The sequence below is a fragment of the Larus michahellis genome, chromosome 1, assembly GCF_964199755.1.
Source record: "Larus michahellis chromosome 1, bLarMic1.1, whole genome shotgun sequence".
NCBI classification, from domain to species: Eukaryota; Metazoa; Chordata; class Aves; order Charadriiformes; family Laridae; genus Larus; species Larus michahellis.
This window is the reverse complement of record NC_133896.1, coordinates 192233961-192378139: the sequence shown is the minus strand read 5'-3', so window position 1 is coordinate 192378139 and position 144179 is coordinate 192233961. Positions and strand designations below refer to the sequence as shown.

At 41.5% G+C, this 144179-nt stretch overlaps 2 long non-coding RNA genes across 12 annotated transcripts; one reads left to right on the top strand and one right to left on the bottom strand.

Annotated features, from left to right (window-relative positions):
* Window positions 1-26632: 26632 nt before the first annotated feature.
* On the bottom strand, window positions 26633-119061 carry LOC141734477 (uncharacterized). Of its 10 annotated transcripts, XR_012584537.1 has the most exons (12): window positions 118770-118921; window positions 117351-117470; window positions 114052-114126; window positions 108580-108651; window positions 104789-105015; window positions 104593-104674; window positions 82564-82715; window positions 71024-71113; window positions 47690-48026; window positions 42607-42718; window positions 32479-32639; window positions 26633-28291 (listed from the first exon to the last, which is right to left on the bottom strand). It is a non-coding gene; the product is annotated as an uncharacterized LOC141734477 (long non-coding RNA). The 10 variants fall into 10 exon arrangements; XR_012584539.1 differs by lacking the exons at window positions 26633-28291; window positions 32479-32639; window positions 42607-42718; ... (1 more) ...; window positions 71024-71113; window positions 82564-82715 and adding exons at window positions 90148-90678; window positions 91587-91782; window positions 104383-104479; XR_012584538.1 differs by lacking the exons at window positions 26633-28291; window positions 32479-32639; window positions 42607-42718; ... (1 more) ...; window positions 71024-71113; window positions 82564-82715 and adding exons at window positions 90148-90678; window positions 91587-91782.
* On the top strand, window positions 64802-140313 carry LOC141734508 (uncharacterized). Of its 2 annotated transcripts, XR_012584541.1 has the most exons (4): window positions 64864-65260; window positions 92954-93003; window positions 126327-126419; window positions 133104-140313. It is a non-coding gene; the product is annotated as an uncharacterized LOC141734508 (long non-coding RNA). The 2 variants fall into 2 exon arrangements; XR_012584542.1 differs by lacking the exons at window positions 126327-126419; window positions 133104-140313 and adding an exon at window positions 97653-99307 and having other exon boundaries at window positions 64802-65260.
* The last annotated feature ends 3866 nt before the right edge of the window (window positions 140314-144179 follow it).

The window sequence follows — 144179 nt, the reverse complement described above, 5'->3', positions numbered from 1 at the left end:
TGCCATATAATAAATACTTATAAATACTTAAAGGGTGGGTGTCAGGAGGATGGGGCCAGGCTCTTTTCAGTGGTGCCCAGGGACAGGACAAGAGGTAATGGGCACAAACTTGAGCATAGGAAGTTCCACCTCAACATGAGGAGGAACTTCTTTACCCTGAGGGTGGCAGAGTACTGGAACAGGCTGCCCAGAGAGGTGGTGGAGTCTCCGTCTCTGGAGACATTCAAAACCCACCTGGACGCGTTCCTGTGCAGCCTGCTCTTGGTGACCCTGCTCTGGCAGGGGGGCTGGGCTAGATGATCTCCAGAGGTCCCTTCCAACCCCTACCATTCTGTGATTCTGTGATTCATGAGGTTTATGACATGAAAGGAGACTGCTAAGGTGAAGCTCACCATCAGTCAGCGGTTTGTACTTTGTGTTGTGTCGTGGGGTTGGGATTTTCTGCATGTAAGGCCTTGCACACTGTTGAAAATTATATTCCACTGCCACCTCTTGAGCTGACCCTGGCAATAGGCTGTGCACGTCTTCTGCGCCTCCACAAACCAGGTTCATGTCCCTCCAAGCTAAGCCTTGCAGGTTGTTCAGCTGCTCCAGGATTTTTGCGTTGTCTCTGCCAGTTGCTCATCTACGTCCTGCCTTTACCTCAACCAGCACTCGCTGGGCTCATTTACATCCACTCTCACTTTTTAATGATAGATGAACAGAAAAAGGAAATTTTTCATAGAAGGTCCCTCTAGCCAAACATTCATTATTGCTCCCATTCAGAAAAAACCAATCTAATTAGGCATTTTTCATAGCTTGTTTTGGTGGGATTTGGATTTGTTTATTTTTTAAATCATTAACCCAAGGTAGTCAGTCCCTCTGTCCACAAGTAAAGCAGCACACGCTGCTCCTGAGACTGCCGCCCTCCGCCATGGTGTTCTACATGAAAACAGGAGGCAAATTGTTCCAAAGAAGAAACTGCTGCTGGGAAAGCACAAAGAAAAAAAGAGGAGGACTAAGGACAACTGGAAAGAGTTACCTCATCCTGCATCCTGTACGTGTCATCCCTCTCCACCCCTCACTCCTTGTTATGGTCTCCACATCAACCTTTTCCTCCTGCTGCTGGCACCAGTGGCTGCCTCAGCCATACCATGGGCACGTAACCCACCTGCACTTGACCTTTCTTTTTTTTCTTCCTACACCAACAAACAAGGCTTCCCGCTAAGAGCCCATGAGGACACCCCATGTTAGGCATGTTTCTCAGCTCCCAGTGCTTTCCCCAGGGCAACCGCAAACACCAGCGGCCACCTGCCCAGGCCCACAGTGAGCGAAATGGTCAGAAGAGACTAAAAACGGTGGAGCGAGTTGGAAACCAAAGAACCGGACCAGGGAGGTAAAAGATGACTCGCTGGTCAAACTGGCTATTGCTTTCTTTGCCTTTCAAAAAAAAAAGGACTAGTGGAAGTGCTCTCATGCTTACAGCCAGTCTTAAAGAAGGGCACCAAGACATAACACCAGCCATGAGATTACTTTCCTTTCAATATCACTACCCAAAAAAGAGTTTAACACACGCAATAAGACTGCCTCACAGAGAAATCATCCTCTATAAAAAGCCTGTTTCATAATAGGTGATTGTGTATTATCTTTCCTGCCTTTGGGAGATGATGAAAAGGGGACTCATCACCAGCCATGCTGTCTCCAGTATGACAGGCCAACGTGCAGGTGATATTTCACTCTACTTACGAGCACACTTGGCAATTCGTAATTCTGTCTAACATAGGAGGACGTTAGGAGGAAGTTCAGGGGGTGCCAGGCAATGATATCATGGCCCCAAAGGGAGGGGCACTTTAGAGACCAAAAACAATAGACTGCCGCACTTTAGACAGGGCAAAACTTCAACATCGGATGAAGGACGGGTACAATCGTGTGTGTGCGTGCATATGTGTGTACCCGCATACACACACACACTCAATGGAACAAGCATGTGCTTAGCTGAACATAGCTATCGAGTTGTAGCACAGCATTTCTCCCAGCCTCCACTAAAATAGTTCCAAAAAAACAACAAACAAGCACATCGTGATACTTAGCAAGTTTTGCAGGGGCAGTTGCATATCTGGCTTCGTTAAATCTTTACGTGTCAGGCGTCCATAGCTGTATCAACAAGCAGCATGCTGCCAGCAAAAGGGGCTGTCTCTGTGAAGCAGCCCAGCAGAGCTCACGCGGTGCGTGGGTCAGGCCTGACCCGCTGCCCATAAAGCCAAAAGATGAAAATCACAGGGAAGGAAGCAAGTACACAGATGTGTCGAGGCTGTGGTGGTCACACGTCTTGTCTGTGTTGCCAAGTAGCGACACCACATCTATCTCCCTACCTTCCTGAAGAAAGCGCAGCCCACATTAGAGCTCAAAGGCCACCGGCTCCTGCCAGAGCCCCCCTCTGTCTGCCAAACTAGTGGAAGGCAAAGCATTATTTTAAACCAAGAACAGCGAGGAATAGGCTGTTGTGTCACAGGGCAGCTCTGCCTGCAGGGAAGACCCCTCACACCTCCATCTTCGTCCTCTCTAAAGAGGCTTCTCCTCAAGGGAAGAGACAAAGCGTAAGAGTCTGCCCTTTGAAATTCAGAAGCTAAACACTGAAATCTGAGGTTACTACCCTTTGCAGTGGGTGCCCAGAAACTGATATATCGCTGAGTTGAGGTATCTGACTTGTCTTAGATGTGACTTTTGGCAGAGAGACAAACATCAACATTGGGCAGATGAATCCTATGCAAGGCCCCAAGCACCGGAAGACACTTAGCTATCTCCTTTGCTTCCACAGCTTGGAAGCTCTTGTTCTTGGCCTGCAGGGCAGTCCTTCTTTCCTTGCCTTCCCGACACAGGGACATCTCCTTTCTGCTTCCTCTCTTGAAGACACAAAGACCCATCGGTTCGTGCAGGCCGATGGCTAGAAGGTAGTGTGCAACCTATAACTACTGGTCCCTGTCTTCAAAGGTCCAAGGGATATTTTAAGGAAGATAATGGGTGTCCTGCACATTAGAAAATGGTTCCTTTCAGTGTATTTGTCACAGGAGATGGTATCATCTAATGGAGATGGGCCAGAGGCTAAAACTCCACAGACCCAAACTCCACAATTAATTTACTAATTATCGAATGTCTTCAACTCTGGAGCCCAGTTTCTTTGTCTATAAACTGCGAATCATGACTTCAAGTGTTTAAAATGCTTTGAATGCTGTTAGTGAAAGGTGATGTAAAGGAAGCATTTGCTTTTCTTACATCCAGATCCATATGGGTTTTTTTCCCCTGAACGGTTCTTTCAAATTAACACTTTTGCTAGACTTGACTCAGTAACACTTTAGAGTGGGTTACTAGGGAACTCATCATGCAAACCTCAACGAGGAGAAGGCAGAGAACCCACTGCAATAAAACGTAGCAGGAAAAAGAGGGTGTGCTTTATTTATCTGACTCAGTTGCTTCTGGAAGAACGCGCGGTGGTGTGCGGGGGACACGAGGAGAGAAAAAAGTGATCATGAAACAGCAATACTCCTTGTGAACAGAAGTAGCACTGCACTATGGCATTTCATTTATTCAAGACTGTGGGCAAATGCAGATTCTGAAGCAACAGGAGCCACAGAAAGTTGATTTGTTATTGAAAATTTTACAACCCTTGCTTGGAAATAACTTTTTTTGGCATTAACTTGGTGTAACATTCCGTGCCATGATGGAATTTATTGCTGAAGGATCTCAATTCCGGCTCCTTGGGTTTTACATGAGTAACACCTAAGTGAGGAGCTGTGTGCTGTGATGAACGCCTCGTGCATGCCAGCTGACTTGGAAAGGGTGACTTGGAATTTTTCAAGAGCAGTCTTTTTATTCTTTTTACAGTTCTCTGTTCTCATCTCCTCCCCCCCCCCAGCGTATTTCCTGTTTCCTCATCCTGTAATAGTTATGTACACTGAAACGGTGGATCAAATACCTTTTGAGCTGTTGTTGTCAAGTTTTATTAACATTTCCCACATCATTTCCTGTTTTCATACTGATACCCCAGCAAAGGTCTGCATGAGTGAGCAACGTAGCTGGTCAATACCTCCCCTGAACTGCTGGCAGATCGTGTTCTTCATAGAGCATTGCCCATCCCAAAAGATATTAAAATGATGTTGCTGCAGCCATAAACTTAATAAACATGAAAGGAAGCATTTCACCCACCAACAGAGTTCAGCCAGCTTTGAGGGAGATGCAATAAACTTTAAATACAGCAAGGCTGGACACGGACCTAGGCCAGGGAGTAGCAAAGGATGTTGCATGTGCCTGAAAGCACAGGGGAGGTGTATGTTGGTGGAAAGTCTTTTCCCAACCTGGTGTAAGCACGATGCCTCTCACGAAAAAAAAAAAAAAAGGAAAAAAATGCCATTTCGTTCCTGCAGGCTGCCGCACCTCAATACCAAGTCCCATTCCTGAGGTTACGCTTCCAACAGTGAAATGTCCCAAACAGCACTGAAGACAGGCACTAATAAATTTAAGAGAATAAATAAAGTTTCCATCAACTTCAAAGCAGCAATTGCAAGAACAAGCATTCTGCTTGCAAGCGTCAAGGTCTACTAATGTAATACTTAGCATGCAAGATGCCCCAGTACTTCAGTATGTAATGTCGTAGGAAAAGTGATTGACCAAGTCAGCACCAAGCAATGACTTTATGGATGTTGCTACATTGCTCTGCCATGTAATCTCCCTGCTAAAATACAGCAATATTTCTCAACGGAAATACAAATTATGCGTGTCAGTAGGAGGGAACAAATTGAGTGCTTTGTGTTAGCCAGCAATATTAAAAGCAGCGGACACATCAAGGCGCATTCAGAATATGTCAGACAGTGACTGAAAGCAGTAGGAAAAAAGCCTACGTTCTCCCACATCAAGCTTCAACAGCGTTTGAGGGAGGGGAGTGGAACTTTAAATGGTTTGAGGCTTAAAAAGAAGCCAAATCACAAGAGAAAGCGATTTCAGATCCAGTATGTCTGTGTTTCTAACCAAAAGTCTGTGTAAAAAAAGGAACAGAGAAGTGTGTTTTTCACAATTTTCTCTTGTGGTGTTTTGCTAAGGCTGTTCCTTCACAGGATGTTCTATTGTCTTCACTGCCACCATGCGCAGAAATACCCCGCAAGCCACTGTGGGCTCTGATACAGTGCCTGGCGACATGAAAGACGTGTTTTTGCTTTCAAGACTGACAGACAGAAAATCAATATCTGAGAGCTTTGCCACCCACACCTGGCAGGCCACCTTCCCAGTTCAATGAGATTTTAATGTAAAGGAGAAAACCCGCTAAGCCCACTGCATCCAGGTTGGTGTTTGTTGGACTCCTGAAGTCCTCTTGCGAAAGAAATCCCAAGATTCAACTATAATTGTGCTCTTTTTTAGTTCCTGAGGTGCTTTCTACAAACCTGGGATATGGAAAGACAACTGCTGACTTTTCAAGCTTTTATTTACTGTGCTGGAGCCCAGCTATTTTTCAAAAAATATTCACAGCTGGGATTGCTGCGTAGTCAGGGACTAGGACTACAAGAAAAAGCAGCAAAGCTTTTTTGAGAAAGTCATCAGCACAGACCCAGGACTCCGTGAAGATCAGCAGCAATCACATCTTTGCTCTGGTGGCCTGAAATGAAGGTCCAGCATCAGAGGGCAGGAAGTCCACACCTTGCATCACAGAAAACATGATTCCTTTGTGCTCCTTAACCCAATGGGGACCTGGATTTCCCCATTGCCTGCGAAGCAAGGCCCTGAAACAGTGGTAGGTAGAGATGGGAAGGGGTTGATGTCCAACAATCTGGGACTACAGTGCAAGACAAAGAGCAGACCTAGGGGTACGCTTACCTCCACAAAGACCTATGGTCACCATCTATCTGCACATCCATAGCGAGTGGCAACTTAGATCAAAGTGGGCATTTCCATTTGTGTGGCATTGGGGAGGTAAGAGCAGCAGGCCCTGCTCCTGTTGAGCTCCCTCTCAAGCCAAAACCAAAACGTCCTTGTGAAGAATAACTTCAGTAGCCCCTTGAAGATCCAGTTCTACCCCATGTACACGTCCTTCTCTGCACCAACTGGTCCATGAGTTGGCTGAGCTGAATCCTGCCCAGAGCCTACCCACGGTGCAGGACCCTGCAAGGGCCAGGCTGCCACCACTGGCTGCACCTGGGCAGCCCAGGAGGAAGTCCAGGGTCACCCTGGCTGTCATGGAGACCTCCAGCACACAGATGAGACAGGTGATTCTGGGAATCCCAGGTCTGAGAGCTAGCTCAGACCTCTGCATTAACAACAGATATATCACCATACCCCAGCTTCACTGCGGAGAGGAGCCAGTCCATGTGGAGAAGCAAATGCTGGAGAAGACCACCCATCACCATCTAGACCCATCCATCACCATTAAGCGAAACGTGTTTCTCCTGACGCAAATCAGTCCTGCAGTGCACTGCTCTCACAAGCATCCCCACCAGCTCACTGATCTTTAATTCCACACCACGCCTATGAGCAGCTCTTCTTCAGCAGGTCTTTCCCCAGAAGCCACCTGGCACAGCAGGTTCCGGCAGCCAAAGAGCCATCCCTCGCCCGGGGCAGACCCCATGGCAGGGTGGCATCAGCAGAGCTCTGTCTCCCCAGCATTTGAAAGTAGTGCAAGGTTTTCCTCAGCCCTCAGATGTCTGCGATACCGAGTGTTTTGCAGATAACTAGTGGTGCATAACCCAGACGAGCTGCCGGGTTTGTCTGCTTGCCCTTCTCACTGGTCGTGCCTATGTGCTCTACAATCTGCTCCAGTTGGGGACACTAAATCATAGAATCACAGAATCATAGAATCATAGAATGTGTTGGGTTGGAAGGGACCCTTAAAGGTCATCTAGTTCAACCCCCCTGCAGTGAACAGGGACATCTTTAACTAGATCAGGTTGCTCAGAGCCTCATCAAGCCTGGCCTTGAATGTCTCCAGGGGTGGGGCCTCCACCACCTCTCTGGGCAACCTGTGCCAGTGTCTCACCACCCTCATTGTAAAGAACTTCTTCCTAATGTCTGATCTAAACCTACTCTGCTAAAGGTACTGCAAAACTCTTAAAGAGGGTCGAGACAAGCCAAAGTGCCGAAATAACACCTCTATGTGAGCGAGCTTGCATTCAGTTTTTAAGGCAGCTACGTTTTGCAAGGGGAGGTTAAAGGTATGGGGGGAGGTTAGTCTGTGTCACAAAATGTCAGTAAGCTTTTTATACAGCCACCAGAAAAAAAAAAAAAAAGTCTTTTTGGTTTTACACCTACAGAGTCTTATACGTTGTCTTTGAGACGCCCCAAAAATTCCCCTCAGCACTTTTATCATTCAGCATCACTCCAGAGTTTAGTCAGCCAAACCATACCCTTTTCCAGTGTTAGATAAATTGCATCTCGAAAACAAGCACAGACACCAACATCACATCGTCCTAGAGCTGAGCCACATGTAAAATCTCTATCCTGTTTTTCTACAGAGATGAGTAAGATTTTCCTGTGTAATTAATATATAATATCTTTCTGTGTATTTCTGTAAATATATAGAGCAAAGATACCACTGTAAAGATAACAATTTCCCAAAGTGCTTTTTGCATTCTTTCAAATGTGGTTGTTTTACTTGCAGTTTACTGCATTTTACTCCTGTTTTGACATTTGAAGAATTTTCACCAAAAATAGACCTCGTACTAATAACAGAACCAGACATAAAACTCATAGTAATAAGGAGCAGCAGTAAACAAAAGGTTTACTATGTATTGCATACATTTATTATGTATTAATGTAATAGAGTATTTAAGTAAAATTGAAATAATTCTACTATTTATTTAATGGGGCAAAAAATACATAATTTAAGTTACTTACACATATTTAACAGTAATGGTAATTATCATTGATACTTATTTTTGGACAGATTTTACCACTTTCAGACATGTCACCCTCTTAAGGACACCAGATCTACTTCTATGAATAAGTCCTGCATATCGTGAGGGAGGCTGCAAATTCTTTAATAACACAGAGATGAATAATAATTTACAAAGACATAAGAAGACAAAGTCCTGATTGAAAGAAGCTCGTGTTCCCAGGTGTTTAGAGCCAATTTTCTGTTGTCCATGAGCCCATTATCACCAAGATCTGTAAAGAACTGGGAATTCTGTCAGTCTTAGATTCAATCTTTATTTAATAATCCAACAATTAAAACAATCAAGCAGACCAAAATATAAAATTCATCAAGCGTTTTTACAGAATAAGAGTTGCCTCGTGATAAGTTGAGGTGTAGGACCTTACGGAATAACACGCTCTCGACGAACAGCAGGATAAAATTGTCACCGATTCATAAGCAGCAAAGAGGGGGCACAGAAAGACCAGAATATGTGGAAATACGGACAACCAGCACTATCTGTGCCTCTAGATTTTGGACAGGAGGCATTTGCTCCAATGCACTCATTTATGGTGGGAGGCTTTTTCCTGCTCCTTTTCCTTGGGCTTTCCTGGGAGCGTGATCCTTCTAATCTCTTGCAGCGATAGCAGTATTTTAAAACAGGACTCGAAGTGCTGCAGCAGAGGAGGTTTCGGGGAGGCTGTTTGGCTGCTTGGCATAGCCACGCTGTGCTCGGCCGGCGAGACGCTAACTCAGCTCCACGGCTTTGAGCCCGCCGAGCACGGGCCTTCCTCCTCTTCCTTCCCCCTCCTCGCCAGCCCTTGTGCCTCCCAGCTTGAAGTTTTCATATTCAAAATAAGGCTGCTTGCAATTGCAGCTGCATCTGCAGTCTCCGGGACACCTGCTCCCGGTAGCGCCAGCCCTTTGCTTTCTGTCCTTTGGGTGGCCTTCTGCGAAGCCGTACAGCCCATCTATGCCCCCCCCCACCCCCGGGGTTCTATTGTCACCCTTTGCTAACTGCAGGACACATTAAGGTGGCGCAATTCATTAAGCACAGCTTTCTATTTTGCTCTAAAACCTGAGCAATTACAGCAAGCAAAACAGCTGGGTAACGTACCATTGCTGTGGTTCTCACCCTCTGTTCTCGCCTTTTTTTTTTTTTTTTATTCATTTAATTCTTCATTAACAGATGACGGCACGAAACTGCCTGCGTGCCCTATGGCTGTAGCCCGTGTGTGCTGGCAGGTCACCATGTCCCATGGCAAGCTCCGGCCCTGATAGCCGCACCAAGGGCAGGTTTGGACACGGAGACACACGATGTGAAAAGGAAAAGGGAAAGGGCATCTCCTGGGAAAGGTTTGCATTTTTGCCAGCTTTGCTTCGAATAATTAGCGCTGCTCGGGAATACAAGCCCCGCCATCAGTAGGGAGTTGTCTGGTTACACGCACTGAGGTTTTCCTCCACATCTGCCTGCAGCATCCCAGATCCCGATGCAACGCACCATTCTCCCGCACACAGCCTGGGGCTGCGCACACTTTGCCTGTGCAAATCAGGAAGCAAAAGCAGAAAAAAAAAGGCTGTTTACTTCAGAAAGGCAGACCTAAACATTTTTCCACCTTCTCCCCTACCTGGTCACAGCCCCATCCTCGGAGCGAGGGCAAGAGGAGGGCTCCCGTGCAGCGGGATGTGCTGCAGGAAGGATGGGCATGACACAAATGTCTTCTCAATGGACAGCATCGGCGCTACGTGCACGGCGCCATCGCACAGCCAGATGTGCCTGTGTCATACAGAAACTAGGTTAAATGAAAGGGGTGTAGCTCTGCGAACCTTCATTTCAGCATTGTTTCATAACTTATGGGTCAAGACCTGAAGGTTTTGTTCAGTTCTGGTCCTGGTACAAGTAGGGTACGTAGGTTTGCCTGAGTAAGAGCTAAGGCAGGAATGTGGGATATGGGCTGCTGTGAGGGAAAAAGATACCATCCTGGAAAATAAGCCTTATCAGCCTACAAGTGCTACTGTGTGTGTGTTTTGTTGTGGTTTTAGCTGCCACAATGAAGCCAGCCTTCCCAGAGGATGGCCTCAATCCGTAAAGTTGCCAATATCCCACCTTGCCAACCACTCCGAGTCTCCCTGTTACAAAAATAAATATTTCAAATAAAGCACAAGTTATCACATTGTGCTGTGGGCAGGTGATCCCCACCACCACCACCAGTGCAGGAGCAGTCTCCATCTCCATCCGTCACCCCCAACATCCCTGGCCAGTGGTGGCTCTCGCATCCTCATTCTGCCCAGGGACAGGGACCACCTTCCCAAAAGCCATAATTAGCGACCTCCAGGGACTCAACATGGCCCTGACATTAAAAATACCACTGCATTAAAAGATGCGGGAGAGCCGTGAGCCACCTGAACCGTAACTCCGGGCAGGTTATTCATGACTAACTCGCACACAGGCCAGATCTTACTCAGCAAGCCCGGGGCTGGGGCCTAGGCTGCACTTTCACATGCATTTCAGCCCGGCAAGAGTGAGAAATGGTGCTTTATTCCTTGTGGCAACGAAATGGTAAGCAGCTTTCTCTGGTGATATTGTACCCGCCGTGCTTTCAACAATCCCCATTTATGCCGGGAGAGCAGAGAGAGGGGGCTCGTGCAGCCCTGGGTCTGTCTGTAAAGGCAATATTGCCCTGAAAAAGGTGATCTAAAGTTTAACTGAACAGAATTTAATCTAAAAAAAAAAAACAAAAACCTTGCAGCGTTCAAAGCCAGTTTGCAATTACTAAACATCATTATTGGCATCTAATTTGCTGTTCCAACCATCAGGAGATACTCTCCCACCGACTTTCAGGTGGTGGATATGAGCCACGTCAGTAAATTGCTTTACACTGTCTGTAAACTCAGGTTTTATTACAGGTGAGATATTTAAATGCTGCCTGTTCATGCTGAATGCCAATGACATTGCGTCGCAGTATTTGTTTTCCCATGTGTATCCGTAGTGCGGCCATCAGCACCAACTTTGGTTGTCATGGTTTGGGTTAGAGCTTTTCTTTGCTTTCCTCCTCCAAACTGTGCTCACTGGTACTAGTGGCGATTTAAAAACAAGCCCACCAGCACATCCAGAATATTGTCTCACCTCTGTACCTTCGTACCCTTCTTTGCCTTTCTGAAAACCTCCTGCTAAAATGCTGCTTAACACGTCTAGAGAACAGGAGAAAATGAACATTGCCCGTTCGCGTTTGAAGCCCAAGTACCAACCAAAAAGATTCCGCGATATTAAAAATGATGTTTACAATGTGATAACAGCATTTTCCCAGCGCCAATGGTACCCGTAATCATAAAAGCAAACACCTTGGGCCATCTCCATTGCGCACAGCGTACAGTATTGGTCCCAGGGGAGCGCGAGTCCTCCCGTGCTCGGCGGAGGAGCTCTGGTGTAACATATCCACTGACCCGCGCTTGAACCTACCACTTGCTGTTTTCCTCTTATAATCTAAATCTGGAAACGCGCTGTCTGGTCAGTAGCGCACTTACCAAAACCATTCAGCGAAATGCTCTAGATGCCATAAAAGCGTGCCTGCGCTTGCAGCGCCGGGGAAAAAACGGGCTTGTAAAATATCGCCCCCTGCGAGCGCCCGGCTCGTAGCCCCCCCACACACACACCCCACCACCACCGCCACCACCCCCCGGGTATCGCAGGCGGCCCATGTGCTGCGGCGGAGGCACCTCTGTAACGCAGCCAGGCAGCAGCTGTGCGCATTGCAGACATTGTGGGTGGGTGGCTGGCTGGCTGCGCCCTCAACAGCTGTCCCCCCCGCCGCCACCGCCGCCACCGCCCCGAGCCAGCGCCCCTTCTTCCTCAGCCGGAGCCGGTGTGGGAGCAGCCCTGTGGGAGCGGTTTTCCTCCTTGGTGGGGTTTTGTGGGATGCGGGCATCGCCACCAGCCTCCCCGCACAGGCAGAGCCCCAGCTGCAGCGTTCTCCTCTGGGTAATGCCACCATCTACCAAAAAAAAAAAAAGACGGTGGACACCAACTATTTTGTGGACATATTTGTGTTTAAAAAAAAACAGGCAGTAAGCTGCAGCTTTGGAGTTTTGCCCTTTTTACTCCCCAGCTCTCGAAGTTTAGTCGGATCCATCCACTTTGATGTGCCCGCATGTTTGCTGCCTTTCAGTAAATCCTGTGTGTAGACCCTGGTTGCGCTAAAGCCATGCAGATGTTTGTGACTTCAGCATTTCGGTAAAGGATGCTATTAATCCCTCCATAAACCTTCTTACCTTATGCCATTTGGGTAAGGAAAACAGCCTTTAGTTTTTGTTACCAAAAAGAAGTTCAAAAGCCTTCAGTTCCAGGTCTACTTGGTCTACCATCAGTGGAGGGATGCTCTTGGCCATGTTTGTAGAAGCCCCTGGCTCATGGTATGAGGGGGCTGGGGCAGGCCAACGTCTCAGGAACATGAACCTTCAGAACTGCACCTTCTCACTGCACTTCAGAAACTGCTGGCAGGCCTTCAGAAGGCCTGGATGGCAGTGAACACGGAGGACGCCGGCGGTCGGAGGGAGTGAAGTGCGTGACCTCACCTAAAACCACCTGAAAACACTCTGCGTCTTTCTATTGACTTCAGTGATCTTTGCCTCCCTCCCTGAATGAGTAACAAGTGTCCCCACAGACTGGGCAAGCGAGATGCATGCACAGGCAGCCATAACAGTTTTAAAAGCGCTTACTTATGTTCAGACACTTTTAACTTTCTAGAAGGGGCTGACACTCCCCGTGAGTCGCCAGGGGTTTGCTGCTGGCGTGTTTTCCAGTTTCGTAGCAGAATCCCCACCAGCCGTTTCAATCGGCCCTGTGAGAAGGGGCTATTTTTCAATGTGAAGTGGGGTTTTTTTTCAGGCTGTATATCCCATTGACACTTGAATAACATCAAGCAAACTGCTGACTCTTCTTAAGCTGCAATGTGTCACTTAAAAGGATTTTAAGCAGGACCATACACTTTGCTCATTCTGATTAAAATGCTGGATTTTTTTTTAAAGCTGTAAAATACGCAGGAAATCACCAACTGCCCACGTGAAACCTTCCTTTTCCTCCCCAGGGTAACCGGAGGAGCTCTGCTGAATTTTCCATGCGGGTGATGCGCTCTGGCTGCAGAGGCAGGGCTGCGAGCCTTTCGGGCACAGGGGGTGGCAGGGGCTGGGCCCACAGAGACCTGAATCTTTGAGAGTATTTTGGAAGTACACAAAACACGAATGGAGAGCCTGGTTTTAAAAATAGCCTCTTCTTTACAACTGTCAATACCAAAACTCCAGCTCAAGACAGGGGGATTGCAGCGAAGCAAGAGAAAGTTAAGCAGCTTCAGGCAGGACTTGGAAACCAGAGCTCTAAGCTATTCATCAACATCTGACTAAAAAGAGAACGGGACTTCTTACAGGCTTAATGTCGTACTGAAGGGGATTTTTCTAGGCTTGGAAGACCCAGGGAAGATGGAAAAATGAACAGGATTTTTGCAAATCCTTGTCTGAAGCTTTTTGAATTTTTTTTCACGCCACCTGTGGGAACAAACATGGCCTTTTTCTTTCCTCGCCCCGCATCTGGCTCAGTGGCTTTGGGTCAGAAGCCCCAAAGAGGGGTGGGCATAGGTTAGGTATCTGGGCCAGTTGATCAAGCCTTCCTCATTGCCTGGCTGAGGTCCCTTCTCAGTTGTCAGGATGCTCTACCTCACGCACAAACGCCCTTTAAAAGCAAACTGAAAAGGGGAAAGGGAAACTGAATTACACAAGGGATTTCTGTCCTGCTTCCTCCTTCTCACCAAGCAAAGAGGAGAGAGGGGCAGAAGAGAAAACATGCCTCAGAGGAGTCTCGGCAGATGCTTTTCTGCTGTCTCAAAACCCCCTTGGCATTTCCTGGTGCACTGAAGATATCTCAGAGCTCATCTCCAGCGGCAGCACAAGCACTATGTGTCTCAGCCAGCCCGACACCCATGCACAGCTTCGTGATATTGGAGTTCCTCCACTTGAATAACAGCGAACAACAAGTCCTGGTACCCACGCTTCTCAGCAGGCCTTCAGGGCTTGGCGAGGGGGACTCGGGACCTCTTGGGAGACCTCTTTAACCTTTGAAAAAAACAAATAAGAAGCCAAAGGATATAGGTAGATCTGCTGTTTCCAATGAGGCTGTGGACCGATGCTAAAAGCAAACCTAAATGATAAATTTCTTACTGTATAAAATCGTTAAATCCTACACTGTATGAAGCAGCGTATGCTAAAAAGTGTCCAGAAACAGTTATTTTCATTACCCACTGAGGACCATCTATCTAGCAACTGATAGACTTTGGAAGTTGTTTCATCAGCACTTGCCAGACACCCAGTTCTCTTATCAGACCTTTGCTCCCAGGGAGCGCGGGGCTGGGAGAGCCCTCCAATGCTCACGACTTCTTCTTGGATCACAATGAATTCTTTATATTTACAAAATCTTTATTAGCCTCTAGAGGCCCCAGATAAAGACAAAAGACCATAAAAATGTCCATAGGAGGTCAGACCAAAGGTCCCTCTAGCCCAATATCCCGTCTCTAACGCTGGCAATAGCAGATGCCTAGGGAAGACTACAAGACCAGGGCAAGCCTATAATAAAACTACCATGATATACTCTGTCAACCTCCAGTGATTTGGAGGTCAGGGACTTCCTGACCCAGATATGGTATGTTTGTGTTTGAAGGCAGAGAAGGATTTGAACCTCTATTCCAAGCATTTGAATCCTACAGGAAAAAACACTTAACTCAGCTGGTGAGAAAAATAAATGTTCCCTGCAAATACAAAGCTGGTGGAAGCAGACCAAAAGTGCGTTTCCAAGCCCAAGTCATTACCTCCAAGAAAACAGCTTTCTGAGGCCAACGAGCTTTCTGAGTCTCCGGCTGCTCGATATTCCCAGGGCAGTGCTCACCCAGACCCCTTCTTCCTTCCAGCCGATGCCCCAGGAGAAAACAGGGAGGATGAAGAGCTCACAGCAACATGTAGGACCCGGGCATCCGAAGCCTTCCCATTCAATAATTTAATCAGATGCTGAAGGTTCTTCTCAGAAAGAATAGCAGATTGGGTAGGTGTTTCCTTCAGGCACCAGACCAAAATGGTATCTCATACCGGAATGTGGTGGGCAAGTTAATTATTTACTGGCCAGAGCACAGCTATCCCAGCTGCAGGTAATGCAAGGAAGTAGTTGCAATGTTAAAGTCAAGGGGTTATCAAGGGTGGCCCAAACATGGGCCAGATCATCAGGCAATGCCCACGGACTAGCCAGGATGTGCCGATAGCGCTCCAGGGCCACAGAGCCCCAGCAAAATGCTGCCACGCAGCGACCGGCAGCATTCGGACCCAGGTCACGAGGACAAGCCACCACAATAGGTCTCGGTAGCAGCAACAACAAAAAACAAGCGCGGGTCCCTCCGCCACATGAAAGGCTGCGCAAACATTCATTCCCCTGGAACATTTCTGCAGGGCCCCGGCGCTCACATGAAAGAACAACTGCACTTCAGACCTACTCCACTTTTCTCTGTCAGCCACCACATCCCCTATTGAAATCATTTCCTGTTTTATTTTTAAGATTGCCGCTGTCATAAGCTGTTGCCCGCGTGGGGGTTGGGGTGGGAAGGTGGTATCTGCCCGGCCAGCACAGTCGTTGGCTGGACAAGGGGGTCAGCTCGGCGGCTGCTCGGCAAGAAGATGTGGTGGCAGAGGGAACACCGTGAGGACCAAGGGGAGGATGATGCTCATCACTTCATGGCATCTCTCCTGGAAAATCGAGGAAAACAGGCTTGATAGGACACAGGGAGAGAGCCTCATCCAGTGCTTTTGACTACGGAGACGATGCTTCAAATCCTTGTGGTGCAGGGGAAAAAAAAAGCTGTGAGGGAAAAGGGTACCTGTTTGAAGATGAGTCCCTGTAACTGGAACAGAGATACAACATACAAATCCAGATTCTAGCAGCAAGAGTCACGGTCGGCACAGCCATCCCCACTCCTTACGGTAGGCATAGCAGAAAAAGTCAAAAAAGGGAACTTCCAACTGAAAATGGTGCTCAATGATACTGTTAAGCTACAACAGCTGCATTATTGCTAGTATTACCTTTGCCTCCGGGTCCCCGGTTCGTGTTCAGTTTATACTGGGTTAAGTCTGTGGGGCCATCGTAGCCTCCCATGGATTTTTGAGGGGTTTTTGCCTTAAAAATACGTGAAGCGAGTAGCATAGCTTGAGTGAGGTGAGGGTCAGATCGGAAGGCAGAACTGAAATTAGTAACAACCCAGCTGCTGGAAATTATTTCGCAGACTCTGGAACAAACTACTCAGTTTCACTAGGGGCCACTGTGCAGCACAGGATCGGCCCTTTCCACAGGGCTGGTGAGAAGGGCCAGTGTCACATCACAGGCATGACTTGGGTTTGGTTTTTTTTTATGTTTTGGTGCAACAAATTGATTTGCAAGAAGCCAAAGATTTTTGCTCAAAGGAACTTTTTAAAAATTCACCAGCAATGCCTTTCCGCAGCCAGAATAACTGCAAAATTTCGCTTTTTTTTTTTTTTTTTTTTTTTAATGCCAGAACTCATGTAATTTTCATGGCTGTGAATCAGAACTTCTTCATTCTTGTGGCGTGTTTTTCACTTTTATGAACACTAATTTCACTACATTTTTAGAGTGGTGACTTTAGCCACAGCGTGGCTGCTGCTAAGTTCCCACGGCTACCAGTAGGACTTTTATGTGGGAAATCTGTGGGCAGCAGGGAGCCTCCCTGTTTGTATCAATATGAACTTCCCAAGCACATCAGACTGACGTTTTCTCAGCCCGAGAGTCGGCGCACACATGCTCTCACTTAGAGCACTCTTTTCCTAAGCTGAAGGACATGTGTGATCACTTTAGTTTCGACAGTTTTCTAGTAGGCCTTTTGCACACACAGAAATCCCGGGCAAATGAGGGTTTTTTTTCTCTTCAGCCAGCAGAAGCTCAATCCTACAAACTGCTGAGCGCCGGCTGTAAGGCACTAAGGGGCCCAAGCAAACTCCAGGAGGTGTACGGAGCATCCTTCCAGCTTGCGTGCTCCATGCTTGCTTGGAGACCCTCTCAGCACTGCGGAGGGACCCGTGTTCCCTCTCCACCATCAGAGACCAGGCTGTCGGTGCTGGCAGGTCACCATCGGCACAGCCGTCCCGCAAGAGTTTCCCAGCCTTTCACTCAGTGACTACGCATTCCAGAGATGACCAGACACATAAACACATCTCTTGTACTTGCATACTGGAACACTTTCCGCAGCTGGGTAATAAGTCGAAGAGCACATTAAAAGCATATATATTTTCTCCCCCAAGCCAAAAGAAAGGAAAAAAAAAAGTTAATTTTTTTGTTCTCAGAACATAAAAATGCAGTGGGAGGGCAATGGGTGAATTGTATGGCTTCAGCTTTATTAGAGATAATATATTGCAGGGAAAAATCAGCTGTGGAGGGACACTGCGTTTAGTCAATGTTTAGAGAAGATCACACAAACACGACAGGACCACGCTCAGTGATCGCATCTCACCGTCGTTTCCTATTTGCAGAGCTGCAGCCACAGTAATTGTGGAAAGGTTTAAAGTCCATAATCACTAATGATGGACATCCGTACTCAGGTACACGAGGCACTGGGAAGCAGAAACCCTCAATCAATTGTTTATAGAATCATAGAATTGTTAGGGTTGGAAAGGACCTTAAAGATCATCTAGTTCCAACCACCCTGCCATGGGCAGGGACACCTCCCACTAGATGAGGTTGCTCAAAGCCCCATCCAGCCTGGCCTTAAAAACTTCCAGGGATGAGGCTTCCACCTCGTCTCTGGGCAACCTGTTCCAGTATCTCACCACCCTCATGGTGAAGAACTTCTTCCTAACGTCCAGTCTGAATCGACCCATCCCCTCTAGTCCTACCATTACCCGACATCCTAAGAAGTCCCTCACCAGCTTTCTTGTAGGCCCCCTTGAGATACTGGTAGGCCACAATAAGGTCTCCTCGGAGCCTTCTTTTCTCCAGACTGAACAAGCCCAAGTGGAGTAGAGGGGGAGAATCACCTCCCTCGACCTGCTGGCCACACTTCTCCTGATGCAGCCCAGGATACGATTGGCTTTCTGGGCTGCTAGTGCACACTGACGGCTCATGTTGAGCCTCTTGTCCACCAGCACCCCCAAGTCCTTTTCTTCAGGGCTGCTCTCAAGCCAGTCACTGCCCAGCCTATAGCGGTGCTTGGGATTGCCCCAACCCAGATGGAGGATCCTGCACTTGGTCTTGTTGAACTTCATGAGGTTGGCATGGGCCCACCTCTCCAGCCTGTCAAGGTCCCTCTGGATGGCATCCCTCCCCTCCAGCGTGTCAGCCACCCCACACAGCTTGGTGTTGGCGGCAGACTTGCTGAGGGTGCACTGTATGCCACTGTCTGTGTCGCTGACGAAGATGTTAAACAAGGCCGGTCCCAGTACTGATCCTTGAGGGACTTCAGTCAAAAAGGCCAATTTCTTTGCCACTGAGAGATGCTCCAGCTTTGCATGAAGCTGAAGCCAAAAGAAATCATAGAATTGTAGAATCACAAAATGGTTTAAGTTGGAAGGGACCTTAAAGATCATCTAGTTCCGACCCCCCTGCCATGGGCAGGGACACCTCCCACTAGACCAGGATGCTCAAGGCCCCATCCAGCCTGGCCTTGAACACCTCCAGGGATGGGGCATCCACAGCTTCCCTGGGCAACCTGTTCCAGTGTCTCACCACCCTCACAGTAAAGAATTTCTTCCTGATATCCAATATAAATCTCCCCTCTTTCAGTTTGAAACCGTTACCCTGTGTCCTATCACTACACTCTCTGATAAAGAGTCCCTTCCCGTCTGTCCTGTAGGCCCCCTTTAGGTACTGGAAGGCTGCTATAAGGTCTCCTTGAAGCCTTCTCTTCTCCAGGCTGAACAACCCCAACTCTCTCAGCCTGTCCTCATAGCAGAGGTGCTCCAGCCCTCTCATCATCTTTGTGGCCCTCTTCTGGACCTGTTCCAACAGGTCCATGTCCTTCTTGTGCTGAGGACTCCAGAGCTGGATGCAGCACTCCAGGTGTGGTCTCACCAGAGCAGAGTAGAGGGGGAGAATCACCTCCCTCGATCTGCTGGCCACACTTCTTTTGATGCAGCCCAGGATACAGTTGGCTTTCTGGGCTGCAAGTGCGCATTGCCTGCTCATGTTGAGCTTCTCGTCCACCAAGTACTGATCCTTCAAAATGCTCACATTTTCGATCCCAAGTATCCAACTTCTTTATGAACCCATCCTTTGGCAGCCGCTGCAACTTTCACTCTTCATACCTGGCTGCAGGTAAAATCCAAATTACGCTGCACTGGGCATATTCTTCAACATCATGCCACGTGTCCCACATGGAGACAGGAACATTGTGAGATATCCTCCTCTTCAACTAGCAGTGAGAATGTCAACATATAATTTAGAGGGCTTGAAATGGAAAAGAAAATAAAAAGCTGAAGGTACTTTACTGTTGTTGCAGCCAGGATAGTCTAGGGCTTTAAGTGTGGTGAGGTTTGTGGAAAGAGGTAATATCTTTCCCGAGACCAACATATTTGGGGGAAAAATAAAATAACCTTCCTCCAGCTCAAAACTATCACCTCTCCCTACAAACCTTGGCGGTATTTGATCATTTTAGCATTTAATAGCCCCGCTAGGCTTTAAAGTTCTCCAATTTTGACTGCTAAAACCTGGAAACTGTTTCCCCAAGCAGGATGAGAGCGCAGCAGCGCGACAGCCGTGCTCACCGCAGGGTTGCAGCAGAAAAGGGAGCGCGTGCTCCGCTGCTGAGCAAAGCACAGGGTCGAGCTGTCGCTTTGTGATCAGAGGGAACCCTGGACACGTCGAACGCCCACAACCTGGGGGGGCAGCGGGGAGAGGTACAGCCACCCCAGCCACTCACTCAACGGTGACTTTCGAGACGCTACGTTTTGGCAGTGCTTTATTTAAAAGATGACTTTTTTAGGAGCGGAAGCATTGGAGAGCACAGAGCAGAACTCAGCAGCTGTGAGGTGCACCAGGCAGATTTATCACAGAGGGTTCGTGTACTTCTCTGACATCAGGACCATTTTTTAATATATCTGTTAAAAGATGCATTGAGCCATCTGCAATCTCCCTTAGTCTCATTATCTCAGATAATGAGACCGGTAGCGCGTCCCAGGCCTGTTTCAATCATCTTTCAGTGTAAGTCAGAAACATGTACACATATCACAGCTAAGGAAAAATTCCTGATGAAAATCCTCACCAATGGCAAACATAACCACTACTATAAGAACACCAAAAAGATTTCTCTGTCATCTATTTCTCTGTCATCTATATCTTAGCCCTGTTTTGTAAGGCAGTTTCAGTGTCTGTGTGTGCGCGTCTGAGCCTTTCCCCTTGGAAAAGTGGCTAAACTCCTTGGCCAAGGGAGCCAAAAGAGACAAGAATCTCAAAGTTACCAGCGTTTCTAAAAGCCGCTTGAAAATAATTGGCCAAATAGAAGAGAGGAGACCCATACGTGATCTCTACAAGCACTTGGACGGAAAGTGGGGCTGTGGTATGAACCTATATGTTATTATTATGTCCCCTGACACCTACTGTAGGGGGAAGGACCTATAACACTTCCACATGGAGAATGGCTTCAACACCAGTTTGTGCTCACCCGTTACACAAATCCACCGGGCTTCAGTAGTTCTGATGTTCGAGCAATTCCTTTCTGACATTAAGAGCATGCTCCTTTTCAGGGTACGGGGCTGGAGGTGGGGTTTTGCTGGGGACCTCAGGCCTGCGCCCCATTGAGTCAGCAGCCACCTAACCACTGACTCCTCAGCCTCAAATGACATCAATCCCACCAGGCGTCTGCAGGCAGGAGGCGTGTGTGGAGGTGACCCAAGTGGCAGGCTGGTGAGAGGGGCTGAAAAATGAGAAAAAGGGGAAGCAGCAAAAACAGGGGAGAAGAGAAGATGGAGGGATGCAGGAGGTCAGTACTTCGGTCTCGCTCTGCGAGACTTCTTGGTGACGAGTCATATGAAGGGAAAGTGGGTGTCTCTAGAGACATACTAAAGATGAGATTAACTCACCTACCAAATTCTCAGTCATCCTCCTCTTATAACCACTGCCAGGAAGTATGAATAACCGATCTAAATTTAAACAGAACAAAAAAGAAATTACTACACAGTGTGACTAGCCCACGAAAAAACCATGAATTTGCTCTCTTAATAATTAGAAGTGACCCAGCAAGTTTTCCAGAGCAATCATCTCTTGTTCATGGAATAAAAGGCTATCTTCACTGCCCATGTATGCAGAGTGTGCTGCATTATCTGCCCGGATGGTTGCATTATTTTGCCCGTTTGGATGAAATTACATTCTGTGAGAGTGACAAAGTCATTCCCCAAGTGCCAGTTATTTTTCTGCTTAGAAAATACCACGTCAAAATATTCCATTCATGGAAGAATAGAAATGCTTTAACTACCTACTTGCTCATATTTTGTAAATTACGGATGAAAAAAAAAGTTCATTGCCACTGCCAGCATGAGACGAATGTTTCACTGCATATGACAAGGGCTGGACAAAATTTCCACCGCAAGCCCATTCAAGTTCAACTTGGGACATGCCTTACAGACTTTTGTTTTTACTTTTTACTGTGCAGAATCAGTATACTCCTACAGCTCAGCTAGCGCTGTGTGTGCTCTGACCCTCAGATTTCTGGATATCTTCACCCTTGGACATTTTTAATGCATTTACTTCACTGAATATGAGAAATATCATGAATATCTGCATCTCAAGAGTTCTCCACCGGATAATGTCTGAAATGTAGCTCTCCGGGAGCTGTTTGGAGGAAGACTTCACCACTGTTAATCCCTTGGAGCTCAATTTCTTCACACAAGTCAGTGAGAGTAAATACTGTGCAAAATGAGTAACGGTGGCAGGAGTGAGTCTGCAGGCAAAACCCTTCATGAATCAAACTGTCCCCCAGCTGCCACATTAAATCGCGCATTAAATAGAGGTGAGATTGCACAAAGCCTATGAAGAGGGCTTCAGCTCATGAACGTCTGGGAGAGTTTTTCTCAAACATGAGTGTGGTCCCAAATCTGAAGTCCATTAAAGCCTTTCAGTCACTCCGGATTTGGCTTTAGGAAAGAAGGGCAGTCTCTGGTGTTGAGTTTGGCTACATGTATTGAAGCAACCCAAGCCATTGAATCCTTGGCGCTGCTGTGATGGGAACGAAAAAGGAAGCAGAGTTCTGAGAAATGTCACAAACCAGTTAACAGGAATTGAGCAAACTATCAAGCAATATGGAAAGAGGCTGGTTCCTCGAGATATGCCGCGTACAGCCATTTCGTTCATACAGCCTCTTTCGGCGCTCCAGTAATCAGGCCCATACATAAGGATGGTGCTACCAGACAAGAAAAAATATGATCTTTTACAATGTCCATAAGTTAAAGGCATAATGAAAGTAAAAAAAAAAATGCGTGTTTTTGTTGCTTTATCACTGTGCACAACAACTCTTGACTAAAAATTAATAATGTATTGCTTTCCATACCTATATACTGAATCTCAACAAGTCTAACTTCACGTTAAAATCGCTAGCCTTTGCCTTTTATCAGATAGAGAAAAGGGAAATTAGCACTCTCTTTTTCATGTTTCAGAACAAAAGTAGGAGCTTTGAAGTTCAGTCTTTGTGAAAGAAACCGTCGTGACCTGTTAAAACAAGCTTTTGGTACTGAAAAGGTTAACTAATTTGGTTTCCCTGATAAGTTTATCTGTGATCAGAACTGAGTCATACAGAAAATACTCCTACAAGATTTGACCTTTTACTTGTATCCCACACTGAGATAATATTATACTTAAAATGGATATCAATAAGAACTTTGTTTTAAAAAGTATATTTAAAATAAATTACTTTTAAATAACAGAAACTGTTTTCAATTAGCCCTGTTAAAGGAAATCAACTAGAAAGTTATGTATGCTTTTTTATTTTCTTTATATAAATTATACCCAGGAGTCCTATGATAGCAGCACTGTACAAACTATGCACTACCTTTATATTTATTTCTTATCAAAATAAACTTAACAAATTAGATTTGTTTTTACAGCACTTTATATCCAATAATGACAATGTTGTATTGGTCCCAGGATAAAAACAATGAAAGTAGCAGCTGAATGGTATTTTTATTAAGAGTTAACAAAAATGTCTTGTGCAAACAGAGTGCATAAAGAAAATTAATTCCATAATTCCTCACGATGAAGGCGTCCTTCTCTTTTTTCTTTTTTTTCTCACAATATCAATCTCATTTGGAAAGATCATTTTGAGGGGAAAACTTTAAGTTTTAGCATTACTTACTCAGCAAAATGATATGGCTGAACTTAAACATTGCTGACTGCTAGGATTTAATATTAGGACCTGGCAAATGTTTTGATAACTTAATACTTTTTAAAAGAAAACTTGTTTGTTACTGAAGATTTTGGGAGCCCAGAAGAAATATAATCTAAAAAATAACAGAGCTAAAGATCCAAAGAGATGTTTCTTCTTTTTCCCGTTTTTTCCATTTCCTCTACCTTGAACGGGTTCCTCCATGCTAGCATTTTAGAGGCCTTTTTATTGGTGGCAGATTCAAATATCTCTGCGATATTCACCGTACAGCTCAGCAAGAGTCCACGTTTTCCTCCAGCAGTGGAAAAATGGCAGGGCTAATAGTCTGGGGTTTGTTACTAAAAATGAGTCCTTATACAAAAAAAAAAATTAAAACATTGTTTAGAACATGTGGTTTGCTGCTATTAAGTTAACAGTGGAAAATCTCATTACTTTTAAAGTTAATTTTATTTTGTGGTGGGATTGTTCTCTAGGCTGAAGCAGATTTTCTCTTAAGCAGAGCCTCTAATCCTACCTTACAGTCTTCTGTTCAGCAAGTCACTCTTCGCATAGCTTGGCTAGATGCATTTTTTAAGTCAAAGTGCTGAATTAAAAGGAAAAAAAGAAGAAAAATAACTTTTTCCCACACGTGCCTCTGAGGCTCCTAGCAGGCACTCATGTGCCATCTTCTCCAGCTCTTGCTCTGGAGTTTTCCAATAAAGATCGTGGGTTAAAGGTGCTCTTTGAGCAGTGCTAAGAAAGTTTCTAATGAAAGATTAGATGCTGCTGAGTGCTCTGATGGGGTGAATTAGAGGTTGGACAAATTCTGACGGCAGCTCCACGCAGTAAGCACCGTGGAGAAGCAGAGGTGTAAGAAAGCTGGAACGCGGTTTGTTGGTCGACGGGTTCTGAAAATCAACGTGGCCAACCAGAATAAAATAGAAGACTGTCAAGGTTTCCAGATCAGGTTTCTTTTCAAATTTTGGAAGCATCTAGTCTCACTTCTGACTTTCTATTGAGGCTATAATGATTTACAATAACAGAGAACCAAATCTGCAATTTGAGGGGAAAATAACCCCAAGGCAGAAGCCTTGCTTACAGCTTGCGTGCTATACGTGCAAATATACATATCCTAGTTACAAGCTACTATGACTCAAACCTGAAACTCTCATGGTTTAAAATACCAAGTGAGATTCAGAGTCACATAATATTTGCGTTCCACCAACAGCCCAATGGGGTTTTTTTCTGTAACATACGCTCACACCATATAAAATTCACTCTTGTGCAGAGGTGAGCCATTATATTGTAAATTCCACTCGCAATAGTCCTCCTGTAACTCAGTCTGTGAGCTGTGTTTCAACATACCCTTAAACCTTCAAACTCAGCCATTCCCCTTGCACTCTGCACTTCCCTACGTACCGGTTCACCACAAAAATTTGACATATGAATAAGCAAAATACATGCACGCAAGATCACAGATTATCTGATATTAGATTTTTTTTTTTAATTTTATTTTCTGAACATCACTCTAGTTCTTCTCAGCAAAGTTACCAAAGTCTGAGATCTACATCTAGAAGCTGACTCACTCAGCCCCACTGCTGCTGAGGCCTTGCTTCTCCGTCAGTGATAATTTTGGGAGCTCAGGAGTTCAAGCTCTCAATATTTTCTGGGAAAGGAGATGGATCAGCAAACAAAGGAGTCCTGACTGGTCTGAACTCATACACACTCAGCAATGCTGTGCTAAAAGTATCTCTCTCTCAGTGCAGTTCGTAGGTTTGTTTCAAGCCAGCGGCACTGAAATTTTACCAAAAAAAGTGAAAGCAGAGGAGAGGATTGTTCATTGCTTCACCGTAAAGAAGAGTACCTCGGGAGGGGGGGGCTGATCTTCACAAGGGCATGAGCACCTGCAGCTGCCACAGCAGCTAGGAAGAGCAGCAGGTGCTCTCAAATACCAGGCTTTGAACTTAAAAACACACGAATCCTTGGATGACCTCTCAGAGGTGAAGTAAGTGACTGCTGCCATTTTGGGCCTGGGTGCCATTTAGAGCATTATTAGAGATTTAGGAAATGAGGTCAGAGCTGGATACAACTATAAAGAAAACATACAGACTAGGATTTGGGTCTTACCCCCGACTCCCTTGTTTTACAGATGAACGAAGCTAAACGTAGCTAGCATGGGACTGAGAAAATTCCGTCTCTTGGCAGATGTCTGAAGTATCAGCTGAGACAGAGAGTGGGAGCACGAGACCTTGCTCTGACGGAGGGTGATGCTTTAGAGCTGCGGTGTTCATCTCTGCCACGGGGCAGTGAAACCACTGCGTTTTTGACAGCTCGCACGCGCCATTGAAAAGTGAACTTGCAAAAAGGGAATTATTTCAAGGGCTGAGTGAAACTAGCTTGCTCAGTTTGCAGAGTTTTTGTGTTAACTTTCTTACGTTTTGCTTCATACGGTTCTATACCCCAAGAGTTTTGCTCTGAGTTTTAGCTTCAAACAAAGCAAAACCGATTGTAAACCACCGTATTTTGATTTTTCAGGTTGAAACCGTATCTCAGCCAGAAAGTTTCAAAAGCCAAAGTGCAGAGTACTGGCAGCCTGGGGTTTAGCTCAGCACATTTTCAAGCTGTCAGACCGAGGGTCAGAGATGAGCTTTCCCTACATGCAGTGATGCTGAGACCTGGCTTTTCTTTGCAGTGCCATGCCTGCATGGTGTTTCTCATACTGACCCAATTTTATGTAGTTTCTTCCAGGAATAATAGGTGAAGCCGTCCCAGGGTTGTCGGATTAAATTAACACTACACAGTGGCAAATTAGCAATTGTTATTTTTAATAGATTTGTTTCTAGCTAGGTCCAATGAAATTATTATAAGGCTTTGCTTAAAGAGAAATCCGGAGATGCAGATAGCACTATTTACTGCTAAATGAATGCTCTTTGCTTACCGTTATCTTAACAGACACGACTTGTCAGAAGCAGTATGGTAGTTTCCAGAAACACCTTCCTGAAGGAAGCTTTGAAGAAACACCTACTTAAACATACTTTTGTCCTTCATTTTATCCACTTTCCACGTTTATTTTCTTAGCAGCCCTTCAGCTCAGTGGTTAACACATTGGATTATCATTCTTACTCGCCACAGAAAATCATTTCTGCCTGACTTACAACAGCACTTATTATCATATTTCCATGGTCATCACTTAACTTTCCACTATATTAATAATCCAGCCTGATTTTACCTAGCAAGCAACCTAAACCCTCTAACTTGACAAAAATATTCCGTGCTTATTTCTCTTTCTAACCATCAAAGAAGGTCACTACAACGACTTTGGGTATCAGCATTTTTCCTGTGTGATTCACTTACACCAAGCAAACCCTCATTTTCCTTTTTTGAATTTCTGCTTAACCAATAGGATCAACAGGTCCCCTTCTCCGTGGGTGGTGATAATGTCAGTACACCACTGCCCAAATAACCTTTCTCTATAGGGAAATGCTAACATTTAATCCTTTAAATTTAAACCACATGTATTTTGGTCTCATGACTGTACTCCGTATTAACTGCCTTTTGTTATTAATTTGTATCACTAAAAATCTTAATGAAACCAGTTATTTAAATTGGAAATGTTAAGTGCAGGAGACATCTAAAATCCATCTATGAGCTATAATACATCAAAATATTTAAATAGTAACTAAATATTTTACCTAACCATTGTAAACACATTTTCAGAATTAATGACGACACAGATCTGTGTATGTTCAGTGTAAAGCCGTGTCTCAGAAGAGCCGTTCTTTCTAGCCCGTTTCAGGGAACATAAGCAATGGCTTTCGAATGGTTTCTTCCTCTTACTTCATCTTACCCAGAAACAAAAAGTGTCATTTAAGTGCTGTCTACGTGAGACCTCCACCAACAAGAACAAACTATGGGTGGGTTGACCCCATACACTTTTCCTCCCGGTACCCTCTGGAAGAGGCGCTGCCACTGTATATGTTCTTTGCATACATTGCCATAGGGTGACCACAAATATACAGCTGCCAGTGGAGTAAAAAATATTGGCACTTGGGAAGAATACTCGGGAACTTCATGTTCAAACAACAAGAACCACAGTTAGCATAACGTGTAACCGTTTTCCCAAACTAAATTGTTCCTCAGTAAAATTTAACGCAACTGCTAAAACTAAAAAACGAATAGACAGATTAGCTCTAAAACTGCAATTATATTAAAAACTAGGGGGTGGAAAGACTGTATAAAATTTTAAAGTATTTTCTGTAACCTCTGGAAATGAAAGACTTTATTTAATGTTTACGCATGCAATTTAGATAATATTGACATAGTTCTATACTTATAGTTGCTATTTTAATTATACATTTCACATTTCATCATATGGATGTGTTATTTAATACATATGAAACTATAAGCCTTTACGTTGCAGATAAGAGAGTTTAGATACAAGCACATTATCTTTTGAACAGCATTTTTTTAAATATGTACCGCCTCCCAGGTATGAATTCATGCTGCCTTTTTTTTTAAATATGAATTCTATAGCTAATTCCATAAACTAAATGTTTCACTACCCAGAATACACTTTAGTCCTCTGTACTAAAATTAATAAAAGGAATGTCTTTTCCCAGTCTGGCTGGAGGAACTTGGTGGGGCTGATAAATTGTATCAAAAATAACAGTTATCTGAGATGGTTCCAATAACTCAAGACATATTCTGTGGGCTTGGTCACCAATTTCAGGCTGCTTATGCTGTAGCTCTCCAAGGCTTCCCATAATGCGCATTCTTTCCTATTTCACAACCTTTCAATTAATTCCCAATCCATAAACTTTTATCACATGCCCTGGTATTTGGTAAAAACATTAAAAATGCCATTATGCCCTTCTTAAGGGACAAACCGTTCCCAGTTCTCTGCAGGAGTCTTCCTCCACCTTCATTCAGGCTCAGATTCCCAGTGACCAGTGAAACAAATGACACCAAGAGGCTGTTTCCTGTTTCAAGCAACTATCGCAGCCATGCCTCGGGGGTTCATCCTGAAAGAGACTGATAAAGACTTAAAAAAAAAAAAAAAAAAAAAAGAGTAGACGAAGACAGTTCTTCTGCTTCATTTGCAAATTATAAAAATGAATATTGTACACTACTTAATGAGATTTAGTCAGATTTTATGATTGCTGTGTAAGTCACCCTACATTGTGCCTTTTTCTGTAACAATTTCGTTTTTTAAACTTCTGCAAAAGTAGTCCAAACCCCTATCAATAATAATGCTAGTGACTTACTAAAAAAAGTTCACGGGAAAGTGTTCTCTGTCTATATAATCCTAATTAATGCCTGTGGTTAATTTTATCCCGGATTTGCTACCTTCCAATAGCTTTAGTTCTATTTTAACATGGGCTATATATTTTATACATATACAATATATAATTTTTATACGTTACATACAAGGAATTGTTGTCGTTACAAAAGAACAATTCAGTAATGCTCCACCCCACATTGTACAATCCATATATAACTACACTAACTAATATATTCAAGGTTTTTAACTTCCCCCTGGTTCAGTAAACCATCAAAAATGGATCTGATTAACATAGGTTTCTAATTGTGTATGTAATTAATGCAAGTATTTCTCTACTTCCCTCTAGCTGAGTGCCCTGGAACCTGAAATTACCACTTTCTTCAGTGAAATTAGTTTGCTGCGTCTTGTCCGAAATGGAGGAATGAAGCTTACTTTTGCCAGACTCCCGGCAGTTTTGAACACCAGGCTGCTACATTCCTGACGAGAAGCCCCAGATTTCTGGACGGGCCCTTTCGTGGTGCGTACCCACAGCGACAGCAGCTCCCAGCTCATGCACAGGTTCATCTCAACCACCATAATTCAAAACAGACTCTTGATGGCATCCCGTTAAACACAATAACTCTGTACTTGTTAGATACAAAATTACTTTCCTGCCTCTATGTCTTGTTAAACTTAAATAAAACACCTCAGATGGAATTGCCTTCACAGCTGTGCTATCTTTAATTTTCTTAAGCATTTGTCAAGGCATGTTATCTTTTACAGCATTTATCTAAAGCAGAAATTTAGATGCCTTAAAGAAGGTACTTAATGCCCTCTGGAACACCCTGGAGTATCCAGGATATCTGCACAGGGCTGGCAGATACAATGCGGGACCTGCAGGAGACCCCCACTTTTGAACTGGCAGCGAGAGGCCAGGTGGGGTCCCCGAGGGGCTCTAAAATGACACGGGAGGTCTATGTTTAGGCACATGTATTTTTTCTAAAAGTAATAAAATAAAATACTAGAATTCAATTTTTTAAAGACTAAACGATATTTTATATTGTTTCATTTAACTGAAAACATGAAAAAAATTGTAAAAAACTCCAAAGAAATAATTCTGTCTAAAACTCATACTATGCTATATAAAATTTTGGCTAAATCTTATACCTTACTGTATAATAACATTTTGGAGATCATCACCGCTTGTTATCTAGGTCCCATAAAAATCAAGCGCCTAATGAACTGGTCACATTCACAATACTCTGATACATTTTTGCTTCAAATTTTAAAAAACCACCACCTTTTCAAAGTCAAATACTCAAAAAGTCAGAAAACACTAATACAGCAGTCATGCAAACCCAAGACTACAAGAGTGAAGGTTTTAATTCTAAGTTTATATATCATTTTTTTCTTATTTAGCAACCAAGTGCATGATACTGTTCCCGAGAAAAGCATTGTGACATTCCTAATTAAATAACTTCTTGAAAAAGATATGCCTGCCTACAATACAATTATTTTACACTACTTCATTGTCATTACAACTTCTAAAAACGTAAAATTAATTCCCACTTTAATGTGTTCCTCAGAGCCAAGCCTTGGAAATTGTTCTCCTGTGTTTCCTCGAGCAAACTTCCCTTTGATTCCAGGAACAGTTTTGGTGGAGCATCATATCACAGTAGTAAATACTCCTTCGCGGCAGCACTTCTAGAAATGGCTGAGGAGAAGCTATTTAATGTAAAGGGGCAAAATTGACACACAATGGCTTAAAGTGGCCCTGGATAAATTTAGTCTGAAAGATAGAAAAATATTTACAATCATCAGGGCTGTGAGGGGTTGGAACAAACTTCCAGTAGGGTATAGAGTGGGCAAGACACCTTCTACGTGGATTTCAACCTTCTACGTGGATTTCATGGTAAGCTTGTTTTTAACAGCCAGAAGACTGGACTCAGTAGACCAGGAGCCCTTCGCAATGAACCAGCAGAGTCTTGGTTCTTTATAACCCAGCCATAGTCTTCTCACTGTGATTATGAGGGGTCAAAAAGAATCTCTTCATATTAAAGGAGGCTGCAGCTAATACCCAGATGAACACTTAAAGGAAAATATAAATATTATAATAGACATTGAAATGATTATATGATTATTTTCTGCGTGAGGCTCATTTATGGAGTATAAAGTGAAATATTACTTTTGGTTATTTCAGTCTACATCCCAAGCAATTCTGCTGATTTCAGTTGCTTCAATGAGATTACTTCAAGTTTGCCTTGAAGTAAATGAGATCTGAATTCAACACCTTAATTCTGTGCTTCCTTTGGGGGAACTAAAGCCAAAAGCCCATCACAAAGATTGATTAATATCACTGATTTTTTTAGTCATGGGGGGTGAGTAAGCAGCGGTGAAGTTGCCACAGAGAACAGTAAAAAGCAGAAGACAGCTTTAACTAGACATTGGCTTGCCTTACCAATCATCTGCCTTTTGTTGCTTATATGTCAGGATTAGATGGTGCACAAAGATTATTAAAAAATGCAGACCAAGCAACTTTCTTTTCATTTTTATTTGGAGTAAAGTATCCGTCAAAAGCTATATTTTGAGCAAACACAATTTTTTTCTTTGTCACAGCCAAATTCTCCAGTGCAGGAATTTACAATATTTTCCTTTTTCCAGAATGACACCTGCTGGTGGGAGAAACATGGATGAATTGCAGATACATTATAGGTTTGATCGTAGCTAACCGGACATATTCTCTGAGCACGCTCATCACCTGTGACCAGGCAAAATATTGAAACTAAAAATTTGGAAATGGTAAAGGTGCTATAAGGAGTATGTTGTAGAAGTAATATAGTTTTCCAACCTGATTTAATATTTGCTTTTAACAAATCACCAAGCTACCTACTACTAAGACAATGCTTCAATGGTGTTTCGGTGTTGGACACTAGCACTGTTTTGTGAAGCCCACAGCATTAATATGTCAGATTGAGGTGAAAGCCAGCAGGAAACCCTCCCTATCCTATGCAAAAAGCTGCTGCGCTGCTTCAAACCCTCGAGTGCAAGAAAAAAAACAGCTACTAATGCAACTATTGTGCTTAACACCCCAAAAGATTAGCATCTCAAAGAGAAGTACTGTCCACATATCCCTGACCCAATATAGGAGGACATAGCTAGGAGAGATAGAAAACAAGTTGTAACTTTGCCCAAACCGTGACAAATGCTCCTCAATACACCAGGGAGCAGGTGCTCTCTAATGGGCTTCCATATTCATTGCACTTCTGTTGCCTGGGTCTATTGGAGTAGCCTCCCCTCCAGCTAAACTGGAGCCAGACTTGAGCATTTAATGCTTCCAACACATTTGCAGCACTATTTCCAAAAGTGGTTTCCAATGCTAAGAACATCCTCACTGGGAATACACAACTTTATTTCCTTTTTCTGAGATGCCACCTATCCCCTGTCTTCTATAATGGCAAACTAAAGCGTAAGTGCTCAGGACCCCGAAGAAAACCCTGAAGTTGGACTCTGAAATATCTAGAAATGTGAATTATTGAAGCTACTCTAGGATATGTTTGGATACTAACTTGCGGTGATTTTAATAAAACAGATTTTGAGAACTGTATGTTTTAAACTTGACTTAGGTGGTGGATTCACCATCTCTGGAGGTGTTTAAAAAAAGAGTAGATGGGGCACTGAGGGACATGGTTTAGAAGTGGCTCTTGTCAGGGTAGGCTAAAGGTTGGACTCGATGATCTTAAAGGTCCCTTCCAACCTCAACAATTCTATGATTCTATGATTCTATGACTTATGAAGAAATATTTGTGAAAAAAATGCCCAGTTATAAAGAAAATAGTGTTAGAAAATCAATTCGGAACTATAATTCAAAGAGTTCTTTTGAATTATTTACAAGAGCATAGGCAAATATACACATTCAAACGTGTTCCCCTTAGGTAAATTATTAATATATAGATTTTGCTATGGCATACCTCATTGTAAGATCAGAAGGCAAACTTTCTTGTTGAGTACAGAATTAAGTGGCATTAGGCTGCAACTTAGGAGACTTGGCTTCTATTCCTGGATTTGTCACTGGCCTCCTTTATGGCTTTGAGCAGATAATTTCACAACTCTGTTCCTTCAGTTCTCCCATCTGTGAAAAGAAGATAACATTGCGTTATTATGATAGCTAAATGACTGATTTCCAAAGATTGTTTTTATTTTGGTGAATGCAAACACATGAAAAGGCAGTACATTGCTGTAAACTCACTGGTAAATGTAAGACACACGAGACTGTTTCAACAGATAGTTTAGATCTGGAGAGTTTCTTTAAACATATTTCTTGCGAAGCTGATCAAAGCTTCAGTCCTACCTATGGTTGTACATACTTCTGTGTACAGCGTCCTTGTTTGTCACACATATAATTGTGGCTATCAAAAGCTGGAACCTTATCATGACTTGGGTTTATCCTCCTTAACCCCCCTAACAGAGCAATGACTTCACGAAGAGCCCAGCTACATCCCACTGCCTTCAGAGTGGGACCTCAACCCACGGTAAACCCTTTGCTGAGAACAGCAGCAAGCTGGAAACAGAAAGACTGATTTAATCCCCAAACCAATGATAGCTTGGCCATCCCCACAAGGTCTGAGCTAGCTGAAAAGCAGAGAGGAAATTGCAGAAAAGATGCTTGTGCAAATATGTTCCTACTTTTTGCTGCTGAAGCCTGAGGAGCTTCACTGAAACAGGTTTTCTAGCTGCTTCCGCTTAGCTCAAGGAGTGTCTCCTTGAGCCCACCATTATCAACAATTGACCGTGACCATCTCAGGTGTCTGCTAGAATCCAGTAAAAAGACACTTATCCCAAAGTGATAGCACTGTTTTTCTTGTCAGATTAGAGGTCAGATTGAGTGTTAGCTCAGGTTACTGCTGACCCTTAAGCAGTCTTTCCAGTTTTTAATGCTATACACGACAAATGAAATGCATGCATGGGATAGAAACAGCTGGGATACAAATAAGCCTCTGCACAACGATAAGAGCTCCGAACTCGGCCACATTTTTCTGCTCTCTCAACTCTACTTATTGAACTCACATTGCATGGAATAACCTTGCCGTTGGGATTATACTCTTACCATTCTTTTTTCCCCATTCTTTTTATTTCACCTTGGACATTCTTAACGTCAACCTTTTAAGCCTTGCTTACCAAATCGTGAGATATCCATGATTGCCATAGACCCGGCCCACTTCTCACTAGGCAGCTACTAGGAAACTGGTTTGGATCCCAGCACTGCAGCTACAATGTTTTCAAGCTCTCTCACCGCTTCTGGTAATGTGTTACCAGGATCATTTCCCGTAGAAGTCCTCCCATCCCTTCCCCCACCGAACAGCACATGCCCCATGACGAGCTCATACAACTCCCTTAGTGACGAAACCACGCTATGTCCAAAAAGCTTCTCCTCGAAGGCGTTCTGGCTTCAGCTGACCTCCTCAGGGGAAGCCTAGGGCTCTGCAAAAGTGATCTTTAACATCAAAGTCAAGCATTACTTTAAACTGATCCACATAGAACAAGAAAAAGACATATATCATGCCACGGTTTAATTTTCTCACTAGTTTTGCATGCGTAGCTTCTCCCCTGCCTGATGGAGATGCTTTTCTTCCTGCTGTAACCAGCTTCCTCCAGCTTTCGTCGGTTCTGTACTTCAAAGACTATTTTCTTTCCCCAAAAAATACATCCTTACCTTTCTCTCTTTTGCCTCAAGGCTTCTTTGTTTGTCTGACCCACATGATTTCTGTATTTCTAAGGGACTTTATCAGCATGTACCATTTCGCTGCCTCTCTCAGAGAAATTCCTCTCCTTCCAACCATACTCCTTTGCAGCCCAGCCGGAGGGAACTGCTTATCTCCAGGGCTCACTAACTTTTTTGGGCTGCATGGACACCATGTAGACACTTCTCAGTGACCAAGCGCTTGTCCCACAAGGATGAATACGAGGGAGATATTATGTTTTTTGGATGTCATCTACCCTATATTGGCCCAAAGAGGTCTGGAAAGCCCAGGATTGCAACAGGGAAAGTGTGCCCATTTCTTGAGAGAGCTAAAGGCTGGTGAGTGCTAGAAGTCCCTGGTGTGCAAGAGGAGCACACGCAGGGGCAACACTGGGAAGTGAAATGCTGTGTAGGGAAGCAGAGCTCCCGGAAACCTGAACCAACCCATCTGTCTGCACTTCTGCTTGTAGGACAGGATCTGAACGCAGCCACAAGTACGTGCTACCCTCACTGCACTTGAGGAAAGTTCACTGTGCTCTTTCCTGGGCAGACAGTCTCCCTGCCTGGACCACGGGGCAGGAGAGGAGGTATACACTGCTCCTTCCTTCCCTTTAGGAATTGTTAGTGCTATACAGGAGTTTGACCCCAAAACGCGATACAGATCCAGAACCACAATATTTCCCCTGCATAGAGGAAGTAAGAAGGTTCCTGAGTGGCGCATATTTTTGTGTTTCTACTTTTTGCACTGTCTTTTTTTTTCCCTTCTACGCTGTCTCCCTTTCTCCGAGTTGTTTGTCATTTTACAATCCTACCCCAAACACCAGAGCAACAGTTAGGCTTTTTCATCTAAAAACACATACTTTCAGCCAAAATGTTGTATATTTTAAACTCTGGCAAGAGCAAAACAAGACAGAATCCACACTGTGTGTGCCTTCTGCATCTGCACAGGACTGCTAAGCACTGCAGACTGCACACAATGTAATGTCAGTCCATGGCAAAATAAAAACAAACCATAACTACCTGACCCGAAGTAGCAGGTAAACTTGATTAGGGAACTGCTACTTCACTCCTCTTCTCCTCCTCATCTCCCTGCTACTTCCGCATTTGTCTCCTTCTCAGAGAAAAAGATTCCCTGGGGACATATCAAATATGTTGCTGTACCATAGCAAATTCTTCACTGGGATCCAGAAAGGTTAGATTTTACAAGATGCCATTTCCCCAGCAAACCAAAGTAGCAGATTTGCATACCATGTTCAAGAGGAGCGAGGAGGGTGTTCAAAATTAATGATTTAATTTTTTTTTTTCTATTTACTATAAAGAAATTTCTTTCCTTCAAGATCTGTTCTAAAGCTTTGCAGCCCCGAGGTCAGACTAATAGGCCTGCTCTCATCCACGCGACTCTGTTCTCCCTTCTCACCCAGAGAAACTGTGTTCTTGTCAGTGGTCCCTTTTCCACTTATGAGACATTCACACATGTGGTTTCACATACCTGTTCTGCCTGAATTCTGGAACAACAGTTATCCCACTCCCCTGACTGGAGCCCATTAATTGTCCTGAGCTTTGTTGCCCCGTTGGTTGGTTAACTGCCATCTCCATACCCTCAGTAAGCCTCCAGACTTTGCCCTGGTGCTAGATCATCATCAGATTATCCGACACAGATTATAGTTCACCTTCACGGCACAGAAGCCTTTCTCTTTCCCACGTTTTTTCCAGATGAAGAACTTTTTGGTACTTCTCTCAAGCTCCTTTCATTTGCTTTTACTTTATTCCTACATATCCTGCCTTCTGAGACACAACTGTCTTTGCTGACCTCTCTTTTTCCTCTGTCCTTGCATTACCTACCAAAATCTTTTTTGTGATGATTACCCATCAAATTAGACACAGTACCTTTCCCGACTATTTTTTTTGTCTGTTTGGGATATAAGTTCTAGGTAGTTTCCACATCTGAAACTTTAACAATGCTACACCTCCTCCACATTTCAACCCCTTGGCTCCTCAATCCAGATGACTTCAGTAATTAATTCATATAGTTTACCAAAATTTTCCTCTTCAAAATCAGGAACCTTAACGATGGTCCTGCTTCTATTTATTCTTCTATTTAGTGTAAACACAGTAGACTTGTGAGTACTTGTTTCAAAGCTTCTTTTCTTTTTATTCTTCCACTGAAGCCCTGGTGCTCATCAAAATTAAGTCTAAAATGGAATTGTTGAGAAGTCATTTGGTGAAGAAGTAGTTCATCTACCATCATTATAGGTACATTGAGAAATAGGTCCCTACTTCTGCACGTCTTCCTCCAACCTACATCTAGGAAGCCTAAGTCTCCCATAAAGGCACAATTTCCAGTCGTTATTTATTTCTCTAATTATATTACAGAGATCTCTGTTCATGTCTAGCCGATAAAGATGAACTAAGGGCTACAGCAGCCATCCGGAGCGATCTCTACAGGTTCTCTTATAACTAACTTTTCCCAAAGTAATTACGACACAGACAAATTTTGCATTAGGCCAGCAATAAATACTAGTAATCACTTTTTTTCTGAAGGAGAATTTATGACACACTGGGTTTTTTGAGAAAGCCAGTATACAATATTTCCAGCTCACTCCCAATGCAATTGCATCACTGGACAGCACAAACCCCAGGGCTGCTGGACTCCTGGCTGCCCTAACACCTCAGAAAAACCAGCTGCCTGTGAATCGGGAAGCCTTGGGGCTGCGTAGCCTGAAGGGGCAGCAGCCTGAGGACTCAGGAGGCTTGGGGAGGGGGGACCAGAAAGGTCTTATCCTCCACCAGTCTGGCAGGAGGAAGCCAGAGAGCTGCTAGCCCACTGCACGGACAAGGTGGGAGCTGGCTATGCTGGGGCAGGGGGAGACTTGGGCAGGGGGAACCAGAATTTACTCCCTTCTACTTTTGGTGATGTAACTTTTGTCCACCTTAAGAAGTGACTTTACCCACTTCATTGTTTACCACCACACCAGTGGTCTGACCAGCCCAGCGGAGACCCAAGGGGTGGCTGGTGGGAGCGGTGGGGACAGGGCAGCAGCCCCCCAGCTCAGCTCCCTCTGGGGCTTCAGTGGAGCTGATGCACCCCAGGGACACAAGTGGCATTTTCCAACTGATCATGGCCCCATCCGAAAACTTTTGATGAGCTCTGGTCTGCAGCACGCTACCAGCTCCAGTTACCAACAAAATCTTAAGCATTAAAAATGTGAAGCAAGACCAGCATTTCAGCCACCAAATGAGTAATACCTCTGAAGCAGACTCAACAAGAAGCTTGTGGGAATTTTTGTCTAGCATTATTTACTACTACAAATTACTTACCCGATCTAGCCTGTTCAGGCTGCTGCGCTTGTTACACTAACAGAAAAAAAGCTGAATTCTGGGAGTCTTTTTTCGTTGTGGTGTAGTCTCACTCACTTTCACTAACACGATACGAAAACGATGCCTGGGATTACAATAGCGTGATGGAAACTTTCTACTACACTTCAGTGAACCTTAAGGGAAAACACGTACATATGCGCTATGGATATTATGTGCATTTCCAGGAACCTTGTCAAAATTGATCACATGAAAAAAAACAAGACAATTAGGAAGAAAACTGCGTCATCAACTTCTTACATTACTCGCACCACAGGTCAGATGTAAGATCAAAACCAAAATGGCAATTTTCAAAAGCCTTTTGAAAATTTGGCTGGATTTCCTATCTTGTCACCTTCAAAAGTCACACAGAGAATGATCAGTCCGTGATCTTTTGAGAAGCAAAACACCACCTAAAGTAGGGATGTGGTTCAGGATTAGGTCCAAACACTGAATTACTTAATTCAAGAACAAACCACATTCTACTTTGCTTATGCATCTGCAAACAGAATAGGATATGATGAAACAGAAAACTCTCCTTGTGGTTTTGTGTATATCATCCTTGCCACTTTCATAATTAGAGGACATAGGCTACCATTAAAGTCAATTGCAAAGTTCCCATTGACTTCAGTAGATGTAAACCAGGCATTAATATTATGCTTTTCAGTTTTCTTGAGGTTTAAACACCTCATAAAATAAATTTACAGATGAACTAGTAAATGTACACTTACAAAGAAACCTCCTAAGGAGTCCCTGAAGCCATATTTTTAAATAGTGCTGTTCATTCAGTTTATATCAGACAGATTAAGGGACTGTCAAACAAGGGTGCACAGATCAAGAACGGCAATAAGAAATGCTGAAAATATATTCCAGAAATAAAATTCCAAAAATATCATTTGACAGAGTTGACAAAACAGACTTAGAAGAGGGGTTTATATTATGCGACATATTTCACAAGCTCAGAAAACCCTATCTATTTATTTATCTGCCTATCCATTTCAGTGATCGGTAAATGAAAACATGTACAGTATATGCAGCAAGTTTTTTTTTCCAGGAACCCTTTCAAAACCACTCACATAAAAATGCAAGAAAAGCTAATTGAGAAAGAGAGAAAGAGTGAGGGGGGAGGGAGATTTTAACCGATGAGAAGTCAGAAATACTACCGTCCGGAGCTGACATTTTCTTCTATAGAGCTATGTGCCCATTGGGCATAATTTTTGATCTCACAGACTTTCCACATGTAAAACTCCAATTGACTTCAGTGCAAATGAATGAGCTGCAGGATCTAATTAAGCCTGCTGAGGTTTGAAAAACAATCTCATATGCTGCCTGAACATTTCCATGAATTTCAGAGATTTTCAAGATAGTTTGCCTAATTCATTGCCAAATAATCATTTATAAATTATAAGTATAATGTGTAAATATAAATAGAAGGTGAACATTAGATGATAAACAGATATAAGGAACTAACAATTACCTAACCTGACTAGATGAAGACTTTATTAAATGGAACGTCATACATGACATTACCAAAGAAAAGAGTTGTGATTGATGGATGACATTTGCACAATCATCTTGTTCCAGATACTGCTGGCACAAGCAGAAAGGCTCTTTTGGCAACTAATAACCACTTGGGAAGTGTTTGCCCCTTACCACACAGGGGCACAGTAGTAGAGGCAAGGATACTGTCCAGCCTCCAGAGCAGAATTCAACTACCTTAACCTAGAGACCTTGTTTTCTTTTTCTACCATGCCCTGCTTCATTCAGAAAATACCTTGCACCTCCTCAACAAGTGAGCTAGAGTTCTGCAGTTACCATCCACCAGTTTTCCTCATTGTTGCTTCATCTCTGGAGCAGATCCGTGCTAGATACAGGGATGAAGCCATATGAGAAAAAAAACAATGCAATCACAAAACTAGAGTCAGTGTTTCAGTGCAAACATATGCTGGAAGCATACATAGGCTGCAGAGATCATTCTGTTATTCTTAATTTTAGGATACTTGTCCACGTAGCTTGAATATTATCTTAATGAGGTGTTTTGCATATACTTGGTTTTAAAAACAAACTAATAAAGACTATTTCCACTATGTGCATCATACCCACAGAGACCCATCAACTAGGATGGTGCCTTCAGGCCCACACAGACCAATAGAGAAAAGGTCAGCAAAGAATCACAGAATCGTGGACTAACTTAGGTTGGGAAGGACCTCAGCAGGTCGTGTGGTCCCACCCCCTACTCAAAGCAGGACTAATTCCAACAGTAGATGTGGTTGCTCAGGGCCTTGTTGAGGTTGTCCAACTCCCTATGTGTATTCAGGCTAGCAGCAAAGAGAAACTATGCTGGAGGCTTGCCAAAAGCACACGAATGATAAAATTTGGGAGCCCCGAGTTGCACTCCAGCTCAGGAGGGACAGTTTCCCTACTCTTGGTTCCACTGCATAGCATTGCGGTGGCTCAAAGTAACGCCCGGGGACAATACTACAGAGGTTGCCTCCGGTTTGGCCTCTGGTGCACCCAGCTAGTGACTGCTCAGTCATTCTGTGAGGACGGTGTATGGAAAGTCTGATTACGGGAAGGAGCTGTGCGAGGCGGAGAAGATGAAATCTCTGGAAATATTTGCTGTTGGGTTTTAGTAAATCTCTATGGAATATTTGGTAACTGTGTTTTTTTCCACGTCTTGAAACAGTCGACCAAATTGGAAAGGCTTTGTGAGGATGGCAAAAGGCACATACCTGATTCAAAGGCAGAGAAAGGTCTGCCTTTGCTCCAAAACCTTTTAAAATACAGGGGTCAGATTTTTTTTTTTTACTTAAGCAGAAGAACGTGGGGTTTTACCAGCTGCCTTCTTATAAATAGTTCAAACACTTTCAATTAAAAAATTTAGGAAAAAAAAAAAAACTAAAGACTGACATTGAATAAAATAAATTTAGCCTAAATACATTAAGTTCACCAAAGCTCCGAAAAAAAAAAAAAAAAACTGAAAACAGAATCTTATAACAGGAAGCATTAGAAAACCTTCATCATGGGCAGAGCTGCCCGTCCTGCCTGTAATATTGTTTGTTAAGCACTTTGGAATCTTTAGAAGTGAACAGAACCACATAACTGAAGCTGCTGGACTGCATTTCTGTGCTCCCCATTTCGGCTGCAGTATCTTACTGTTAATTATTGTTATAAACGGCAGCTGGCTGGTGGGAGCACCAGTCAAGCATGTTTTCCTCTGGAACTAAACTCCAGGAAAAGAAAAAATCCTGAATATGCATTGCATCAGGATTAAAGACAAATTTTGAAGTTTGCTTCCAGAGAAAATGCTGGTGCATTCAAACCCTATTAATGTACAGGGGAGGGAGTGCCAAAGGACGAGAGCACTCCACAAATACAGCTGCAATTCCATGAAGTCAGAGCAAGCAGCTCCTTGCCCACAAGATGAGGTAAGTAAGGGATGTAGTGTAACAACCCACATAACACAAACGGATCTTGCAGCTCTAACTATCCAGGCCATGAGGCCCCAAAACTAACAATATTAAACATATCGTACGTATAGCTTTTGTGTTTGGCTTGGATTTTATTTGTGGACTTTATCTGACAGTTCTAGGTCCTGATTTTTTTAAAGTATTCTCTCTACTGTCGTTATTATTAAGGGGTTGGTTTTTTCTGAGCTTCCAGTATGCAACATCACTAGCTGGTACAGGATCACTGATGAACTCTCCATCCTGTTGCACTCAGCAGAAAGTTTGCTACTGATTTCAGAGGAGCAAGATTTTCACCCCACAGGAAATCAAGGTAAGTGGGAAATAATACTAATTTAATCCAATTAAATAGTAAAGCTCATACGTTTTCAGGATCTCGGTCCACAGACATTTCCTTTTTCTGTCAGAAAAATACAGTCGGGAGGATATGTAACATAAAGTACAAAAAAGGTGCTGTAACACAGAGTGAGACAAGGGGGCCAAAGCTGTAAATTCCTTCCATCGACATGGTAATCTGTATTTGTAAAAGGCCAATATTGAGCAGGCAGTGAAAACAGAAATGCATAACCACATCACATCATTCCACTGCCAGAAACATTCATACTAATTTCCACCATCAAACACCCAGTATGATTACTTTAAGGTTTTTTTAACCAATCCTACTTATAAAAACAAAATCCTCAAGATGGTATAACTTCACATTTTCATATTCTGTAACATGAATATACATCAAATTGGCACCAATCTGTACCTTGTGTACAAGCCTCCTTCAGGGTCGTTAACACGGAATCAACTCCTTGCATTAAGTAAACACTTCTTTTTCTTGGTTTTTATGTTAAAAATTGAGAATTAATCTTGCAAGTCATTTTGAACCAGCAAAACAGGGTTGACAAAGCAAGCACTGTAGTCTGATATCTTTTATTAGGCCAACTTAGAGTTCAAAAATATGCACGCCTTCTTGACCACACACAAGTTCATGTATGCAGAACTCCAGGCTGGACCCATAAAATGTATTAAACTACTTGCTTTGTCACTACATATATATATAGTATATATGTATATAATGCATATGCAAACACATTTGAAAGGCTTCAGAATAAACTGTTCATTGATACAGCTTTAAAATAACAACTCTGAAGGACTTCTGTGGGTTGGCATGTAATCTTGCTATATGTGACTGGGTTTAATAAAGAAAATTTAGCAGCACACAAAACAAATTCTGCTTTTGATTTCTGATGAGGTCTAATTCCTATGAAAAAACTCATGACTCTTAGTAATAGGGTTAGCAACCATAGGTTCTTTGCTGCTAATAATAATAACAATGAGAATACACAGCAAAGATGTAGCACTGTGTTTCACATCAAGTGTTTTACCTGGAACAATACAGAGGGTTACTAACCTTGTAAGAGCTATGATACTTCGAGACGCTCTATGCAGATAAAACCCCCTCTAAATGGATATGTCTCTTCTGCATAAGAATTCAAACGTTTCTAATGTTGCTATGTGTCCACAACAAGGTGTGCGCATAGCCTGCTCACCTCTGCTTTTCTTTCCACAAGCATGTAAACAGGTCACCACCCAGTTCTTCAGCGGCTCTCAGTCCACATGACAAGCCTTTCACCTGGGGAACAGAAGGGCCAGTGGTGGGACCTACATACAAACAACATATCGAAGAATTAAAGTGATGAAGGCAACCACTCTTCTTTCTTCAAGTTCTGGCACCTGTGAAACTCTTTCTGGATGTTTTGTTAAGAGTGCAGTCACACCAGTAAATGTGAGCTATTCACTGGAACAAAGTCTGAAGAATCGGTGTCCTTCAAGCCTTTGTGCTACCAGCACAAGCACTGCTTCATAAATGTGAGTATCAGTGATCGCGTGGTGTCTCTACAGCCCTCAGCTACTGGAACTCTGCCAGCACATGCTGTGGCGGTACTTTGTGCTCTAGTTGTATATGCCTTGAGATGGGTTGGTGGATCTAATTTGATAACATCAAATGTGGCTCTGATGCAGTCAACTAACTCTTGTTGAATGAGTTTGAAGTTGATGCTACGTCTCTTTAGATCTGATCCTGAACAATAAAGGCTGTTTGAGACCAAAGAGCATCACAGATTTGCAGAGGAGCTTTGTCTGGCTAAGGCAGTACGTTCAAGAAGGATCAACATTTTGATCCTTCTACCGGTGAACTGGGTCATGGGAAAAAATATTGGTAAGTGGATACACTGATTAATACGAAATCTGAAACCACCTTTAGAATAAATTTAAGATGTGGCCTCAGTGTTACCCTATCCACCTGAAAATAATATGGAGGATTAGACATAAAAGCTAGAACTTTATTTATCCCTGAGCTGAGGTAATGGCTACTAAAAATGTGGATTTCATTGACAGATGATTTAGTGAACATGATGACAGACGTTCAAACATGGCTCCATTAAAGATAAAAGCAACATGCTTAAATCTCACGAGGAAGGATTTTTTTCTTATTGGTAGAGAATGTATGTCAAGACCTTTAGAAACCTAGGAACCACATAATGAGAAAATAACAAAGAATCAGCACTCATAAGTGTCTGGCTGAAATTGCCACTAAATGGCCTTTGATAGATCACTTTTTCCTGACAACAAAGACAGCAGAAGGACTGGCTGGATTGTAGCTCCTCACTGCAACCTATGATGAAAAATACTTCCTGTAGCCAAATGGAAAGCCAAGGAGAGGAATTTCTCCCTAGAAATATGGATTTTGCATTTCTAGAGTGAACCTAGTCCGTGGATATCATCTGAGAAGATCAACACCATCAGGGTCAGAAGGAAGGGGATGTAGATATAGTATCAAACAAAAATATTGGGACGTTATGTTCCTTGAAGATGGCAGTTTTATCAGCCATCTGGTGGGCTGATCATCTCGGTTTATCATCTGGGAAGATACTGAAGATCTAAAACCTAAAGTTAGTTATGCTTCTGAGAGTTCAACCTCTACTGCCTGTTGCAGTGTCAGCTGCAATGCACTGGGTCAGTCGGCCTCAGTATTTTGTGTCCTTTACTTGTTTGATATCAATGAGAGTGACTGAAAGGCTAGCTAAGAGCTGTCCTCCCTTTCCCTGCGGGCCTCAGTGACAACTGATGCTGCTACAGCACTGGTCTTCTGGAAGCACTGGTCTTGGGCACAGCTGATGACAGTGGGTGGCCTCAGCACTCTCATTAACAGGACACTAGAGGAGAGAAACAGACGCTTCTAACATGTGGTTCTTCTCATCATAAAGTAAATGTGAAAAACTGGTCAGATGAAGTAACTCCCCAGAATTACTTACTCCTCTCCATCAACCATAAACATTACCTAAGATGACATGCTTAGATATAAACATCCATATTGCAGACATCTACATTTAGATTAGAAGAATCCCACCCTGGACATCTGCATTTCAGAAGAGGAAAACATTGGTGCCTTATGGCACAGATGCACCTAGGAAGTGATATTATCATTACAAAGACTAACAATTTTCCCTCCCAAGTCTTCCCTGGGCATTCACCACAAATGACAAACTGCACATTCAGAAGGAATGTGGCCTATTTCTCAAGAGCAGAACATAGATTATGGCCACCATATCATACTTGTTTCACATATGGCTTAAAGCCTGGGAATTTCATAAAGCTGACCATTAAAAGAAATTGCACATATATTAACTACGACTTTATTTATTTGCCAACAAACACAGAGAAACACCTACCATAACAAAAAATATAGTAACCATGAAGTACAGTAGTAGCAAACTATCCCTAATCAATACATCCAAGCAAACACTAGGGCTGATCTACTTCTTTGCCACAGAAACAAAAGGCAGAGAGTTGCAGAGTTTGGGGCTGCTTTTCACCCTTGGATAGAGTCCCGTGCAGAGAAAGTATATGTTCTGTGATTTAACGGACTCAGAGAAAAATAAGCTTTTTATCTTGCTTTGTAACAAGATTCCTCCATAATATTTTCGTAATTAAAAACTAGGAGTAGGCAGGTGAGAGGCAGAGCTGTTCCATGTGAACAAAGAGATGAGAAAGGAAGGCGTAATTGGGGCTCCTACTTCCAGTTCCTACTGCACAAGCTATAAAATTGCTGTAATGTCTTTTTCAAAGAGCTTTTTAATATTATTTCATATTGTCTTCCAAGCGAGAGTTGGCCTACAGACCTCCTTTGCTATGTTTACACTGAATTAACATTAATGAATTAATTATGAAGGGTACAATGAGTGATCTGTTCAGCTGACCAAATGTAGATGTCTACATAAGAGTGAGATGAATTATCTCTAAACTCCATTGATTGTATTGACTAGTTTGACTCCAAAGGGCATTTAGACACCTAACTCACATGTGGACACCTACCCCAAAGATAAACACTGAAAACCTCTCCCAGGCCTCACAACTCTCACTGGCAGATAAGTGAATATTCCAGACCGGCTCAGTAAACAACTAAATGATCTTAACAAATGGAGATGGTCTGAAAACAACAGGAGGCAATTCTACTGAGAAAAGAATAAAGTTCTACCCTTAGGCAGCACATGAAGGAGGACGGATGATAGGCTAAGGAGCAGTTCTGAGAAAAATACCCTAGGATTATAGCTGAATAAACTGAAGATTAATCAACAGTGTCATTTTGTTATGAAAAAAGCAGTCATAATATGACGGGATGTACACCTGACGAGGCATATGAAGGAATCCTTCCATTCTGTTTGGCACAGGTTGCATCACATCCAATTTTGGGCACTGCACATCAGGAAAGATGGAAAATAAAAGTAAAGCTGCAAGAATGGCTGGAGATCAAGAAAAATAAGTTATTCTCAAGCCATTTCAAGTCAAGATACAGATGAGGTAGCAATGGGTTTAACTTGCAGCAAAAGAGATACAGGCTTGCACATATAACTTGCATATGACAAAAAGGACAGTTTTCTAAAATGATTAAACACTGGATTGCACCATCTTGAGAGGTTCTGAAATCTCCATTCTTGGAGGTCTTGGAAAGCACGTTAGTCAAATATCTGTTAAGGAGAACATAGTTATATTTAATTCTGTCCTGATCAGAGGGCAGGAGTAGATGACCTCAGATCTTCTTTAGCACTGCTTTCTATTGTTCTGTGATAACAACCCATTTTAGAGACACAGAAGCAAAAACATGACTTCTCTTTGACTACAACAGTGTGCCACATATCCAGAATTAGGGTACAATGACTTATCTCATTCTTTTATATAACACCAGCCATTAATATTGACCTATTCTGAAGACAAACACATTCTCTTTTAAATAGCCACGTTTTAAAAATAGATCACAGACTCATAGAATAGTCTGGGTTGGAAGGGACCTTTACAGGCCATCCAGTCCACCCTCCCTGGCATGGGCAGGAACATCTTCCACTAGATCAGGTTGCTCAAAGCCTCGTCCAACCAGACTTTGAACACTTCCAAAGATGGGGCATCCACAACTTCTCTGGGAAACCTGTTCCAGTGTCTCACCAACCTTATCATAAAAAATGTCATCCTTATGTCCATTCTAAACCTACCCTCTTTCAGTTTAAAACCATTGCCCCTTCTCCTGTCACTACAAGCCTCGGTAAAAAGTCTCTCTCCGTCTTTCTTACAGACCCCTTTGTATCTTGAAAGGTCACAATAAAGTCTTCCCAGAGCCTTCCCTTCTCCAGGCTGAACAACCCCAACTCTCTCAGCCTGTCTTCACAGGAGAGGTGTTCCATCCCTCTGATCATTTTTGTGGCCCTCCTCAGGACGCGCTCTAACAGATACATGTCGTCTTGGACTGGAGACCCCAGAACTGGACACAGTATGCCAGGTGGGGTCTCACCAGAGTGCAGTAGAGGGGCAGAATCACCTCCCTCAACCTGCTGGCTACACTTTTTGTTATACAGCCCAGGGTACTGTTGGCTTCCTGGGCTGCAAGCATACATTGCCAGCTCATGTCCAATTTTTCATCACCAATATCCCAAAGTCTTTTTCTGCAGGGCTGTTCTTAATCCACTCATCCCCTAGTTTGTATTGATATTGGAGATTGCTCTGGCTCAGATGCAGGACCTTGCACCTGGCCTTGTTGAACCTCATGAGGCGTGCATGGACCCACTCCTCAAGTCTGTAACGGTCCCTACGGATGGCCTCCTTTTCCTCTAGTGAATCAATTGCACTGCTCAGCTTGATGTCATCTGCAAACTTTCCGAGTGTTCAATCAATCCCACTGTCTTTGTCATTGACAAAGATATTAAATAGTATTGGTCCCAGTACAGACCCTTGAGGGACACCACTCATTACTGGTTGTTCCACTTGAACATCGAGCCATTGACTCTGACTCTTTGGACACAGCCATCCAGCCAATTTCTTACCCATCTAGCAGTCCATTACACCCATATCTCTCCAATTTAGAAGAATGTTGTAGGGGATCATATCAAAGGACTTACAAAAGTCCAGGTAGATGACATCTGTAGCTCTTCCTTTGTCCAATGATACAGTCACTCCATTGTACAAAGCCACTAAATTAGTCAGGCACGATTTGCCCTTGGTGAAGCCATGTTGGCTCTCTCTAATCACCTCTGTCTTCCATGTGTTTTAACATATCTTCTAGGAGGATCCACTCCATGATCTTACCGAGCACGGAGGTGAGGCTGACTGGTCGGTAGTTCCCAGGGCCCTCCTTTTTACCCTTTTTTAAAATGGGTGTGATGTTTCCTTTTTTCCAGTCACAGGGGACTTTGCCTAACTGCCACGATTTTTCAAATATGATGGAGAGTGGCTTGGAAGATACATCAGCGAGTTCCCTCAGGACCCTGGTGTGCAGCTCTTCATGTCCTATGGACTTATGTATGTTCAAGTTCCTCAGGTGGTCACAAACCTGATCTTCACTTATAATGGAAGGAACTTCATCCGCCCCCAGTCCCCGCCTTGAAGTTCAGGGGCTTGAGAGATGTGGAAAGAGAGATCACCGCTGAAAACAGAGATTAAAAAAATGTTGAGATGTTGAGTACCTCAGCCTTCTCCATGTCCATTGTCAGTAGTTCTCCTGTCTTATTTATTTATAGGTGGTGGGGGGGAGGGAGGGGTACCACTTGCAAACTAAAAAAAAGTGCATAACTGCATTGATGTTGAATCTGCAAATACAAACTGAGGAAATTCATCATTTTAATGTATAAAAAGCAGTTTTGCATTTGCAGCCACATTAATTAGTTAGTATAGAAAATATATGCATATTATGTAGCAAATAGTGATACAAAACTGTGCATGCAATTTCATCAGTATTTTTGTGTCTTTTTAAGTTGACTGTAAAATCTCTGAAACCAAGATACCAAAGAAAACTTGAAAGAATGAAGCAGTATTGTCTCTGTCATATGTAAAGATCACTTTCATTTTCTTCAGAATTCTGCAGAATAATGTTAACACAGATGCAGAAGTATGATCTCATTCTTTGACCTTTTCAAAACACATGGGTTGGGGGATCACCATGAAAACTGCAACTTCATAATCTTACAACATGGTTCAGAAACTATGCCAACCATTTGCACTGAATTAAGGCAATTTTCTGACATTATATTTCAATGACCTTGTGCCCAAGGTTGAAAAAATACTTTGTAATTTAGAATCATAGAATCATAGAATTGCCTGGGTTGGAAGGGACCTTTCAGATCAACTAGTCCAACTATCAACCTAACTGTGACAAAAACCATCACTAAACCATATCGCTAAGCACTATGTCTACCCCTCTTTTAAACACCTCCAGGGATGGTGACTCAACCATTTGTTCTAGATGGCCCAAGCATACACCCACAACTTCTGTGTGGTCCTATGGCAATACTACGGAGCCTTCCAGGAAGGAAGAAGGAGAAGTATAAATATGGCAATTAACATTTTAAAGCCAAGTATTTCTTTACATCTGTGTGGCCTTCACCTGCCTATGCTTCTTCCTTTCTGTAATTGTCTTGTTACTGTTATCTGTTTCTTCGGAGTTTTTACCAAGTTTTAGAATTCAACTGAATTTCTTAAATCAGTTTCAGGACAGACAGTCTTATCTGCATCAGAGAACTCTGGGGAAAAATTCTAGCATAAATGATGTACCTCATGCTCTGCATACTGCTACAGGGGGATACATACAAAGGCTCTTCTCTGTGCCTTGGGAAAAAAACCTTGAAAATTGTTGTTCAGCACATTGGGCTTTTATATACCAAGCCTAAAAGAATAGTCACACATGCCACAAGATTTTAATATTCATGACCTTATAAATTAACAAGGTCATCAGATCTATCAGATTACAGTAAAATCCCCATGACATTTTTGGCTTCTATAACCCCTCAAATAGCAACATAGAAGCCAGTGGCTCTGGGTCAGGCACTGTCTTCTGGAATTCCATCAGGGACACGCACCATCCGGATCCACAGACATTGTAGCACAGAGAGTTTAGCTCTGTTATCAGGTCAAAGACAAGCTCAGGATTTGTCTACACAAGGTGCTTTGAGAAAACTAATCGGGGTCAACCAGGTGAAGTAAACTATATTGGATTTAAACACTGAATAAGTATCTGCACAAATGCTTAATACCATTTAGTAAATCTGCATTAGAAATCTATTGAGATTAACTTCTGCGTCTCACAGATAGGACTTCTTGATGCCAAGAACTTCTGTGTCTCACAGATAGGACTTCTTGATGCCAAGAACTCTGACAGTGGCAGTTACTTAACAGAAACTCCCTAATGACAGCCATAAAGCCTTCCTTCTTCTTAAGATTTTTTCAGGGGTAGAAGAGGGTCTACCTAAACCTGCAGTTCTTAACTATGCAACAAGAGGAATGATGGCAGTTATGAGAGAAGTGATATATCTGGCAGATAAAAAGCTCATCATTATATATGGAGTTATAATGGGAGGCATTTGGAAACTCTACATTTAAATCGTGTCCTGCTGATATCAAGCTTTCCAAAAATTCAAATCAATGAGGCACTCCCCATGTCGAGATTTTGACTCCCTTTTCATAACAATTAATAGACACCAGAAATGATTAATTATTCACCTGACACAAAAAGCAAAAATTGCATAAGTTAATATTAGACATCTAAAATACTGGTCTACCTGTGACCTGTCAGATCATGCTCTACACAAATGGGTATTTCCAGGTGCAGTTCCTCTCTAAAACTGATTACGTGAATTATATACTCAAAGTACCTACTTCTCTCTTCTGACTAAAAAGAAGTGTGATGTGATGTACACCATACACCTCTAAAGATAAATTATATTAATGTGCACCAAGTTTTCCCTAATATTTGTTTCATCTTGGCATGCCCTGCTGAGGAAGATCAAATTAATGACTGTAGGTTTCTGATCTCTGGCTGCATGTTGTATTTCCCCCTGTCCCTGTGCAGGACATTTTCAGTGCATTTTCATTACATATCTGAATGAAAGTCATATTTTAATGGTTTATTTTTCTTTTGGTATGTTCCAGAGATCCAACTGTTTTCTTTTTGTTTTGCTACAAATAGCATCTGAATGTCACTTGCCTCAAACACGAGTTTCTCAAGACACCACACCCATCCGCAGAAAAGACAGATGGAAAAAAGCTCTTGGGTGATGTCTCACATCAGATTGCTCTATCAATCAGCCCCGCTGCCCTGACTGTGACACCACATTAACCCTGAGAGAGGTACTTCAGCTTGTGAGTCCCACTCCTCCGATTTGATTTCAGTCAGGTTGGTGCTTTCCCTCATAGGCAGTGCCTTCACTTGAGGCCGTAGTTTGGGAACTGCTGCTCCAGGCCTCATAAAGCCTTGAATTAGGTGTATATAGAATCACAGAATCACAGAATGGCAGGGGTTAGAAGGGGCCTTGGGAGATCATCAAGTCCAACCCCCCTGCCAAAGCAGGTTCACCTAGAGCAGGTTGGACAGGAACGCGTCCAGGTGGGGTTTGAATATCTCTGGAGAAGGAGACTCTGCAATCCCTCTGGACAGCCTGTTCCATTGCTCTGGCACCCTTAATAGTATATAGTCTTTTCTGGATAAGACTAGGTGGTGACATACTAATCTAGTTTCCTTCTGCAACAGGATAACAGATGGGAGAAGCAGGAGGTGTCATATCTTGACTGTTTTTGACACTGACATGTATTATTCTTCTAACTAAGACAGAGAAACATGGTTTAGAGGAAACTAGTATAGGATGAGTACGAACTGGCTGGCAAGTCATTCAGTAGTAGCATTTATCAATGGTTAGTTATCGAAACGGAAGGATGTATAGAGTGGGATTCCCCAGGAACGTGCTAAATTTGGGGCTTCTCTATTTCCATTGACAACCTGAATGAGGGAAGACAAAATAAGCATATTTGTTATTACAGATGATCCCATGCTAGCTCACAGCCAGCTACAGGACTGAAATTCAGATTATCTGGGCAAATTGGAGAAACAGTCTAGAAAATAGGTGGCAGATCAACAAGGATATATGCAAAGTCCTGTACTTTCACACTGCACAAATACAGGCTAGGCAAGAATTGGTAAGGCAGCGGCCCTGTAGAAAGCAGGTAGTGGAGCATAGCCAGGACAATCAACGGTACTGCTGCAATTAAAGAAATAAATAAATAAGTAAGCGAACCCCATAGTGAGATACATAAAGAGTAAGAGTAAGACAGCCTTTAGGAGACTTGAGTTGTCTGCTCCCTCAGCGGTGGCAAAGTCTTAGCTGGAATACTGCGTCTAGTTTGAGACATGGTAAATCAGATTGAGTTCAGAAAAGAGAGATAAGGATTATCAGAGGTTAAAAAAAAATATGAACCCTGTGAAAAATAAGCAAAATGACTAGCATGGTTTAGTCTACAGATGACTACGGAAAACATGCCAAGAAAAGACTTCCAACATGAAGGATGGTTAAACATTGGCATAGATTGCATGGGGTAGGGGTGAGGAGGTGAAATCTCCATCCCCGGATGTCTTTAGGAACTGTCTAGACAAATGGAAAAGACAGAGGAATAGCTGGTCATCAGGGCATAGGGAGAGGTTCAATGATCTCTGAGGTCCCTTCTAACATTAGCGTGTCCAGAGAAGGGCTACAAAGCTGGTGAGGGGTCTGGAGGACAAACCTTACGAAGAATGACTGAGGGAGCTGGGGTTGTTTAGCCTGGAAAAGAGGAGGCTGAGGGGAGACCTTATCACCCTCTACAACTACCTGAAAGGAGGTTGTAGAGAGATGGGGGCTGACCTCTTCTCCCTGGTGACAAGTGACAGGACAAGGGGAAACGGGTTCAAGTTACGTCAGGGGAGGTTTAGATTAGATATTAGGAGACATTTTTTCACTGAAAGGGTTATTAAACATTGGAATAGGCTGCCCAGGGAGGTGGTGGATTCACCATCTCTGGAGGTGTTTAAAAAAAGGGTAGATGGGGCACTGAGGGACACGGTTTAGAAGTGGCTCTTGTCAGGGTAGGCTAAAGGTTGGACTCGATGATCTTAAAGGTCCCTTCCAACCTCAACAATTCTATGATTCTATGATTATTTTCTAGGATACAGTCACTCTGCATCTTCTAAACTTTTTGTTGTGAGTAGCTGTGTTTAGAGTAACTGCGCAAAGACCAGCATTTCTCATTCAGCATCCTTGGAACTGAATGAACCTCAGCTTTTTACTTGTTATAAATTCAGCCCGCTAGTTCTGAGTTCACTGCACTAAAGCTAAGGCAGTTAGACAGCCTGCTTTTATAATGCTTTCATTGAATAAATTTGCAAAGCTGCTACCTAGAGTCTACATTATTGCTCAGCACCACTTTGTTAATTTGGAATCCAGATCTGGTGACTGATTTAGGAAAACAGTTCAGCTAATCCCTAGTGAATAGAAATCCTCAGCCTAAGATTGTATGGCTCACCAGATTCCCACATGTGCAAATGCAGCAGCTGCCTTGCAAAGGGAAGTTAAAATATCAAGTACAGACTTTAGGGGTTTTTCACATGACATGCTTATTTTCCTTCCTTGGAGATCTAGGGCTCCAAAAGGAAAGGGTAGAGACAATCACAATTTTTTCCAGTAGACAACATCTGTAGTGAGGTGGCAAGTGCACGTATGTATTCTAGAAAGCTCTTTGAGGGCAGCAATTCTGGCAGGAGAACGTTCAGAGCTACTGTTAAAAAACCTTATTCTGCTAATTAGCCTTGTCTCATTTCTTCAGTCAGCCAATACAATTAGCGTGCACACCCATGTGATATCAATAACCTACATATTTTAAACTATTTCAACATAATTGCCTTCTGCATGACAAAACACATTCAGGCAGAGTACTATGAATTGTAATTCCTCAGTGAGGGCTTCTAGGAAGGCATTTGTTCCTATGGGAAGACCCCTGTGCAGATTGCTTCGTGCCTTATAGGAAGCTCTCGACTGACACACAATCTGTTGATTTGGTCTCTTTGGGAGACCACAGAAGGCCCATTTCTTCACTCAAAATCGGCATGAGGTGGGTAAGCAGCTGGGATGTTGAGATAGGCCTGTATATGTTATATACTGTACCTGCTCCTGCAGTAGCCATCCAAATTTAGAAATAAACGAATAAATGTAATGAAAATAACTATTTTAGTTATGACAACAATGAAAAGTCATTCCTTCCTCAAAATTATTATGAAGACATAACACCTGCTCTCACATAACTCCTTCTGAATGGCACTGCATTAGTGAATGGTTTTAGTGCAGCTGAAAGTAGTTTCTACCGAAGACAAGCACAAAACTTCCACCTACCCGGACTCATGAGAATATCCCTCAACTACGATTCTTTCTATTGTCACATTATTTACAATATGAGTTTTGAGAGCATTACGTCAGTTGCCCAGTTATATATGGATTTACAAACAACCCTGGATATCCCAGACGCATGCCTCCCTCTTCTCACTCTTGCTGTGCCCTCCCACCCCAATTCTTTGCACCTTCCCCCTCCCATACTTTCTTCCACTGTTTCTGAGATTTGTTCGTTTTCCTTCTAAATGAAGTTGTATGGGATTAACCTTGGAGGCTCTAAGTACTTTTTCAACAGACCAATGCATCTCTCCTGTTCTCAGGAGCTAAGAGATTTACTTCTACAGTAATCTCACCTCCTGACAATTTCAAAATGGAGATCCGTTCTCTACCAGTACAGTGCAGGACACTAGACCACAACAGCTGAAATCCCTTCATTAGAAGCAGGATATTCTTGTCCAGGGTTACTTTCTAGTAAATGTACATTTGCAGGTGCAATGAGAGATCTTTGATATGATGCCCAAGAAAAAAATTAGGGTCAAAATCTAAAGCTGCTCAGATACTTACCTCCTACTACCCAACGAGAAATATTTAAACAGGAGTCAGATGCCCAAGGATCCCAGACGACACCTGGGGAGCGAGGCCTATGATGCCATCTGAGCTACCCAAGCACCAAATAATTCAACATGCTCTCGGATGAGAGTCTCATGTGGAAAACTTTGCCAAAGTTTCTGAGCTAAACATTCTTCTGGGCAGTGAATTAGGTGCTGCTGGTTGTGTGTTACATGTGGAAAGCAAGGGTCTATACAAAGATGTGTTGATTGTGTTAACTTAGTTATAGTTTTAGTAGCGTCACACATAATTGAGCCACTCACTTGAGCTGTAACACAAGGCAAGCTGTATTTACAAAAATAAGGTAATTATTTTGTGATGAGTAAATGCTTTCTTAATATCATTTTACACTGCCATGCTTTTAATAACTAGCATGACTTCCTTTTGATATAACATATTATAATTTTTATCTGTCTTTCTTACATCCTTAGGCCATAGTGGCTATGACTCAACTATCACATTCTATAAGCACGCTACAACTCTCCATAATCACTGTAAGTCAGTATACAGAATTGCTGTAATGAGTTAGTTTCTGGACTCCCCAAAAATGATCTTACCCAAGTAAGCTTATAAACCAAGTAGGAAACACGAATGAGAACAGGGTGTAACAGCTGATAAAAAAATAAATAAAAAAACCCAGCTATTAAGTGAAGAAATGCTAATCCTGAGGACACATTATTCTCCTTCAGATGTTTTCCCGAGAACCCTTTTGTTTCTTTGTGGGGAAGAAAGACTGCAATATAAGGAAAAAGAGACAGTACGGGTCCTGGTACAGTACATACAAGCTAGATGTTGCCATATCCAAACTCCAGGGAATCAGCCTCCAAGGTAGACTACAGAGTCCCAAATAAAGTGCTTCAATTTGCTGTGAAATACATGAGAAAATCTGGACTCACAGAAGAGTGACAAATACATAGTTGCACATTAAGTCACGCAGAGTTAGGTGATGAAACAGGCCAGGCATGTGAAGCTTCTGAAATCTCATTTCTCTCGGGAGTTTGCATACCTTGAAGCAACAGCTCAAAACCAGTTTGAATTCTAGGCTGGGGCCTCAGATTGTCCTTAAGCACTGAGCATTGCTAGTGGGAGCGAGCACTTCAGCAGGAGCAGACCTATTACACTCGCACATTGCAAATCTCCCTGGCCACAAACATGTACATCTCATTACCCAGACTACTTTCATTTCTATCTATGCAGACGTACATTACAGATATTGAATAAAGTTCCTCCATACATTAGCCCCTTAGTACACTAATCATTTTGGTTACTCTTCCCTGAATTCCCTCTAGAGCATTTATTAATTTATGACTGAGGAGTCATATTAATTAATCTACTAAAATGAGGACATATACATTCAGATGTATGCAGAGAAACTTTTTTCCCTCTATTTATTCTTAATTTACATCTTGATGAGTCAAATCCCCACTGTTACTTTGCCAAGTCAAATAAAATTTCACCGGTGATTAAAGTTGTCCTGTGGGATTGTACAAAACACACGTCTTTAATGAATTTGGTCTGCTAAATGCACATGGCCAAGAAAGAACTGTGTTTTATATCTCTAAGCAAAAGTAATGAAGAAAACACCTTTACAGAGCTACTGGCATTTCAGTGTGCAAATAATTTTGAATGTCAATTGATTAATATTGATATCTTTGATATAACTCTATATAATAAGGCTAAATCATTCTCCTGGAACTGTTGTCCCACACTCACTGATACATAAGGTCCTCCAATAGCTTTCAGCTCACTTGGGAGCTCTGAAAGGCCACAGCTGAGATGCAAACATACCTCTACTTTTAAAAAATAACTTTAAAAAACTTTATGGCAGGTGGTTGTTGGGTTTGTTTAGGTGGTGGGGTTTTGTTTGGTTTTTTTTCCTTTTGCCCTTTAGTTTCCATTTAGCGGGCCCGATCCTGCCACCACAAAGGAATGGGCAGGACAAGGTCGATTAGCCGGAGCATTTCGGGCCGTGACTGAGCTGGAGGGGGAACCGCCGGTGGTGCCGCTCCAGGTGACCCACACGGGCGGACCCCAGCCGGAGGACTGGTGTCTCTAGGAGGGGAAAAAGGAAAAAACAAAACCGAAGGAGGAAACCACAAGGTGTATTGGGTGCAGCTGCAGAGAAGCCAGAAGCGGTTGATGTTATCGGCCGCCTCTTCGAGCTCTGGGACAGATACTGATTTTTACACGCAAGAGATGCGGGATGCGGACGCTTCTTGAACGCCGCAGCCCGGCAGCTGCGCGGCAGCCCCGCCTTACCGGAGAGCATGGAGAGCGGCGGCCGGCTCAGGAGCCCCGGGAGCGCTGGGCGGAGAGCCCGGGCCCGGCTCCCGCAGGCCAGCCCTTCCCCGCACCGACCTTCCGCAGCGGCCGCCGGGTTGCTGCCGGCGCGGGGGAAGCCGGGGCCGGGGCAGAGGGTGTCCCCGGGGCGCTCCCCGCTCGGAGTCGGGGGAGCCAAGGCCGTGGCTCCCCCCTTCCCTGCCTCCCCTGCCCTTCCCTGCCTTCCCCCGACCCCGCTGGGGGCTCGCTCCTCCTGGCGCTGCCATCTCCCAGCCCGCCCCGGACCGCCCCAGCTGTCCCACCACCCTCCCGGCACCGTCCCAGCACTGTCCCAGCATAGTCCCAGCACCATCCCAGGATGTCACAGCACTATCCTAACTGTCCCAGGACAGTCCCAGACTGTCACAACTGTTCCAGCGTTGTCCCGGGATGGTCACAGCCTGCCCCGGCATTGTCCCAGCACTGTCACAGGATGTGCCAGCACTATTCTAACTGTCCTGGGATAGTCTCAGGCTATCCCGGCATTGTCCCAGCACCGTCCCAGGATAGTCTCAGCACCGTCCCTACTGTCCCAGCATTGTCCCAGCACAAGTCTCAGCACTGCCTCGACTGTCCCAGCATTGTCCCAGCACCGTCCCAGGATAGTCTCAGCACTGTCTCGACTGTCCCAGCATTGTCCCAGCACTGTCCCAGGACAAGTCTCAGCACTGTCTCAACTGTCCCAGCATTGTCCCAGCACTGTCCCAGGACAGCCTCAGCACCGTCCCAACTGTCCCAGCGCTGTCACAGACTTTTCCAGCCCAGTCTTAGAGTGTCCCAGCACTGTCCCAGCTCCTCTGCGGCCACCCATCTTCCTCCCACGCGTCCCCCGGGTTGCCTTAGGGCGAGCATCGCCCCCCGTGTACCAGCCAAGTGATATTAAATGGAGGAACTCGGCGAGCACAGCCCACGGTGACAGTCCCAGGGCCACGGGAAGGGCTCATCGTGCCCCGGGACAGCTCTGTGGCCACTGCCACAGAGACACAGAGGGGGAAAGGAGCCGGGGGCTCTGCCGGTGTGACCCACAAATCGTTTTGCAGCTCAGCTGTAGAGTTTGCAGAGTTGGCATGCACAGTGAAACGCCAGCAGCGTTTCAGCTCCCCCCAGGAAAGTCCCAGCACGGACAAATCCGCAGCTCGGGGTGTCAAGTTTGCAGAAAATGGCCGAATACAAATTTCTTTTGCATTTCCCTTCCGGAAAAAAAAAAAAAAAAAAAGCTGAACCCAGGAGATAAATGACTGTCTGGTGGTAAATACTGACCAGCAGCAGCAGCTGGAGACGAATCACCACATCGCCAGCATTTTAACAGCAGCGTTTAGAGGAGAAGGGGGGGGAAAAGCGAGATCTCCGGGCTGCCGCAACTGCTTGCACACCCACTGGTTTCACTGGCTCCAGTGTCTGCGAGAAAAAGATAAGAGGCTCGTGCAGAGAAACAATTAAAAAGAAAGGAAAAAAAAAAAAAAGAAGAAAAAACAACTAAGAAGCACTAATGATTTGAACGTGGTTGCAGCCCTGCAGAACTGCTCGTCCCGGCTGGGGACAGCGCAGGTGGCAGCGGGTGGCAGCGCCCGGCGGTCCCCGGTCCCTCTGCCCGGCTCAGGGCGGCCAAGGGGAGAACGGGGGGAGCGGGGAAAAAACGAATACCGGTCGCAGGGAGACCCCGCTGCCCCGCGGGGCAACCTGCGGGCGATGGAGGCGGCGCCTCGGCGGTACCCACGGACCACGGGGACAGGCGGTGGCTAAAGGAGGGCTCCCCCTCTCCCACAGGGTGATCGAAAAGGAAAGCCTGAAATTCCCCCAAACACACGTTTTGGTTTCAGCGGAGCGGGATAGGAATGACTGTCATTAACTACCAGGTCTTGAAAGTTTTTCTTGCTTCTTTCAAGGAGCCAGAAGTTATTTTTCGAAGCGGTGTCATTATCGTTCCTGTCTTTGCGTATTTCCAATATACCGGAAAGATTCCATCGGAGCAATTTGAACAATTTTACAGTAACTACTAATTTTCCCGGAAGCCAAAACTAGCTTGGGAAGCAGATCTGGAGCGGGCTGCCAGCGGCTCTCCACCCCGCTTCGCCTGACCAAGAGCTGAGCGTAGACATGGCTTCAGTGCCAGGACCCCCCTCCGGCACCCCTCCCGGTAACCTCCCTGCGAGCAGAATCGGGCCCCTCGGGAACTCGGTATATCCCCCGGACAAGGAAATAACCGAGAAGAAGCAACCATCTCAAGTCCAAAAGGCGGTTACACTTGGAAAAAAAAAATAATCCAGTTGTTGCTGCTTTTTTTACAGCCATATTTCAACCTTTTCCGACTCTGAACTTTTTTGCTTAATTGCATCGTTTGACCTTTTGCTAAAAGGAGGTGATTCGTCGCTTCTTTCTATATGTTAAATAACTCCTTATGTACCGGGAGAAATAAAAGTACTAGCAGATACCCAAGGTGCCGAGTATTTGCATTTGGTATGTTTAACTATGAGGTTTAAAATTTCTTAATTTAATTACGCCAAATAGGAAGATAACATCGTCGTCTGTAGAGCTCAAATTGCCTGAATTTACACCCAAATCTACGCAAAGTTCTACAAAAGACCAAACCGGTAGCCCCGGTGCCACTGGGGCGGGAGAGGGATAGAGGGGGACACATAAAAATATAAGCTTAGGGACATCGCCGAGGAAAAGGGTGTCCGAAAACAGGACGCTCAGAAACCTGACATCGAGGGGATGAGCTGGATGTTGAGCCTGGCAGGAAAGCGAGCCGTCACACAGATTTAGTTATTACCAGCCAAATCTTTGGACTGGGGAACGAAAAAGGGAGAGAGATATAACATTTGCAGCTGGAGAGAAGCGAGTTCCCCGTGCCCCCGGCCCCGGTGCCCGGCAGCCCCTGTCCGGCCAGGGGCCACGGGAAGGGGAAGGGGGGGGGGCGGGGGGCGGCATTTCTGAAATTACACCCCCTGCTTTTGGCCACGGCTCTGAAATAATTGAAGTTTAAAAATATTTTTTTTTTTAAAAAAGATAAATATATAAATAAATAAACCCAGGAAAAGACAAGTCGTCGCTGGGACTCCACTATCCAAACCCAGGTCACTGTATTTCTTTCGCTGAGGGTTGTCATTATTTGCTGTATATATCCTCCCGCCGGTCAGTCGCGACGAGCACGTTTTAAAGCCTCCACTAATTTACAGAGAACAAAGACACTTTCCAGCTACGCTAGAAAATAAAAGAAAAAAAAAAAACTCGGCTTAATTAAAAATAACGATTTTGTTCTTGGACAGCTACCAGTTCTTTGCTCTTACCGTCCGGGGACCTTGATTTAACCTCGGTAACACCCTGAAAGGCTGTAATCATTTTGCATCCGTTGCATCGTACCTTTTCAGTCCTGCAACACAGAGCAGTGCCGAGCCGACCGCAGGCTGCTCAGATAGCTAGTTGGTTCGGTGAAAGAAACGGGATGAGGCGCACGGGGTTAATTAAATCTTGCAGAGATCCAGTTGGTATGAGCAAAAATCATCCAGTCTTTTAACAACCTGGTCGCGCACGTTCGATATAGACAACGATGTCTGAAAAAATAATTACGAAATTACGCGGCTCTAGATACACACACACAGAGGAAAAAAAAAAGTTTCCAGACCGAAAAAAGAAAAAAAAAAGCCTCAAAATCTCGGTAGAAGTGACTCGTGTTAACGGCGGCTGCTGATCCTTCTGCTTCGCTTTGACGCGCAGATCACGTCCATTCCTTCCACAGGTTTCCCAAAACCTCGCTTTTCGAGCCCATTCTGTGGGCTTGACCGCACGGAGAGCGATTTGGGGGAACGGAGGGGGCTCCGCCGCCCGCCCTTCCCCCCCCCCTGCGGGGCTGCCCGAGCCCTCTGGAGGCGTTTGAACGAGGGGCAGGGGGAGGTGGGCAGCTGCCGGGGCTGCCCCGCGGAGCCCGGCGGGGCTGCAGGACGCGGGGCTCCCGGAGAACTTCCAAGCACATCGCCGAGGAGGAGAGCGGGATACCGGAGTCGCTCCCGCTTCGCTGGAAGCGGAGACGCACCGTGTCAGCCCCGGCACAGCCAAAACCCTTCTCACCCCCTCCTCCCTCACACCCTTCTCCTCCTCAGCTATATCTGATTTTTCTTGGTTTTTTTTTTTTTTTTCCCCCTTCCCCCCTGCCTTTGACATTTGGGGCTTGTGAGCAAGGAGAGCTCTGAAGCGGCGGTTACTACCGCTCTTTTTCCGTGACACCACGGGGGAATTTTGTGGGGTTCTTTGAAGGATAAAAATCAGGCAGGCGAAGGCGTTGACTTTATTTGGTGATGGTTGGCGGCACCCGCCTAGCGCAGAGCCGGAGGTGGCTGCGCGACCCTGGCCCGTCCCCACGGTGAGGCAAGCGGGGACGTCCCCCCGCGTCCAGCTGCGAACACGTCTGAGAGGGAAACAGGGCTTGGGAGAGGTGCCCTTTCTCCACCCAGAAACATCTTTTCCTCGACCCCCAAAATCAGAGCCGGCGTCTCCCGGCCCCCCTCCCTGCTTAGGGGCGCGGGGAGCCGCTTTCGATCGCTATCTCCAAATTTCGCTGGTTTCTTAAGGAGGGAGACTGAAATACTAGCGGTATTTTAGCGCACAGCTGCTAGAAGTTGTTAGTAAAGAGCATCAAATCAACTCCCCACCGCTACTGGCAAAGTTTCTTTTTTAAAAAAAAAATAAAGGAAAGGACCTTGGATTTGATTTCTCCGTCCCATTTTGAAATGCGGTGAGTTGCCGTACGCTGCCAACAAAATCCTAAAAGTTTGCAGGAAGGTATCAGTAATAATGATAGTAACACCAAAAGCGGCGCTCACAGCGGTGTGCAAACCCGGTAAACGCCTGACCGGAAAATCCAGGCATTTGGAGCTGAATTTTGTCGTTTCAGTTTGCCTGCTGATGTCAACGGCGTGTCACTAACTAAGAAGTGAAAATTGAGGGGGAGCGGCGGGGGGCAAGGGAGAAGGCAGCAAGCGCTGCTTTCCAAAAGGCGGAGGTGGTTTTTTTTGAGGTCATTTCATCTCGACACTCTTTCGTCATTTTGAATATAAAAGAAAGCTGACCGGCTCAGTTTTCCCAGTCCCTCGCCCGCCTGGGGCGATGCGGTAACTTGGCGCACAGCTTACTGTAACCAACATTCTTGGTTCTTCCCCTGATGCTGACCGTGCGTTTAGTAAAAGGTCGGTGTAACTGTACGAGCTCGCTGCAAAGTGGATTAAACTACGAGTCTTGAAAATGTGGACATTTGGAGCTTAATCGTTGCTACTTTTATATTACGTTACAGAAGGAATATGGAAAGCTATTTGTTAAACTTTTGATAGGAACTTCAGAGTTTCCTTGTCTATCTTAAGAGCAAAGCAGCGTGCAACACGTAGTAACTTCTCCCTGCAAGGCATCTATTGCCCGGTGCAGGAAACAATCTGTATCCTTTCGGAAAATACAGTACAGCTCTTAAAAACTTGGGGAAAAAAAAATAATAAAGAGCCTTGTCCTCCGCTTAAATTATCTTTCCCCCGCACAAACCAGCCAGCAAACCACCACCGAAGCAGGCGTGCTGCTCTGTCCGCAAACCTGAAAAAAAAAACAAACAACCAAAAAAACCCCAAAACAAAACAAACAAAAAATCCCCCCCCAAAAAGCCAAAACGCGCAGGCATTCCTGACGGCAGAAGTGAAACCGTCTCGATCCAGGCGAGTTTATTTGTCAACCCGGGCAAGCAGCGAGCCCGCGGGAGGGGGGGTAGGGGGGCGGAGGAGGCGGGGGGGGGCGGCTCCGCCCGCGGGGGTGCGCGGCGGCGGCGGCGGGAGCGCGGAGCGACCCGGCGGGGCTGCGGCTGCTGACTCAGAAAAGCAATGTAGGTCAGAACGAGTTTCCTTAAGTTACCTTAAGTTCGAACAATTCGGCTTTTCTTTAGCGACTTCCAAAGTGCTGTTGCAACACTTCTGCACGCCGCGGCTTTCGCCGAAGTTCAGCCCCCGGCTCGGAGCGCTCGGGGCAGGCGCGCCCGCCTTTCGCCTCTCGCTTCTATCTGCCCTCCAACATTTCCATCACAACCCTACTTTTTTTTTTTAAAAAAAATCTTTTGTCTCAGAGACGTGTTTTTTTTTTTTTTTTTAAATAAAATAATAAAATTGTGCCAGCGCGTCACATTCCCATTTTCTTTTAAGTTTTAGGAAGCAGCAAAGCGAATTGCCTACCTACTCTCTGTGCGGTTCTCAGCTCTTTCCAGGAAGGCTTATTCACGGTTCACAGTTTGGATCTATTCTCTATTACCACTATTTACTACCTTCCACCACCGGCCAATTTTTACACTATCACTTAAAGGGCTATTAAAAGAGTTCACTTTTGCCAAGGGTTTTGTACGCAAAAGACGATCCGTCTTTTGAGTGACAGTGAACACTGTCCGTCTTCGAACTAGGTAATTTTCGTTATTTCTTCCCCCCCCCCCCTTATTTTCCTTTTTTTTTTTTTCATTATTTTTTTGACCACAGCAGAGCAGGAAGAGAGTAGCCGCAGTCCCCACGGAGGATGAGCAAGCGTCGTGTCCTGGCGCAAGTGCAGCGAAGTGGGACGGAGACCTCGCTGCGAAGCACGGAGTCGTAGAGGAGAGGAAAGCCCGGAATTAGGGGACACTTGAAGAAAGGAGCCACACTAACGGATTTTATTTTATTCACTCGGAGCTCTCCCCAACCATTAATTACCTGCGCTCCCCGCTCCCCACAGCAAGCCGGGGCCGTGCGTGGGCTGGGGCGGGAGATTTACGAGGGATTCGCACTCTCCCCCAGAAAATCATCATGGGCAAAGCATCCGCCGTCTTGAAACATAACTTAGAGGGGAAATCATCCGCCCATAGATTTCACGAAAGCAAAGAGCGGGGAAAAAAAAAAAAAAAAAAGCCAAACGTCGCCCTGTCCGACGGCTGTATTTCACATCGCCCGCGTGTCCCCCACGGGTGTTTCTAGGGCGATGGCACAAGCGGTGTCAGGCACACCTCCAGCCTTCCTCCTTCCGTCCGGCTCCTCTCTAACCCCGCGGTGACACCCCGCCGGCCTTGGTGCTCGCAAGGAAGGATTTCCCCGTCTAAACATAGAAGTTTTTGCCAACGGAGCAGGAGTCCCGCGAATGTTTCCCCGAGCGTGTCACAAGCAGCGGCACCGGCAGCTCCACCGAGCCCCCGAGGCCGGAGCCGACAGCCCTCGGCAGGCTCAGGCAAGCCCGGTCCCGGCCTCCGCCCGCCCGGGGCACGGGCGGCTCTGCCTCCCGGGGCGGGAGGGGCGAGCTCTTCGCTCTCCGAAAAAAAAAAAAAATAAACCGAGTTGAAAGCAAAAAAAACCCAAAAAAAACCCAAAAAACAGGTGGGGTGTTTTGGGGTGGCTTTTTTGAGGGTTGCTACCCTGCGGCGGAAAGCTCCCCCCGTCCCGCGGCACCCGAGGGCGGTGGCCGGGGTGACCGTGGGCGCTCAGGACGGGGGAAGGGAAACCGGAGGGGGGAGTTGGCGGGGGGGGGGAGGTGAGCAAAGCTCGGCACCCGTTTGGGAACACCGTTCCCCAGCCTCGGCGGCGGTGGAAGGCCCTCCTCTGGTGTTTGCAGTTTTCTTTGTTTACATTCAGTTTAGAAACATTGGCCTTCGGCCAGAAAAGCGCCGGTTCCCCCCCCCCCCCCCCCCCACGCCGCCCCCGCCTCGGATGGCGGAGGAGAAGAGACTTTTAACTTTCACGACACCCCCCCCACCCCAACACACACTCCGGGTCCTCCCCACCCCCCACCCCCCCCCCCACCCCAAGATTAACCCATCGCCCAACCTCGGAAAACGGGGATCGGACGCTACATGCACCTGCCCTCCTCGGAGCTTTCAACCGAGGGGGTCGCAACAGGTTTCTATCGGGGGGATGGAGGTTGGAAGGGTACCGGCGAGGCGAGGAGCGCCGAACCGAGCGGCGGGGCCAGGGGGCCCCGCCGCTCGGTTCGGCGCTCCTCGCCTCGCCGCCCGCGGGGCGGTGCTGTGCGGCGGCAACCGGGCGGGGAAGCAGCTCGGTTCTCCCGGTCCCCCCGGTCCCCCCCTCCCCCCCCCCCCCCCGCCGTGTTCGGGGCGGCTGCGTGGAGAGCGCTGAGGTCGCTTGGTGCGCCGTGCATGTGTGTGTGTGTGTGTCTCCACGCTCCTCCACCCCGATATCTTCCCCCCCCTTCATTCCCCCCCCACCCCCCCTCGCCGGCGAGGAGTAAGTGCCACCGCTCCGCCTTCTCCTTTTCGCAATGTTGACGCAATCTATAAATAGTGGAACAAAAGGACCAACTTCCTCGCAGCTTTGCTGAAACTGCACAAAAAAGGCAACCCGGGGGGGGGGGGGGGGGGCTGGTTATTTTTTGATTTTATTTTTCTCCGGTTAAAAAGAGAATCCTCCCACCTCCCCGCACGCACACACGCTACTGGAAGATTATTTCTATTTTTTTTTCCTCGCTGTCTCCTATGCTGGCAACGTCCTGCGAGTGGCTATTTTGCTTTTGCACCGAGAGAAGGGCTTCCCCCCCCCCCCCACTTCTGACAGTAAGTGCCATTTAACTACTGCCTTTTACTACAAGGAGGGAAGAATCGGGGAGGGGGGGGAGCTGCTTTCTCGCCTACCTGCCTGCTGCCCCAGAGAGCGGGCAGGAGGGACCAGGCGCTCCGGGGACAGGGGTTTGGAGGCGCTTAGTGCGATGGGGAGGGGGGGAGGCAGCGCCACGGAGCGAGCGGGGATGCGCGCACGGGGGACGGGGCGTGGGGTACCCGTGGATTTTGGGGGGGAGGGGGGGCGGGGGAGACACACGACACGGACCGGTGAAATAAGGTGATCGGGAGAGGGGGCCGGTTGCCGCTGCCCGCCGAACAAAAGCTGACGCTGATATTTAAACGGGCTTTTGTTAGGGGGGAAGTGTGTGTGTGCGTGTGTGCGCGGGGGAGGGAGGGGGGGGGACACCCCGCCCGCAGCAAGTTGCCGTGCGGCGGAGGGCACCTTAGACTTGTTTACCGCTCACCGCCGTGTTTACCCTGCACACACACGACGCGGGGCTCCCTCCCCAACCCCCCCAACCCCCCCCCCCTCCCCCGAACCCCTTTCCCTCCTCCGCGCCCCACCGGAGGCGGAGGGGAGGGGGGGGGGGGGGGGGAGGGATGAGCGGAGCGGGGTTTAAAGGCGGGGGGGGGGGGGGGGGCGGGGGGGGTGCGCGGTCAGGAGATGCTGATACGATCACGCGTAAAACAACCCACCCCCCTACCCCCCCCCTCCTTCTTTGCCAGTCGGATCGGTGCAAGCGCAGGCAGTTACTGGCCGGAGGGAGAATTACATCATCCCCTGCTCCAGTGATGCTACCTTTCGTGCCGCTACCATGCGCGCAGGGAAATAAGCGGGGGCGCGCCTCCTCCCCCCCCACCCCCCCCCCGGCTCGGGCTTGCGCCCGAGCCGGGGGGGGGGTGGGGGGGGGGGAGGCGCGCCCCCGCGTCACTCACACACACACACGCCCGCCCGAGTGTTTACAGCGCGCACACAGGCGTATTGTGACGTCGCCTGAGTGACAGCCCGCCGCGCCAACGGGGGGGGACACGGGACACGCGGCCCCCGACGCCGAGGCAAGAACACTGGCGCTCCGCCCGCCTTTCTTCCCCCCCCCCCGCCCCCCGCCACGACCTGGGCGCTTTCGCATGGTGAGGGGGGGTGGGGGGGTGAGGGGGGGGCGGGACGACCCGATGCCAAGATTGAATACTTCGAAAGTTAAATCAAACTTACACGCTCAGGGTGGTTTACAAGAGGCCGATTCATTAGCGTTTATGACGTTTTATGACGTTTCAGGCGCGTCTTACACACTTGTATTAATTCTTGCGCGAGAGGCGAGGTGTATTTGTGGGGTATCTGTGAAATTAAAAGGGCCGTCTCAAGTTTTGCGTGTCCCCACAGGAGCCGGTCACCGGCCGGGAACACGCTCCTGGATGGGGTTTGGCACAGGGAAGACGTGACCGTAGAAGCTGTCACAGTGGTGGCCTTGTACGCTTCATTGTCCAGAGTGGACAATAAAAAGCTGATTTTTTTTTTTTAAATTATTATTATTAAAACGGGAAATACATTTAAACACCCAGGACAAAACCAAAATTTCGCACACCGTACACTTTCCCCGGTGTTATGAGCGTAATATTAAAGGGTTAGAAACTTGTTGCGATACGCTGCTGGAGGAGGGGAAGAAACTGGGGGTTTTTTTACACAGTTCTGTGAAAATATTGAAGTAGTACTTACCCACTGCAAAGTCAATAAATCCGTATCACGCTAAAACCAACAAAAAGAGTTTTACAAACTGATACTTGTCAAGAATTTGATTGCCAGAATGCAGCAGGGCGAAATTATTACTGAAACACCAGCATTTACTCACTGCAAAATTCAAGTAACCGTGAAGCCCTGTTTAGTAGTACGCACAGTTTTTTAATGTGTTAATGGTTTGGGTTTCTTCAAAGTGTGTTACTTTTTGAAGTCTGGGTGTTTCTATTTGTGCAGAAAATAGACTGAGAAGCTTTGAGCTCCTACTGTTACAAAAGTTAAAAGGAAACAAAGTTGAGCTGCTAAGTCGGCAGTCTGGAATGAGTCAATAGTATCTCCTTTGTCCTGCTAGCTTTTTCTGCTGTGCTGTATCTTTGCTCTATTTCCTCTGCACAGGCAAATAAGCATTTCTACCCTCTGTCTATTTAATAGTTAGACTTTCTAGGTCTCCTGGCTTCTAAATATTCTGACCCACTGGTAAAATTCAAATGCATCTGCCTTTCCCGGCTGTGTACAACAGTCGTGATAGTGTCAATGACAGTACACTCACTTCTTTAACCACTTAGACACTTACACATTTTCCATTATCTATAATTAATGGGGCAAATTATTCTTGCTTTGTTGTAGTAAACCTTCACAGGGGAACAAATGTGCCTTTTTTAAGTGTTTCATCATCCATCATCTCTTGTTTTTTACAAGAAAAAAAAAAAAAGATCGGGATGGAGACGCGAAGGAGATGTAAATAACTCTCCCCCTCGTTTACTTGGGGATTCCCGGGGAGTCTCAGAGGGCACGGAGGTAACACAGCTGGCTTTTACAACAGGATCACAGGTCCTGACACAGGGTCGCAGAGAATCTATGCCTGGCTAGCCCTGTGCTCCAGTTTTGTTTAGCTGGTAGCTAGTCCCTTGAGGGATCAATGTCAACTTAAGCATGCTAACTTCGACAAGCAAAGGGTTGGCCAGTGACCTAGAGCTGTAACTGGCTCCTGGAGGGCTCCCTGGTTCTGCTGCGCTTGGAGCTCCAGCGCTGCTGCCAGGCTGCTTCTGCGGCTCTGGAGCTTCTCAGAGACAGAAATCAAAGCAGCAACAGTATAAAAGGCAAAGCCCAACACTGTCCATTTTCTGAAAACAAAAGGTGGGTAGATGTATTAGGCGGATTGGAAAAGCAGCTTGGGTAGGGATGTGGTTTATAGACTGAGGCAAGTCCCATCACCGTGAGTTAAGTTTTTGTGTACTTCAAACCCGCTTTGCTCTCAAATTCTGGCCTTGGGATTGGTATTAGTCGTTCTGCAGATCTGTCACACTCCCACAGATGATAAACAAATGTCAACTCAATATCCCAGTATCTCACATGTAAAAGTATTAGTGTTCAGCATATAAAATAGGAGCATTACTCTGTATTACATACATGTCTTAAATTAACCCATTAAGGAAGGAAGTACATATATATATATATATATATGCACACAAACATACATATCTTCTCACTTTAATAGTCCCTTCTGGTTTAACTATCAAAAAGCATTGGAGACTAGAGTTGGGTTACTAGAGTACAAAGAAAAGTGAAACTGTATTAACTCACTGGGAGGTTGAAACCTGTATTTTAATATATACAATATGTCATTTTTACTTAATTTTATGTTAAAAAACAAAGGCTTTTTAGGTCAAGATAATTTTTGTTTAATAAAAATATAGCTTATTATTAATTTGCCTAGGCCTCCTTTTCTTTTGATTACATAAATGAGTAATTCAGCATATCATTATCTGAATGACCATTCCTTTCCCTTTTCACTCTTGAAAAAGATTATCAGTCAGCTTCTGCCGTAGTGTTGTATCTGTGACCATTTTGATTGTGCCATGTAATTTTGTACTCCCCCGCCCCGCCCAGTTCTTGAACAAAATGCAGCCTCATAATTCCTAATGATAACAAGCCGTTTTTTTCGGGTAACCATAAAGGCCTATGCTAGGAACTTCTCCATCTTTCGTTTAAAACTCTAAACACATTTCTATCTTTTCAGTGATAAAGGGTGTTACTAACTTACATTTGGAAATTTGACTGATAGAGACAGCATAGTCTTCCTGGTTCTGCAAGCAGGCAGTTCCAGTGCTTCAGCTTTTGCACAGTAGCACTTTAACAAGCAGCAGCCATGCATAACTAACAAGACTGCAAGTCCAGTTACTGCTTTTTAGAAGCCTGTACCCAGCTCTTCTGTTATCCGAAATGTCCATTTTATATTGTTGCAGCCATATGAGAAAACTATTAACAGCAGGGAAGTGCAGTAGCTGCTCACGATGGATAAGATACAAGAGCAGAAAAAAAGTTTTTAAAAATTCAGCCTGAGGCACAGGAGGAAAGCAGCATGAGCTCCAGCTATCCTTTTATAGTAACTGGTGTTTTATGGAAAGTGGAGAAGAAAAGAAAACTCTCTCTTCCTTCCAGAAGCTAGAGAGTGATGGCATGACCCTTCTAACTGAAGATTGATAGTATTCTTGGAGAAATCTTTATGCAGGTTTCATTTCTAGTGTCTGGAAATGAGAAGTATTGTTTTCCCCAGTTCCTTTTCTCAAACTTACTTCTGGATTCTGGGTCTTATAATCTAGCAATATTGACGGATGTCTAACACAACAGCTTTCAATTTTGGTATTAATGCTTCACAAAAAGGAATATATTTTTCAGAATAAAGTACTGTAATAGTTTTAATGAATATTTTCTACGTGTACAGTTAACGTTATGAATACTACATATATAGAGATGATATTAGCTAATCAGGGCATTACTTTAAAATGTGTACATAATGTGTATACAAGGTACACCTCGCACAGATTAAAAAATTGCTCTCAGCATGGATTATAGCTACAAATAGATCTTTTGTAAAAGATGAATGGAAATCAGGAAATTAGCAGTAATCCATCAGATGAGAAATAAGCCCTTTAGACTGCACAAAGTAAAAAATAAATATGCCGAAAACTAGGCAATACTAGCTGGCAAAACAGAATACCGAAACTACTGTACCTTTTTAGGACTCTTAGTATCCTTGTTTCTGGCTGAATGTGGTATGTGCATGAACATCTTTTCTTATAAAATAATAAATTTCACAAAGATTCCACTGTATGACAGTGTACTGACTGGCTGTCACAACTACTGACTAAATATTAATTTTGGTAGTCTTTCCAAGTTAAATCTATGAACTACTATATCTGGATAACTTTTAAATCCCTACCCACAAGTGAAAATCCAACAAACCGATTTCCTGACTTGCACATTGTCTATCCTTGTTTGTAAAGATTTCTTTAGTAATTTACTATTAGTTCATCGTTTTTATTAGTTGGTTAGAAAAATACCAGATAGTCTCTTTTGAGTTTATTTCGTTTTAGTTTTACAACACTAAACAGTGCGATAAACACTGCAGGCTAACCAGAAAGAGCTGCACATTAGTGCAATCACTTCAGTTTCGTAACTCCTACAGATTTTTATCCCTTACAAGCATTAGAGCAATGATTTACATACCAGTGAGGGAAAATGAAAACGAGGGGGAAGCTCATTATAACCCTGTAAGTGTACTTAGTTTCTCCTGACACGGACTAGATTAAACCTGGCCTATGTCACAAGAACTATGAAGGGTGAGAGCAAAAGCTCCTTTATCATAATACTCGCGCACAAGCAATGCTCTCTTCACTCAACAGAGAAAACCAGACCCAAAATAGGAAGGAGGATCTGGGCTACTATTCTTTCACCTTCGCTCCCCACCCCCACCCTTTGAGCTGTAAAGAAAGGATCAGGTTGCACTATTTTAAAAGCTGGTGCAGTAGGCACACTTCCTCAGTATACTGGAGAGCACTGGGAGAAAACCTCTCTCAGAGCTCCCTGCCTGCAGGAGCACATACTGCTTCACAACATCCTTTACACAGGACTGTGCCATATCAACAGAGCTAAGCCTTCAATTAAGTGATGAAAACTTCCCCTGTAAACGTATGGTATTTTTAGGGACATATACAAACAAGAATATTATGGAACTAACTTACCTTTGACACATGGTTTTGAAAGCTTCACGCTTGACGCAAGTCATAAAAACCAAACTATCACAATAGCTCAGCACTACAGGTAAAGTAGACCTGTAAATAAATGACAAAAGAAATTAAGTGACTTAGCATAATTTCCTGAACACGCTTAAATAAACTGGATTGATTAACACATTAAAGAATATAATTGCTATCTCTTTCAGCCCACTATCTGAGGGCAGATCACTACTTACTGTTCCTACAGACGTTTCAAATTAAATCATACAGCTGATGGTAAACCTATATCAAGGTGGAAGATGGGTGGTGTTTTGGCCAAGGTTTGGAATGGGAGTTCAAACGAGGGCCATAATCCTGTCCCCGACTCAGAATTTCACCAACGGCTTTTCAGTTCTAAGATAGGGACAATTAAAACTGTCCTACCTCTCACTGAATCTAAGAGACAAAATAATGCTTATGGGATGCCCCAAGGCTACATATAGTACGGTTATAAAAAGTCTAAAATAACCTAAGATCTGAAATAAGTGTTTAGCAACATTTTGTCTACCTGCGTATTTGTCTTTGCAAAATATAAAAGTCATAGCTCCAGAGGCAAGGTGCCTAGTCGGCAGTGCCTACTGAATGTCTAAAGGCTAATCCAGCTGGGAAGATCTCCCTTAAAGGAGGTCTCCTGCTGTGTCACATCTCCACATAAAAGAACCAAAAATTACGGTGACTGAAATCCTCCAGCAGTCTTCCACACACTCGTCGCATTAGATATGAAGACCTGATTGGGAAAGGGCACCAACAGCCTCCGGACTCACCCAGGGAAGGATCCTACTGTAGGAATCGTGGGAGGAAGCCATAAGCTTCCTTCTCTTGGAATAGGGGAAGTTTTGGGTGCAGCGGAATAATCTGCACAAAGCGCTGCAGAGCTGCTGGGCTGTGAGTCGGTGGCACTCCCAGGCTGGAAGAGCTGTATCATTACAGTGTCATCTGTCAAGTGGCCCAACAGTGAGAAGGTATAAATGCCATTTAATCCTGCCTCAGCCACTTGTACCTGAGCTCTGCAAGTTTTAAAAGGAATAAAATCTCATTCCAGGCTTAAAAAAAAGGTTGAGATCTATAGATAAAAAAACATATATTATATCTAGATATTACTATTGTAGTTGTTAATAATACATGATTTCGACATACAGACTGGCAGACATTTAATTGGAACACAAGAATTAAAATAATGACAGGTTGTGTCATATGACAACAAATATACAAGTAGTGGCAAAACTGTCCTTTTCTTATGCACAAGATTCGTCATTCTAGAGGGAAAGCCTACTGGAAATATGCATGAGGCACACAGAAATGGAGGCAAAGATAAGACAAGAAGTTTAATGGAAGATGCTGAGTTGGATGGCTGAAGTCTTCATCAAATAAGAAAGTAGTATCCTATTTACTTTCTGATGCTGTGTAATTGAATGAACCAAAGCCCACACATTCTCTTGCAAATCATCTTACATGGATTCTACCTCTCTATGCCCCAGAGGTCATGAGTGACCATGTACTGACCCCTGACAGACTCCTGCCGCCTTTTCTTTAATACAGGAAGCATACACGTCTCTAACCACTTGAGCCCCTACAAGTGTTAAACAGCACATGCTGCCTTCCCTTCTTTTTTTTTTATGGCCCCCCCCAAAAAAAATTTCCTATCGTCTTTTATGTCTCTCTACAGCCTCTCCATACTTAAGCAGACATGCGTTAAGGTATAAGGAAAAACATAAAAATAAAAGATTATTTCAGGGAGAGACTCAGCAGCTTTTCAGAAAAAGGAATACTTTATTTCAGAGAAAATAAAATCTTCTTCAACCAAAAGAGTCTCATGTTTATATTATCACTAACACTTTTGCCGAAAGGGGAAGAAACAGTAACTGCAGACAGCAGTTCAAAAGGAAGTTCTGTTTCAGTACAAACCAAAAAATTTAAGTTCTTACAGTGTGCAAAATATGTAATCAATGCTGAACTTCTGCATTTGCCTTAAATACTGAGCTGTGAGCACGGACTGCTCTTTAATGTGTCCAACAGTCTTAATGCCAAAAATCTATGCAAGGAGATAATTAATACAATAGCATTCACCAGGAACAAAACTGAGATATTCTTTCATTGAAACTTCTCCAGCTTTAACAAAGACACCATTCAAAAAAAAGAAAAAAGCATTTCAGAGACCACTGTAGATGCTGGACGTAGACTGATTCTTGAGTTAAAGACAGACATCCGCTAGCCAAAAGGAATAACTCAAACAAAGGAGAAACTTTAAAGTTTCAGACTTTCAAGTTTGAGACCTCTAGTTTGAACTTATCTATGTTTTCACAAATCAGTAGGTTCAGTGGAGTTAGAAATACCCAGTATGTGTAATGAAAACAATCTCTATCAGTGGCTACAGCACGAACATGATAACATATGTTTTCCAAGCCTAGAGCAATTGTCAAGCAATTACTATTTGTCAAGGCAACACACTTGATAGCCCGGGTCATCTAACCACAGGTCATCTCCTTCTACCTTACACTGAGGCGGGTCGCAGTAACTCAGCCGCCCAGCTTTCTTTAATTTGCTCCAAAGGTAAGTTGCGGAGGCAGGTTTCTCTCCTTACAGGCGGGGAGAGAGCCGAGGGAGGCCGAGGCAGCAGCGAGGGGTGCCGTCACGTCACTGCACCATGGTGGCTTACACAAGGAACAGCTGCTGGGGTTTTGTTCCAAGGGGAAGGAGGGCCGGCGCAGGTCAGAGGGGACTCCTGGACAACTGATGATTAACCAGGGCTTTCTAAAGCACTTGCAAGGCCCATATTGTGTTTGCTTAGGACCCAGAACTACAAGTGCATGTTATCAGCAGACTGGGTGGATTGGTTTGTGTCTCTTGAGTTGAATTACCCATTCTAACTACCTTTTAAAACAGAAAAGAGAAAGACCTTGTCTTACGCAGTGTATTTCGGTCCAGTTTTACATTTGCTTTTCTTTTTCTTTTTCAAGGCCCTTATTCAACTAAATAAACCCTCTTTTTGCTATCCTCATTGTTATTCCATGCCTGTACAATTTGTATTTAATCACCTATATAACTAACCTGATTTTTAATTTCTACATTTTATGATAGAAAATTTAATGGCTTTTCTTTACCACATGATTCAGTCTTCCAATTATAATTTGTAAGCTGTGGGTAGATGGAAAATGGAATTCAATTAAAATGTAGCAAAAGAGCACTCAATTTTTTATCAGTTAAATTAAATAACCATAGATGTACACAACATGTAAGAAAAAAAAAATATCAGAACATACCGCACTGAAAACTGATTTATTCAACAAGGACTAATCGCGGCTAGTTGGTGAACTTAAGTGATTGTTTCTGGTCAGCACGACCTTCAAGACTTTAGAACTAGTACATCTCATCCTCTTACAGTTTTCATTCATGGACCCGATGAGAAAAAATGAAATTGCCTGCTTTTTCATCTCCCAGTGGATTTTTCAATTTTGAACATACTAGTTATTAATATAAAATAGATGAGTACATTAAAAGAGGAAAAAAAAAAGCTCTCAGAAGCAGGTTCAGCATTCTGTAGGTTACAGTTCCAACTGCTCTGCCCGTGACTTCCACCCCTTCAGTGGTTTGACTTTCTCTAAAACTTTGGCATCAAAAAATGTGTTGCATAGTATTTTTATTGTGTTATTTTAAAATACTATAGTAAACTTAACCTTAATACAGGCTGCCCTACTTCCATACTTAATTTTAAGTGGTCTTGTTAAAAAAGAAGCATTTAATTTAAAGGAAGTGTACATATAGAACTCATTAAACTTATATTCATTATTCCAGGAGGCCACACAAGTAATAGGAAACGTGGATTCCTTCCTTTCTGATTTATCAACCATTTATGCTATAGTTTGTTGAAAACAGAATGGGTTCCTACTGTGCCTGCTGGTGTACATACAAAGTTAAAGAGACAGAGCCCTGGCACAGAGGTTTGCCTTCATTTGCTCAACACCTGAGGTGTTAAAAGTAAAAAGCCAAACAGGAGAGGCTTTTTGGTTTTTTAAAGCAATGGCTGTTCAGGTGCAGATTTACCAGCAGCAGGAGGCAGAGGGTGAAAGGATGCTCTGAAGGGCTCTAGATCCTCCCCTGATCCTCCATCCCTTCCTATTCCCCTCCTCCTCAAGCTCTAGCTGCGTTCACCTATGCCTATCTACTGAAAATTGGAAGGACTTTAAGCTAACTAGGGAACTGAACATAAGCATCGACCACCTTAATCTTTGCTAAATATAGAGACTTCCCCTTGAATTTCCTTATCCTTGCTGAGGGACTTAGAAGGATAAACCTACTATCAGGACAACTGCCCAAGCTGAAAGAAAGAGAAGGAAAGTTATTTCTAAGAATGTCCAAAGGTTGTGATCCTGGCTTGCTGAATTTTGGAACATGATTTACAGATTTGGCGTCACAGATCTGTAGATTTGATTTATTCACTTAACAAGGATTAGAATAAAATTGCTCCTCCCAGATTACTGTGATGGAAACAGCACTATCCCATGGATTTTCTATTCTTTTTTCTTACTTTTTTTTTTTGGCGGGCTCAAAGATTTCCTTTCTGGAGTAGAGAGAATCTGAAGGCCAGCATAAGGAACAAGAAAAGTCACTACTCAAAATTACAATGGTAGCAACAAGTTTCTAAAGAGATAAAGATGAAGAAATTTTGGTTTAGGCATGATTAAGTGAGGAAAAGGAGACGAGGTAGAGGCATTTCATTAAGATAAGCCATAAAATCTTTGAAATACCACAGACTATGCAGTTAGCAAAGCTGCCAGTGCAGTAACAGGAAAGAGAAGAACCGACTGAGGTTGGTTCTCGTTGGTTTAATTTAAAGAGGGGAAAGTCCTGAAGTATTTGTTTCATTTTTACAAAGACTGTGAGTAGGACAAGATTCATAAATAAACGTCTTTTAAGAATACAAGAGAGGTCAGCCTGGTTCAGGCCAGGCATACACTTGGCCAATTTACGTATCTCCAACAGCAGACACGAGCCAATTCTTACCCAAGTACTCTCTCAGAGAACAGCAGGACCAGGACAAGCACATTTGATATTGCCCATGGGTTCCAGCATCCAACTTTGTTTTAGCTTGGGGGGTTTCCTGACCCTGATGCGGTTTGTCTAGTCAGTGACCTTTACCAGATCTCTCTTCCAAGGTCTTGTGCAGTCTCTCCTTTAGATACCTGTGAACTTCTTTCATCCATATTGTCTAGGCAAAGAATGCCATGAGTATATTACTCATGGGTATATAAAACAATATCATTTATTGTGTTATTTGGTTTGAACATGCCTACTGCCAGCTTCATGTGATGCACCCTCATTTTTTTATTGATAGAGAAGGTGAAAAGTTGATCCCTGTCCAGCCTTTTTGTGTGTGATTTTAAAACATTTATTGCTGTTTTGAAGAAGTGCTAAAGGGGTGTTGTAATTAAAGTCTCTGAAGAAGAGTCCATTGCCCCTGTGCTGGAAATCTATTTCTTCTTAGCTCTGCCAATCAACCACCAGTTTGCCTGCTATCTGTGGCAGATGCTGAAGCTGCTATTGCACAGAAGTCCTTCCAAGATCCTGGGGAACTGGAAGCTTAGATGAGCACATTCTGAGAGAGCCATTCTTTCCCACTGTTAGGGAAGATGCATTAGAGGAAAAGATGCAGTCATGCATATTGTGCTCTTAAAACCCTGCTGGTCTTTCTGCAAGCAGAATCTAAAAGAATGGTAGGGAGTGGAAATGAAGAGAAGAAAATTTGCCAATCCACAGAAATCAGTCCCATTCTAAGAAAATAACTTGCTAAGAACCAAAGCTCAAGGAATCAATGCAAACTTTATCTGAAAACTGAAGATAAAGTAGTTTGAGTTTCCTCTAAAGGAGAAGGGCATCGTTTCTAGAGTTTGGCAGTAGACCTTAAGCAGGCACAGTTAACATAATTATTAAACCAGCAGAAGCTTGTGAGAGTTTCCCATTATTTCCGTAGGAGATTCAGAACCCATGCAGTATACTGCCATTTTCCCTGCTATGTGTTTTACAAGGCACAGGAATATTTCTCAAGCAGACAGGAAAGCCCAGTTTCTATTAGTACAAAATTAGATGGATAGGTAAGACAGGTCTCCATTCTTAGGTAAAAATATCAACAAAGGCCTTTCAGAAATCTTACTACTAGGTAAGGTATATTGTGTCCATGTACAGAAGAACATAAGCAGCTATTGCAGAAAAATGCACTCAGAGAAATTATGTGAACTCCAGTTAGCGTCAAAGCTATTAAACAGTTCCACACTATTAAAGTAGAGGAGGTTAAGGGAGACCGATGATGCTACGATACTCAAACAGAAAAGTCTTTTCATTTAGGTCTGTGAGTAACTCCAGTTAAAGTGACTCTATTTGACACAAAATGATCTGTACTGTTGCAAAATAGTTTCTGTCAGCAGATTTCACCCAGGCAACACCCAGTCTATCAGATATAATCATACTGGGTTTGGCTGCAGGATCTGATTATTATTTCGGAAGAGTATGTTTGGCCAAGCAGGTAAAGAGATTGTACTGAAAGTTTCAGAAGACACAAAGAAAGGTTAAAAAAAAAAGGCATACAAACCCCATGTTATTAAACAGGTAAACAACACATTTTTTCAGGAGCTCTCAGCATTCCTCTAGTTAGAACAGGACACCTGTTTCTGTCTGTTATGAACAAGTGCATGTTTAGCAGTCTCCATTTGAAAAAGGTAACTCTGGAAGACAGGTCATTGCTGTTGACTCCCTGCTACGATGGTTAGACGTGCTGAAGGCTAGAAAGGCTCAGAGCCCCTAACGTCACCAACTCTAACCCCAGATGTTGCCTGGTTCTGACTGGCTGAATTCAGAGCCGTATGTCTCATAACAGTTCCTGAAGGTGGTCTTGCCCCTCACTGGCTTGTTGACAAAACATACAATTGATTATCACATTGACTATCAGCACTTGTCTGGTAAGTCCCTGAAAAAACAAAACCAAATGTACTTTTTGTTCAAGACAGAGGGGCCTGACTCGGAGATATTTATATGGAGACAAAGCATCCCCTGAGCATCGCAGAGATTTTGAATGCGAGCAAGTCCTTATTCTCTGAATAGACCTGTCTGTCACCCAGACCTTTGGTACCTTAAGGCACGAAGACGACACTGTACCGAGTATCATTTCTTCAAAGTTTAATGAGGAGAGGACTTCTTTGTCTACCACAGATATCTGATGCGGCATGTACCAGGTAGCTGCAAGGCTGTTTCAGTCAACTTTGTGCACAATGTAGATAAAGTACAGAATGTTATGTGAGAGACTATAAATGCTGAGATGTTTTCACTGACCTTAAAAGATGACCTAGAAGCTGATTTAGTTGACCTGTTACTGTCTGAATCTCTCTTCTGGGAAGTAAAAAGCTCTTGATAATATGAAGTATAACAGCAAAACCATAACCAAGTGTTTCAAATCAATGTTGCTGGTTTTCTAAGTCTGAGAACTATTGATCATATAGTTTTAGACTTGTGTGAACTGAATCAATTATCTGTTGTGGTACTACACTTCAGTCCTTTATCTTCTGAGACAGGCTGTGACGACAGGCTTTTTCTGGGAGGAGGCAGGGGGAACACAAAACCAACAGAAAATTCCTGCTTGGTTCACAAGAAAGGCTGAAGGGTAGCACTCTGTATTGTAGCCCAGTGTTCCTACAAGGAATCTAATGTCTTTTGTCTGCTGCATGGACCCCTATGTAAAAATAGACATCTTGCAGGCTGGCAGTTCAAAATCCCTGCGGATTAGTAATTGGTTAGGAGATTATGGATACTACTCCAGTCTGAATTTGAAATAGCAAATGAAAGTGCTGAGGCACTGATAATTGACACTGAACTGCCACCCCCCTCATCCTTCCTGTAAAGTTGTAGATACAGAAGGCTCTGACACTGATTTGTAATGGTACATTTGCTTCTGCAATCAGTTGTAGAAGGGAATCTGTTTCTGGTGTTTATTGTTTCTAATAAGCCAGATAGCTTGTTAGAGAATAAGAGAGAGAAAAGCCACGAGACCAACAAGTCACTCAGCACTATGTACAAGACGGTACTGAAAATACAATCACTACTATTGGGGCTAAAAATACATAACACACTCAACACAAAGCCAGTCACTATCAAGGTCCCTGCAGGGAGCGTGCAAGTAATAAAATGGGTCTTTTCAGGCCCTGGACTTTAAAATACATGAATCAAAGACATGCCATATTGCTGATGAGTCTTTTATCCCTTGCTATGTGCATGGGCAGCAACTTCTAGGGAATCATGCTCCTCTTGCCTCCATCAGACTTCCCTGACAATACAAGTGGACCCTGGTCACGGGTATGTCCCAGAAACTCAGAATCACAGCTTTTAGGACACTGAAGAAGAAACACTGTCTTAAACCATAACTATAGCTTTACTTGTGGAATTTAGAAATAAATTGATTTCTGGTCAAGGGAAGTCTTCTCCCTCCCTCCCCTGCTGTATGTTTCCTCTTGGAAAAAGGAAATGTTACTATGGGACATGTTGCTCTGAAGAATCACACAAGGGAAAATCTTAAACCCTAGTAACTTATTATTCCTTTATCCATATATAGAGAGATATATCTAGTATGTTAACTCGAACTGTATTTTGCTAATGGTCATAAGGAGACTTAATTTACTGCATAAAATTAATTATACTATTACATATAAAGTTAAACTAATCACACAGTACATATACTGTGTTATTTCCATCTTTGTGGTATGATGGAAATAATGAAATCATGAATGCTTGTACTCGTGATGCAATTTAATGCCCTGAGGACAGTGGACATGAAGGTGCTTCAAGCAGCAGTCTGCTGATACCATCTAACGGACTTTGCCTGTCCAAATCATTTGTCCTTGCACTTATGGGGCACGTACACACCAGCAATGAAATCCGTCTACACTATCGCTCAAAGAAGCAGCCAAAAGCATCCCAGATGCGTTATTCATGCTCTTTATGAAAATTGGGCAATTAAAATAACTCTCTGTGCTTTGGCCAACTTAGACGGAAAACTGGGCTACACAAGTTAACACACACACAATCTCCATTAAGAAAGCAACCATCTCTTTATACTGTTACTGTACATCACGATATTAGTCTGGAGAGCCCAAAACTACACATAAATGCACTTTCTAGTACTCCAGAGAAAATATTTTCATAATTCTGACATTTTCTTATTTATTTCTCAAAATTGGCCAGAAAACTTACACACTCTTAAATGCTAACACTTATATTTTCCAACCTATATCCAACCTTAGGACTTTCTTTCTGAAGAACAGTTTCTACTACTCTGTCCAATTGTGGTTATGTTAAATAAGGGGATTACCACCACTTTAAAACATTATTAAAGTTACTAAAATAGAATAACACGGAATAACTGCATGCCATGTTTTCCCAATTCTACCTCCAATTATATATTCTCCTTCCAACTTAAATAAATATTGTATCAGTCCAGTTTCCTTGGATATGGTTGTTTACCTCACTTAATCAAACTGAATACATTTTTTTTCTTCCTAACCACCCTTTAATTATTCTTACTGTTTCTGAGTGTCCTTATTTAATCTGTAAGTAATATTTTAAAAATTATTAAATGATAAATTCATTGCCACTTTTGAAAACGGGGGTTAGATCCTTTCATATATTTAGCTCTATATTTTTCTGAGTATCATACTATCCAAAATAGATAGTGGGTTGTTGATTTCTGTAGTACCTGCATTGGGCCTCTGAAGATATGCAGGAAAACCAAATTTCTCATCATAATAAATCCCCTCTGGTTAAGTGAATATTTTCTTCAGTCAGCAAAAAATATTTTTAAACTGTTCAATAAAATATTAAATGGGAAAGCTGAAAACATAGTTTGCATTTTGTAACTTCAAAACTATAAATATAAATGTGAATTTTCAATTACAAAATTATTAAATTAATATACATGTTGGAAAGCAAGTTCTGACAAGTAAAAACAGACAACCTTAGATTTCAATTTTAAGTAATAGGAGCCTTAGTAGTTTCTTTCATTTTTTCTCAATTCGTTCAATTCATTAAGGCATCTCACAATTTAGAACCGTTGTTCTCTCTTCGGGAAACATCTTGGATCATAAACTACTTCTTTGACTTTCACGAGAAGTTGCGTCACTCAACTTCCAGAGGCCTTTTTAAAGCAGTGTTTCACTTCTATCCAGGAATTATATTTTCCTATCCTTGTAAAAAAGTGTGAGTTAAACATTCTATAGTTATTTGCTAGACGTGTTCCTCCAAAAGCTTCTATGACCTATACTGGCTTTCTTCTATATAAACTGTATTAATATAAAGGTGCAGTGGTATGTGATTCACTTTCTTCAATAATTCTATTCAAGTTGGCAACAATCTTTCTCCAGATTGGCTTGTATTATAAAGGTTTTAAGACTTCAGTGGTCTCTTTCTAATTCTCAAATAACATAAGTAGATGTCTCCTCCTTAAAAAAAAAAACATAGACCAAAGCCAGGTAAATCTAGATGACTCAAGTGCAGTATTAAACAGGAAAGTTATACTGGAACCCCTTGGTTCTATATAAAGATAAAAAGACAGAGCGAGCTACAAAAATGAAGGGGTGCTACTTCTCTTAGGAAGATCCCCAGCTCTTCCTCTCCAGGAGGTTAACTGAGTGAAAGCCACTCGATTCTCTGTACACTATTCACATTTTTAATACAGCTGCTTCTAATAATTGAAATGTTTCTAACACAATTTGAGGGAAGAAAGTACAATAAAATGTTCATTTGCAAACGTTCACAGCCTTTCCTGTCACAGACCCCATGCAAGAAAAAACACTGGAAGATAAACACTTTAACTTGAAGACTTTAATTATTGTTTGATATGAACACATAAGTCCTTAAGTAGCTAAGAGATTATCACAGTAATAAATATAAATGGTTTTCTCATCACCCTTCAAATTTAATTTCTTAGAAAGAACACACACGCTAGCCAGTATTCTGAATAGACTGAATTCTGTCAGTGTTCTGAATAGGCAAATGATCTTCATTCCTTCAATATCCTTGCTCTCTTACGTTACATATTTTATGCTCTAACAAAAGCATATACACAAATGATTCACATCATAATCAAGGCCATGAATGTTGGTAACATGAACCATACATATTCTTTAATGTTGTTTTTGGGTACAGGAAAATAAAATATCTTGAGGTTTGGAGCAGAAATACAAGTGATGCTTTCTAATATCACTAACTAATTTCACTTTAGGGTTCCATTATCACAGCATAGACACTCGGTTTCATTTTTAATACTAACAGGCTTTACTTATCACAGTAAAAATAGGCTGTTAACCACAGAAAGTAAAATTCATCGTCAAATTCTGGTTTTGTTTAGGAATCAAGACCTTTTCAGATATTCTGTCAAATAATAAACTAGTTATCTATACGTGACTTAGAAGAAACTACATGTGTTTTGAATGCAGACTATTTCCCCGTACTATCTACAAAGATATACATACCTGAAGAGCATGTGCTAGATAGAATTAGAAGCCAAGGGAAAAGGGTACTGGCAATGCTGAAACCAGCTTCCTGCCCAGAGGATCAAGTAGTGTAAGCAGAGTAATAGTACTGCTTGCATGAACAGGCAAAATGCTTTATCCTTATCAACGATCTGCAAATAGAAATTATATGTATATGAACTTTAAAATTAAAATAAGTGAAAGTGAAAATATAGAAAGGCATACAAAATACAAGAATACATCTATTGACCAAAAAAATGATACCTGCATTTTTTATGATTTATCATGTGTTCAAACTATCTAATTTCATCTCCACATTCCAAATTTATTTTTCAAATTACTTCTTAATATTCCAGATTACTTATTGAGTGGAGCCAACAATTATGAAAGAAGATAGATATAAGAGCATTGTGATGATGGAAACTTTTTTGTCTAATGTGTTCTAAATTGCCAGTGAGGAAGATAGTTCAGCATCGCCAGATAGCCTGGTTCCGGTCTTTAACTGTCCTTGTACTTAGAAGGATTTTCCAAACATTAGTGTGCTCTTCTTCACTGTAAATTAAGACAATTTTTTCTTGTCCTTCCACAACTGGGTACAAAAGACAATTGATGACCATCTTCTTCACAATAATCTTCAGATTTCAGATTATTTCCCCCAGTCTTCTTTTCTCTAGACTAAACAAATACAACTGTTTTGAAACGTGCCTTATAAATCTTGTTTTCCAAAAACTTTTTCACTCATGTGCTCTCCTGTGGATTCACCTTTACCTGGAAATCAAAATTATTTTCCTTTTCCAAACTTCATTTTAGCACAGAGATACAACAATTGTTCACTGACTTTTATTCTGGCCATTTTGCATGAGAGTTCTTTGATTTTGCGTCATCTGCAGAACCAGGTAGTATCAACGTTATTTGGAATTTTGTGGTACTCTGGAGCAGTAGGCCCCACAGACCCTTGAAACAAAATACATCTGTCCATCTCTTCAGTAACTTTTTTGGAAATCAGTAATGACACTTAATTTTCTTTGAATGTAAAATAATTAACTTGTTCTTATTTTTTTTTCCTGTTCTTCAAAGAACCGGATAAAACAGGGACTTTGTATACCTTCTACTTAGTAATATTGTAACTGTTATTTTTTCATTTAACAGCTAAAACAAGAATTATAATAGTCTTAAATCAATAAGCAGACAGATAGATGGACGGAAAGGCAGGCATAAATCTAGTTTTCTGCGAGAATCGAGCATAATAGAAGGAAGATTTGACTCAAAGCCCGTATGTTTCTGTATTGTCTCAAAACAGATAATGTCTGCTGAAATGGAGGTAGAAGGATGTTGCTAGTCGAAGTATACTATGGAGTTTCTTTTTGATGATTAAACAGTTACTAGTTTGTGGTAAAAGTACGTCATGTTCTGCATTGTTTTCAATGAGTTTTGTCTGAATAAAGCAGAAGTACTCTGGACCAAGAAAAGTAAAACAAAGGATGTAAGATAATAACAGATCAAAGAAGTGCTCTAAATGCTGCCGTGGCTGGCTGTCTTCACGTTTATTTCCAGATGCCTGCCTTTAGAGAATCTAGTCTTTTTACTTTTTTTTAACTGGAGATAGTTTATCCCAGGAAATCTCCAAATTATCTCCTTGGAAAGAAGAGGGAGTGTAAAAAAAGTGAAAAACCTGGGCAGTGGTTTATGACATCTAGCATAGATTTTCTGCTTCTTTGTCCTGCTTCACTTGCACAGACTATACCACAGTCGCATATGAAAGTTCTTCTAAGAAGTGGTTTCTATGGTTTGGGTTTGCTTTTTAATATTCAAACAGTTTATTCACAGGGTACTTTCATAATGAATTCCTGAAATTTAGTAGTTGTTCTTTGTAATCGAGTTATTCTATCTATCTGCAAAGCATCCAAATCCCATGATACTAGGTGTGCTCTCAATATATGAAATGAGTAAATAGGCTTAAGGGTTCCCCGCAGCATTACACTCCTGCTCAGAGCCACCCATTCCTCCATCTCCAGAAAAACCTTTAAAGTTCCTCTAGCCTTCAGCCAAAATTCTGATGCAGTCATCTCCTCCTTGCCGTGCTCCATCTTAGCTTCCAGCAGCTCCTAAAAACTATGTCCTCCCACTTCCTCAGGAAGCATAGAGAGGCAAACCCCCAACAAGTGATTATTTAAGCAGGAGTGATGGGCACAGAATGTATTCGCAATGAACAGAGAAGCACTTAATGAACACTTCTCTAGCAGACAGTAGTATCTGCACTGTCTGCCATAACACTTTTCAGAATCTCTTTTCATAGAAGTCTTAAAATGACTCTTTTCTTCAAAACAGGAACTACCAGTTCCAGCAGTTCAGACATTAGAATACGTAATGTATTCAGAGTGAAGTGGACAACTTCAAATATTTTGTTTGGTTGTTTCATGTCATTTTCTAAAACTATGCTCGAGGGGATCACAGTATTATAATTTTATATAATGCATTTGCATTTCAAAATTACAAGATCATTATAAGAAATAACACTTGTTTTTCAACTGGGTATGTAATATCTGTGACAGATTTGCTTTACGTTTTTCTCCATCTATGTGTATATAATTCTACTTTCTTATATTTTTCATTTATATTCCCTTGCTTTTTTTAATGTCATTTCTATTATTTGCAATAATATTACTTCTATCATTTGCAAGAACATAACTCTACTGAAGCCAAAGCAAGCCAAAGGTACAGAATCGTACATTCAGACTGCAGAAGTGATTTTCCCCAACATAGCTCCCCACTGTGTTGCCCAAACAGCTGATGGCAATACAGTAAAGCCAGAATATCCAGTTAGTTCTACCAGAAAAGCTGCCTGCATTTCTGCAGGACTGCTTCTCCAAATACTTCATCTATAGGCAAATTTATTGCTGAATAGTTGTTATGATCATCTATTTGCTTCCCAGTGTTCCATTAAGAATCATTTCCTGTTAAGAATTGTTTCCAAACACCTACTCCCAACCTTCCTTCTCAAGTTCCTCTGATCTATAGCATCCTAAAATTTTGCCCAATTTATTTATTTCATTTATGTCCTTTATGTCCTCAGCACTCACCAGAGGAGCTGACCCCCTTTCAGAATCTCTATATAGTTTTTATTCGAGCAGTTTATTTCCTCTCTTTATCTCTGAGTAACTTAAATGACCATACTCAACTGAATGCTAACGCACTATGTTCCAATATTGTCTAACTTGCCACATTTTCTCTTCCTTTTTTATTTTCTGGCTTCATCCTTAAGCAGTTAAGCCCAGGTCACAAAGTAGTCTATGAATGTAATTTTATTTCCCCTTTTTGTGCATCCTGCACATAGTTTTCTACAACCTGTAAAATTAGAAATGATGATGAAAATAACTGGTGACCTCACTAGGTCAAGATATGACCTGGAACCTAATAGTAATTACATTACATGCTGGAAAACTGTCCATGTAATACAGAGATTATGTTAATCCCAAGATATTATTGCATATCCCTTTTTGAAATCTGTATAAATATTCAGTAAAGCACTTATCCCATCATATGCACGATGAGGTCACTATTTTATATTGAAGTGTGCCCACTTCAGCATCAGGTCCTTCTCGAAAGTCTCATAATAGAACGCCATAAGCAAATGCATTACATTTCAGGCTTTTATCCTACAAGGAGGTCTACATAGGTGGGACCCAAACTGCATTTTAATAATGATCTGAATCTCTTTACCCAAATGGTCACATACTGGCTTCTTTATTGTAATCTTGCTTATTTTGAAAAGAATATTCACTCATCTAACTGGCTTTCCAATTTCCATTTAAAAATACTTCACATCAGATAAGTACTGTTTTGCCTTTTATTGTCCTCCTACGACTTTCTTAATTTGCTGATTTTTCAAATTTTCTACGCTTTCTTTCCTTTTAATTAAGCCACATGTTATATCCAAATTTATACATTCATCGACATTCCTGTTCAAGAAACAGTAGTCTGAAAGATACCTATAGATTATTGGTTCTCATGCCATTGCAATTTTAATTTAGAGCAGGCTAGCACAGTTGTAATTAGTGCCAACCGGATGGAGTTTGTAAGGTTACCCCTGTGTTACGGAGCTGAACGGAGCCCAGGTACATGCTTGGGTTCCACCATGTGATAATCTATGCCGCTTAACTGTTAGCATGCTCTTTGGTACGCTTTTGGCCCAGGCCAAAACAAGCACAGGAAGATTTGGGGAACAGCATGGGATAGGGACTGCTCTTAGTAGGCAGTACGAACGAAGCCACCCTTCTTCAGGAGAGCAGATGGGTCAGCCATGCGAATATGAGCTGTAATTTGCTACCAGCTCTTGACTGGGCTGTGGTCCATATTGTTTTCTAGTACAGATGTCACCTAAGAAATTAAACGCAGCTAAAAATTGGTAGAGAGTGGGCATCCCTTCTTATGGTCCCATTACCAAACCTAAGTGAAGGATGAGAGCTGTTGGCATGGGAGAGGGACAGACCAGCATTAGGCTGACTGCGACTCCCCCACGGTGGGCAAATTCTCAGCCTGTGCGCAGGAATCTTGGCCTCCTTGTGCTACCTCCAGTGGGCAGAGCAGGGGTACAGAATCTGGACCCCTCCATATTTTCAGATACTTTTCTATATTTTCAATTACCATTTTTGTTTGCTGTCTCTTCAACTATCTTTTCAAATAAATGATCTGATTTGTAGACAGTGGTCTCAGATTTTCTTTTATTCAGTATCACTCTATTGGAGACAAAGAGAAAAAATAAAAGTTGAAGAAATTCGAAAAAATCTGTTTTCTTTAAAAGTTTCACATATTTTCAAATTATATTAGCAAACCTATACTAACTTAGTGAATAATTAGGCTTTCTCAGATAGCATCACATGGTCCAAGCTTTCTTTCTGTTTTATCTTTGCATGATGACAGGCTTAAAGTTCCCATTTCCAGTTCCGTTTCCTTTTCTCCTACTTCATACTTCACTAAACATTTATTTGCAGCAGAATTGTGCTCTTATTCTATTGCAATGTTATTGCCGAACCAGCTTTCTGCTGTTACTCTTCAAACTCTTTGCATTTCTGCCAGTGATTTTCACAATGTTTACTCTTTTTCTGGTCTCTTTATTAAACCAGAAGTACTGTACAGTCATAGGTCTTCATTTTAGGTCTAGTATCTTCTAATTTTTCTGATCACTATCAGATACAGGACTGAATTAACTCTCATTACTTCTTCCAGTTTTTTTAAGTACTATACGAAAATATGTATCTTCCTGTAGCCTATTTTGAAACATTTCTTGCATGTAACTCAAATTCCTCCTTCACAACTTCTCACCCATTTATTTTCATATAAATAGCAATATATGTATGTATAATATATATTATAATATGTGTGTGTGTATATATATCTCATAATCGTAGAGATCGTCATAATCCTAGAGAAATTTCAATGAAACAAACCTTCAACACAATCTTCATGGATTTTGCATCTTCCATTTTCATTTGTGAAATTATTTCTGTGTCTGCCAGCCATGTGAGTTACAGGATCTGCAGGCAGGGTCGTTGTTTTATAAATTACGCTTCCCTTACCTTTTCTTCCTTATATACCAAGGGATAGTTCTATTTATGTCTTAGCCAGACTTGTTTGTAATGCAATCAAGGAACGTTTCATAGAATTTGTAGTGGTACTGCACCTCTCAAGACCACGATGTGCCTAAGCTGTGTTTATGAGCAGAAAGACCTAATTTTTCATTATTATTCCCTGTGGACTTTATAGATGAAATATGTTTTCAGATCTCAATGTAGCAATATTCACTCAACTTTATTCTCCTCTTGCAAGTGTTTCCCTATGGCTACAATTACTCATTTGCTGAAAAATCTTTCCTGTTTTGGTAGTATTTCTAGCTATGCTTTCCTCACTGTTCTTCATATATTAAGAAGACAGACATTTTAACTGGTTGTTTTAACTGAGACATCACCCAAAATCAAAAATACATAAACTTGAGTGTAAAAATAATTTTATCTTCAAACTACAACTCTAAATTTTAGATTAGTAGTACTATTAAACAAGCAATAGTTTTGTAACTTAACAAGGGATATCAATACAGTACTCTCAAAACCAAAGTCATTTTCTAAAACTATGCTAATTCAAGTCAGTTTGATGTACTTCCTTCTAACAATAATATGCCATTGTTAGAATTGTATTATTTCTCATGATGAGTAAGACCTTATTCCATAACTACTCTACTGTAAAATGAATACAAGTATTAAGTAAGGGACTATTTCAGGATCTGTATTGTATTATATAGTTAACAGAAAGGACAAATCTTCAGTAAGCAGTGGTGACTTAACTTTATGCATGCCAGTTTATACCATTTGAGGACATACGCCAGAAAATCCTAACAGGTTTTAAATAGTATTTTATATTCTTTCTTCGTTTCTTTCTTTCTTTTTCTATGGATAATTTTAATATGGTTCATTTTTACAAGTTTCCTTGCAGTTGATTCATTCTAACAAAAAAACTTACTGCTACTACTGTACCACACAAAAACTCATCATCAGTGTAACTGTTTTAGAGGTTCCAAATCTCTGCTTTCTAATCCTTGTCTGTAATGTTGTCCTCATGCTCAGTAAATTAATCTGGCAAAGAAGGTGCTTTTTTAATAGGCTCAAAATTACGCAAAGTCCTGCCTATAACTACACTAGTTAAAAACTTGTAGGCATCATAAATTACAGTTTCAGCCACACCTTCAATCATTTTCTAGAAAGTTGCTATTCATACGGTTATTGCAAATTACTGTAAGTAACAGAAGAGGCTTCAGAATCATATTTTACATGTCCAGACTGAAAACTTCTGAACTTCACTATTTATGTTTTATCATGTACTTGGCATTCCTTTTATTCCAATCCAAAGAATTCAGATTATCTAAAGAACATTTAGTATAGATAATAAAATGTGTAGGTATCTGCACTCAGAAGACATTAACTTTTATTTACTATTTCTGCTATAACAAAGCATGATTTGCAAAAATTCTCCCGATTTCATGGATGTAAATCTTTTAGTTGTCTTTTTGTTTTTTAAAATTTAACTGCATATATTACTACCAATACAAAGCACTCTTTCTATTAGCATTTCTCTTCATCTGCAAAGAAAATCTGAAAACTTCTGCCATGCCATTTATCAATGCAGCATGTTTGCTTTCATTCAGATGCTCTTTTTAAGTTAGTATTCTTATATTGAACAAGTACCATAAGTCTATATTTTTACAAGAATGTTTATCTTGGTCCATAATTATTATCCCATTGATGTAGGAGGCAAGGTACTTTGATCCTATGAAGACACATGTGTCATAAAAAACTTAGAATGCTGTCACTGAATTGTTAAGTTTCTTATCTGGTTTACTGGAAGTCTTATAGAAGTAAATATATCCTTGAATATATATGATCATGCTTAAGGCAATATTTTAGGCAAACGGATGCATATATGGAAGAAAAATGGATCAGTATTGAACCAAAAGAGTTAGGAGAGTCCAGTGAAGACAGGAACAGGAAACTTAGGTTACCAAGAGGAACAAAAAAAAGGAGATGACAGAGAACTCAAGACAAGAAGAGATCTTTAATAGGTGTATACCAATAAAATATTACCATAGGGAAGAAGAAAATAATGTCACCTTTTAATAAGTCAGACTTTTACCAGTGCACAACTTTTAAAATTGATCCCACTTTTTTGCAAGTGAGCCATGTAGGACTCAATTTTTAAAATAAAGACTAATGCTGTACTTTGTTAAATTTCCATGTCTTTAATATGGATTTTATATTCTTTGCATTTGATTTTACATTTCTACAAACATCTTCGAATTACAGATACATTAGAAAACTAACACATTTTATATGAAGGCAAAAGAACAATACTTCTTGACTATTCAAAACCATAAAAAATCCAAGAGTGCCATGTTCTTCTTTTTCTATGTCTTCACTACAGTGCTATTGCTCACAGACAATTCTGGTATCAGCATCAGAGGAAAGGGTCAGCAATCTTCCATATCAGAAGTTAGGACAATACTCTCTCAACATGGAAGGTAGGATGGTCAGAGAGGTAGCAAGTGAAAAGCTTCAGAAGAGATGCTAGCTAAAAAGAGTCAGGAAAAAAGAAAAAAAACCACAACAGGGAAAGATAAGATAACAAGATTAAAAAGGACAGGAAAAAACAATATACACAGGAAATAGCAACAGTAACAATTGTGCTTATTTGTTTTAGAAACAGTGCAAGAAGAACAGTGACAGAAAAGGTGAAGAATAAGGCAGCAATTCTTAAAAAGAAAGAGGTCTACAGAAAAGACCTAGTACGGTATGAAATGCTCAGTTATTCCTTTCTTAAGGTGACAGGCCACGCACTTAACTTTTAGCTTGAGCCAGTCAGTTCAAAGCAGGATTCCTGTGAAGTCAGTAGACTGAAACAGGCACCTCCAGAGGGCGATTCATCCCATCCTAAGGTCTGAATCTTAGACTCTGAATCACATATTTGAAATGTAATTAATTTTGTGAAGTTAACTAGGTATTTGTGAACCCAGCAGCACATCTTTAAGCTGAATAGTTATGGATAACAACATTTGGATTAAAATAATGTAAGAAACAGCATATTTTCAACTTCCTTTACTCAGAACAAAGAAAATTTACTAATGCACAGAACATGTAATAGGTTTGCGCTGCATAATATTTTTTTATTACTGAACATTACTCGTGTTCACTATGCTGAGCACAAAAATGAAGTCTGACCCAGATAAAAGAAAGTTTGCTTTTCTATTAGGACTAGCTATATACTACTGGGGCTTTACATTTATCCGCTGTAAGTAAAAATCAAAGCTTGACATAACTGGGATTCTATATTCGCAAAATTAAGACTTGATGCAGGAAATATCACATTTAACTGATACTTAAAATGGCACTGCTGCTATTTCAGGAATTTGTTACTAAATACAGTAAATACTGTTCCGAAAAAAAATGCTGAAATCCTATGTCACAGTTATGGGTACTTACATTATAACGGCTATTTTAAATGAACTATACTTAAATGCAGGAGTCATGGGTGAAGGGCTGGTTTTCAAGTTGGTATATAGCCCAGTCTCTGTGCAGAAAGCCTCAGCGTGGAGCAGGTGTGTGGGGACAACCTCTTCATACCACCTTCCCCAGCTTGCCAGCCCAGATGCAAAACCAAGACTCTGCTCTTACAGAACTGCAGTACCAAAGCATAAATAAACAGAGAAAAGGATGGGAAAGGGAGCTTTCCTCCTGGGCACTGACTGATCTGGGGGCTGGAATATACACCAAAGGGACAGTTCACAGTCTGCACTTTCTTGTTAGTATGGAAAGTCTGAGAGACATAACCCTGGGACCGTGCATTTCATACCTCATTGGAGACCTATGCATACAATGGTCTTCCATGAACAACTATTTCACAATACAGTCATGCCAATACTGCCTATTACATGAGGACAACAGAGTTCTCAGTTACAATGCAATTAAAAAGACCCCTTTAAAATCTAAATATTGGTCCACTTGAAATGTGATTTTGCACTGAAGAATTGATATGATCGAAACAATTCTAGAGTCATGTAATATAATAGTGTAAAAATAATGCAAAGCAATGTAACAGTAAGGGCTTATTATAAAATACAACATGAAGTCTGTTATTTAGAACTTCCAAAAGCTGTATCTGCATTTAATTTCATTTTCCTTTTAGAATGAACATAATGACTACAGCTATGTCAGTTTTTCAGTATTCATATCTCCACTGGGGCCCTTAGAAACTGCTGCTCAGTGACGCAGACACTGCACAGGAAAGGGAACCCTACCACACAGCAAATTACAGCGTTAATTCTTATGCAGTTATCTCTCTCTATCAGCAGAAATTAATACACTGCCTTCCAAAAAGTAAATATTACCACTCCAAAATTATTTGTGAATTAGCACCATAAGGCCTCTCCCTGCTCCACCCGTTTTCACTCCTTCTGACCCCAGTCAGCAATGGGGCAGCGTCAGAGGGGATGCTACTCTGCTGTACATCAGCTCGGGGCTCAGTTACACTAAAGCATTGCTCAGGTGGACAGGTAAAGCCTTTTATGCATACCACCAAGTGAATATAAGAAAATGTGAGGTCCCTAACTCTGTATTTAAAATTAAACAAGTTTTTAGCAGGGTAACTCACGGTAATCATGTTACAGTCACTATATAAATATTAGTTAATTTCTCAGCTTTAGAAGTACATCATTTTCCCAAAACATTTACTCTACTATAATACCATATATACTCATGGGAATCATGCAATAACTAAGCATATAAATGAACAAGTTACTAAATTAAACTTTATTTTTGTCAATTTCCTAATTTATTTTATTTTATTACAGCTTATGGATGAAATCCACACACTGAGGTCTAACCTGTAATGAAAGCCAATGTAAGTAATCCATTATTCTACAGCTACATTTGGTTATGAATTAATTAACTTTGCCTAGTCCTGTTGAATAATGATTAATTAGCAGTTTTGATTTTCAGTTTCAGCATTATTACAACTAGGCTTTGCACAGAAATTTTGCCACTCTTAAGTGTTATTTTATTGCCTGCCTGCCTGTGCCCTGCCATAAATGCTAATGACTAGAATTAACAATAGAAATATATACATAAAAAACTGGCTTTGATTTTTTGATGTCTAATAGTGTTGTTTTCAAGAGCTAACTTAGGATGACAGAACGTTGGGGCAGTCATCATTTTCTAGTAGGATAATGCATTTTGTGATTCAGGTTGTCTCTGAACGTCAGTTTAAAGCCTTCCTTAGAAGCAACCGTGCTAAAGCAAAAACGCACAGAGAATAAAGTACAGCTCAGCACAGCACTTAGTCAGAAAACTGAAGTCTCAATCTGTTTTCCATGCAAGCATAAAGCATAACATGTCTGAGCACTAAATACAGAACATTAGTGTCAATACTTACCTGACCCCTCCCTTTTCACCCTATTATTTCTCCTATGCTTATTACATTGTTTTTCATCCTTCCCTTCTTTCTGTAAAGGAAAATAACTTCCTCCTCCCCATTTCAGTTTTTTCCTTTCACATTTGCTTTTTCCTACTCACCTGCACAATTTCTGACATTCCAAAATTTAAAGAGGCTATGGATCCAATCCTGGGGTGAAATACCAAGTCCTGAAAGCTTTTAGCATGGCTTAAAGATCAATGACTTAAATTTTAAGTTTTTGTGTTCTCTCATTTCAAACAAAGATATAAAATCACCAGAATAATGTTTAGCAATGAAAATCTATTTAGATAACCATAATCTTAGAATGAGATCACCATTCTGTGAAGAGCTCTGCTCATACAGCAAAACATAACACGGATTTTTACTGATTTGGAACTATATTATTATCTCTGATACGTTATTTTCATGCTTAGCTGTTATGAGAGGAACACATCCACTGCTCTGCTTTAGTAGCTGTTTTAAATGATGCGCTGAATGCTTCAACAAATCAAATGATTCATATCTTTAAATACTTTATAACCAGCTTATGAGAAGATACTTAGAAGGAGATAAAAATAGCTAGAGTTAAGACTAGCATATTGTACACAAATGTAAATATTTTTTCTCCTGTAGCAATTCATAAACAACATTTATTACCTGTATCCATGACATACATTTTTAGATGCCAGCTCTTCTAAACACAAAATCCATCTTTAAAAGATTTTTTTCAAGTAACTTAATAGGCACTATATCAAATGTCATTTCACGCATAGTATCAACATTTGATGTTTCACTGACATAGTAACAGAAAGTCAGCTCAGTATAAGTAGCTTTGTAGAGGACAGTGCCAAAACTTCAAGGAGTTACCTCTCAGTAGTCGTGAATTCCTGCAGTCTTTAAAGATAAAATGACATAAGACAAGCAAAAAGAGTAGAGCCAATTTGTAGAGCCCAACACTGACTAACTAAAAGAGTGATCTCTATATCCACTACAAAAATCTGCCCATGAAAGAAACACCAAAATAGTTTTCCATTAAAATGTACCCTCTAACAAGAAAAAAAGTATGCTCTATTGCTCTATTTTATTATTGTTATGGTGATCGTGCTACCTAACCTATTTGTATTGTCAGGTGCTGAAAGGCTTATTTAATTAATTACTGAATTTGAATTTTACAGAAATCATGCTTCTGGATAGCTAAGCTAAGTTTAGTCATAGACATAAGTATGCAACCACATACCATGAAAGAAAACTGTTAAATAAAAGCTTAAGACTTATGAAAAGATCTGTGCCAAAAAAAACCCCATGCATTCAAAAAAACCCTTGCATTTAGGGGGATACCCTAAGATATCAGCTTTCAATCTTTCTGCAGACTCTTTAGTCTTCATGAACAACTTACAAGGGATCTGCAAAATAGTAATTAAGAAAAACAACCATCCTGCCAGTAAGCTTCAACTTATCACCAGTAGGTGCAGTCATCCACTGGATTAATTTATTTATTTTTAGGAAAGTCATAGATCACAGAAAAATGCCAGTCAAAGGCTGAGGGGAGACCTTATCACACTCTACCTGAAAGGATGTTGTAGCGAGGTGGGGGTTAGTCTCTTTTCCCAAGTAAAAAGCTACAGGACAGGAAGAAATGGCCTCAAGTTGCTCCAGGGGAGGTTTAAGTTGGATATTAAGGAAAATTTCTTCACTGAAAGGGTTGTCAAGCACTGGAACAGGCTGTCCAGGGCATTTAAAAGACATGTAGATGTGGTGCTTAGGGATATGATTTAGTGGTGGACTTGGTAGTGTTAGGTTTATGGTTGGACTCAATGATCTTAAGGGTCTTTTCCAAGAGCCGTATTAATTCTATTCTACGATTCATTTGTCCGACTGTGCGTACAGTGCAGAACCCCATAGGTCAGAGGCAGAAGAAAGTATAGTGGGACAGAAGAGAAGCTTAAGATGGGAGGGATTTGTGGGACCACTTGCATCTTTGCATGTAACTGTTCCAGGAGTAAGCAGGAAAGCAGGTTTTCCATTTAAAAGGGTCATGTGCAGGAACTGGAGAAGCTGGGCTTCCAGAAGACACAGAAAAGGGCATAGCTGGGGCAAGCGTGGAGTGAGCTAGATTCAGATAGAGAGCTGCAGCCATGTTCTCTGGTAAAGTGACTTCCATCTGACCCCAAATTCTTTGTTCACATACACTCATCCCCAGTCCTAACCGTACACCCCGTCACTGCTGCTGCCCCCATATGCCTTGTCTAGACTCGTGAATCCCTCTCTCCCCTCACTCACAGATGACACAAGGAAACAACTTTTTCCCACACTACAGCAGAAGTCACTCTCTCCTCCCTTACACGTTCCTTTCTGATACAAGGCAAAAATTCCCCTCAATCTCATTTTCAGCTAGTAGCTTAAGCCTGCGCAAAGACAGCTTCAGAATCATATAAGTTAGCAACAGGTATTTACCCAGATAATACAAAAACATGCACAAACCCCCTCATTTTCTATATATGTATCAAAACACACAAGGAAGACACATGGAACAAAAAAAAGGTTACACAGAGCATGCTCACCTGCCAACTTTCTTTAGTTCCTTTTAAAAACTATTGTCAATAAAGTTTGTTTACAGTATTTTGTTTAAATGTCATAAGATACACTACAGTAATTTCAGATTAGACAACTGATTTCTTCAGGATAAACATATTTATACCATTTGAATAAGGCATTTCTCAAATTCGACACCACCATAATTCCTAACATAAAGATGCACAGTATGTTGGAAAGACAACATCTCTACAAATTACTTATGGATGTGCCTGTATGGTACTCAGGACCATGGGAAGCAACTTATGTTAAGGGCAACTAAAAGCATTGATAATACAAATACTTTATGATTCTGGAAAATTTTCAGTAGGAAAAAAAAGTAATAAAGAGACCTGATATGAGGACAAAGAAGATTTTTTTACAATGTAAAATTACCATTCAGGGAGCAGACATAAATTAAAAAAAAAGTTGGTCAAATAGAATTGGGATTTTTAAAAAACTAATAAACAGATATTGTAATAAGACATGCTAATACTTGTAAGGAAAGTTTATGTCTGTTAATAATGACAGAATAGAAAATTTTAAAATCTATTTTTCTGGCAATGAGAAAGCAGATATTAATTAAGAGATGGATATATATTTTAATGTAGTGGAGTTAACAAGTTTAATCTTTGTATGATGAGGATCCAAGACTTGAAAAATTATACTCACTTCTCAGAAAACTAATGAGTAGTTTTGAGCACTGATGTCATGAGTATATATGAAAAATAGGCGTAGTGCGAGACTTTTAGTGATACTCAAGGACAATGCAATGGTTAAGACACCCACAATTCTGCTACTGGGGAGGATGTGGTGGGGACAGAAGGGTTAATGCTACCAGACTGCTCTTCCTGGCTCCTTTCTGGGAACCTCTAGTTGCTGCTTCTGGTGGGGAAGCATGAAACCTATCCAAAGCTGAAAAAGTGAGGACTGCTCTCTACCTTTTCATACACTCCAGAACAGCGGTTCCCATATTTTTAGAACAACAGATCGTTATCAGCCCTCAACATTTTTCAAAAACCACCACACGCTCATCTGATCAAACTTTTAATTGGAAACACTATTTAAAACACTGTTACCCATGGTTTAGCCAAACAGCTGTTCAACCTACCATAGCCTTGTAGTCCATCAGGGGGTTGTGGACCACAGTTTGGAAACCATCCAGCTCTTTCAAAGGTACAATGATGTCTTCTACTCCATCCCTCCCTCCAGACCTTCTGGGTACTGCATGAAACATTTCTGCTTCTTTATCTGATTTCCCCTGGGATTAATTCTAGGGCCTGCTACTGCTTTTAGCTTTCTGAAGTAGCAGCAAACTGGCATTCTCCATTGTCCAGAGGTTTGTAAACAACAGAAGTAAAACTGATCTGCCCATCCATAACGTTGCCACTGTTAGATAAAGGAACTAACAGAAGGAGAGGATAAAAAAAAAATCTGCAGATTTAGGAAAACAGGACCAGTTTACATTTGATTCATGTCTGAAAATTTATCACCAATCAATAAGGACTACAAATTTTCATTTACAGGAAAGCTATAATTCTGCACAGGTTGGATTTTGGCCACATCTGGTTCAGAAGAAGTGGAGTTTTCAAGACCAGTAAACAGATGGGGTTTGTGCACTTGAAAAGATGTATCCACAAAACTATGGCAGACAAAACTGGTGATAAGCAGCCTTTTGCGATCTTAAAGATTACCTAAATTAAATAAAACAGTGACCCAAGGTGCCTGGTTCTTCTACTATGAGAAACCGGGAGTTATAGTCCTCTATTAAACACTTCCATGTATTCATGGTTTTAGAGACCTTTCTGACATTACTTACTCCCTCAGTAAACATCCTTCCAAACTCAGAAATCCTGATCCATTTACTGTCCCTGCAGAAAAGCCTATGCCATACCTCTTCATCATCCCTTTCTATATCATATACAGTTCCCATCAATGCTCAAAATTGACCAGCATGCCCCAGATGCTTCTGTTTCAATACCATTTTGCCACTTTTTGCTAGCATCAACTCCATCCCAAATTATTTTAGGAAATTAGCAGGAGCTGCTAAAAAACCACACAAACACCAGTAAGATGGCTTGAGAGCCCTGTGACAGGCAGGAACTCTGCGATCAAAACCTGTACTTTAAGCTTGTTGGGGCTGTGAAACCCTGAGAAATAGGAAGGAAGAATCTTCTCTTCAACTTGCAGCCCCTGCTGTGGTTAGAAAGAACAGCTACAAGACCCTGCCCTGCTGAGCAGCAGGACTGGTCGCAGCCTGCTGAGCTCACAGTTTGTGGGGTGATGGCTGCTGTAATCCAACAGCCACTGCCTCTCTCTGCTGATAGATATGGCTGAACAGCAGGGTCAACAATATCTGGCCTCTGTGACAGCCGTGGCTCCTGGATCACCACAGGTCCTGCTGTGAGATCCTTCTGCAACTCTTCAGGGTCAGCATTAGGTCTGACTCTGACTGTTTTCCTTTTATCATCTGCAATCTTTATCACTGCACTTTTTCAGACTATTTAGGAACAGGTGGACCAGTAAAGGTGACAGTACAAATCTCTGTGAGGTGGCATTGTTAAAATTGCCCATTAGCTGCTATCCTGTTCCTTATCTTGTAACCGTCTACTAATCCACAAAGAAATTTAAGTAAGTCAATACTTCATTTTGTTAACAGTCTTCGGTTACGGAGCTTTTTAAAAAGCTTTTGGATCACCCTTTCCTGTGTATCTGTTGACTCCTTCAAATAACTATCAAAGCTCTATGACAAAACTACCATGTACAAAAGCCAAGATGATGGTTGCCTATTACACCTATCTATGTTCCTATTAATTATATTCTTTATCACATTCGCTGGCATTTTTTCTGTCATGGTACTCAGACTTATTAGTCCATTAGTCCACAATCATCCCCAGAGCCCTTTTTAAAACTAGTGTCACATTTGTTACTTTCCATTCCTGTTATCAAGGGTAATTTAAGTGATAGATTATACAACACAGTTCATGGCTCACCAACTTCATTTCTGAATTTCTCTAGGACTACTAAATGAACAACATGCTATCTGGCAATCTGTTAATGTTTATTCAATCAATTTCTTAAGAAATTTTTCATTGATATTTCAAATCTGCAATCGTCTCTATAAAGAAGAACTTTTATGTGGGGATGTCCCTAATCTCCCTGTAATAAACCTTGCCAAAGCAAAGATTTCATTTGTTTCTTTCTGTGATGGCTTTGTCTTTAAATATTCTCTTCATCCACCATTATCTACTGAACTCACCTCTCTACCAGTAAAATTTACACCTAAAAAAAAATTAGTTTTGGCTTTTAGGATTTTAGCCTGTTGCATTTCAAAGTCTTTTTGTTCTGCCTTATAATAGGTCTACATTTAACTTCCCAGAATTGTGCTCTTTTCTGCTTTGCTTGCTTGGATTTCACTTTTTGAAAAACCTCTATTTGTAACTTTCTTTACTGCTCAGTTGTATTGGACAATTCTTATTTAATTCGGTTAGAATCAGAAAGCAAAGTCCCCATGCTTCTTTTACTATTTGTTTAAACTATCTTCATATGTATACAATTCCTCTTTTTTAAACAATTCTGGACTATTCTTTTTATTTTAATCTTTTTCTCTCTGACAAGTATGAGAAACTTCAGTATGACATATCGCTACTGAATAGCACTTCTATGGTCACTTCTTGCGTGCTACTCTAGACTAAATCAAGGGCTGTCCCCGCTCTTCCGGATTCTCTAGCTGGTTTGCTCACGAAGTAGTTCTTGATGATACCTAAAACTACAGCCTGTGCATGATGGCCTAACGTGGCATAATGTCATCTATGTATATATAGATAACCGAGAACTCGTGTTATGATCAAGCTTTGGAGTTGTATAGCCTCTCCAGTATCCCACAGTATTTCAGAGTCACTGTCTCCATCCCATCAACTAGTTCTGAGCTCTTACTAGACTCCTCTTATTGAGATAGACAACCATTTGTAATTATGTTTTGTGGTTTATTCTGATAAAATTAACTTATTTTACTATCTTTTTTTTGGTAAGTGCCATTTTTCTGCATAGTCCAATCCACCATCTCTGTATCAGCTAGGCACTAAACATTCTATCATGTCTATATAATTTATACACTGACATTTCAGTGTACCTTTGAAAGGAAGAAAAGGGATACATGCAGACCCGCTTCCAGAAAGAGGGTGACATACCTGGGGAATTCCTGATGGAATTCATGCTTACCACTCTTCTGAAGAATCATTACCTTCAAGGCACAATGGAAACGGAGCACTACAAGACAGCAATGTGCCAAGACACCAAATCAAAACTAGTGTAGGTTCCTTCTCAACAGAGAAGCATTGAAAAAGAGGTGACAAACACTATGGCTGGAACAACTGCTTGTGGTTATTCAAGATTTCTGTACTGAGAGATGCTGTGTCAGGAAGGGAACACGCTAAAGAGCAGAAGGATGCTATGCAAGTATGAAAAGTCCTTTAACCTTTTACACAAACTGCAGAACTTTGTGTTACTTGCATTTACTCTCTTCTACGAGAGGGGAGAGTCTGTTCTCACTGTTGTGGAGAAGAGGGGAATGCTTTCAGCCAGTAGCTACTGACTTGGGTTTGACAGCTGAGAAGGCCTCTGGGGCTAGCATATTATCTGTGTTGGCTGCAAGTCACTTCTTCATTCCCTTTTGTGAAGCCTCTAGTTGGAGCACCTTCTTTCTGCATTAAATACGATGTGACATTAGGCACAGCAGAATCCAACAGCTATACTGCAGTATCCAGTGGGTATTCGTTATTATTTATTATTATTTGTATTACCATAAATCTTAGGAGGCCTCACCCTGGACCACTTCTCATTATGCTGGGCCATGAGTAAACACACAACAAAAAGTAGATGTGCTTGAATTCTACTTGAAGAGACAACAGAGAAATTACGGCAGAGTACAAATGCAATGACACGGTACTACTGCAATAAGTATTGGCATTAATATACCTGCAGTATAACTGTTGTCTAGTTGGATTGTTTTAAGCTTCACAGTACATAAAACTTTTAAGAAGATATTTAAAGGAAGACAGTGACCAGTTCTATTTATGAAGAAGTCAACCAATACATGAGAGGCAGCTGAGGAGAAAAATATCCAGTCTGAAAATTTAATGACCGAATGATGGAAGGTGGCATCATATGTTGATCAAAACCAGTCAACCTCTTGATACTGAAGGAGAGGTATCAGGTAGAAGTAGTCTTGATGGGCCTTAAAAATAAAGACAGATAGTTTATCTTTATTGCTTTTAACTGAAGGAGGAAATTGAAAATACCAGAGGAGTAAGTTCAGAAACTGACATTTACAGTAGAGTAGCACTTTGACTAGATAACGAGCATGGCAAGACTGCATTTGTCAAGGCAAAAGAAAAAGATTTTCTATTAAAGATTCACAGAAAACCTGGATGAGAAATACAACCACCTGTCAGAAAAGAAAGACCATCCTTTAAGGACTGGTAAGGATTGGAAAATGATTCCCAAAACTCAGATTTAGCTTAGATTTGATGACTTAAAACAAACGACAGCATGATGGTGTCATTCATAGAGTATGCAAAGAGGTTTTGTTAGGGTCTCAACCTAAATATGAAAAAAACCAAAAGATCCATAGTTGTAACTGTAAATAAAGAACTGAGGGCACTACTGAAGAAAATTTCCATGCATTAGCTCGCTTAGGAGTGGAAAAGATGGGAGGGGGTATATGAAACACATAAAACATTGTTTTTCTGACAAATCCTGTGAAATGAGAAAATTCTTTCACATCACATCTATTATTAACTTATTACAGCTATCTATGCTACCGTGTTTTTTTTTTTTACTTTCAAGTGTTGAAGAAAAACAATGTTCATGGCGTTATAATATGATGGGCGCCTCATTCGACATAAACAAAAACATGCTACATCCAGTTTGAAGACAGGACAGTCACGAAACAAGCCAAGCACTAACAGTAGCGGAGAAAAAGATCTCACCACTTAAACTTACAACTAACCTGCTGAATGTTCAGGCACATTCCTTTGCTCTTCCTTCTTAGTGCACAGAACCAGGACTATTACCCTGGTTTGCCACTAAAGGAAACTTACTCTCTGTTGCTGTTAGTTTGGCATTCCAGTTCTTGAAGTATTCCAAAGCCCACACAATGTGTAGCTGTGTAGCAAATGCCCACTCCCTACATTCCACAACATCAACTCCTCCTCTTGATATCTGCTTTCTTGCTGTTCTCCTAGTTTCAGTCATTTACGGCATCACGGCATGGGTTAAACCAAAGAAACAATCAGATTAGGTGCTCAACAATAGCAGTAGAGAGTAGTGTGGAGCTGGTTACAGCTGGAGACAATTCAGAGTTCCTTTTCTTCCAAATAATATTTGCAGCAGCACTACTGCAGGCAGAACAGAGCTGTGCCCCAACATTATGTCCCCCAAAGTTCTGGGAAGTTGCAATCACAGGAAGGAGCAGCAGTCACTCCTAGATGATCTGCCTCTCAGTGGTGACGAGTGAAACATCCAGGGGATTCCTCATACCGCTATCGCTAGCATTTCACTTTCCTCCTTTTTTTCCTCTGAAACTAGATCTATTTTGAGGCCCTTTTTCTGCTCTGGTTCAGGGTAGGGGGCGCACGGCTAGAAGACCATGTTTGGGGTTTTTCTACAATCACCTAATCTCCCTCTCCTTTTCATACATATGGCCAATAAGATTAAAAGTTGAAAACAGTAAACCATTAGGTCTAAATATTTAAAAAACAAAATATCCTGATCAAGATTCTTTTATGCAAAATGAATCAGCCAGTGTTCTCAAATCTTGATTTCATTTTGTATTGCAAAATCTCAATTTCATTTTATATTGCAAAATCTCAAAACAATCACCATTAAGTGTTTTAACTAGAACTTTGAAAATTCCCATCCTATAACAAACATAATGAAATTGTGTTTTGAGCTCTGTTGGAAGATGATACATTTCAAAATCATTAAGTTCTGTATTTGAACAAGAAATTATGGCTTCTGCTTAGCACTAATTGTGGTTTAGCATACATAACCCATTGTAGTCTGTTCTTAGTTATAAATGCCACCTTGAATCCCCAGTTTACACAGGTAACTCACAACTAGTCACCGAGTCTTCTTCAAAGCCCTTAAACTCCCCTCCAACAGCAAAAAAAAAAAAAAAAAAAAAAAAAAAAAAACCAAAAAAAAAAGGCAGAAAAAGACTTACTGAAAGTTTTAAACTTAAATTTATCATATATTCAGTGTAAGGAGAAATACCAGTAGGTATGTATTTAGTTCTCCTTTCAGGCATGTTTTTGCCATCCATTTTCTGGTTTTTGATTTTGTTTCGTTGTTTGGTGTTTTTTTTTAAATTGGACTCTCTAGTCTGCTTTTGATCTGAGTTTATGATTTCTTCTTTGGTCTTGCTCTTTCTTCAAATAACTTTCATTTCATGCTGCTCTTGTGCCAAGCAAAAAAATAATCCTGTCTTCGTTAATCTTTACTCACCAATTATTATCTGTGTCCTTGCTCCATGGGAAAGAATCTCTAATTGTCTTTATGTACAACTCCTCTAGACCTTTACAGCCCCTTAATAATTATTCACAAATTCAATAACATTTCCAGCTCTTCCACGTTTCAGATACTAAGACCCCATTGAAAACGTTCTTGCATTTGAATACCAGAAAAGAAATGCGGCATCATAAAAAAGGGCAGGGAGTTTATAATACCCCTTTTGTTATACACGGAAAACACCTATATGTAGTTTTTTGCTCATTTGGATATAAACATAGGAGTCATAGCAATTACTGTACCCATAGCTACAGGAAAATCAATTCCCCCTTAATCCAAGCACAGATATTTATAGTTATTTTGGGTGAATCCACTGACATATGATATGTGTAATTATTATTGATTAAGCACAAAATACTGAGGTACAATAAAATATGTTGTTCCTGCCTAAGACTAGAGTTAATCAGCATGCATGATCAAATTCACTCATAATGCCAGCTCAGTTTTGTTTAATTTAACCAAGTTACACTGACACAAGTATAAGTGTATATTTATTAACATTTCAATGTTCAACTCAGCAAGACAATTATGTTAGTAAATCAGTTTGCAATATCTACAAAAATATTGGTGGTATGAACAGTTTTTATAGATCTATAAATTTCTGAAAGTTTATGGGTGAAAATACAGAGCAAGTCAGAGACACACTATTCTGAAAATAAAGAAAACAAACAAATTAAAACTCCCTACCTAATAGCAGTGCAGAAGGACTCCAGGTTCACATGGTGAATTACCCAAGAATAATGAAATCCTTAATGGATATATTGTATATATTTTCTAAAAAGAACTGAAGTCAATTGGCAGAAGTCAAACCTCTTGATTCACCTTTTTATCATTATTAGTTTGTCAACATCATTAAAGTCTAACTATTGAAAAATTCAATCATTTCAATGTACTTACAGCCGAATTTTCTCATCATGTGACCAACTATCCACAAAGCCTCAGTGCCATTAAGAAGTTTTGAGGAATATATTATTTGGTACTGCCAAGAAAACATAATTAAAAGAATGCATGTAAATGATATTAATTTTCTAATTAGAAATGTTTTACGATTATTTCATGTCTAAAGTACATTTGGGGGAAAAGCAGGACTTACATTATCCCAAAAGGCAGGTTCCAGCACAATCAATGATACACTGACAGAATTCACAGTAAGGAGTCACAGTAGGGTCCTGATCTTGCAACTGAACTTTCACCAAAAGAACCCTGCACTACTGCAGAATCTCCTTAATTTCAATAGGGCCCTACCCACACATAATCAATTACAGAGTCCGCCTATGTGGGAGTAACAACAGTGAGAACAGGAACTGTTCCTCCACACACCTGCAAAAATATTGGGATAAAAAAAATAAAATTAGTAACATGCAGCAAAACCTACTGATAGCCTGGTTTATTACAGCATTTAGCACATAATAAAGGAGTTCCATACATCTTAAGTTGCATATTATTTATAGGAATTTTTAGCTCCTTCTTTAAAGAATGTTGGCTTAAAATTGCTTATGGGTTTTACATGTAGTGATAGCACATTATGGGAGCTTTTACTGACATGTATTTGAAATATAAATTTTTAATTACTGTTTTCTAAAAATTAGTTATCCTAGTTTCTTTGGTCTATGATGCTAGTTGCTTTTTAGTGCTTAAGCCTTCTTAAAATCTGTCCCACAGCACCCATTTTGGGGACACAGCATAGGCCTGTGAATTTATTGAGGTCTTCATGATCGTGAAAGTCTCTGACCACATATAGCAGCATCTAAGACCAAGATCTTAGAAAATACATGATAAAAAGTGGTTAAGTATTAGTCATTTTTAGACTAAAAAGGGTCAGCCTTTTTAAACAAAAAATCCTTATGAAAATCAACTATAATAATTATTTGCTAACTTTAAGCTCTTAGTGAACACCATTTACGGGAAGCACCCAACATAATATTAAACAAAAATATACCACCACTTCGCTGTTCACACAAAACTTAACATCCATAATTTGACCTTACTGTTCTTATTAAAAACACATCTACGTCAAACTTTAAAAGGAAAATATTATAAGTTACAGTGTTTTTATATATTATAAACCGTTTAAAAACAGGTTAGCCATAGGTTCCATGAAATAATATTTAACTGGTGACACTATGCAAGAGTACTGGTGATAAAGGTTATAAGAGCAACCTCGAGATCCTAGAAACATGCAGAAGACATTTCTTCATTCCTTTAATACAGAGAGCGTTAGGGAAACTATTTTTATAAAATAAAAAGCTGAAGCTACGTGAAAGGATTTAAGAATCTAACAGAAGAACCAAAAGTTCCATATAAATGGAATGCAATCTTTTCTTTTTTTTTAATGACCAGTTGTTCTCTTACTGGCTTTGATTTCATGAAACAACAGACATGAAAATAAGTAGAAAACGGAGAAGAGTATCACAGTTTTTTGTTGCTTGCTGCCAGGTTGATGGTTTTCAACTGGGCAGGAAGACAAACAAAAAAATTCAAAATACACATTTCAGATTTTATGAGAAATTTCAAGGCAGTTATCTTACAATATTGAGTTGGAAGTTTATGTTTCATATGCATGACTTAGGCTTCTGTTATTCTGAGGAATTCAACTGTTTCTGAAGAACAGTGCTACAGGGCTAAGTTCTGTTTAAAAAGTGTTATAAGATATCTTGACCCCTGTCTAACATTACACAAAAAATTTAAAAATATCAGACAGCTGCCAAGTTCGTGATGCCTACCTGAGCTTGCAAAGTGAGTAAACCAGTACCTCTGGCAAGTGTAATCTGTCCATTTCTCATTGACTGAGAAGACTGGACAGACCATACCTTTCAGGACAATCATGGTGCCCAAAATCATGTAGCTACAGATTTAGCATTTCCCAAGTTGCAATATAATGTGATAACTTGATGCAGCCAGATCCTAATATTGTTTTCTGTCCCTGTGCCTAGCTCCACATCTTTCTTCACAAAGGAAGTCAATTGGAATACAATGCATGTTTCCTGCACTGCTCCAAGAGCATAGGTTGTAGGATGGGTCAGGGACACATATCTGCAGTCTAAGATACAGTCTGTTTCTGGGGACAGCTGAAAACAGTTTTACAATTTTGACAGCCTACGGGATGGCTGAGAGCTGACATCCAACCAGTCAAACAAATGAAATACTGAAGCTGTCTCAACAGTTCCCTTCTCTGGTGCGGACAGGAAAAACATGCATCTAATCCAGGTATAAAAACTACCATAAAATGGTATGATTCACAAGTGGTTTGGGAGACTAGAAGGCCCTGGCAAAACCAAGTTTTCTTGCATGACTAGCACAAGTAATAACGTACAGTTACCTATCAGCATGCTTGTATGTGCCACCAACACACTTGCGCAGTAATCCCAGGCTGACACTCTTCCCATTCCCTTCTAAACAGATCTCCCTAAATTCCTGCAGAAAGCAAGCTCACTTTGTGGCTAGGTCCGAGCTACACTTGTTGATTAGCAGACCAACCAAGCAGCCGACTGGCAAGTCAACAGGTTGAACAGAAGAGAAAACTTCTGGGTCCACGCTGCAGCTTTTTTCTACCCCGGGGGCACTAATTTGAGTCCTTTCTCCACTCCCAGCTGCTAAGTTTCACTCAAATTGTAGAAACTTGACTTCGTGACCTCTATCTTTATATCAAATGCAGCTGAAATTAAGGGTTGGATTCAAAAGTTATTAGAAGGCAACACAATCCTATACATCTTGTTTTGTTCAGAAACTGGGTGAAAAGACTGTAGCATAATCACTGTGAAAATAACTAATGTATTTTATGTCATTTATTTTTCTCATTCAGGAGTTATACCACAAACTCAGCTATAACAGAACACAGATTTTTACATGCTGATAGCATAAATGAATACAGAGAATGCTCAGCAAGTTTGCTGATGATACCAAACTGGGTGGAGTGGCTGACACCCCAGAGGGCTGTACTGACATCCAGCGTGACCTAGACAGGCTGGAGAGCTGGGCAGAGAAGAACCTAATGAGGTTCAACAAGGACAAGTGTAGGGTCCTGCACCTGGGGAGGAGGAATGTCAGGCACCAGTATAGGTTAGGGGTGGACCTGCTGGGAAGCAGTTCTGAGGAGAAGGATCTGGGGGTCCTGGTAGACAGTAGATTATCCAATAATGTGCCCTTGTTGCCAAGAAGGCCAACGGAATTCTGGGCTGTATAGGGAAAAGCGTGTCCAGCAGGTCAAAGGAGGTCGTTCTCCCCCTCTACTCTGCACTGATGAGGCCACAACTGGAATACTGTGTCCAGTTTTGGGCTCCCCAGTTCAAGAGAGACAGGGAGCTACTGGAGAGAGTCCAGAATAGGGCAACAAAGATGATGGAGGGATTGGAGGATCTCCCTTATAAGGAAAGGCTGAGAGAGCTGGGACTCTTTAGCCTGGAGAAGAGAAGGCTGAGGGGAGACCTTATTAATGTTTACAAGTATCTGAAGGGTGGGTTTAAGGAGGATGGAGCCAGACTCTTTTCAGTGGTTCCCAGTAACAGCACAAGGGGTAACAGGTACAAGCTGGAACATAGGAAGTTCTGATCAAATATGAGAAAAAACTTCTTTACGGTGAGGGTGACAGAGCACTGGAACAGGCTGCCCAGGAAGGTTGTGGAGTCCCATTCTCTGGAGACTTTCAAGACCTGCCTGAATGCAGTCCTGAGTAATGTGCTCTAGGCAATCCTGCTTTAGCAGGGGAGTTGGACTAGATGATCTCTAGAGGTCCCTTCCAACTCTGAAAAATTCCGTGATTCCGTGACTGTTTCAATAAAACTGGATTTGTTTTGCCACTGTGAACAGGGCCCTAAGTATATGTCGCTTCATAAAGGTGAAAATTTAAGAGAAATAAAATTTTATATATATTTTTTTTTAACTTACCAAGAACTGTAGTTGACTGCCTTTCATGGAGATCCCTCCTTCTCTTCCAGTTCCATGCTGACTCTCCTAAGGCTTAAGAGAAGTTCAGTGACACATAGTTCAGTAAAAGAACAGTGACATTAAGTCTAATGAATCTATTCAGTACACCTGGACTTTTCTTTTGTGGAGTATTTGGTTGGGTTTGTTGGGTTTTTTGTTATAATAAGCATAATGATTTTTAAAGACTCACCTTAACATCATAGAGTCAGAATCGTTTAGGTTGGAAAAAACTTTAAGATCATCAAGTCCAACCATTAACCTAGCACTGCCACGTCCCTCAGCACCACTCTACATGTCTTTTAAGTACCTCCAGGGATGGGGACTCAACCACTTCCCTGGGGCAGCCTGTTCCAGTGCTTGACAACCCTTTCGGGGGAGAAATTTTTCTTAATATCTAGTCTAAACCTCCCCTGGTGCAACTTGAGGCCATTTCCTCTTGTCCTATCACTTCTTACTTGGGGAAGAGACCAAGTCCCCCTTGCTACAACCTCCTTTCAGGTAGTTGTAGAGAGCGGTAAGGTCTCCCCTCAGCCTCCTTTTCTCCAGGCTAAACAAGCCCAGCTCCCTCAGCTGCTCCTCCTAAGACTCCTTATAAGCTTGAGACCCTTCATCAGCTTCGCTGCCCTTCTCTGGATCTGCTCCAGCACCTCAATGTCTTTCTTGTAGTTAGGGGCCCAAAACTAAACACAGTACTAAAGGTGGGGCCTCGACCAGTGCTAAATACAGCAGGATGACCACTTCCCTAGTCCTGCTGGCCACACTATTTTTGATATAAGCCAGGATGCTATTGCCCTTAGACACCTGGGCACGCTGCTGGCTCATATTCAACCAGCTGTCAACCAATACTCCCAGGTCCTTTAACGTGGGGCAGCTTTCCAGTCACTCTTCCCCAAGCCTGTAGCACTGCATGGGGTTGTTGTGACCCAAGTGCAGGACCCAGCACTTGGCCTTGTTGAACCTTTTATGACTGGCCCATTGATCCAGCCTGACCAGATCCCTCTGTACAGCCATCCTACCGTCAAGCAGATCAACATTCCCACCCAACTTTCTGTCATCTGCAAACTTACTGAGGGCACACTCGATCCCCTCCTCCAGATCATTGACAAAGATATTAAACAGAACTGGCCCCAATACTGACCCCTGAGGAACACCACTTGTGACTGGCCACCAACTGGATTTAACTCCATTCAGCCCAACTCTTTGGGCCTGGCCATCCAGACAGTTTTTTACGCAGCAGAGTATGCCCATCCAAGCCATGAGCAGCCAGTTTCTCCAGAAGAATGCTGTGGGAAATGGTGTCAAAGGCCTTACTAAAGCCTAGGTAGACAATATCCATGGCCTTTCCCTCATCCACTAAGCAGGTCAGGTTAGTCAACCAGAACCTGCCTTTCATAAACCCATGCTGACTGGGCCTGATCACCTGGTTGTCCTGTATGTGCTATGTGACAGCACTCAAGGTGATCTGCTCCATAATCTTCCCCAGCACTGTCAGACTGACAGACCTGTATTTTCCTGGATCCTCCTTCCAGCCCTTCTTGTAGGTGGGCATCACATTTGCTAACCTCCAGTCAACAGGGACCTCCCCTGTTAATCAGGGCTGCTGATAAATGATGGCACGCCAGCTCCCTCAGTACCCTTGGGTGGATGCCATCTGTCCCCATAGACCTGTATGTGTCTAAGTCGTGCAGCAGGTCACTATCCATTTCCCGTTGGATTATGGGGCCTTCATTCTGCTCCCTGTCCCTGTCTCCCAGCTCAGGGAGCTGGGTACCCCCAGAACAACTGGTCTTACTGTTAAAGACTGAGGCAAAGAAGGCATTAAGTACCTCAGCCTTTTCCTCATCCTTTGTCACTATGTTCCCCCCCACATCCAATAAAGGATGGAGATTGTCCTTAGCCCTCCTTTTGTTGCTAACATATTTATAGAAGCACTTTTTATTGTCTTTTATGGCAGGAGTCAGATTAAGTTCTAGTTGGGCTTTGGCCCTTCTGTTTTTCTCCCTGCATAACCCCATGACATCCTTGTGGTCCTCCTGAGTTGCCTGCCCCTGCTTCCAAAGGTCATAAAGTCCCCTTTTTTTCCTGAGTTCCAGACAAAGCTCTCTGTTCAGGCAGGCCGATCTTCTTCCCTTCCAGCTTGTCTTTTGGCACACAGGGACAGTCAGCTCTTGCACCTTTAAGATTTCCTTCTTGAAGAATGTCCAGCCTTCCTGGACTCCTTTGCCCTTCATGACTGCCTCCCAAGGGACTCTGTCAACCAGGCTCCTAAACAGGCTAGAGTCTGCCCTTCAAAAGTCCAAGGTAGCAGTTCTGCTGACCCCCCTCCTTACTTGTCCAAGAATTGAACACTCTATCATTTTGCGATCACTGTGCCCAAGGCGGCCTCCAACCATCACATCACCCATAGGCCTTTCTCTGTTTGCAAACAACAGGTCCACTGGGGCGTCTTCCCTAGTTGGCTTCACTCACTAGCTGTGTTAGGAAGTTATCCTCAAGACAGTCCAGGAACCTCCTAGACTGTTTCCTCTCTGCTGTATTGTATTTCCAGCAGACATCTTGTAAGTTGAAGTCCCCAATGAGAACAAGGGCTAGCGATTGTGAGACTTCTCCCAGATGCTTATAGAATATTTTATCTGCCTCTTCATCCTGGTTGGGCGGTCTATAAGAGGCTCTCACCATGATATCTGCCTTGTTGGCCTTCCCCTTGATTCTTACCCATAAACACTCAACCCTATCATCACCATCATTAAGCTCTGGACAATGAACACACTCCCTAACATACAGGGCTACCCCACCACCTCTCCTTCTTTGCCTGTCCCTTCTGAAGAATTTATAGCCATCCACTGCAGCACTCCAGTTGTGTGAGTCATCCCACCGTGGTTCTGTGATGGCATCTATATCATAGTTTCCCTGCTGCACAATGGCTTCCAGCTCCTCCTGCTTGTTGCCCATGCCGCATGCATTGGTGTAGACACATTTCAGTTGGGCTATTGAGCCCACCACCTTTTTGGGGGGTGAAGCCCTAATTCCTACGTGACCATTCTCAGGCACTGATCCTACTGCCTGGATCCAGATCCTGATATCCCAATTTGAGGAACAGTTTTTAATAATATGCAAGTCCCAGTTCCCTCTTTTATAAATGGCATCCACAGTGCTCTGCTTACTCTTTCTATTGATCTTGCACTAAGTTTTGACTTGTGTGTTTCTCACCAAAAAGTCACAGTTGAAATCAGAGGGTTTTATTTGTTGTTGGATTCCAGGAACTGATGAAAGAAGGAAAGAAACTGAAAATGTATAGTGACCTCTCCAAAACTCCGTTAAAAAGAAGAGAGACAAAGAATAGTCAGAGGGGAAAAAGTTAATAGAAAACTGGACATTAGAGGAAAGGTTAGCAGGAAACAATGGGTATAAGAAGAGTCAGGGAAGTGATTTAACCAGAAAGGGGATGGAATAAAAGAAACAAAATTATCTCCTTAGCAGAGCAATGAGAATGGGCTTTTCAAAACTGTTTGACATTGGCCTATCCCCTATTGAAGTAAAAGAATTACATCAATTCAAAAAATGCTTTAGGAAAACCTTTAAGCCACTTAACTTGAACCATTTAACTTGAAGCATATGAAGTATCTAAACTCGGCTCAGCTAAACAACTAAAGAAGTGCTTAAATTTGAAAATAAGTCTAAATCATCTTGTAATCATTCACTAAGCCTGTAGTATCGAGCACGCATTCAAATCTGAGCTCCAACTCCTTACCCTGCTAACATGCAGACTCACACTTTGGCACTAGGCTGGCTCCAGCCTTCCGGTTATCAGATAGGCAAAGTCAAGTACAAGACACAAGGGACTAATGTGGATTCAAACTCTTCTCTCAAAAGCCATACTCATAGAAGTATTGTGACTTAAGTACAAGATTAATTGTTTGATGAAGCAGAATGCAAATAATTAAGTTCTTAAAGTTAATTCAAGAATTGGGTCTTGAAAAGAAAACTAAAGAAAAAGTGGCTGAGAAAGAAAGAAGAAACAGATTGTTGAATCTGTATTAAAAATAAATGACCTCTGAGTTGTATCTCAGTGCGCTCTGACCGAAAACTACTGCTTCCTTCTGGCTTCAGTATTAAATCTTATTTTTAATACACAAATTAGTAAATAATCTTGCCAAAGGTTAGATTAGTTCAGTGGTTGATAACAGTACTAAAGTAATTCTTAACACAGGGTGTAGTTCAGTCACTGGTATAAAGGGCTCACCATCTCTCCTGCCTAGTTAAAACACACTTGCACTTCCAAACCCAATTTGGTAAATAGCTGGGAGAGGGTTAATATCCCGTATTCCAATCTCTATGGTAACAACCATAGAGATAGGAGAAAATAAGACACTAGTAGGGTTCTGTCCCTTTTACTCCTTACCCTACGACACAGTTACTAGAAGAAAACAGAAATTGAGCCACTTTTTGAGATACCAAAAAAGGTCTGGGGCATCTCTCAGCATCCTGTGAAATTCTGATCATTGTGATCACTATGGATCATTTCTGTGCACCATTATTTTAATCTGTCACCTATCTAAATGACCAGGCAGCAAATACCAACACTCAACAGCTATATTCTTACACACACAACCCCCTGCTACCAATATTCCATCCTGTATCTATAGCTGTAAAAAAGGAAACTTCCTGTTTTTAAGATGTATGCTTAATAAAGCCATACACATAAGAATCATTACTTAATGAAGGTAGGGCGCTAGAGTAAGAAAAGACCTGATTAAGGCAGTGAGTTAGAGATAGAATTATTTCCTCTATAGATGCAATCACCTTTTCATAAAATGGTTAAATAAAATAACAGTCTGATCTTCTCGGGAGAATTAAGAGCATTACTAAAATTTTATAAATGTTTTGAAGCTCAGATTTCAAAATTTCCCAGAAATTGGGAAACTAGAGAAGCAAATGAACAACTTACATCAAGCTGTCTTAAAAGAAATAAAATGAACAGCACAAAAGCAAACAAATTAGTACTAGCTAAAGCATTTCCAGATCCCTCACTCCTGCACTCATTTCAGCAGCTTTCATTTAAATGCTTTCAAACAATTCCAAAAAAGCTGAACTTCACTCCCCTAAGCAGTGCTACTGATAAAACTACTCATGTGAACAGTTAAGCACACGCATAGAACTATGGCTAAAGCAAGTAATTAAGAAATTAGCTAATGAATTCAGTGTATCACTAACAATTACTTTTGAAAAGTCAAGGACAGCTAAGAAGATAGCAAAGCTTGAGAAATTAACAGCTGAAATACTGGGGGAGGGGGAGAAATTAGGTTATGATCCCAGCAATCACCCTACAAAAATCTAACTTCAATACCTATTAAATAACAGAATCAATGCTAAGAATAAATAGAACATCCCCTCAATAACTTAATAGTCATGACAGCCACACTATTTTCTCACCATTTGATGAGTCCTCTTCAGTTCAAGGCTGAAGTTCATGGGTGCTGTGGAGAAGATCAATTGGCAACTGCTCTGCTGTAATTAATCCATGAATAAAGAATGGGTTTCAGTTTTCACAGATACCAAGCCAGCACTTTTCACAACCATTAAATCCACAAAACTATTAAAACATTTAGAAGTTACAGTTAGGCCATTTTAGCAAAACTCTACCATGGAACCTAAATTTAATAACAAATCTTTCTTAAATCCTCAGGAATCTATTTATTATTATGAGTCAGGCCTACAGCTATGTTAGAGTCAATATTATAAGATCTGAATGAAATATAGTACATATATGAAATATATACCTTTTGACTACACCATTAGTCTTTATGCTACATTGAGCATTTTAGAGGCTGAAAAAAAAATTAAATTGAAAGTTGGGTACTGAAAAATCAGGAGATAGTCTACAGTAAAAAAAAAAAAAAGCAGCTAGTTTGGTTTTTTTTTCATCGGGAACTTTATAGGAAATCTAATAAAGCAGATGCAAGTCCTAAGACAGCACATATTTCTTGCAGTCCTTACTGCCTACAGAAGCATCTCTAGATTAGGTCTATACTGTCAAATTCAGAACTCTGTTTTCAGTATACAATAGTAAAAGCTGTACACTTCAGCCCTTTCTAGATTACAACCTCTGTCATTGCTAGTGGACTGAAATTACAAAAGTAATGAATTCCAAATCCTGTATTTGTCAGGGTAAATCAGAGACTGAATGGCTACAGAAGGAAGTAGAAAACTCATACATGAAAGAGGACATTCAACTACAGTTACTAGGTTATTAAACTGAAACTTTAAACTTCAACTGATATCAAATTTACAGAAGAGGTCTGAAGGGAGGCTTAGATAAATCTATACCAGCGATCTAGAAGGCTGGACAAGCATCAGGGGCAAGGCAGGGCTCAAATTAGAAAAATAAATAAAAAATATTTGGAATTCCCACTGTCTGTATGTCCACATGCCATATAAACACAGAATACCAAAATAATACGTAGATGTGCAATTATTGAAAAGATTACCATATATACTTCATGTGGGTGTATCTTGGTGCCCTCCACCTGGTCTAACTTACCTAGGAACTGGACCAGATGAAGGTAATGAAATAACATGCAAGCACCCAGGCAAGCCAAAGAATCTAACTAAAAAGTTACACGGTAATGACACAATGCCAGTTTTCATTACAACAAATTCCTCTAATCCTCATAGTTGTAAAATAAATCTTAGAAACACATAGGAAGGTAATTTGTAAAGTAATGCGTGCCTGAGTCAGACAGCAGACAGCCTCCAGCTTTCTAATCATCCCTGACTAGCTATGAGCTTCTGTGCCATTTTGGCAGCTAAGTACCTGGCTTTGGTTTTGCCACTTCTCAACTGGACCTTAGGCAATTCAGTATATCCAAGCCTGCTGCATATAGGAAACTCCAAGTACAAGAAGCTGGGGGGATGTCATCTCGGCAATGTGCGTTATAATAAGTCCCTCTCTTCCACTCTATACTGATTTTCTCTAGAATTTTAAATTACAAATTCAGGGTCTCAAGTTCCTCCAGGGCCTAAATCCAGGATTCCTAAAGAAACGCCTACTAGGTCTCTACACTGGATCCAATTGTCAACAGTTCCCCTCTTCTGACATAAGAGAACTTGCACAACAAGGGTGAAAAAGCTACCATTTCTAGAGGCAGAACTTTCTTGGGGCTGGTGTGAGTCTATGGAATGAATGTGCCTAGGAGCTAAGGGCCATCAGAAACCTAACTGCATTTTGCTTGAAGAGCAAAACACATTACTTTGACCTTGCCTCGCTAACATAAATACATAACACCTATATGGAAGAAAAGACAGATAAAATAAACTGAAAACATTAAACTGCACATGCTCCTTCCCCTGGCAACAAGAGGGCAGATAAATGCTGGTCATGTCACTTATTACAGTATGAGGAGATCCTCTGACAATATAATAACACTCTGAGGAGAGGAACCTATAACAGAGGACAGGCACTACTAGGAGGTGTTCGGGTAGTGCTGTAATGAGAACTGTACGAGGAAAGCAGTTGATTATAGGAATTGCAGCTTAACCTCATATTTGCTACCACAGCAGATAAGACTTCCACCATTCCGATGGGCCCAAGTTGTTTCGAATGGAAATTTGACGTAAAGCATTGACATCATTTTTGGTGAGACTCAAAATCCCTTTCTCTTCCCTTCTGTCCTCAGCTGTGTTCCTTCTGTGACTTTTTGGCTTCACTAGTCACCGAGGAAACAAACTGATGACCCTCTTACAGATGCTACAGACAGAGAATGCAATACCCACGTCATTATTACATAGATTTTTGGACTATAGCAATGGCCTTTCTCATTTGTTCTGATACTCAGTTAAATATTTGTCCACTCTGACTCTTAAATTATTATAATTGTGCATTATTTAACATAGGAAATATGAATGGAAGATGTAAATCAAGAGTATTACAGTAGGCTTGTGTTTCGTGCAGTCCTAAGTAATACTGAGAACAATGATTGTGTAATATCACTATTAGCTGCCTAAATCCGAAATACAAGAGCATAATAATGAAGAGAACTACTCCGTGTGCTTACACATAATAATACACATTTCGGTTTGTACAGGATTGAGGCCTGTGTGCATCAAGTACAGAATCTGACAGCAAGTATTAGATATGAGGAGATGTAAAAATTTCACTTTCATTAAAAATTTTAATGAGACCTTAGGAATGACATCTGAAAGGACAATAGTGTGATTCATAAAAAAGAATACCATGTCCTGATATAACTTCTATATCTTATATTAAGGTTGGAAAAATGGGTGAAAAATAATAACTAAAATTATTTTAGGGCAAAATTATCCATAATCTAAGTACAGAGAAGTGATATCAGCAACATCATAATTTTATTTTTTACTGCTTTTATTGCTATTTCTACTGCAAAGTCCTCTTTCCACAGGCACATAACCTTCAGAAAAAAAAATTATAAGACATTTACTATCATCCTTCTCAGTTAAAAGGCACATTTTTTGAAAATTTCACTCACAGTAATTTCAATAAAATAAGAGCAAAAACATAAATACACTGCAAATCATTTATATTTCCTCCTTTTTAACATAAAGGTTTTACGAACTGAAGTTTTTTCATCTGGCTAATTTTCACTGAGGACTTGTGTTTAAAAAATCAGGAATTAGTTTCTTCAGCAACACCAAACTTCAAATCCGAGGAAAATACAGTAACAAAAATGCATAATGTTATCTATGTGATTACTTACATGTTGCCTTGCACTACTTTTTCTCTAAGGAGCTCCAGAATGACATATTTTCTGAGTAGCAGTAGTTTTCACAGCCGTGATGGTGTAAGCTTTTTGAGCCCAAAAGCTTGCTGCTTTCAACTGTGTCAGTTGGTTAAAAAAAAAAAAAAAAAAAAAAAAAGAGAGAGAGAGAGAGAGAAATTACCTCTCCCTTCAAAACTTGTTCTGCTTATATTTTTATCAGTGCGGCTCTAGAAAAGGAGCGGAATCATGAGAAGCATTAGGCCCTGAGCCTTCTAACGTTCGTCTGCAAGTAGTCCAGCTGAGTTTAAGAGGACCAGGCTCACAGACGTGAAGATTTTGAAAGTCAGTGGGAAGAGAGCTCCCCAGCTCTCATTATGTACTTTTGAAAAATCTTCCCCCAAAGTCATGGGAACAACAGCTTGCAGGTCCCAGGCCTTTGCCTTCCTTTCCCTTTTTAAAAAGCGTATCCGATTGAAAAAAAAAGCCCCACTTAAGTCTAAACTGCTGAGGAGCCGCTGGCTAGGGATGCGTTGGGTCTCCCTGGGAAGGCCGTGCGGGGTGCGGGCAGCCCGCGGAGAGCCCGCAGGAACGGATCCCTCAGCAGTCAAAAGTCAAGTGCAGACCGGCGGCACTGTCGCCTCGCCTTCCCCCCGCGGCTTCCAGCCGCTCCCAACCTCCATCTCGCTTTCCCCATCTGTGAAAGGGGTTCAGGAGCGCTCGCCCGGCCATCAGGTACCTCATGAACTTGGAGGGGACCAGAGGAGGGGGGCGGCGTGAAAATGAAAGTTCACGTCGTCGGCTCCCCCCCCCCCCCCCCCCCCCCCCCCAGCGCTGCGAGGAGCAGCCGAGGCGGGAGCGCTCAACCTCGCTTCCCTCAAGTTCCTCCCAGAGATATTTTTTTTTGAAATGACCGGCGTACAGCACCGCCGGGCCCAATCTGCCCCGAGATGCGCCCACGCACAACACCCGGCTCGCTTTCCTTCACCCGCCCGGGCGGGGGGTGGCAGCTTATGAGGGGTGGCTTGGGCGGGGGGGTCGCCGAGCCGGTGCGGCGGAGGGCGCGAGGGACTGAGGGGAGTGTGGGAGGGGGCGGACGAAGGGGAGCGGCGTCTGCCAGGGCGGGATCGGGCCCGCGGGCTGCCTGGGCGCGATGTGGGCAAGCGCCGAGCGCCGCGAAACCCCTTCGGCTGAGGGAAAGGGGGATAAGGGGAAAAAGGGGGGGCGGCGCAACCTGGGAGCCGCGGGGGTCCTCGGAGGCGCTTGAGGCGGGGGGGGGGGTGGGGGGGTGGGAAGAAGGCGCTCTTCATGATTTTCCTCAGGTCCTCCGGCGCACCCACCCCCCTCCCCCCCCGCCGCCATCCTCTCCCTACCTCACCCAAAACGCGCTGCCCCCCCCTCCCTCCCCCCCGCCTTTACCTTGACAAGTCCGCGAGGCCGGCGGAGGTCTGCTCTCTTCCCTCCCCCCCCCCCCCCCCCCCCATCTCTAAGGCGCCACCTCTCCCCCACGGGCCGGCACTCCGGGTGACATTTCTCTCTCCCCCCCCTCCCCATCCTCCTCCTCCCCCCTCCCCTCCCCATTAGTGGCGGTTGGGTTGGGAGCGCGGGAGCGCGCGCTCGCGGGGAGGGCGTGGAGCGCGCGCGGGCGGGGGGGGGGGGGGGAAGGGCGGCATTGACAGCGAGCGCCGTGTCCGTAGCGCTGCCTCAGCCCGAGCGAGCTCCCCCCCCCCCCCCCCGCTTCCCCCCCCCCCCCCGTTCCCGGCATGCCCCGGGGCGGCGGGGCTGGCTCTAACGAATTTGAATGAAGAGCCCTGCTCTTTCGGCGCCATTTTCGAGTGATGCCCGATCGCATCGCTGCCGCGGGGGAGCGGCGGCTCGCCGGGCCGCCCGTCGCCAAAAGTCACCTCTCTCCCCTTTCCCCTTCTCGCCGATGCCGCCACCGCCGTGTTTCGGAGCGGGTGCCGCCGCCGGCGCAGGCGGTAAGAGCCGGAGGAACCGGGCGCGGCTGGGGTTGAGGGAACTGGGCGGGCGGGCCGGGCAGGGGAAGCCCGTCTTCGGAAAAGCCGGGGGGGGGGTGGTGGTGGTGGTGTGGGGGGCAACCTGTATCCCGTCGCGGTCGGGAAGAGTCTCCCTCGGGAGCCCGGCGGACAGCGGGCGGGAGGCTGCCGGAGCCGGCGGCAGGTCTCGGCGCTGGCTCCTGGGCGGATCTGTCACTGGCTTCCCTCAGCCTCAGAGGGTGGGAGCGAGCGGGAGCGGCTGCCTCCTCCGGCAGGTAACCCCGCTGCCCCGGGGCGGCGGCGGGCAGCATCTCGCCCCGGCGGGGGATCCCGGGCAGCCCGGCTTCCCAAAGCCCTGTCGGCCCGCCCCGGGGGAGAGCGGGGCGGAGGCGGGCTGGGGGGAAGCTCGGGGCGGGCGGGAGGCGCGGGACAGCCGGAGCCGGAGGGTCGCACCGCGGCCCCGGTGTGCGCCCCGCTCTCCCCTGACATGACATGACAGGCTTCCCCTCTGATCTTCCCCCCGCTTCCCCCTTCATTACCACCCCCCCACCCCACCCCCCCCCGCCGATCCCTCCCTCCTGCCTTCTCCCCTGCCTCTCCGCCGTGGAAATTTCGGGGCAAGCGCTCGGGACGCGGCGGCTCCTGCTTCCCCGGCCCTTGCAGCAGGAGTAGCCAGCATGACTTCCCCACTTACATGCACATCTCCTTTTCTCGCCCCCCGTCTCCCCCCCCCACCCCCCCCCGCCTCCTCCTTCCTCTCTCCCCGTGTTTTCGTAACCCGGATTAATGCCCCTTCGCTCTTTCTCTTCCCCCTCCCTTCTTCCCCCCCCTCAAAATAAGAGGACAACCTTCGCTTTTTTTCTCCGCTTGTTTGCTTTCCATGTTAGCAGATTAACTTCTCTGTTTAAACGCTTTCTCCACCTCCCACTTAAGCGCTTAATTTCCCGTGTCACGATATCGGAGCCGCCTTTAGCAGAAACCTGGGTGACGGTTATGCTGCCACATGCTATCACATTTATCATCTCTGTCCCTTTGGGTATTAACGAAGGACCAAAGTGCTGTTCATCGCGTATTGCACAGGGCTATTTTTCCCCCCCCTCTTAGCGTTAAAACGCGAGTTTCCTTCCTGAACTAGAGGGGGGGGAAACATAATCCGAGGCCATTTGAATCGTGCCAGCTATTTGTAGGTGTTTTTCCTCTCCTCCCACACACCCCAAAAACGAGTAAATACCCTCCCCGTAGATATCACTGTATTAGGCTGGGCTCAGAGCTGGCCATTCACCTCGTCTTCTCCGCCTACAAAATTCTCTGTCTCTGTCACCCGGGTCGCTATTTGTCATTGGCTTAGCTATTTTTTGGTGGCTGTTTCTATGTCATTTCTCGGTGGCCAGCAGCTCTCGGAGCTGTGCGAGCGCGATCGCGCTTATTGTGATAGGCGCCGAAAATCGCTTTCGCAGTCGATCCGCCGAGCGATCCCCCCCCACACGCGCACCCCCCTCCCGCCGCAACACACAGAATATGTGACACAGTGCCTTTTCTTCCACGACGCCGTTTAACCCTGTCGGGGCCGGGTCTGGCGTGGGCGCTTGCCTTTTCGGAGTGGCGCACACAGGCACCGAATCCATCTATTTTATTTTTTTGGCGGCGGCTCCTCGTTGGGAGCGGCGGCGGGGAAGGGATAACGCGGTGCAGCGGGGGCAGGCAGCTCCATAGCAGCGCGGTAAGCTCCGCTTCTGGCAGGCCAGCGGGCTCCCTTCCCAGCTACAATTTGTAGCCTTACTTTTTATTCCTCTTCCTACTTCCCTCTTCACTTTTCGGCCGCCCGACCATGGGTGTTGGTTTTTTAAATTTTATTATTATTTTTTCTTGTTTTGTTGTTTGGATGGTTTTTTTAATTTTTTTCCCGGAGGCAGGAAGGCATACGGATATTTTTCCCCCGATGCCGTGTGATCGGCGGGCTTTGCCGTCGAGCTGGCGGGCGCGCAGGATGCGCAGCGAAGGCAAAGCAGCATCGCCCCCTCCTACCCCCCCCCCGCCTTCCTCCGTGAAAGGCGCCCGTTCAGCGGAGACCGGACCGGCTGCTGCCCCCCCTGGTTGCCTGCGGGGACGCGGGGCTGGGAGGTTGGACCGGGTCACAGCCTTTCCCCGCTCTTCTCCCCCCCCTTCCTCCACCCCCCCCCTCCGCCTCCATTCCCCCCCGCCCCCCCCCCCCGCACATCCCTCCGCGGCGTTCAAAGCCAAAAAGCGGCCGCCTTGAGCTTGTAGTACCGTCGCCACCGAAAATAACGAGTTAACCGAAGAACGTAGGAGGGACGTAGAGAAGAGTTGGGGTGCAGAAGTGCTGTACAAAAAGATTTCTGTGTACATGGCTGAGAGCGTGTAGTCTTAAAGTGAAATGCAAAACTTAAGCCTTTCCAGCATGGCAACTGGATTGTGATTCAAGGTATTTTCTGTGCAGTGCAGAAATACAATAGTTCAAGGAGGTTTTTCTGCCTCCGATCCTTAGTTTCCCTGGATTCTTTTAATCCAGTACACAAATTACACTTTTTCAGTCCTTTTTTTCCTGGGAATAGCTGCTGTGTTTGTCTCCGCAATTTATACCTTTATGCCCCGATAGCTAGAAAATTCAGTTTAATCTCTGAAATGGCAATACTTAGTAAGATCCTATTGAAATTTAGCACTTACTTCTTTAGATTTGCATCATTACTTTCAGAGTGTTTTCAGAAACGTTTCTAACAGTATGGGAATGTGCACAAAGCTGTTTCCTTGTAGCTGTGTATACTTACAAATACCAGAATTTGAAGAGATTTACACTATTCATCAGTGGAAATGCACTCACAGACACTGACTTTCACTTTCAAGGAAATAACTGTCCTGACTCATAGCTAATTTAGAAAAAAATATCTATAATTCAGTATCGTACAGGTGCGTATGCATTTTTTTCCACTATTTGACAGTCATGTTCAATAGCATGCAACTTATACCTATTTTTCATTTTAATTAAAATCTGTGCTTAGCACATATTTGACTGCATAAAACAACTGTTCTTTTCAGCTTTTTTATTTCTCATCTGCACCGTTCCCATATTTTACAATTACATAAAGGTGGGTGTGGCTAAAATGAAAGCAGTAAGCAATCTGATATCAATATATAGTGTATGTTAACTAGGTTTTCCTTTCTTATATTTGATGTACTCCTTGTTTTGAGATATTTGGGGGGAAAAGATCATGTAGCTTAAATAGACCCTTGTAGAACTGCTTGCATTTTTCACCTTAGTTAAAATGTCAAACATTAACTGGGATTACTTGGCCCTGGAAAAGTTACGTTCGGAGGAAATACCAAATGAACTTAAAGATCGAAACATATATATTTGTATTATATCATTAAGTAAAAGTTAAAGTTCTGTGCTTAATAGAATATTGATTAGGTATACTGTGTAGCAGAGTGTGTGTATTTTTTTTTTTTCTAGTCTAATCCTTTATCTTGATTCTTAGGAAAAAATATCCAAATAAGCTTCAGTTGTCTTTTTTTTTTAATTTTTTTTTTTAAGCCCACTAAGTTGTACTGAAAGTTTACAAGAGGTACCTTTTAATTTTATAGATATAAATCTACTGAAGTTTGGAGGAACACTGAGATTTTTGATTTTTCAGAAGTAACAGTAATTTGAAGGTGTGACTATATATCTATGTGACTTTTTCATGTGTTAGGTCAGTATTACGTAGGAAGCTTATTGTAGTAACATTTTAAAGGCAGAGTTATATATATGATAACAAGGTGTCATGGGGTTCTTTTTCTGTTTGTTTGGGTTTTTTTCTTTTTGCTTAGCTTCTGGAATTATGAACTTTTTACTACTCCATCCAAAATGTAATGTCATGGAAGGAATTTTGCTGCTAAATTGTAGTCTTTATTTCCTTCATTATCCTTATGACTAAGATTCTGTAGTGAAGTACAACTGGGACTGCATACACGCTACCTGTCTGTGTACACCCTGCCTGCAAACACTGTAGGGAAGGTGCACATCTCATCCATCTTGAATGTCAAAAGCCATCCCTAGCAGGTGTATCAACACTTTTCTGTAACACTTTTACATATGTATAAGCACATGACCTTTCTTTCCATAAAAAGTAGCCACATAACAGTTAGCTTTTATTTTATAGGACCTTACTGATTTTTGTTATTTGCATTGGGAAGCAATTAACTAATTAATATATAAGGAAGAACTGAGAAGCTTATCGCTGTAGTCTACGAATATGCTGCAGGTATTCTGTTTTGTAGATACAGTCATCCACCCACACCCAAAGGCCCATTGCAAGTCATTCCAGTAATTTACATTTATTACAAACTGTCAAAGGTAGAGTGCATCTTGGACTAGTTTGGACTGTCTGTGAAAGAAACAGGGAATGAAATTGTAGGCTTTTGTGTACAAACAGAAAAATATTTTTGTGATAAAGTTTTTAAAACTAAAAATAACTTTATGCCAATAAGTGTTATTCACATTTTTTATTTTTTTTGTACATGTATTATAACAAGTTCTAAACACTTAACATCTAACACTGGGACCCCATCTCAAAAATTATGATCTTTTATCAGTAATACTTGGAAAATTTTGTTTGAACAGGCTGCCCAAATTACTCTTGTACATAGTCCTCTGTGACTCTTCTCACAGCCATCTATTTTTTTAATAGAACTAGTACTGTATTTTAAAGATAGGAAAAAAAAAAAATTATATGCCCCACAAACACGAAGGGGACATCAAACAGAGTGAAGAAGTGTAGCCACAGATTTCCGGTAACTCTTTTTTAACTCGGTGAAAATGTTGCTTTGCAATTTTATTTTTGTTTTGTACATTATTGGCAGGAGTTACAAGGAATTTTTAGGTAACTGATGTGTTAATACATAACAAGCTAGATAAGTTAGGTTTCAAAAGGAATCTCTTTATTGAAAAATATCTTAATTTTGGATACTGGACAACTTCAGAAATGGTTAGAATGAGCTAGGTATATAAAATTTCTGCCCATGTTAAATAGGGTGTAAGGCAACGTCTGCACTGATTTTTTTTTTTTTTTTAACCCTTTATTGTAAGTTTTTAAAACATTCCATTTCTAATAAAGAAACTTTGGGCTATATCTGTTCACTAGACAGTTGATAGTAGCACAATTGAGGAATAGTTTTGATCTTAGCTTCGTATGTTGCTGTGTGAGAACTCCAGCAGTCTTGCATGAATATTAGAGGAGGGCAGTAGAACTTAAGCTCTAGCGCAGCTAGCACTTAAAGTTTGGCAATTTTTTACTTTAATATTTGCATCTAATAATATTTTAGTGTATCATTTAGAAAAGTTGGTCCTCTTTACAGAGAATACTAAGTTTTATAACTTTCTATAATTCTAAACACTTTTCCATATCTCGGTAATGAACAGTTGCTAGTGTATAAGGATGACCTCGCATACACACACATTTATTACCACATACACACAACAGTAGAAAATGCAAATTATGTACATTTAGCTTTTATTTTGTTAAAAGTTTCCCCAGATGTCTTCTAAAACTGAAGACTATATTGTTATATTACTCAAAACAGAAAAATAGCAGTGACTTTCAGTGATCGTTATTAATGTCTAAAGGAAACCAGTTAGAAATAGGACCCCCCCACCCCGTGACTATTTAGTTTGTTTTCAGACGCTGCAGTGAGTGTATCCACAGTAAATAGATTATTAATAAACTTTTCAACATTGAATCTAGTTGCAACTAATTATTTTATTTAGCATAAACTAAAATTTGCTTGAATTGCTTAGAAAGTCTGAGAAAAAGATAATTACACATTGAAGAGGGCTTAAGCTTGTATTTTCATTTTAAATGGTTTTGTGTGAGTGCAGTTTCAGTATTATCTTTAAGTATGTTAAATCTCAATATAAGCATGTGGGGGGAATTTTCAGAAGAATTTTTGTGTTTCTGGTTCAAGAACAGAAACTTTATTTAAAAAAGTTAAACAGAAGATGTGTGAAATACATGAAAAGAAAGACAAATTCCTTTTTCCTGTTAAAGCAGGGTGCTGCTTATAGTTCCATAGCTGTGAGGGTTGGTTTTTTTTGTATTTTCTGGAATACACTTAAAGAATAAAGAACAAATTTATGGAAATATTTGTAAACAGGTGACCTGATCTAGGCATTTGCTACTCATTTAGTAGGCATAGGATGTGTCTTGTCATGGTATCTACAGTGAAAAAGGCAAAATAAATTTAAGAATTTGGCTGTGTGAATTCATTGTTTCCTCCAGTAGATATTTGACTATAGTTACTACTTCTATCAAGTCATCCTTTGTTCTTACCTTATCATGGCTAATTATTGTCATGGCTCTTTTTTTTTTAAGTTTTAAATTTTATTTCATCTCTCAGAGTGTATTATATGACTGTAATATTTCCTTTATATGTTTTAAAGTAGCTAATATTTGTAGGCTACGTTTTAATAAAGGCAATAATGGTACTGCCTTGAAGAGCAAAAAAATTAAAGCTCCTTAAAGAAAAACACTAGAAGTTAAATACTTTACAGTCAGCAGCATATTTTAGGAAATATGACAGTAGTAATCACACATCCACTAATTAGTTTTTCCTCACCTGTTTGCTTGTTTGAGGGTGGAGGGAGAGATTAGGGGTGGGTGAGAGGGAAAACAACACTCCCCCCCAACCCCCCCACCCCCTTTTTTTTTCCTTCCTCTTACTTTCATCTTAAAATGCTGCAGGAAGAATGAAAGCAGAAACATGCTAATCTGATTTGTTTCGGGAGGCTTCTGATAATAAAGAGGCATATCACAGGTGTTCCTAATCAAGTTAGTTTGGTTAAAAAAAAAGGTATTTTTAAAATTAGGATTTCCTGTAACATAGACAATGCGAGGGTCAAGCCGATGACCTACATCTATGTTTGGGGATCAACCATGAAACTGTGGGTGTTGGAAATATGTTATAATACATGACATTTTTATTGCAGGTTTCGACCTTTCAATAGAGAGCTGATTTTGGAGAATGGCTTACTCCTGTGATTGAAAAACTCTCTCTGGAAGGTTGATGGAGCATGAGCATGGTATCTATTAAATTAACGTTTCTCTTATTACATATGTTCTTTATTTTAAAAAAATGTATACAGTAGTATAACTTATTCAGATTATTCCAAATAGGCCAGTTCTGCTGGGTTTGTTCAAGTTTTTTTTATTTGTTAAAATAATTCTTCTTTACACTCCTTCTGTAAAATTATGAAAGACTAAGTAAAAGTATTCACACAAGCTGTGCACAGAAAGAAATGAAGTGTCTAAAAATATGTATAAAAAGCTGAGTTTGCAGCAGACTTGATCATTGGAGTTATATCATTTCTCCGTATAGTATTGTTCTCGTATTCTTGCTTTGGGATTTACTCCAATTGAAATGTTGCTAATCCAAAACCAAAGTATGGATGCTATAGTGTTTAAATAACTTGTTGTTTTTGTTGGGAGGGTGTGTAAAGAATAGAATAGAGAGCTAGCTGAGTGCATTTCAATGTACTGTGCAAAATTTGTTTTTAAAAGCATTAATAAACTAGTTACCTGACAAGCAAAGAGGCAAAGAACAGGAAAAGATGGTGTTCAGAGCCCTACACCTGTACCAGAATAGTCAGAAATTTTATTTATTTTATATATTTGTCAGTAAATAGATATTATATAGTAAAACAGTGAACATTTGAGCATAATTCATATGGACTCTGCTACACTCATATTGCAAGTCCTGCTTTGCACTAAAAGTACTAATTTGGCTGAAACTGAGAAATCCATTCAGGGTAGTCATAACCTATCTACTTGTATATGAATAATCTTAACTAACGATTTACATAAACAATTGAAATTAAAATAGTAACTGCTCTTGGATTGAGTAAATTTGTTTAAATACTAAATGGAGTAGTAAAAACTGTAAGACTTTATCTTCAGCAAAATATATTGCAGTACAACAAATTTTATGAACATGTCGTGACTTTAGCAATTCCAGCTGAAAGCTGGAATCCAGTTTTTATCCTTAATCAAATCTGTCTGTCTTCAAGAGCACATTTTTTTTGTAGGAAGTAATTGTACCATAAAATAAGAGAAGTTTTAAAAACCAAAATTTTAGATTATCCCAGTAACTGCTAATTTATACCAAGCAAATCCAGTGAGGTGTAAATTTCATCTTTCCTCATTGTTCTTAACTAGTGGCTAGTGTAACTGAAGAATTGCTGGCTTTTACCAGTAATACATCTCCTGTTAGAGAAGTATTTGAGGCAGACATGTTCTAAATATATTTTTCTTATAATACTATGATTTTTAGGGTAGTTAAGACCTCCTACAGAAAATTATCAGTTGAGAAATAAAACTTGAGTACAGAAAGTATAGGAAGTGAAACATAACTTTATGTAAGCTTTGCAGTTCGTGATCAGTGAGTAGGTAGTTCTCTAATTTTTAATCTTTTATTTCTTTCTGTGATTAAAAATCACAGTGAAAGTATTTTTATTAATGCTGTTAACGGTGTTTGGGTAGCGTGCCTGATATGTTCCCAAATAAATAAGTATTTCACAGTCTGTCCAGAAACTCTGCTCTGAATGTACTGCATTTCTGTTGGGATTTTTTTCACTTTTTTTTTTCTTCTGGTTCTCTTAACAATATAAGGATTTCACAGAACACTTCTTTGAATTTGTTCATTCTTTTTTTTTTTTCTGTACAAAAGCAATTACATTCCTGTTAATGAAAATCAGGATTATATTGCAAGGCAAAGGTATCTAAGGCTCCCTTGTGACATATTTAAAAGGTGAAAGTTTGATGGAGTGTTCCTGGGTCTGACACAAGTTCAGATTATTTCTCATAGATTCTTATTCAGCAAAAAAATATCGTTTCTGGTTCACAACTGTAAATCAAAGGGATTTTAAATTTAGGGCCTAATCCTGCAAACTTTTAAATACACAAGTAGTCCTAGTGACTCACTACCACGCATAAGGATTTGCAGAATCATGTTCTCATTAGATGCAAACTTTATTTCCTTTAATGAATGAAAGATATTAAAGTATTTTGAACTTTGAGACAAGTCTAAATAATTTTTATAAAGTCCAAAGAGAAGAGTTTTGCAGCATTTGAGTCTTTACTTATTTACAAGCTCAAGTATCTTTCAAGAGTGCTGTAGTTGTCAGTTATCATTAGAATCCAGTTTCTAAGTGTTGATTTGCTCTAGGACATTTTTATGCTGAAATTTGGCCCATGTTATTTTTTTGTTTTCCTGGAACTGTTTTGTATTAGGTAGTCAGCATGGCTGTCTCATGACCCAAAGAGTAGGTGAAACCTTCAAGAGAGATGTGTTTGTTTTATTTTCTTGCTCTTAGCCCCTGCTATTGCAGTTCTTATTTAGCAAAACTACCATTTATTTTGTTGGAAGTTGAGCCTGAAATAAGGGCTGCAGTGCTGGCCCCTTAAAAATTGTTGGTGTGGCTATTGCAAATTGTACGGTTGACTTTGTAAACTGTTTTGCAATATGTAATTGTAATGAAGCTGAAAAGATAAAAATGTACAGGCTTCTTTGCTGAAGTGCTTCTCGTGTAAATTTTCATGGCCACTTCTGCTATTCGTGCTATAGGTACACACTCGAGGCTCTACAGACCTTGTTGACTGAATCATAGTTTGAAAGCTGACAATGCATGCTTATTGCTCATCTAAAATAACTGTTGCAGATTAGTCAATTCATCTTTTCTTTCTTTAAGGACTTCTCTTGCTTTTTCAAAGGCAACTTAAATAATTTTTCTGAAAGAGACATGTATATAAATGCAACACATGCCTAGTTATTACAACACATGTAAAATCAGCTATTGTTTGAAAACCTATGATATCTTAGGCATGGCTGTTTTAAGTTTTGAAATCTGAAACAACTGAATTTTCTGGATTTTGTTAGTTTAAACTAGATCTAGCCCTAACATTATTTTAAAAAGGGATTTTGTATACTATTAGATTTAAATAGACATTAACTTTTATTATTAGATTAGGCATTTAATGAAACATGTATATAGGAAGGATTTAAGAGTAGTATACTTACACCTCATTTTTCCTTGTCTGTTGATAAAACGGTCTTGCAAGGCAATAGGAAAAGAAAAACAAATGACATAGAAATTCTTTAGGAAAAATAGTTAAAACATGCTAATAGGGATATTTAAATGCTTATGCTTCTCACTCAAACACAAATATATGAAAGTAAGGTATTGCCCCTTTTTATTATTTTTAGTTTTATTTATTTATTTATTTCAACAAAAAGCTATGTGGAAATTTATGTAAACCCATACATTTAAACTGTGGGTGGGGGAGAAATGTAATCAGTGTTCTTAAATGTTCAACTACTGTATTGATGGCTTGTTAATCCACCTTGGTTTAGGCTGCTATTCACACACTAACATGAAAAAGGGCATGCATGAAGATGCAACTGCTCATTGAGTAGTGTGTTTGAATAAAGCACTGTTTCTAGCTTTGTTAATTTTGAGTTTATTCTAAATACATGGATATTCACAATAATCTCTTTTCTAAGTTTGTTGGGGGCAGGATATTTTTTTTCAGAGAACAAGTTTTTTTTCTGTTACATTATTCTAAATTTTACAGGAATATTTTGAAAAAACTAGTGCTTTTTATCAAAATACACTAAGATCATCTATTCAAAGCAAGAAATCAACAATATGTATTTTTTTAATTTGTGCAGTACTTAAAAATCCTAGTAACGTGCATATAACTCTAAACTATTTACACCTTTCCATTAACCCACTAAATTTTAAGAGTTTGTTTTTTACTTCCTGTGAGTGTCCTATAGGGTTTTTTGTTTTATGGGTTTTGTTGGTCTTTTTTAAGCCTTCAGACCAAAGATTTTCATTATTTTTTCCATACACTTCTTAGTAAGAACAGCGATTTATTTATTTATTTTTATTCCCCCTCTCACAGAAAGAAATGGATTTAAGTATTAGTATAAAAGTTAACATAAACATTTTTAAAGTATTGTAATTATGAATATGGTTATGATCTTCTGAACTTTGATAATTTCCTACTTCAAAACAGATATAGCATAATATAAGTCACTTTTAGATTTAGATGGGACTTCCAGTGGATCTGATAAATAAAAACATTTGCTTTAGTATTTCTGTATTCTTTTGGACCAAAATTTTCTCATGGTGGAATTGGTAGATACTGTGGTCTTAAGTGTGTTATCACTTTAGTAATTATGAAAACACTTTGCTTCCTTCTGTTACAAGCAAGTCCATATTTTAGTCAAGATGAAGAATTAGAAAAGGAGGGTGCTCTATCTGTTGTGGAACATTGTAATCGCCCTTAAGAGAAAAGTCTATCTCTAAATCACAATATATATTCAAAAGTCTATTGCAGAACATGGTTCTCTGTTGATACTGTCACACTTATGTCAGTATTTTGCACAGGCAAAAAAATTCCTGACCAAAAAGCATGGTTGTGTACCGTTATCCTGTCCCCACGCTCCCTAAAAACAGAAGGTTTTTTCCAGATTCTCAAGAGAAGGGAGATGATGTTTTTAATGCCAAGGACAGGAGTTATAACAAGCAGCAGTTGAATGTGTATTTTTCTTCATCTGTTTTATCACCTAGCTCTAACAATATGTTTCAATTTTCAGGCAGAGTGAGTATTAGTTAGGGAGTGTAGTTCTGTATGACCAGAGTATTTTTTTAAACAAAGGATCTTACGTTCATCTTTAATGCTATGTATGTGGAAATCCATAGCTTGTATGATATGCCATAAGAATTCCAGTCCTACATTCATGGCCTCTCTAATCAATTCAAGAGTAGATAAAATATGGTTTGAAACAAACTTACAGGAAAATGCTTGCACTTTTCTTTCTGAAATTACCAGGTTTAAAATCTGGATCTTCATTTGCAGGGTGCCTGTTTTGCATCCAGGTTTAGAGTGTAACTAGGAGACTCTTGAAATAGCAGAGAGAGAATAATTCCTTCCAGGGTATTAGTACTGCTAGACTGTGTTCTGTTTTTACACCAGCAACTCTTCAATTTTCATTAAGGTTTTGATCCCAGCTATGTCACTGTAATTGCAGGGAATTTGGCTGTGAATACTGTTTGCTTCAGAAATTGATATGTTTGTGTAACTGCATAAGAAAGTAACAGAAATGTGAAATAGAAGAATGTTCACAAGTTAGCTCTTAAATTTATTGTCTTTTTTTTTTTTCTGTTTAGATATACAGATTTCTTCTGGCATTTTTGGAGTGTAATACTTTATTTGTCAACCTCACAGTCTTCTGACCTGAAAATGATCGTTCAAAATGCTGTTCAAATTTTCTTGTTTGTTTTGTTTTTAGATTAATATCACTTATGTTGCTGACCCACTTTCCATTATGTAAAAAACCTGAACAGAATTTGTCATTGAGGTAGGAATTCATGAAGGCTAACACTAGAGGGCAATTCAAAGCAGCAGTTTACCCCAGAACAGTTATGGGTGCCTGTCGCCCTGTCTTGAAAAAAGAGGGAGCCTAGGGAGACTTTCCCAGGGTCTCCCCCAGACAAAAGCTGGTCTTTGTGATGACCCTTCTAAATCATTTATTTAACTGGCTTTTCATATCCTTGAGTGCTCCATTGAATGAGGAGGAAGTTAAGCCAGTTCGTATGCTTTGCTGAATTAGAAGTTAAGAAACATCTTCCACAGTGTCTTACCTCGCTCACTCTTGCCACTGTCAAAAAGGCGTAGCTTATTCAGTGGTGGGTTTTGTTTGTTTTTAATTTACTCTCATGTGCTACCTTGAACCCTTTCTCTGAAAGGTACCGGGGTTTGGGAGGTAAGGTAACATTGCACTGAAACTTAAATGCCTTTAAGTATCAAGGCAAATGGAATATATGGTCAGTAAAAAATATTCTTAAAAAATACTGCAAAGTTATGCAAATTAATAAGACAGTATAAATCATTCATATCATTTAAAAAAAAAAAAAAAACAACACCCAAAACCAAACCACACCACAGAGTAACGCATCAGACAGGTACTGTGTATCCATAACTTTATCAAGGAAAATATATCTAATGTAAAAAAAATGTAGCTGAAGTAAGATAAGCAATCAGGTGCTGTATTTAGCATTTAACTGAGGAGGAGAGATCATCTGTGTATATTGTGCACAATTTAAACAATTTATATAACAGTGCATTACATAATAAATTACAGTTTTCATGGTTGTAATGTTCATTATAGATTTACAGAACATCATGAATGCTTGTAAATAATAACCTGTAATGCAAATGGTGATGTCATGGTTCTTGAAAAGCACTCAAGAATTCTTATTTTAGCAATGCAAATTCTCTCATTATATTGAAATGTACACACCCAGCCATGTAAATGCTTGTGCCACAGGACAAATTTCAACACAAGGGCATTTTATAAGTGTGTGTGTGTATACCTATCTCTATCTAATTTTATATCCATATATATCATATTATTATATATTTTATGTATACTAATACAGAGAAAAGCTAGTCTAATATTAAAATGACATGATCGTTCTAGCACTCTGTACCAGTTTTTCAAGCAGTATTATCTTTTCATTCTTTTGCACAACTTATTATAAACGTCTAGAACTTATTCTTGCGTCAACTGCTCTCAGGTTGGTTTTTTGCTCTTTTTTTTAATAAAAAATACTTACTTAGAATTACTCTGGCAGTGCCACAAATCAATAGAAATGGTACAATGTGTTGTTATAGTAAACATTTACACCTGTCTTCTGCAGGTCTGATCAGCAACTCCAGTGCAATTTGAAAATATGTAATCTGCTGGCAATGATGTGCCCAACCTTAATCAGTGCTGGAGCCTTTGGAAGAGACATTGTGTCATCACACAGTCCAACAATGACCTTGATGAATCTGTGAAAGAAGAAAATAGCTTTCTCACTTCTTAATTTGCAAAATGCACAAAAGGAGAAAAAAAAAAAAGGAACGTGGAATTTAACCCACTGAAGTTGTTAGATTCTCTGGGGTTTAGGGGAGGATTTTGGTTTTGTTGGGGAGTGATGGGGTGGTGTTGAAGAATTAGTTGATAGTCATGTACAGTGATAAAGAGGTTTTAGTCTCACACATGAACTCTTGGTTTTGAGAACGTGAATATTTATATCAAAACTAGCTGAATACCCAAGTGCTTAAACCAATTATACATGTAAGCTTTTAAGGAACTGAATCCTTAATCTTTTGCAGGTAAGACACTACCAATTTAAGAATAAGCATTTTCATGGCAGCATGAGTCTTGTCTCCTTTGTTTTTTTTTTTTTTCCTTTTACCAGCTTGATTTTTGGCCCTAAATCAAAGAGATAAGTTCTGTCGTTAAGTTAGCATTGAGGCTGTCTTCAGAATTTTATTTATTTGAATAAAGCAGGAACAAATGTGTAAGTACCAGCAATGTGCAGACCAATATTGCAATATTGGTCTGTTCTGTATTTAAGCAGGTGGTTTCATGTGGCAGGCTGGAAGAGAGAGTCTTTTTCTTCCCAGCTTTTGACAAAAAGATGACGCATATGACTCAGAATTAGAAGGGGAAATCTGCCAGTTTGCATCAGTTCCTTAACTTGTGGGCTGCTATTCACCACAAGGAAAATCGGTATACTCGCACCAGTGCTGCTTAAGAGATGAGGAGTAACCATTTCCTTCAGAAAGTGTAGGATGATTGGAGTAGGCCTTTCATATCTTACACCAGGCTTTTCCTATAATAAGATATTTTTCAATTGCAATAAACTTTTAGGGGAAGAAAAAACAAATAATGTTCTTAAATACTACATTTAATGTTTAAAATACGAATCAGACATATCATAGCTTAATGCAGAGGAAAAGCAAAGGAATCTGCTTCCTTTTGAAAACAAAAAACTTCTGTTTTGCTGGTGCTGAAACTCAAACCATTGTAGATCTCCACAGTTGAAAGGTAAGGATTTTTTATATTTTTTTAACCTAATTCCACATATCTGAATCTCCAGTTCTGATTTTAAATAAGTTAGTAGGACTGAAAAAAAATTAAATATAGTAACTTTGAGGGCAGAAGCCATCTGTTTTGAAGGGGAAAATAATTACTTGAAGTAAGGAAGATCTCATTTTCAAAATGTCATGCTTTAGACCTGCTAAAAAAGATAATGCACAGCTTAGTGATAATTCCAATTATTCCATATAGGTTTGGGTTATGATGCAGAGAGGCTTCTTGCAATACTGATGTTTGCTCAAAGAACATACTGTCAACTAGCCTTTTATTTAAAAAAAAGTCAAATGCTAATTGTTGAGAGAATAATATCTTCTTTTTGGTTTGTGGATATTTACTAGACAGTTGAGAGTACAATTTTGAAATTTTTTTGACTAATAATGTGCTTTAGGTATTGGATTATAAATCTCTTTCTTAATATATTAACTTCTAGTTAATTCAGCATGGTTTTACTTTAAGCTTGTTAGTGAAATATTGAAAATCTAGCTTAATATAAAGCCATAAGGGGCACCCAGCATCCTTATCTTTACTTTTATTTTTTCCCCAGTGGATAAAGTTCCTTTCTTTTGGCAAAATTATTGTTGTTGTTTTGAAAAAGCATATCCTAAGTGAAGTTCATTTTCCAGCTGGAAAACTGAACTTCCCTGCTTAGCAATCTGTGTCGTCCTTAGAAAGCACCATTTTATTTTGCATTAGCTCAGTTCTGTGAGTAGTGGATGTCGCTGATGGGGAAGTGGGGAACCAACCCAGAAACGTTTTTGAAAGGGAATATACACATCTGTGTGTTAGATGGTATCTCTTCTATGAATATTTCACAGGGCGGGGTGTGTGTGTGTGTTAAAATAGCCTTCTGTGTTGCTTCTTCTGCATGTTTCCTCAGCTACCATTGAATAAACAGTAATCTAAGTAAAAAATATGACTAGGAATCTGCACCCCAAAGGTGTTTAAGGACACTTGAAACTTCTGCTGAAGTGACTAATTAAATAATAAAGCTGTATAAATACAGCTAAGGATTGGAAAAGTTACAGCAATTACAAGGTGTTCCTCTGCTGTTAACTAGTGGATTCCCGTAACAGTTGAGATCATTTCTTCTAACAGTTCAGTCTCACCTTTCGTAAGTCATACAGTTGTCTGACATTTTATAGAAGTCATGTAGGGATGGTGTCAAGAAAAAGACAAATTTACTATCTGAGCCAGAAGGCAGGCTTACAAAAAGCAACTTCTTTCAGGACACGAAAAGCTCTTTGTTCTGTGGCCTTGGTCTTTTTGTGCTTTGACCCTTATTTTATAGCATTGTCACTCTGACCCTAAATCTTTGGAAGCAGACATGCAGCAAATTTAGCCTTTTAAAAGTGGGGTTGCATTCTGAGCTATGGGCCTGGTTTTTGTCTTTAGGCATTATACTTCCATACAATGCTGAGATGTAACAAAATGAAAATTTAAGATTTGTGGGTTTGTGTAGTGCAAGTAGTATTATTTACATATCGGGCCAAATTTTTTTATATATATATTGCTGTATTACTGTCCTATGATTTATTATTATTTACCAATTTCAGATAAGATAGCAACTAGAAAGGCAGTCTGGTTAACACTGACTAATGTATTTTCCACTTTTCCAGCAGTACTTTGGAAACTGATCCTGTGCACAGACCACCAGGGTTCCTGCAAAATGCTACTTAAGTATTCTGTTGAGGACAAGAAATGCTTTGCTGTACATGATAGAGTTAGAAGATTTAAACAGCAATAACCATGTGGCTTACTTTCATAAAAGACTAGGTGCCAGCTTAGGAGAGCACAAAATTTTATACTAGGCCTGTGGCTGCTTTCTGGGCTAAATGAGCATGTTTTCTGAGAATTTAATAAAACTAAATTTTTTTTTTTTTTTTTTAATTCTCTAAGAAAGCTAGAAATGAATGAAAAGGATAGAAAACTAATAGCTAACTGATTTTTTTTTTTAAAGAATCTAATGTATTTATGAGGAGAACCTTTTCCCCTATCTTAATAACTTCCCATTATATAGCTGCTTTGTATTGTGTGGATATTGCGATTTGGAGGAGGACTGTTACATTTTTCTCTCACCAGCAACATTTCTATATACTTCAGGTTTTATAAACTTGAGCTGTAACCATCGAATAATCTTTTCTGAAGGTAATAGTGTAATAATCTAAGGATATGTTTATTGGAGAACTTGGGGGGGGGAGGTATCTTGATTATTTTTTTTTTCTTTTTAGATTTTTAAAGGTGCTATTTTTTTTTTTTAAATACTAATATAGAAATTGAAGTTGTATTTTTAAGACAGGCCTGGCTTTCTTTTTGGTAGATCCACTAGACTGAATATTAATATTTTTTGTGATAAAATCGGGGGCAAAGGAACATTTTAATGACTGCTATAATGAAATATAAAACTTCGTAGAACTTAGAAAATAGCTTCTTCGTTTTTCTTAATTTTGTATGTGTCCTTTCAAGCAGAAAGAATGCTGGTACAGATTGAAAGTGTTCACACAGTTTTCTTCCTGTGTGCATGCCAAAGGTGCAGGGAAGACCGATTTTTAAAAGTTGTGTGCGAGCTATACCAGTGCAATCAAGAGGGATCTGGAAAGCTTTTCTGAAATACAACTTTTACAAACTCTGTTAGAACCCAGACCTGGTTACACTTTACAAGTTCCCTGTAAAGTATTTCATATAGCAAGCTAGTCAATGCATCAACATATGACAAAACACTCTTTAGAAACTGGGAAAAGAGCTGGGAAGGGTTGGTCTTATTCAATTTTATTTTTAAGTTAGAGCTGATACTAAAATATACACTGATAATATTTGTGTACTATATCAGCTTCCCTTAATTCTGCTTTTTAAGCTAGCAAACTACAAAAACTATTTGACATCCTGTACTCGTTCAAGTCAGAACTGACTGCCTTTAGTTTCTTGCCTTCCACATAAAGCCACTGCATTTTGGTTGCCATTCATCACTCCAATGGAAGCGTCAATATTGCAGTACCAAATAGCTGTTCTCACCCTGGTTTGTTTTCATGACTGCAATGGAGTGGGGGGGGGGGGGGGGGCGGAAATTGCACCTCATACAAACAAATACATGAGTCAAGCCAGTATAAGCAGCAGTTGGAGTGCTAAAATGAAGTAAAAAGGATGTAAAACTGAATTTGATGCTGGTAGACCATAACTGTACTTCCAAATTTCCAGGTATTTTTATACTTCTGAATTTCTTAATGGTTTTACTTCCTGGTTTTTATTTTTAGCTGGCTCTGTTATTTTATGTTTATTTTATGCAGTAGTTCTCCAGCTAGTCTGTCTGTTCATGATCCTTGGAGAGATGGCTGGACACATAATATAGATTCTCCAAATTTAGTAACAATAGATTTCAGTAATTAGCAGTTATCTGCTTAACTTTCATTATTTGTATTTTATATTGCAAACAACTTCTGTAGTTCCCCCAGTCTTTTGTCATGATTATATGGGAAAAATTGCTTATATGATTGGGAAATAGTTAACAAAAAATGGCTCTTTTGTTAAAGTTCGTATGTTCCCTCTTACCCATAATTTACAACCAAAACTCCAGACCAGTGCTAGTTATCTCTCTTCAAATATTCATCTTTGTTCAGATGATTCAGATGTTAGAAAATTATCCAAAGCATTAATTGTGACTTTTTAACACAAATTGATAATAGTCTTAGAAGTATTCAACTGCTTGGTAGAAGGTATGGAAAGATCTATATACATGGGGAGTGTGTAAGCTCGATCCTGAATGACTGCTGCTTTTTGAGGTCAAGTGGGGTTAATTTATTGCTGAGTTACAGTTGTTTAATTAAAAAAAAAAAAAAAACAAACTAAAAAAAACCCCCAACAAACAAACAAAACTACCAACCCTAGCACAGAACTTCTAGGTTAGAGACAGATTGGTTTTTACAGCTGCGGTCCTAAGCATGAATTCAAAAATCTTACTGTTACTTCAGGAGAATAGTAACAAAGGTGTATAGTTTATTCTCTTAATTCTTCTTCTGTGACCACAGAGTAGTCTCAATTAAGTTGTGTGAATTAACTGAATATCATAGGTTATACCGGAATCAAACAGTAGCCAAAAGTACACCGATACCTTTAAAGTAATACTTTGAAATATTTGAGTTGAATCTTTTCTCCTTTTTTAAAAATATGTGCATATCACTCTAAAGGCTGCTGACGCTAAGAATTAGGAGGAAAGAGGGTTCCTTAGCAAAAGCAACCAGAAGGCAGGGGTAAAAGAATATACTTCTAAATGTAAGTTTCAAGAATGAGCAAGAGTTATAAATTCCAGTGTGTTTTCAGTATAAATATTACAGTGTTGAGTAAGCATATGACAAAAATAAAGTGAAACCACTATTGTTTAAACTGGTGGGGGCGGGGGGGAAGTAAACAATGTGTTATCAAGGTACAGCTATATACACTTTACATCTTAGGATTTTGATGTTTGAGAATATAACTGTTTAGGTTTCTTAATAGTGAAGTGAGATTACCTCTAATTCTGTCTTTTGCCCAGATGAATTTAGTTTAAAAAAAAAAAAAAAATTATGTATTTACAGCAAGAGTTGAACTGTCAGTGAGTTTATTCCTATTGAACGGTATATTAGCGGCACTGAATTGTGAGCTCTGAGAGGACAGCTTTGCAAATTCAGCAGCAGTTGTCAAAAAAGCTGTCCCTGCAGAACGTCCGGTCTGCCATATGAGTAAATGGCTCTCCTCATGGAATGCACGGGACAGGACACACTTGTCAAAGCTGCCCCACGTCATAGTGTGCCATCTTGAGTGCCAAACCCTGCCTCATTTCTAGTTTAAACTAAGAAGCTAAACTGGAAAAACCTGAGATGTGGACATGTACCTCCTGATGCCTGTGCTATGGGCGAGAGCAGCACTGGGGGACAAATAATGTATTGCTTTAGGCTGTGGGACACTAAAAGTCTTTTTGGCGGCGTCTTTCACCTTCAGATTTCTGATTTTAAACTGAAATAAGGTTGGGGAAGGGGCACAATCGACACTGAAGCAATAGCCTTGCTTTCATAGTGGATCTATGTTGCTTTGCATTAATAAATAACACAAACAATGGAATATGGTTGTCTGCAAATGGTGTATCGTAACAATGAGGAAGGTGTTTTGGCCAAGAAATATCTAGCTTTTGTGATAATAGCAAAAGGCACAAGGTAAATGTTTAATCTTATGTCATGTTCTTGGGCACCTGAGACAATGTCCAGTGTTTAACGGAAAGGCCTTGATATGTTTTGCTCCACATCACTGAACAGTCAGATGGATGGCTAGTGGTTCCTCTATGGATACAATATGTTACATACAATTTAAGGACCTTATTAGTAGTTACAGTAGCCAGAAATTCACTTGTAGCTGGTTTTCAGGGGGTCAGAAAGCGACTGAATTTGTCTTGGTGTTGTCATAAACTTCTAACCATAAACCAATAAAAACTGAACATGTTATTTTATATTAGGCTTGGTCTTCAATAAGTCAACTAAGAAATACTGAAATCAAGGAAAGGCTTCTTCCTTGATTGGAAACACCCCAACCACAAAAACACCCACCCTTTTTCTTTTTTTTTTTTTAAACAGTTTAATTGTTTTTCTAACAGCATTCCTGACTTCTATGTATGCATAGAGAGCCTGCTTCTATGGAATTCCAGTCCTGCATCTTCAGAATCCTTCCATTTTCCGCAGCAGAGCTCTCACCTTCAGGGGCTCGGGGGAATCTAATGGAGCTGCCTGCATACATGATTCCCAGCTTTTACTGAGGTCTCCTCTGTCTGTCTGTCCCTCACCCCCATCTTAAGACACAAGGATAGAGGTAGGAGGACTGTTGATAGCATGACTATTAGCTTTATGACCAAAACATAGAGGTATGAAGCTTTGTGCAGACACTCATGGATTTCAGTAGATTTCTGGCTTAGTTATCAGTATACTTTTTATCTTAGTCTTCCTCCTTTCATTCTTTTCCTGGTCTTCAACCCCTTCTGTCACATACAATGTCTTCAATTTTGTGTGAAAACTTGCTTTATCCTTACAGATAAAATACATTTTTAATAGCAATGTAGAAAATGTACAGCCGTGTTGTGTTCCGATTTTTTGTTTGTTTTTGTTTTGGGGCATTTTTGGTGGTGAAGTTAAAGGGGGGGGGGGGAATCACCCAAAAACTTACCCACACACCCTGCAATCCTGTAATGCATGTGTGGGTTTGTGTTCATGTTTTGGGTGGGTGGGGGGAATTACCTGCAAGTTCTGTTACTAACATACTTACTGTAGAAAATAGCATAATAGTTCTGCCAAATCTTCATTTCATGGTGTGTGTAGTTTAATTTTAGAGGGATTTACTTATGCAATAGAAAAAAACCCTTCATGCTTAAGCTAGAAGCTAAAAACAACTAAGCAAATGAAACAACAGTATCTAGTTAAACACACGTAGTTTAGAAATGAAGAATTTCACCTGAATGTATAAATGAGAAATGTACTTCCAAAGGTATTAAATGTTGTAGCTGTCTTATTTAAATAATTTCTTTTCAGTCTTTTAAGGTAAATCTACAAGTAAGAAGCAGTATTTTCTCTTGCTGGAGAACACCTTTCATATTCTTTTCCCAGAAAAGTTTAAGTAAATCTCTTACTGCTGGCTAGCATCTCTGCTTGCATCTGTCTTTTTCTTTATCTTTGCCTTCCATGTTATGTATATATGGTGGAGATTTTTCTTTACCTCTTCCTCTCTTGGCTTACACCTAGCACCATTTCGTCAGGGGGGAGACAACTGCCACAGCATACCTGTACCGTTACGTTTATTTTGACTTTGCATTCAGGTTTTACTTCACCAAGGTACTGGGTAGGTTGTGCCTATATAATCTAGCTTGCCTATTTTAGCTGTCCAATTTTAAAAACAAACAAACATAGGTAGTAAGAGGGGGGGAAGTGTAAATAAAGTTGTGCTTGTATAAAGTATATCAGAAATAGCTCTTTTATACAGTTCCTAGAGTAGCATTTGTGCCTAGCTAGCTATATAAAAACATCAGTGTTGCTGCAGCTACCTGTAAACTTACACTGGCAAATCTCACTTCAATTTGTAGCAACAGACCCTTCTAGCAGAGATCATCCTGCTGTATTATTGTTATTGTAGGAGCGAAAATAGTAAGGGAGAAAAGGAAAACTCACCAAACTTTCCCCCTTTGTGGTCTGCCAAGCTTTTTTGTGCTTACAGGTAGTGCTGTTAAGTTACAGAAGTTGCTTTATCATGAACTGACTAGAATGCTTATTCCCAGTGGAATGGAGTGCTTGGGTAAGTAGCTTTTGTGTTAATGATTTGGTATAAAAACATTAAAGAAGGCATAGAATCATAGAATGGTTAGAGTTGGAAGAGACCTTAAAGATCATCTAGTTCCAGCCCCTCTGCCTTGGGTAGGGACACCTCCCACTAGACCAGGCTGCTCAAAGCCCCATCCAACCTGGCCTTCAACGCTTCTGAGGATGGGGCATTCACAACTTCTCTGGGCAACCTGTTCCAGTGCCTCACCACCCTCACAGTAAAGAATTTCTTCCTGATACCTAATCTAAATCTTCCCTCTTTCAGTTTAAAACCATTACCCCTCATCCTATCACTACACTCCCTGATAAAGGTTCCCTCCCCATCCCTCCTGTAGGCCCCCTTTAGGTACTGGAAGGCCATTATAAGGTCTCCCTGGAGCCTAATTCAAAGGAGGCCAAGCTTCAAAGTAGCTTAGTCGTTCTAGACTGGGGGCAGATGAACTTCTTTTCCTAATAACAGATAAGTTCCTGTTCTTGCTAACAATCTTGTTGTTTTTTAAATATATTTTTTTCCTTTGAAATGGATTAAGAAGCACTTACAAATTTGTCTGCCCAAAAACTCTGGCAAGGGTAACCTGCAGAGGTAACAAATAGCTTGAGGACTGATACAGTACTTGGCAGAAAGTTATTTTGAAAACAGGTCTTATTCTCTTATATATGAAAGTTGGGTTTTTTCACATCAAAGGTTTCCAGATGACCAAAAGTTAGATTAGAAAATAACCCAGACTTTTTTTTTTGGTCTTGAAGTAAACATCTGCATAATCTTTAGTTCCTCTAATCAGACACACAATTGTCCAGTTCCTGGTTCATGTCCTGCTAAGGTATTATGCAAAGTTGACAATAAAGTCTAGAGCTTCACTGTAAATAAACAGCCTGGCAATGGACAAATGTTTTATAAACATTTTGTAGTTTATTAACACAGCTGATGTCAGTACAGGAAAAACTAACCTTCAGTAAGAAAATTCTGCATTCAGCTTTCAGCATATGTTTCTATTTCTTTAAAGTATGGTTAGACACCTTGGCATAACGTAGCAGCACATAATGGTTTGTGGGTATTGAAAAGGTGCAGGCCATATTGTGCTGCCTCAAAAATACAAGGATTTCATCATCTTGAAGAGAAATATCACTTGTGAATTAGTCAATCTTGTGATGCTGATGTCTGTCATACTTTAGCAGCACGTAAATATTGGTGTTAAGACTGTAAATATCTCCAGTATTAACTGTGCTGCTGAAGTAAGGCTAGCCACTTCTGCATGTGAGTCATGAAAAAGGATGTTCCGTGTACTTCCTGATGCCTTTTTGTTGTTCTAATGTATGTTGATTGCTTATGAACACCTCCTTTTGTTTGTATTTTCATCTATTCAGAAACAGTATTTAGGACTTCATAGTATCTGATGGTAAATGTAGAATAGACATACGTATATAACTTTGGTTTACATGAAAGCTAATTTATTAAAGGACCCATCTCAAGCTACACTTGTCTAATCAACGCTTTGGTAAGTGTGTTTATATATATAAAAATTACAGAAATGGTGTTACCTTAAATATCAGCATTTCTTTATTAAAGCTCTTAAAACTGTGTGTTCATTTTTACAGCATTTTTTAAATGAATGAGACTGGGAAATGTTTTGTCATGTTTTTAGCAAAGTGAGCACATAAAGTAAACATGTCTTCCAAAATTTTTAACAAAACTTGTTAAATACTTCATTTCTTAAATCACTGTGTCTATAGACAGCTAACAGTTTTATGGTTAGAAGTTTAAACTGTGTATCTGACTGTGAATTTACTAATTTCCACTAAGATGTTTCTCTTGCAGGGGAATCTTTCATTGAGATGATTGAAATCGCTGCAGTGAGAATGGAAATTACTTGGGCTCCTTTTCTTTTAAAAGCTGCATGCAAGAACTGTGGTGAGTCAAATGTAGACTAATGGTTATGTAAATGTCACTAATTTTAGATACAGTCAAGATCTGAAAGTGTGTTTCCTTTTAAGATTTTATTTTCTTCACTATCATGACTCAGTATCACTTGCTAATCTCATTTTATTAGCCCTGTTATATTTTACCATTAAAATATACATGCCTTCTTCAAACAGGTGCTCACAGTTCAAGTTTATGCATCATATAGATGTTTTAAAAAGAGGAAAAAAAGCTTATCTGCACTGGGGACTTGTTTTGACTTCAGGCTTCGCAGGTCTGCTACTGGTGCAGTTGCACAGGTATGAACATGACATAGATGAATATGAATCCAAGTTGTTATAATTCATAAATAAGCATCATTTTACCATGTAGAATTTCAGCCTGGTGTATGTACTGGTAAAAATCATGCTTTTTTTTTTTTCTGCCCCAGTTATGGATTTGAACTGGTGAAATTACTGATGGCTAAAACTTCAGACCTGAGCAGTATTAGGTAGTTTACAGCTTTTCATAAAGTAAACACTTTCACGTTTACCTACTACAGGTCTTTTAAGATACGTGGCCAAAATGAGGTTGACTACTCAGAAAAAATAAGTTATATGGCTCAAAG